Genomic DNA, 122665 nt, shown 5'->3' on the forward strand with positions numbered 1-122665 from the left:
TTTCATTCAACTCCCCAAAGAAAAGGGATTTTCTATTGGATCAATGTTTATGACATTCTAATGTCTATAATTGGGACTGTCCATCCTACTCTCTTAACAAACAAAAAAAAAAAATCTAAACCAAAAAAAAAAACAAACAAACAAAAAAAAATCATATTTTTATTCTTAAAGAAAAGTTTAGTTCTGTCCGGAAAAATAAAAGTTAGTTGACTAATTTTTTTGTTGCGCCGGTGAGCACTGCAAATCTTGTTCAAGTGGCATGGTTTTATTTTTTTTCTTCCGATCTGATAAATTAAAGACTAATCTATTTTAAATTTGAGTTCCGTTTAAATATCTGCTTGTTGTATGTGTAAAGCTGAATTCGAATCTCCAATACTTATTTAAGCGAATGAGTCCCAAATAGATTTTCAAGTGGCATAGCTGTTGGTGTTAAAAATTCTATATATTGAGCCCACCAAAGTCTGAAGAATGATTTTTATGAGAAGCTACTTTGTTTAAAAATTGATTTCAATTAGATACTACTCTATTTAATTATAAAGCTTATACAAATTTATCAAAACTGATATATTTTTTTTTAAGTTAAAGGAAACAATTCTTCTATTCTAAAAGATAGGAGTACTGAAACTGAATTATATATGATAATAAATTGGTATGACTAGTATTATTTAATAGAATTTCGATAGGAACCAATGGAATAAGTATACAATGTGTATAATGGGCTGATTTTTTGGTCTAATAAAAAGAAGTAACTATTCGCTATCGTACAGATTCGAACATTTAGGGTAAAATATTACTAATTTATCAAATACAATACACTTATGCTATCCAGAATAACCATCCGAATACCAAAAATAATAAATATCTGATATCCTACTGAATCGAACATCCAATTTAAAATACTTGAAACTGTTCACACAAATACACCTTTACTATTCTAAAATAAGTATATGTGAACAGTTTTAAATAAACATCCGATACTTTAATTTTAGTTTGAAATTAACCGCATTATATACATTGTACGGAACATGTATTGGCTTCTTATACTTTCTCTATTTAATAATATGTTATTATAAATATAATCCCATGAATCTCACATGAATATTTAATGAGCCCTTTCATTTTTAGTTTATCATAAATTGAAAAAATAGAATGTTTTCAGAATCAAAGATCTCTCATTGATAATCAACTTGGGTTGGTCGAATGGTCAGCTCACTCGTCTGCTTAAGTAAGTGTTGGGGGTTCGAATCCCACCTTATGCATGCAGCAATCCATTGGCCAGCGGCAGACTCTTAAATGGAGCTCCGATCCGTGATAGATTAGTCATTGACCTGTTGAATTGTGGGATATTGTGGGCAATCAAAAAAAAAAGATCTCTCATTGATGCCAGTGCCACTATAAATTGTTAATGTTTTAGTTGTATAGCATGCTTTAATTAATGCTTTTTAATACAAATAGGAATGGAATCAATATGTATCACAGCTTCAATCTTCTCAATATATTTGGTTGGTGTGAATTAGGGATATAGATAATGACACTACATAAGAAAATTAATTAATATATTCATCCTTTTTTTTGAAAGATAATTAATATATTCATCCTTGTACATATAAGTTGATATTTTTTAATCTCATAAAACTCCATTGTGCCTCTCAATCTATACCTAATATCCAACCACTAATATTAAGAATTCTAAGACATGCGTTCTAAGTCTAGTTCCATTTCTCCCTTTTTCATTAGGGGTGAGCACAGGTAGCGGGTATCCGATTATCCGTCCGAATTCGAATCGAACCAATTAAATTGGTTCTGAAATCAACGGGTAATCGGATTTAATTCGAACCAAATCAATGGCTTTTGTTAGTGATTAGTTCAGGTATCGATTTTGAGAGTGCGGAACCCGAACCAAACCGCAAACTCGATCATATATTAATTAAATAAAAAAATAAAAAAATATATATGGCGTTTTCATTAGACAATGATTATTCATTATTAATATGTTTGGATTTAATGAGTTTGGTTTTTAATGTATTTGGTATTTAACATGTTTGGATTATTTCTATTGATGTTACACGTTTATTGTACTTGTTGAATTTTTAAGATAAAAATTTGGTTTTTTTTTTTTTATGAATTTCAAAGTTATCGGGTATCCAATTACCCGAACCAAACCAATTCGTTCTTAATCGGTTTGGTTTGGTTCGGGTACATGTACAAAAAAAATACAAATCCAAACCATATCGATTCGATTCTAATTTGATCATAAACCTAAACCAAACCGACTCGTGTTCACCCCTATTTTTCATTACACGCTAGCAAGCTAGCTAGTTCGTTAGAATTAAAATATAAAAATAATAGATAGTACAATATTTTTTGGTTTGAGTAAATTATTGGGAAAATAATTAAAAAAATATTTTTCTTTATTTATCTAAACAATAGAGTGATGACTACTGTAATTATATTCTTCTTCCAATTTGTGTTAATATAAACTCATTTGACATATTTTTTTATAAGCAATGTAATTTTAGTTAACTTGTTCCCACTGTCATTTGAATCTAAATCAATTATTTAAATTATATGTATGTTAATACTTACTAATATAACTTAATTAATTTGTTGGTTTTTATAACTTCCCTAACTTTGTAATTAGGTCTTTTTAGCTTTATATTAGATAAATTAAATTTTTAGTTAAGTCTTTTTTTAAAAATACGAAATATTACTTAACTAGTTATTTTTGTGTTTGATATAACATAACTTGTGAAAATTTTTAAAAAAAAATGTTTTATGATTATAACTATTTTTATAAAAAATAGTAATTAATATGAATCTAATTAAATGTTTTTATTTAATACAAGATTCAATTATAAATTTTAAATTATAAAAACTTAATTAAAAATTTAATAAAATTATAAAAATCAATAAATAATTTAACTTAATAATATTATATTAATGCAACGTACCATGATGATGAGGGGGAGATCTTGCTGGATGGGTTGAATCAGAACAGTAAAAAATAGGAGGAAGAAAGGGAGAATAATCTAGAATCAGGTTTGGATGATGGTAGGAGAGCAGATCCTGAGGAACAGAGACTGAGTTGGGAAGAGGAAATGGCTGAGAACAAAGCGGCCTGGAAACTAGCCGTGAAATCAGGAGCACAATGCAGTGATGAGGAGGACATAATGGCCATCTTACAAGAGCAGAATGAAGCGATTGCTATGAAACAGCGGCAGGCTAAGCAAAAAGAAAAAGCTCGAAGAAGCCGGCCAAAAAACCGTAAACAGGTGTGTAATAGTTTCGTTAAATGATTTTTAGCTCTTGGAATATACGGGGGTTGGGAGGTGCTGCAAAAGTTAGTATGCTAAAGACGTTCAAAAATAAGTTTAGACTGGATATGTTGGGCCTGATAGAAACAAAAAAGGAATTAATAACTAAATTTGATGTTGTACGTATCTGGGGAAGTGACAGAACATGTTGGGAGTTTGTCAGTTCTATTGGGACTTCTGGAGGGTTATTGATAATGTGGGACGGAGCGGCTTTTAAACTGTATAACTGCTATAAAGGGGATAGATGGTTGTGTATAGAAGGAGTTGTGGCAAAAGATAACTTTCATTGTGCTATTTGCTTAGTGTATGGACCGCATGAGAGAGCTGAGAAGGTCTCCATGTGGGAAGAATTGAGTTATATTGCAGGATTATGTCAAGTGCCGTTCTATTTTTTGGGGGATTTCAATGAAATTTTGCATTTGGAGGAAAGGAAAGGAGTGACTACATTACCAGCATCTGCGGCAGAGTTCAGGACATGGATAAATGATATGGAGTTGATTGATTTGGCACTGAATGACCGAGCATATACCTGGTTTAGAGGACAGTCATGCAGTCGTATCGATAGGAGCCTAGTCTCCTTGGGATGGCTTGATGTGTACTCGGAGACGTGTCTAAGGAGTGGTCTGAGAGATTTATCGGATCACTGCCCTTTGGTTATAGAAGACAGCAGAAGAGTTGAGGGCCCAAGACCGTTCCGCAGCTTGGACTCGTGGTTCACGCATGAAGGGTTCTTGAGAATGGTAAAGGAAGAATGGAGGGAACTAGGTGATGTACAGTTCTTACAGAAGATGAAAGCACTGTCAGAACCACTACGTAGATGGCATAAACAGCATTTTGGGAATATGGCTGAGCGGATTAAGAAGCTTGAGGAAGAAATCAGGAAGGTAGACGATATGGTTAGTAGCGGAAGGTATGACGGTACAACAGAGGCTAGGAGGAGGGCATTAGTGAGTTGCTGTGAAAAGTGGTATCTAAGACAGGAGATGCATTGGAAGCAAATGTCAAGATCTCGGCATGCCAATGAGATGGATCGAAACACAAGGTACTTCCATAACATAGCTTCGGCGAGAAGGAGGAATAACCGGATCGAGTCATTGGTGATTAATGGGAGGCTAGTGAGGAATCAAGCAAGAATCAAGATTGCGATTCGGGACTTTTACAAGTGCTTGTACCACCAGGAAGCGTCCCCAAGGGTGACCTTTAGGGATGGATTAGTTCATCGCTTAGAGAGGGAGGAAGCGGAAACCTTAGAGGCACTCCCATCAGTAGAGGAAGTGAAGGAGGCAGTTTGGGATTATGAATCTTCTAAGGCTCCAGGGAGTGACGGATACAACATGCATTTTATAAAAAAAGTGTTGGGATGAGATTGGAACGGAATTCACTGCAGCTGTGATGGATTTCTTTCAAACAGCAAGATTGCCGGTAGAAGCTAATGTCACCTGGGTGGCGCTGGCTCCGAAATTCGTTGGGGCCAAGGAGATAAAAGATCTCAGACCTATCAGTATGGTTGGGTGCGTCTATAAGGTAATCTCTAAATCGCTGACACGAAGGATGAGGAGTGTTATGCCAGGCTTAGTTGGAGAATCACAGAGTGCCTTTGTGAAGGGGAGAAAGATACATGATGGAGCGTTAATTGCATGTGAGACTGTGCAATGGCTGAAACAGAAGAAGAAGGCATCTGCGATTATTAAACTTGACTTCCAAAAAGCCTATGATAGAGTCAAATGGTGCTTTGTAGAAGATGGGCTTCGGAAGAACATGGAGGGCGTGGATTAGGGAGTGTGTTACATCGGCTTCTATCTCTATTATGGTTAATGGGTCACCATCGAAACCGTTCAAAATGGAGAGAGGATTACGTCAAGGAGACCCTTTATCGTCGTTTTTGTTTGTTCTTGTGGTGGACGTGCTTAACAGGATGATTGGGGAGGCAGTTAGAAATGGTCGGATATCTCCACTATTAGTCGGTAGAGATAATATAGAGTTATCACACCTACAATTTGCTGATGACACTATATTATTTTGTCCGCCGGAGGAGGAGACACTGAGGAACTATAAGAGGCTTTTGAGGTGCTTCAAAATGATGTCTGGCTTGAACATTAATTTTGAAAAGTCTAACTTGATACCAGTGAACTGCAGCTCGGAGTGGGTTGATCGGATGTGCCAGCTATTAGGTTGTCAAGAGGCAGGTCTGCCGGTGAGGTACCTTGGCATTAGCCTAGGAGCAAATCCGCGGTTGGTAAAAACTTGGAAGCCGGTTCTAGACAAGGTGGAAGAGAAACTCAGCTTATGGAAAGCAAAGGTCCTTAGTAAGGCTGGTAAACTGGTACTTATTAAGTCGGTAATTAACAGCCTACCAATCTATTATCTGAGCTTGTACAAGATGCCTAATGCGGTTGCACGAAGAATCATATCCTTGCAGAGGAGGTTCTTTTGGGGGAATGATGATGGTCGACCCGGTATGGCCCTTGTGAAGTCGGAGCTGATCCAAGCACCAAAGAAGCTAAGAGGTCTGGGGGTGGGTGATGTGGTGATTAGGAATACAGCTTTGCTGTTTAAATGGTGGTGGAGGTTCTCTAAGGAGGACTGCCCTCTATGGAAGAAGATTGTATGCTCATGCAATAGCTTGAACCCAAGTCACTTGCTGTCAACTCAAACACTGCCGAAAAGAGGCGGTCCGTGGAGAGACATATGTCAAGTGCAAATAAGGGAGCCACATGTCAGGCAGAAGATGATTGATGGCCTTGCTATGGAAGTAGGAGATGGAAGATCCACCAGATTTTGGGAGGATACATGGCTGCAAGTAGGGAAGTTGAAAGACTCCTTTCCGAGACTCTTCTTAATTTCAAACCAAAAAGGATCAGTAATTGGGGAGTGTGGATTCTGTGATGGGATAGAGTGGGTTTGGCACTTCCAGTGGAGAAGAGAACTACGACAATGGTAGACAGATACACTGAACCAACTGCTTCATGTCTTGCAATCTGTTAGACTAATAGCAGAGGTGCAAGATAGAGTCGTGTGGAAATTTGATAAGGAAGGCATTTATTCTACTAACTCATTTGTGAAGGTTTTGCAGGAAGAGACTTTGGAGGAGGAGCTTCTAAGGTACAAGTTCACAAAGGAGATCTGGAAAGGCCTAGTTCCGCCTCGAGTGGAGTTATTTGCTTGGTTTGTTTTGGTAGGGCGGGTTAATACAAAGGACCGGCTGAATAGGTTGGGGATCCTGCAACAGAATGATGCTTTGTGCGTACTATGTAAGAAAGATGTTGAAAATATACAACATTTATTTATTACTTGTGAGTACTCTTGGCAGGTGTGGTGTGCTTGGATCTCAGCGTTCGGATAGACGTGGGTTGTCCCTGGTACCTTGAAAGAGCTCTTCGAGAGTTGGAGATCCATGCCGATGGGAAAAGAGAGGCGCAAGTGTTGGCTACGTGGATTTTTCTCAGTTATATGGATCATTTGGTTACGCCAAAATAACATCATATTTCACAGCAAGATGACAGGAGTTGGCGATTGTGTGGAGCAATCATTCTCTTGTACTACAGAGTGGGGTTGTAAATAACTCATATTGTTAATGGCTATGCCGGAGATGACATAAAAGTTGTGATGGCTATATTATTTATCTTAATGCAACTTTGTTCCACTTAAGTGTTGAGTTTTTACTTTAAAAAAAAAAACGTACCATGATGATGAGACATTACATAATATCCAGATGTATATTAGACTGAAGCTGTTTCCTAATTTAATACTATGTGATTTGATTGATATGAATTTATTATAATGTTGAGTTATGAGAAGAATTGAACGTCCACCAGTATATACCACCAATCCACCATATAAAAAGCAAGTAAAAATAAAATAAGAATATCATATTTGGTAAGAAACAATAATTTCCCAATATGTTCCATCAGTGCAACTTGAATTTCTATCCTTGTTATGTGAGAATTAATTATTTTAATAAATAATATGAAAGTTTTAGTAGATGATTCAAGTGTCAAATTTACCTAAAGTTTTTCCATTGATGCTAACTATATCACCGTATCAGTATCAAACCACATATTAATTGGTTAACAAAAGAAAAGAAGAAAATAATGGTTTAAAATATAATTACTTATGTGTTTTTTTTTTTAGTTTAAATTTTTTAAAGAAATAATTTTATGATATATGGTATCAATTTTTTTGTCATCGAAAGGTTTAGAATTTAAACTTTATTATTTTCAAATAAAAAAAATCATGAGACAAATAAAAATAAATAAAAATAAATTTATACAAATAATTCAGATAAATATAAAATTAGACTCTTATATGAAAATATATATTAAAAATATAATTATTTATATGTCTTTTAATTGTTTGTCAGTTTAATTTTTTTTTAAAAAAAAGAAGTGATTTTATGATAAAAAGAAACGCGAATTTTTAAATTATTGACGAAAATTAAAGTTTTTTTTTTTTTTTTTTTGTCTTAAGTGCTGCATAGTTGCGTATCAATAATATAAGTCACAAATTTATCTAAGAATAAAAAATTAATTCATATACCCCAAAAGCCAATAAAATCTCTCTATATTTTCAAGGCCATTGGAGCAACAAAAGACGTAGAAAGCTTGAAATGATTATTATTTATCAACACAACATTATTTTTAATTTGAATAAAATTAAACTATCTAGTATAGTTGCATCTTGACAATTATGGCATACCATATATTATGCGTGTATAGACTCTAGAATTCCAGCATTGACTTTTTACCATTAGGTATAACTATACGGCAATATTACAAGTTAAGAAAAATAAAATACTATTATTATTAAATTTCACATCATCATCATCGTAGATAATGTTCCTTGATGCAGCAAATGAAACTACACAACCCTATTAATTATTACATATATACTTTATCATTTGGGCAAATTACATTAAGTTTTCTTATGAGAATTAACAAGGGATCCTATGCACAAATTAAAATTTATTAATTTATAAAATGTGACTCTAAATTGCACTAATTTTATTTTATGTTTTTTCAATATAAAAAAAGGGTTGATTTGGCAGGTAATAATAAGTAGCCTACCTTAACTCCTTAGGGAAATTTTAAAACTATCTTAGTCAAATATTAATTGATTATCTACATATATAATTTATATACAAACTCATGGTATATCTTAGTTTAAATCACCAACATGGCAGCATCAAAAATTCTACTAAGTTAGTTTGTTGGAGTTGGATATTAATAATATAAGTTATATTAAAAGAAGATATGAATATCAATTTAGAGGTGGATATATGATTCTAGCTACTCGTAGTTTGTGGCATATCATAGTGCTGTCGCTCCTCCATTAACATCAAAGCTAAGCCTCGTTTCTATGTTTACAATATGAGAAACCACCTATAATAGGGATAAAATTGAAATTAATATCGAATAATAAATAAATAAATAATTTTTAATAATTATCAATTTAAAATTTAAAATAAATAAAAATTTAAAACAGTTAAGTAAATTTTAAAAATGTCTCTTTTTTCTTTATCTGATGTAATTGTTTTTTCATCCAATTTCTTTTTCTTTTATTAGTGTCGCGCCACTATAGACACCAGACCTCAATCATTGCTCCCAGCACCCCGCCATCAGCACCGTCCACGCTTTTAGGCTCCACAGTCGCTGGCCAGCCTCCCCTTTTTTCATCTCTTCTCTACGCCACCTTCCTGCGTCTGAGCTCTTCTCCTGTTTCTCGCCGAACCCAGGACCTCCGCCGAGCACAGGAGTCTTTGTACCAGCCCTTACTTCACCAACGCGCAGCCACCGCAAAGCCCTCTCTCCTCTTCTCCGAACCACCATTGCTGTAGCTTCACACTCTTTCTCGTCTTGCAACCCGTGTCGTCGCAGTCTCCACCTCCTACAACGTGATGACCTGCCTTCGCGCCCGATCCAACTCCCACATCCGCCGCACTCTCCGCTGGTAGGACCTCGGCGTCGGCGGCATGGTTGGCGCCGGCATTTTCGTCACCATCGGACGCGCCGGTCACCTCTACACTGGTCTTGCCATTGTCCTCTCCTATGCAGTTGCAGGTCTCTGCGCTCTTCTCTCTCCTATCCTGCGCTTGACTATCCTACTCTTTAGTCTCTCTTTTTTTTTTAAATGCAGATGTTCATTACACTAGATCGGTGGATGGTTATTTTTGTCTAATGCGGATGGTTATTTACGTAAGTATAATTAAAATAATCTGAATGTTCAATGCAGTAGATATGCAGATGGTTGTTTTAATGAGCATTTGGATGATTAGTTTATTAGATTTGGTTGAAGCATACAGACTTAAAATTTTCAGGGATGATCAGTTTTATATGTAATCGGATGATTATTTTAATTGGGGGAGTCACGACATTGTTGGGGTTGCTAAGGGAGAGCGCTGCTAGGGTTTGATAGTGGGTAGGAGATGGTTAAATTTGAAATTGAGAGTAAAAGTTTTTTGTTACTAGAATTTAGGGGTTTTTTTTTAATCCACCATAGGCTAATAAACCAGTTCATTGTACACATTGTCAAGATTTTTCATTGTCTCCCTAGCGGAGTTCTTATGATATTTCCAACATTATATATATAAATTTGTGATATGTTTATATGTAATATTCAAGATATGGTGCATGCTTACTTACACTATAATTAGAGTGTGTAACAGGGGTGTACATGGTCCGGTCCGAAGACTCGGCCTGAACCTAAATATTTTAGAGACTAATTTGGTGTGATTTTATCAGGTCTAGAACTGAGTTCAGATCTCAAAAATAGACCCAATCATTATTTAAGGTCGGGTCCGGGTCAAGGCAAACCCTGCTTGACTCGACCCAGACATTATTTAGATAGCATTTGGAAGAGAGACAGAGACTAAAAGACTGAGACTGAAATAAATCTCAGTATTGTATTTGGTGAAAAGTGAGAGACAGAGACTTAAATAAGATTGAAACTCTAATTTAATTTGCACAAAGGATAAAGTTAAAATTAATTAATTAAAATAAGAGTATTTTAGATATAAAATGTTATTAAAGTTTTATTCTTCGTTTCTAAAAATTTAAGTTTCCTGTGTTCCCACTTTTTGGAGGTACTGAAATACTGAAATTTTAGTACCAATCTCTGGGCCAACAAACATGATACTGAGTCCCAATTTCACAGTCTCCGTCCTAGTACCTCAAAACAAACGCTACCTAAGTGAACTAAAAAAGGTATATATGTTTTAAATTAATTTTAATATTATGTTATATTAATTATAAACTTATGATTCATTTTAATCACACTTGTTGAATTAGAAAATATATCAAAGAAACATCAAATTAGAATTTATGGACAAATTCAAGTTCAAATATAGATATCAACTTCTCAGTAACAAGTTTCTTCTTTATAGATAAGTACATCGAAAATAAGTTTTTTTTATAAATAAATTTTTTTTATAAATTATTATTAAATCTTTAAAGGTCCGATTTTCATCCGGTTTGGACTCGGTATAATTGTGGCTCGAAAATGTTTAGGTTTCATCGAATCTAAGACCAGGTTAAGGTCTAAAAAATAGACCCCGTGTATATTTATGGCCAGGTCTAAATTAGGACAAACCCAGTTTCACCCGACCCATGTACACCCATAGTGTATAAATTGCGTGTTAATTAATTAAATCCACATCTTATAGTAGATACAACGGTATTTCACATATCTCTTATAAATATATACATACATAATATTTTTAAAAATTTTACTAGCAAAATACTTTAAGAATTATATTTACTTTTTTAAGGATATCAAAGATTAAAAATTTTATATTTTTTAAAAATAATAAATACAATTAAAAAAAACATTTTAGATTTTTAAAAAGAAATTTCTTCATTTAATTTAATTATCTGTAGCCACTAGTCAAAACAAGTACCCTAAATATGAATACTATATGATAGAGAATTCTACATGCAATAACTCCTCTAACAGAATTTGAATAAGCCGTTACTAAGCATGAAAAACGTGACACAGGGTCCCCTATATATATCATACATTATTTGCATAGGAATGAATTCACCAAAATGGAGCACACAAATTTAAGCACTAGAAGCTATAGTAATGATGATGTTTATTATTGTTGTGAAGGGTGTGTTATAAATGTGCCCTTTTCATGGGAACACAAGCCAGGACTCTCCAAAGTGGCAAACCATGATAATTTGTCAAACAAGGGCAAAATGGGTAATAATAATATGCTAGTGCTTCAACCTCCACCATGTTCATCATATGGCACAAGAAGAAGTGAGATTATGAAAGTGGGTGAACCAAATTCACTTAGAATTAGTAGTAATTCTTTTGGGATGGTGGAGAAATTAGAAGATCCTTTTGTGGAAGCTTACAAGAGATGCACCAAAATCCCCTTTAAGGTTAATAGTAGTAATAATATTCTTGTATCATCATCATCATCATCATCATCATCATCATGGCCTAATAATATAAGGAAGTATATGCATATTTTTTCTTGCAAGTATGCCGGCGATGTGTCTTGTGGGAACTTTGTTTATACCTATAAGATGTGAAATTAAAGCACTTCAAAAATTAGGGTAATGTATGTCATCATGTTGAAATTTTATTTTCTTTGCTTTTATTTTATTTTATGTTATACGTATTTATCAAATGACTATGTATAGTTTCCCTTCCACCAAAAAAAAATTGTATAGTTGTATAGCATAGTCAATTCAGTTTGATTCATCTTCACTCAATTGAATGTGCAAGAAACCTTATCAATTTTGATTAAATTCAGGTAAATCGGTCAAAAGTATGAAATAAATAAGTTAGTTGAAAAACTTACTGATTGAATTATATCTGTTACTTTTTTTTTTGTGTAAAGTAGTTTAAAAAGGGTATAAATTAAGTTAAAGAGTTAAATCAACCATCTTGAAATTGTAAATCTTAATCATTTCTCGAAATTCAGTAATAAAAGAATTATATACAATTTAATTTCAATAATCTCTATTATAAATAAATTATAATTTGTTTTATTAATTTAAGTTTTTAGAGATTAATTTATTAAAAATAATTAAATTAATTTTATAAATATTTTAAATTTAAGTCAATTAATATTTATATACTATTTTTATTATAATTAGTTATTTTATATAAATTGAAATTAATGTTCTGGTGATGAAAAAATAATGAAAAGTTATATGATTTGATTTAAATAATTGATATTTGGGTTTAAATTATGGTTGTTGTTATGATATATAAATTACCCATTAATGAGTTTAAGTTTATTTTATATATGTATTGAACTAAAATTCAAAATAAAGGATTTAATTTTGATCAGTTTTATTATCGATTCAGTTTTGATAATAATGATTAATTTTTTTTATAATATTAATATTAAGATAGTTGAATGGTTAATAAAATTGTCAAATTCTAAGTTATCTCAAATTCAAATAAGAAAATGTAAAACAATTGTGCTAAAAGCCTAAAAATATTCATAATTATATTCTCCAAGTTGAATTAGTTGATTTTTTTTATGATGACATTTCGGTAAAGTAGGGAAAATGATTGTTTAATTTGTATAAGGTAAAGAAAATGATTGGTGAAAAAAAAAGACGGGAATAAAAAGTCAATTAAGCTCCTAAGAAAATATAATTTTTCGAATTATTTTTTTTTAAAAAAATTTTATAAAAAAATAAAAGTAATTTTATGTTTGGATATCTCATATAAAAAGATCTTTTTATCTATCAATTATGTTTGGGTATAACAATATAAAAGTACTTTTTTATTTATTTATTACATGAAAAATATTTTTTTTTAAGGAAAAAAATCTTTTAAAAAAGATGTAAATTACAACTTCTTAAAAAAGATGTTTTTTATTTTTTTAGTATTTTTACTTTTACAACTAGAATTTACCAAATACATTAAAAAAAATTTCATTAAAAAAAGATATTTTTTTAATAAAATAACAACGCCCAAACAACCATATCCTGCTATAAACATTTTTTTTAATGTGTTCTCTAATTATTCCATTAGAGCCAATAAAAAACCCATGTAACAACATTTCTCTTTTTTTTTTTTTGGGTTCCTAGCTACCCCGTTTTTTATTCTATTTTTCTTACCTCTTTCTTTTTTCCAAGTAAACGGTCCAAATAAACTGAGTTGCCGTATTCGATTTAAGAAATTCCTCGGTGACAATGACAAATAATGGTTAATTATTGACTCAACTATTTTTTTTTTTTATCAATTAGCAAAAGTAAAACAGTTAGTGCATGTAACAATACTGATATACCATCTAGTCACGGAAGTGGATATTAAATTGTAAATCCATTTCATCATAGTAAATGTGAATTTTTATGAGACCAATATATATGAAGCATACGTTAGGCAAGTAAGTTATGACCAATTAAAATTGTTAAAAAAATATAATAAGAAACTATAATTAATAAAAAACTATTTATTAGGCACTTTGCATGATTTTTTTTTTAATTTAAATAGATATATAAACTATTTTAAAAATATTTTTAATTGCTAAAAAACCTACTATTTATCAATTTCCCCCTAGAATCGAAAGTAGGTATTTTTAATTTTAAGCAAGTCTCAAGTTTATATATTCTTTTTATAGGCCATATTTAAACTTTATAATATATTTTGTAACCCTTTTTTCTCCTTAAGTCAATTAGTCGGGTTTTTTTTCAACATATTTCGTTTATGTTTACAATATAAAGTTATAAACTAGATAATGTATAGAGTATAAAAATATCAATAATTTATATATATAAATTTAATTTAATTTAATTTAAAAAATAAATCCTAATCCGCACTAACAATTGGTGCATCCAAACTTGAATCTTATTCCACTTCACATAAGAGGTGGTGGTACACATGGTGCATTTGCACACCAAACATTATCATTCACAAGTTGTTTATTTAATTATATAATGTTGATAATTAATTATATATGAAGAACAAGTCAAGTCATCTTAATTATTTTGTCTTATACCCTTCTAACTTTTTCTCCTTAATTGTCTTCACCAATTGAGTGATTGATGATGCAAACCCATGGCCAATTTTTTCCACAAACTTCTATCTCTACTTCCAATTTGGTTTAGGAATTTGTCTATGCTTACGTTTTTGGTGCTTGTCCATTCACATATGATGAAACCCTAAACCATTTATTATTAGGTTTTAAGACTATAGTATATAAAGGGTCTAGTAACATCAAAATCTTATTCATTCATATATATAGGCCCTATCTATCATCATATTATTATTATTCCACCATAACTAAAAATTCTATATCATCAATATGAGTAGTCAACCATATTCATCAAGAAAGGTATTATTCTCATGGGAAAAGAAGCCTAGTATCTCCAAGGTAACAACTACTACTCCTCCTCCTCTTAATAATAATCATGGTGATGAAATTCCCATTAAGGAGAATGAAATTTTTACTAAGTTATTACCACCCCCTCCATCATGCACACAACAACAACTACAAGTAGAGAAAGAAGATACTAATATTATTCCTAGTAATATTAGTACTATTGTAGCTGGAAATAATAATCATCATCATCATCATGATTTTCAAGATATTCCACTTCCCCCATGTGCTTTTCAACCTCCATATTATAGAACATCTTCAAAGAAAGGACTTTGGGTTGGTCAAGATCATCAAGATGATCCCTTTCTAGCAGCTTACAAAGAGTGCACAAAGAATGATAATAATCATCATCAAAGAAGTGGTGATGGTGGTGAGAGGAAGAAGAAGAAGAAGGACAAGAAATTGGTCAACAAAGGTAGTGGATTGATGATTGAATCAAGGTTGAGGAAGGGCTTGTCTTTTTTCTCTTGTAAGAAGTTTTCAAGTGTTCATGACAATAATAACTTGGTTAGAATCTCTAGCTTCCCAAACAACAACAACAACATCATAGATAGAGATTGATATCATAATTATATAGATGTTTTTATGTATAGTTAATTAACTTTCTCTTAGTTATGTTTTACTATTGGGAAAGTTTCTATCTACAATTCAAATTGTCTTGTGTTTGTGAAATTATGTAAGAGTATAGAAAGTTTGATGAGCAATCCTATTTTCTTTCTCGAATAAATATTAGTAAACATTTGAACGCCAATAAAATTAACTATGAAAAATAAAATTAACAAAATTAACTATGAAAAATAAAATTATTAACGTTGTATTTATAAAAAAATAATTTTGTTTGACAAAATAAAGTGTCTAACTCTTAAATTTAAAGCCAACGAGTAATAGCTCAAATGGCATAGTCTTCCCATACTCAATTAAGAGGTTGCGGGTTCGAGTCTCCTATCTTTGGTAAAAAAAAAAAAAAAACTCTTAAATTTAAAGTTGATTCTATTAATTTTTTTTTTAAATTTTCATATTACTCCTTTTTTTCAAAATTTTCATATTATTCCTATCTCTATCCCTTCTATTATTTAATATTATTTATTATGTTTCTTTTTTTTTCTTCATCTCTAATATACCAATAGTCAAATCAAAGAGGTTAACATTATTGTGAATTCTTTTCTAAATCGATTCATTTCAACAGCTGCACAAACTAATGTTCTGAAAACCGAATTGATCATCGAATCACTCTAGTTATTGATTTATTGGTTTATAGATTTAATTAGTTCGATCGTAGTTTAACTGAAAAATCGTTCTATAATAAAATAATAAATAAATATAAATAAACATATTAAATTTGATTAAATTGGAGAATTTTTTGAAGAAATTCGATACTTCACAATGTTTATTTATTTTTTTTCATGGAAGCGATAGGTAAACCAAAATGGCAACCATTTGTACACTGTTCTAGTGTTAATATCTGTGCTTCAGTTATTGTAATACCTTGGCTGAGAGAAATTGTAATGACTCATTGCTCCATATCTAACACGGATACTAGTGCAAGTGCACCTCAAATAAGCTCATGGTATGTAGATGAATCTTATGAAGAGCTCAAAAAGGGAATTCACATTGTGAGAATATCAGATGAGACCTTCACTTGTCTATATTGCCCTAAGAAAAAAACAGGGATATTTGTATAGGGAACTCCTTCAACATGCTTCTGAGGTTTGTCATAGTAGTGCACTAAAAAAAAATGTAAGAGAGAAGATGAGACCTTCACTTGTCTATATTGCCCTAAGAAAAAAACAGGGATATTTGTATAGGGAACTCCTTCAACATGCTTCTGAGGTTTGTCATAGTAGTGCACTAAAAAAAAATGTAAGAGAGAAGGCTAATCATATGGGTCTAGCAAAATATTTGGAAAAAGATCTTACATGTTTCGATGGCCCCTCAAAACCTGTAGATAAAGGTGTTCAATTCTGTTATGTTGAAGTTATTTATTCTTTACTAATAAGTTTTTCTGCAGAAATTGTCCAATTCATGAACATGTTTAATGGCATAATAAATATGTATATGGAAACAGAAAAACAAACAATTCTATTTCAAATTTATCTTGTAGAATCTTTGTAAGAGGAATCAAGAAATTTTTCAAAAACAAACTTGTTATTTTTGATAATGCTTCAAGCAATCAACTTCAACAATTAATCCTTTAATAATGTTTCAAGCAATCAGCACCAAAAAATTAATCAACAACAATTATTCATGCTTCAAGCAATCAACAGCAAGGTTTAGAACCAACAATTAATTATGCTTCAACAATTATTATTACAACAAATTAGATTTATACCTAGGATTAGTGGAAGACAGGGAAGAATGCAGAGCTGGCGGCGAACAGACAAAATCCAAAATTATTCAAAATTATTCACAATTATTCAACAAACAACAAAATCCAGTTCAGTAAACAAAGCAAAATCAGTTCAATTTCAGTAATAAGTAAACAATAATTATTAACCAAAGTTCACAATTCAGTTTAGTAGGATCAGTTGAATCAGTTCACAGTTTCATACTACACAGTTCAAAGAAAAATAAAATAGGGAGACAGAGTTCACAGTTTCAGAGTTCACAGAGCTTCACAAAATCAAGGAACTACTCAATCAAACTCATCAGGGAGACAGAGACATGCAACAGTTATTCAATCAAACAATCATAACTAAAAAAAAATTACTTGAAATTCTGGAAGCTCGAAGGCACCTTCAAGGCTTTAGCAGAACATGCAATAGGGAGAGTGAGAGACAGCGACGCCTAGTGACCAAGCAGTGGTGGAGCACCTTCGAAAGGACGACGGCTGCTGCGCGATTAGGTGGCTGTTCGAAGGATCGACGGCGGTGGCTCGACGGAGGTGATGGGCGACTGGACGACGAGCTCGATGAGAACCCGTGTGAAAGTCAGAGAGGCGTTCTCAGTTCGATGAGAAGGAGGGGGATTCACTCACTCATTCAGGATCCAATTAGGGATTTGATTACTGATTTAGGGTTCCAGAGGCTGAAACGGCAACGTTTTGCTGTCCAGCCAAAAAATCGACCAGGTCATGATTCGGTTCGACCGACCGGTTCACCGATTCAATTCCAGTTTTCAGATTTTGCAGTTTTCCTATTTACCTGAATCGCTTTCTGTCCGGTTCATGATTCAACCGGTTCGGCCGGCCAGTCCGAACCGATTTTCAGAACCTTGGCACAAACACAGTTACAGTAACATCTGAGTTGATTTTTTGGTAGGATATATAAGCTGAATAAGCAAGCAAACACATATTTAAAAATAAATTAAAGAAAAAACAAGATCTAAGAAGTAAACAAAATACAATTGCAATTAACACATGAAAAAAAAATAAAGGTTTAAGTGATACCTAGAGAATATAGCTTAAAATAAATATTTTTTTCATAGTTAGTTTTGGCTGTGCTTAAATTTTTAGTTGTCAAAAATAGTAATTTATTTTTTTTTTGTATATTATTTTTTTTGTAAACAATCGTCCGGATCTGATCACTGCGAGGGCATCACTTCCCTTGAAGTTACGGGGCTATTTTGCCGAATTTTTTAGAGAAAGTTGTCTCGTGTCCCTATATATTCTCTATCTACCCACTGGTATCAATTTCGGATACAGATACCCTTTTGTTGAAGGTCGTTTGAACTTTTTCTGAGAATATGGTTCTGCTTTTTGAACAGGATTCTGTGATTTTGGATGTCAAAGGCATCCTTAGGGTGATCTCATAATTCCTACGGGATAGAGACGAAGAGGTCAAGTGTGTAGTTACTACTCCATTATCTTTATTTAATTAATTATTTATTTAAATTAATGTTTAGACTCTAATTGATCAAAGTTCTTAGCTACTAATTTGGTCATACTGCTGATTGCTACTAATTTGATTGAAAAAATGATGATCGGAAAAAAAAAGAAGAACAAGAAAAAAACACTGAATAGTTTTAAAGTACAAATCAAAGGTAATTTTAAGATTTTCTTATTTGCATTTGGATATACTATTCAAATTATACCCGAAAATTTATATTATTGTTAATAATAATTTCAAAACATAAAAGATAAACGACTTACAAGTGACTTATAATTTAGTTTAACTTTTTGTGTAAATGTTTAGGTATTAGAAAAAAATTTAAAAATGAAAAATATCATTTTTTTAATAATATTTGCAAGAAGTGATATCAAAATATAATTTCTAAATGCTTTTTAAGAATATATATTTTATATTTAATTATTTTTATTATTTTTTTGTCACCCTGCTCTAGGTATTTTTTCTTTTAGAGAATTTAGGAAAAGAGGAAAAGACTTTGAAGCGTTAAACTCTGTTTAAGAGTTTTATTATTCTTATAACAAGGAATTTAGAGATTTTTATTAGCACTGCAAAATTCTCTAAACTCCTCATTTCCAATTTTCTCCAAGGCGTGTCCATGGGTTGCGGGAAAAAAAAAAGGGGAAGGACTTTCAAGAAGTTTTGAAGGTTTATTATATATATATTTTATAATTTTATCATTTATTAAAATATTACATATAAAAAAAGTAAACAACCATTGTATTATAAATTAATCACTAAATTAATTATTTCGTATAAAATAGTGCACAAATAATATTTTCAACAAATAAAAGATTAAATGGTAATACAATAATTTATTAAAGTAAAATAGTAAATTTAATTAAAATTCAAGTACAATCATACGGGTTAAAAAAAGGAGCTGTTTATAGATTGTGATATTTGGAATTAAATTAGAAAAATGTTACACTTTTATATAGGGGTGGTAAAGCGGGCCGGTCCGCCCCGCCCCGCCTAAGTCCGCCCTATAAACGGGGCGGACCGGCCCACCCCGCCAACTAAAATGGATTCAAAATGCTAGCCCGCCCCGCTTTATGGCGGATTGGCGGGCTAGCCCGCTTCTTTTTTTTTTGAAAAATAAAATTTATTAAAATTAACCAAAAAATAATAATTAAAAAATCAAATACAAATAAAAAATAGTCAAATTATAATATAATTTTTTTACTATTTTTTTTTTAATTTTTAACTTCAATAAAATTGTTCAAAATAATATTTGTCAATAGAATCATTTTTATTTTAAAAAATAAGTCACATAATTTGAGTATATATACGAAATTGTAAAATAAAATAAATAAAGTTAATAACTAAAGAAGAATAAAAACAAAAAATGAAAAAAAGTGATTAAAAATTCTATAATTATTAATTTTATAACAGTAATCACTCTTTTATTTAATTAAAAAAAAGAAAAATAAAAATCTTCGGCCCGGCGGACCGGCCCGCCCCGCCCCGCCAAAACCCGCCAATTTAGCGAATTTTTGTAATTTGGCGGATTCCAAATCCTAACCCGACCTGCCTTTTTTAGCCTGTTTGCGGATCGGCCCGACGGGCTCGACCCGTTTTGCCTCCCAATCATGTAATTCACTAAAGAATTTTGTAGAAAGGGGTCTATCTCCAAATATATCACAATACGGAGGTTAAAATATTAATTTAAATTTCCCAAACACAGAGGGTCAATATATGCCGTCGGATGCTAAGTAACTTAGATCCAACCGTTCATCCATGTTGGACTACCTACAACTCATTCACCCTCAAACGCGCAGAGAGAGAAAGAGAGAGAGAGAGAGAGTGAAAGAGGACCCTAATTCCGCAAACAGAACGAGAAGATTCTCTCTCGCAGTCCCAGCAATTCTTCTGGTAACGCAATCAAACCAATCGTATGTGTAATTTGATTAGGACTTTTCTTTTTATAAAAAATTGTTCATGTTATTATTCTCTTAACGAGAATTATTCATCTTTTGCGATGATTGTTGCACTATTTCTTATCACTTATTGATGCTTCAATTCATGAAAAGCTCTTTTTGTTTGAGTTAGTGATAATGAGTGCTGATTCCTTGTTTGGAAAATCAAAACTAGGGTTTGACTTTGCTGCAAATGTTTCTTCTGTATTACGAGTTGAGCTTTACGATTCAAGTTCATCTAAACTCGTGTTTAAGCTTCACGAATGTGTTAACTGACTTATGTATTTGCGCTTCGCAGGGATTATACTGTTAAAATGGCCAATAATTCTCAGCCCCCTGGTATGCAGGTACAAATGTTCTCATCAGTAGTTCTTAATGTTTTATCAATCTATTCTCTCTATGTACCAGCTACGCTATCATTCCATATTTTAGCAAGTTTATTTGACATTCAGCTGAAGGATTTAATTGTGCTTATTTATGGAACTAGCTGCTCTTTGCTGTTCCTTTTGTTAACTACTACTTCTTGCTCTCATATGGGAATATTTTGCAAGTTTGCATCACTCTTAGAACTCCTTATCTGCAGTTTCGGCCAGTCATTCAGGCCCAGCAAGGTCAGCCATTTGCTCCAATGGCTTCCCAACAATTTGGACTTGCAGGACATGCTATTCCTTCTTCAAATGTTGCAATGCCTGTTGGTCAGAGTCAGCAATTGCAGTATTCACAACCAATGCAGCAGTTGCCTCCAAGACATATTCAGCCTGGTCAACCTGCACCTTCGTCGCAGGTTATACCTATGCAATATATCCAAACAAATAGACCCCCGACATCCGTCCCACCACATTCACAGCCAACTGTTCCCCACTTAAGCAGTCATATGCCCAGCTTGGCTGTTTCAGCAGCAACTTCTCATTCTTCATATACTGTATGGTTGCCGTATTTTCTTTGTAGTTTTACATTGGTTGTACATTGTTAGAGTCCAGTTTGATATACAGTTTCGTACTCTTTTCAGTTTCAACCACCGTATAGTCAGCAGCAGGATAATGTTAATGCAATGGCTCAGTACCAGCAATCGGGCCAAATGCATGCTCCTCCGGCTGGACAACCTTGGGTGTCCTCTGTTTCTCAGAGTGCTGCAACTGTTACACCAGTGCAACAGGCTGGAGTGCAATCATCTGGTACTCCGTCAACTGATTCTGTAAGTGTTTGATCCTTACCTGGTTTCTAATGCATATTACTTGTTTTATTATCACGTTAATAAATTTTTATTATTTACCTAGTTGTAACAAGTATTGACACAAATAACATATGCTAAGAATGTTTCAAAAATTTTGGCAGAGCTTAGATAGTAGTGAATATTGGTAGTTTGACATTTATGAGTGCTTAAATATTGTATAAGTTTTGAAAATTTATGTTCTTATATTTTATGACCGTGTCCTACCATTTTTAGACATTGATATGGCTGTGTCTGTCTCCATGTCGGGTTTAGTGTTCATGTACATGTACATGTGCGTACCTTGTATATCTTCTTTTTTTTTTTCTCAATCTCTCTCACCAATTCTATCATTGTCATGGGCATATTTTTGGAGGAATTGTTAGGATCCACTGGAAGGTATTGGACATGAGTCTCACATTTGAAGTATGAGAATTTAATGAAACAGTTTATAATGGCCTTGGGCTCTACTCTAGGTTGTGGCATGTATTACCCAGGATTTGTATTAGTATACTTCAATAAATTTAGGTCGGCTTTTTGTTATGAACTTATGATATCATTGGATTGAAGTGGATTCTTTGAGAGCATAGCTTATTAGCTAACTGAATCTCTATAATTCATAAAGTATTTTTATGATGCTTACATTAGACGTGATTCATTGATTCAGATTTCTACTAAAGGTGGTAAAATATTATTATGTTTTTATATTATAGTTTTTGAGAAATATGATCTAATATAATTCTTGGTCTGTTGCTTTGTCAAATTTAGGCAACAAGTGCCCCTAACCAGCAGTCAGCATCTGATTGGCAAGAGCATACTGCAGCTGATGGCAGAAGGTATTGATTAATATCTTGTTTTTTGAGGAAACAGATGATATCTTTTACTGTTTACATTATTGAAAAAATATCTTTTACAGTTTATGATAACATTTGGATTGCTTATGTAGTTTGCATTATCTTGAATCATAAGAAGTTTTTGTTCTTTGATCATCTTTACCAGATATTACTACAACAAGAGGACAAGGCAATCTAGTTGGGAGAAACCATTGGAACTGATGTCACCTATTGAGGTGAGTTTTTGGATGATTGCTGATGCTGACACAATTTGAATGCCATTTTTATATATGTTCGACATGCTTGAAAATGTTGTGTGGCCAATCAAACTGGTTTCTAATGTGATCGTTGACCATATCTGAATATTTCAATCATCAAAAAAGGTTTATGGTGCGAATATCCTTTTATGCGCATGTGCTTCCACTGATTTGTAGATATCATGGCAAGTCAGGAGAAATTTTAGCAACTGCTCTATATGGTCACTGTGAAGGCGGTGGTTACACTTTCTCGAGGCAGGCAACAGTTTGCTATTTATAACCCCTTTTTTTTATTTTTATTTTTTTATTTTGGTTTACAATCTTAAAATGCAAGATTGGTGTATATTTGAATTACCATTAATTGATTGTTGTCTGTACCCTTCACATCCCCTTCCTCCAGTGGCTTAAGGGTGAACAATATGGGATGTGTGAATGATATCATTTGTTCCCTTTGTAAGTTTCTTTGGCTCTTCCTACGTGTACAAAAGAATAAAATAAATATAAAACATTTATGTGTTTATCTTATTGCTGTTTTACCACTTCCAACTCCTCTTTGTTTATGTATCTCGTTTCCCATTCCGTAATCTTGTTTAATCGGTTTTTTAATTGCAGTCAGGTATGCTTATGTATTTAGGCATGAGCATGTCAAAAGTTCTGCTTTGCTTTTATGCATTTTATATTATAACTCTTAATATTGGCAATGTTGTCATCTTACAGTATTCTCTTCGATCCTTGATTTGTTTAATTAATGCCTCTAGTTTCTAACAGCAGCATGTGTTTAATTTATTACCTTGATATGATAATCTGTTGTGGATGGTTTATGGTTAGCATTTGCAAATATCTCTAACTTTGCTGGATTTGACAGAGGGCTGATGCATCAACTGTTTGGAAAGAATTCACATCTTCAGATGGAAGAAAGTGCGTTTTATCCCTTGTTGTATAATTTTATTAAGTCTATTTTTCTGAACTTTCTGTGGCACGTATTTGTAAAATTTTACTTATGATCTATATTTTGACCATGATTTCTTGTAGGTATTATTACAACAAGGTTACTCAGCAATCAACATGGTCAATACCAGAGGAACTTAAGGTAATAATTATGTATGTTATAAATTTCTATAACTATACATGGAAACATTAAGTTTGTCAATCCAAATTACAATATTTCTATTCAGTTGGCTCGTGAATTGGCGCTGAAAGCTGCCAATCAGGGAATGCAGTTAGAAACAAGTGATACATCGAATACTGCTGTTTCATCTGCTGCACCATCAACAGTGACTAATACTGCTAGCTCAAACACTCCTTTGACATCAAATGGGCTTGCTTCAAGTCCAGCATCTGTCACACCAATTGCATCGTCAACTGGTCCTCAGCAGTTGGTTTCTGGATTATCAAGTACCACTGGGACTGAACTGAGTACTGTGGTAACTGCGTCTACGGCAGTAGCTGGACCTGCAAATCCTCTTGACACCACTACACCGTCCAGGTATAAACTCTGTTCTGTTTTCTACTGTTTTCGTCTATCCTTTTGGTAGTTTCTGTTGCTAACTTATGTGTCTAAAACTTACCTGAGCAGTGTTGAAAATCAAGCATCTCAGGATTTTGCTGCTCCTACCGGTGGAGCTTCTGTTAAAGATATAGAGGTAACCTCCCGCCCCCCAACTCTATTCTCAGCTTTTAGGTTTTCTTGCATTTATACAAGTGTACAAGAGCAAAGAATTAATGATTTCAAGAAGAAAGGATAACTTAAACAGAACACTAGAATAAATTTGCACCTTTGGTTCGATCTCTTGTAAAATATTTAAGCAACTGAAAAATGCACCAAACCATGTATGGCAGGGTAACAGCCGAATAGAAAGTTTTGTTATCACTGGGACTGTTTAATTGGCACCTAGATCTTTTGTTTGTAGGAAAAGTTTCTCTCTCTCTCTCTCTCTCTCTCTCTCTCTCTCTCACACACACACACACACACACACACACAAAATCAGGTCATAAAGTGAGCAAAATATTCCTATGTGACAGTCTTCTTGATTTGCTGTGCGATTGAGAGCTAGCATTGAGTTATTTCTCATTTTGAGTTTTGTTGCTATTCTTGCAGGAAACCAAAAAAGGATTGCCAGTTGCTGGAAAAGTTAATGTGACTCTGCCAGAGGAGAAAGCAAATGATAAAGAAACCTTTGCATATGCAAATAAGATGGTAAGAGCTCCAAATGATATTGTTTACTGTATTCAAATGAAAATTTGGAATGCATGACACGGTTTTTATCTTTTTATTTTTATTGTATTAACTACAATCACAATGCTCTTTAGGAAGCAAAAATTGCATTTAAGGCACTATTGGAGTCTGCTAATGTTCAGTCTGATTGGACATGGGAACAGGTAAATAATGGACATTTTTCTAAGTTTCTCTTTTTGTTTCAAATGCTAATTACTATATTTGAATTGTAACTCAGGCGATGAGAGAAATAATCAATGACAAAAGATACAATGCTCTAAAAACACTTGGTGAGCGGAAACAAGCTTTTAATGAGGTGAGAAACTAGCTTGCAGTGGCACATTGCATGTGCCCCTTGTGTTGTGCATATATTCTATATGTATATTTATGACCATCTGGGTCTGACATGGGTCAATTTAAAATATTCAGTATTTGGGCCAAAGGAAGAAGCTAGAGGCTGAAGAGAGACGCATGAAGCAGAAAAAAGCTCGAGAAGAATTCACAAAGATGTTGGAAGTAAGTTACAGACATGATCTCAAGTTGTTTTGCTGATGTGAAATAATTCTTAATGCATGTTCTCTTTTCAGGAGTGCAAGGAGCTAACTTCATCCATGAGATGGAGGTACCTTTCTTGCCTCGTTGATTATGAATGAATTTACTAAGATGATTTTTATTCTAAACTAATCCTTCTTGAGATGCCTAACATTTATTTTGTCATGATCAGCAAAGCAATCAATATGTTTGAAAATGATGAGCGGTTCAATGCTGTTGACAAAATGAGGGACAGGGAAGATTTATTTGAGAGCTACATGGTGGAACTCGAGAGAAAGGTGACAGATTTTATCTTTTGTTTACATGTGTAGTCTGAATCTTTCTAGGTATTATGTTTCATTTTAGTCTATATATATATATATATAATAAACTCAAGAAGCCTGCATAAAATTTTTCTTGAGTGCTTTGTGTGGATTGTCCTTACTTAGTGATGCCAATTTTTCCTTCAACAGCCCTTAGCAATAAGGGGTAATATATGGGAAATGGGATTCTATCACATAGCTAGCCAAATTTGGGGGCAAAATTTTTTTTCCCATTTTTTTTGGTTTTTTTTTGGGTTTTGGGGGGGGGGGGGGGTTATGGTTGGCTAGAGTGAAATATTTACTGAAATGCTTAGTTGCTGTCGCTGCGTTCCACTTCAGCTTTTTTCATATTCTCCTCAAATTTGTATAGATTTTGTCTGATTATATATTGGGTGTAGGGAAGAATTATAAAATATTAGGTAGGAAAAACGGCTGTTTAGATTAAAATATAACAATAGTCAGAGGTTAGGGTTTCGCAATCAAAGATGTCTAAAATTTTATTCCTTGTTATACTGTTTAGGAAAAGGAAAATGCTGCTGAGGAACACAGACGGAATTTAGCAGAATACAGGAAATTCTTGGAGTCATGTGATTATGTGAAGGTACATATTACTTAAAAATGTTTAACTCTGTTGTAAACTTGTAATTGTTTCTATTTTCTTCAACATTCCTTATTTAGTCAATTTTCGCCTTTTGGGTTTCATTTTAGGTTCACAGTCCATGGCGAAAAGTCCAAGATCGGTTAGAGGACGATGATAGATATTTACGGCTTGAAAAAATTGACCGCTTGCTTGTTTTCCAGGTACAGCTGTTATAGTTATAGTTATAGTTGGCATATATCATAGATCTGTGTGCTGAGATTGGCATTGGCAGGACTATATTCGTGAATTGGAAAAGGAAGAAGAGGAGCAAAAACGAGTACAGAAGGTAGACCCTTAACGTGTCATTTGTTGAATTGTTGTGTCTTGGCCCACATGTTTGCATGTGTATTTATTTATGTGACTACATATAGGAGCGAGTTCGTCGTGGTGAAAGGAAAAATCGTGATGCATTCCGCAAGTTGTTGGAAGAACATGTTGCTGCTGGAATTCTTAATGCTAAAACTCAATGGAGAGAATACTGCTTGAAGGTAGTACATATTTTCATTGCTTGTGATGAAAAGCTGGAATAATATGGTAACAGAAATACTTTTCTTGTGTTCACATTTTCCCAGGTTAGGGATTTGCCTCAATATCAAGCTGTCGCATCAAACACATCTGGTTCCACTCCTAAGGATTTATTTGAGGATGTAGTAGAAGATCTTGAAAATCAGGTTATCTAATTTCCATTTTGAGTCATTTCTTTTGAATATTTATTGTTTCTTATCCTGATCAAATGGAGCAAGACTTAATTCTGTATTTTATGTTTTTTATTTTTTTTTTTCTGTTCAAATATTGAGTTTGATGTCAATAATTTTCTGAATTGAAATATATTGAAAATACGATTTCTCATATATTTCCAACTCCATTAATTTCTTTGATTGAATCTTTCTCGGGTCATTTGTGATTTGGGAATGGAATAAATTCTAGTATTGTGAGTGATCTGTTTAACTTACTGTATTTGTTAAAATTTTTGAAATGTTCACATCAACCTAAAGTATTAAATTTTGTGTTGACAGTACCATGAAGACAAGACACTGGTAAAAGATATAATTAAGTCAGGCAAGGTATGGTCTAAGCATCAAATATATTTTTCTTTTGCTTTATCCGTAGTTTTTATTTTTGATGAACAACCTGCTTCTCTGTTTCATGTGTTGATCAAGTAGATCACTGTAGTGTCCACTTCGGTGTTTGAGGAATTCAAGGCTGCTATCTTGGAAGAAGCTAGTTGCGAAACAATATCAGAGATCAATTTGAAGGTAATGTATTGTGGTTGTAATTTCTGTTATTTTAGTTTCATTTCTTGCTCCAAAAATATAATAATTTAAGAGTAATTAAATTACTTCATGGGAATCAGAGATTAATAGTTACTCTCCCAATGTCTAAAGAGGGAATTTAATGAGGCAACACAATGCAAGAAATTGTGGGTATTATATTTTTTGATGTATAATATTTAGCTACTACATTGGAAACTACTTTCAGAAATCTTACATAAATTTAATACTATCAGCAACGTGGTGAAGAAACTTATTACATTAGTTTCAACTCTATGTTCGTTATGGATATTGTTCTGTGAGGATTTGCTTGGATATTTATATTTGATATTTAAAAAGAGAAAAGAAAAAACACTATCTCAGAATAAAATGAAATGTTTCCATTGTCTAAGTAAGTCACCTCGATTTGAAATTTCCCATTCACTAAATTGCTGTATGGGTCTCTCTGTGATTCTTTTGATCAACTTCAATAAACTTAGAGTCACATGTGCATGCTGGAGATTGTATTCCTTTGCAACATGGATTATCAGATTTTGATTCTTTCTCTCTTTTAAAGCTTATATTCGAAGACTTGTTAGAGAGAGCTAAAGAGAAAGAGGAGAAAGAAGCTAAGAAGCGCCAGCGCCTTGCTGATGACTTAACTAACCTGTTATATACATTTAAGGTAAACTAAGATTTTTCCAGTTATCTAATTCTTGTTTCTCATTATTTGGCTAGGTAAATTATTACTAGAAAGTGTCATCATCTAATTTTGTAGGATATTACTACTTCTTCAACTTGGGAGGATTGCAAGCCACTTGTTGAGGAGACACAAGAGTACAGGTACATGTTCTCTGTTTCGAGTTACTGAGTCGGTTGTGCCATGAATAGTGTTGTCCATCCTGGAAATATTTGTTCTTGATGATTCTGTCCTACACTTATAGATCAATGGGGGATGAAAACTACAGTAGAGAAGTATTTGAGGAGTACATTACATACCTAAAGGAAAAAGCTAAAGAGAAGGAACGCAAGCGTGAAGAGGAAAAGGTGTGCAAATCTTATTTATCTGAGTTTTTCGTTTCATAACTTATTTGAATTGGTTGTGAGAAGATATGGCTTCATAATTTAGAAATATGTCTTCTTTATTAACTTATTTTAAGGGTCTAGGGTCAATACACCGCATTTTATTCTTACAAAAAAAAATTATCTGCAGGCCAGAAAGGAGAAAGAGAGAGAAGAGAAAGAGAAACGGAAGGAGAAGGAAAAGGAAAAGAAAGAGAAGGATAGAGAACGCGAGAAAGAAAAGTCTAAAGATCGGCATAAGAAGGACGACACAGATAGTGAAAACCAAGATATTGAAAGCCATGGTTTCAAGGAAGAGAAGAAAAAAGACAAAGATAAGGAAAGGAAACACAGGAAGAGGCGACACAGCAGTGTAGAGGATGTGGATTCCGAGAGGGATGAAAAAGAAGAGTCTAAGAAATCACGAAAGCACGGCAGCGACCGAAAGAAATCTCGAAAGGTCATTGATATTTCTGCATCATCTTGATTGTTAGATTTTACTTGTAACATTTTAGAATAAGCATGTGAAATGAATGCAACTATCTTGCAGCATGCAAACTCTCCAGAATCAGACAATGAAACCCGGCATAGAAGACACAAGAGGGAGCACCGTGATGGTTCCCGGAAAACCGGGGGCCATGAAGAACTTGAAGACGGGGAACTCGGCGATGATGCAGAGATTTAGACGCTAGGTTGCTAACCTTTTTGCAGTTATGAGATACAGAACTTTGCCTGCATCCTTTCAAGACTTGGGTTGTCGAATATTAATTTTGTTCTTTTAGACTCCCCTTTTCTTGGGGAACATTTGTGTTTAGGAGATTTGACTTCATATGTAAAAAAAAATTAGAATCTGTTGGTTCTCCTTGGATTTATCAATTAACATGTCCACTTTGTACCAAGGTTTTTGAGTCCTTGCGTATTTGCAAGTCCAAATTTTAAAAAATCAACTTTAGGTCTACAAGCTGAACAATGTGCGGATAATTTGACAATTATTTCCAAACGCAAGTAATAAGCAGATTATAATCTGAATTAGTTTTCCAAATCAATTGAATTATAACTAAAATCATTGCTCCAAAGTAGGAGAGCTTTTTGTGTGTGTTTGATTTCTACGCTAGGATTGGTCTGCCCAAGTTGCTATAAATTCTAATACAATTTCATTGTTAATACCTTCCAATATATGGTCAGTGATCTCAACACTAATGGCTTTCACTTGTTCCTCCATGTTCCTCCATTCGTCTATTGAACTCAAGTAATCCATAGTCTTGAGGTTTGCACCTTGCCGACCGCATTCTTTTTTTCCCTCACAAATGGGTCCTTTGTAACATTGTTTTACCTTTTCTTGCTTAGTTGGAATGGCCACTATGGAAATATCTCTCTCACGGGCACATAGCAGTCTTTTAATCTTTTGAACTACCTTTTTGGACGTATTTGGCCGAATAAGAAACTCTGCTGATTGCTTATTGGTATTGGTACAATTCTCTTTCTTCACTGACTCTCCAAGTAAATTCCATATGGCAGCTACTGTTTCATCAGCACATCATACTCATGAGTTCATATACAATGATAAGTCATGTTATTTTAACATAGTGTTTTAGATTAAATGTCACTTTTAGTTATGTAAACATCAAAATAACATATTGGTTTCATCAACAGTATAAATCCATCAATTTTGTTGAATGATACATTAGCATGCAATGCGATTTATTAACAAAATAGTACCAATTTGTGAGAGACTAAAATATCTTACAAAACATAATTCTAAGAGCAACTCCAATAAGATATTTTTTTAGTATCAATTTTGATTTTTATAGTAACTAAACCGATTTGAAATTGAAACTTACATTTAATATAATCTTTGAAATGATATTGGTAAGGAGATACCGTATCATTTTAAAAAAAAGACTAATAAATACTGTTATTTATATATCTATTAAATCTATTAAATGAACATTGTAACTTTGTTATGTAACGTCGTTAAATTGAAATGAAACCAAGCATTAGAGTGACGAATTTCAATTTTCACATGGAGTTTCAAATCAATTTTTATGATATATGGTCTCACAAATGTTTATGTGGTATTGTGCGGGATCCAAAATAAAATGAAATTAAAACTATGTATTGGAGATGCTCTAAGGACTAATTAATATTTTCGAAATTTTAGGATGTAAAATGTACATTAATTGTAATTTTATGGACCAAATTATACACTTACTCGTTAATAATCATATTCAACTTGCATAATGAAACTCATACTTATTTAAGCTATGGTTCACGGATGTCAATGACTGTCTAAAACACAATGTGAATATAACATTTCTATTAAAGAACATGACTCAATATTTTTACTATTTCCGTTTTTTTTTTTCCTTTGGGAATATACACGTAAAGAAAGTAATATTTGAACATGGGAGATTATACTGAAATCCACGGTGAAAAAACTGCAACTAGTCATATCTTAATCAATAAATTGGAAACAAAATATTTAGGGTTAAATATTATATATAGACAATAATAATAATAATAGATATGATAATGGCAAAGATATTTACCATGTGGAATTCTGTATACAGGTATCTTTCCCATTGAAACAAGGCTACTCTCTATGCGTTTCTGGTGCTGCCTTCCAATGTTTATAACAGCAAAAGAAAATAATATATAAATTTAAAAAATTAAAAATAAAGATAGATTGAGTCTAAATGTTACATATGAAACCTTAGAACATTGTCATCCAATTAAATTTCTAAATTTATCAACCATGCTATGTTATGTGTACACCAAAATCAGCAATTAGTATGACATATATATTAAAATATAAAATACATATTGAAAATAAATTAAACAGTACATTATTTATACATACACAAATACTATACAAATACATAGTCGCTGATTTTTGGTGTGCACATAGTATTTTTGTGAATTTATATAACTATTAAAATAAGAGATAGTTAAAGTTAAGGCAAATATTTTTGTTGACGTGATAAATTGGTAATACATTATTATCTATATTAAACTTTTTTACATTGATGCATTCAAATTAAACACTTTAAAAAGATTTGTAGTTAAAAAACATATTTAAGGATTAGATATATACCTCTGAAAAGTTTCTGAAGAAAACAAATTTTGATCTTCATTATTTGACCATAAGGAATTTCCTTTCTTTCCATATGGTAGAAGAACTTTGTAAAAAGGAAGCATAGCCTTTTTTCTCTTTCTTGATTTCTCATCATTATTAGAACTCTTATTTCCATCAGAATCTCCATTGAATCTTTTCCACCATTTTGAAGAGTGTTGTCTCTCAAGAAGGTAAACCTCTAATATGAATGGTTCTTGTTGCTCAGTGAGAAAATCTCTAATCCTTTTTTGTGGTTTGGTTGTTGATGAAGCCATAGAAGGAGGCTAAAGTTTGAAGGGTAAGTAAGTAATAATAAAAGATGTTGCAATTAGCATATCTGAAAGTTGAGGACAGAGACTATATAGTCACAATAATATATGGAATGTTTTGGAAGTTAATGAAGTCACAAGCAATGATACCATACAATGTAATTAGGTACAAACAATATTAATTATAAGAGTAATCACAAATTGTCCTTCAAAATTTTTTTCTTTTTTTTTCCCAGATAGAATTAGCTTCTTAGAATTTGAAAATAAGGATAGAGATTCAAATTCTTATTGGTTAGAAATTCATTTTGACAATTGCTAATACGTTCCGAAAAAAATAAGTACGTTTATAGATTTGTTTAATTAACAAGTGCAGCACTCTTTATTTAGTAAAAAATGTTTTAAGAATAATGCATCTAATTTTTCACAATTTCAAAAAGGTCAACATAGTATATTTTTTGTGTTAAATTTTATATGAAAGGATTAATTTGTCAACTTTTTACATTATCAAGGATGAATTTGTCATTTTAATATCCAAAACACAACTTTATTCTCCATTTTTTTTCAAAGTTAGAAGCTATGTTGCACGGACACTGACACAAGACATGACATAACACAGGACACGCCGACACGTGAATTTTAAAATCTTACATGACACGGAGATACACATATATATAAAATATAAAGTATTTTATAGATAAATTGTAATGATATTTTGATATTTTATTGATATTAAAATATAAATTAAAATTTTTAATTATTTTTAATGTCTTATTTTAATTATATCAAGTATTTAAAAGATTTTTTGTTTTAATAAATAATAATATATACTATATCTAAATTTATTTTAAGAATATATGTTAAGAATAAGATTGGACACGCGGACACATGATGGTATTTAGGTGTGTCCAAACGTGTCCGGAGAAGAATTTTTTATTTTTTATTAAGACACGGTTGGACACAGTAGACACGTGTGTCGGACGAATGTCGGTGAGTGTCGTATCCAAAATGTGTCCGACACGCAGACACAAAGTATCCGTGCTTCATAGGTTAGAAGTGAGATTCGAATCCGCAACTTTTAGGTGAGTATAGAGAAACTATGCCATTTGAGCTACTCATCATAAAATTTAAATTAATTTTTTTTTAGAATTGTGCATTAGTCATTAACACACGTTTAATAATTATTATGGTGGTTTAACCGAAATGTCCAGGCCAAAAGTTAAAAAATATCGAATACATAATAAAAGTGATGTAATATTGTCATATTGATGTGTGTCTTTCTAGAGATTTTTTGGATGCATGTCTGATGTTAATGTAGCAGTCATTTTTTTTTAGGTTAAAAACTTCCTCCAGCCTATGATATTCAATTACCCTTATTAGTTCATATGGATTTCACTGCATGTATCGTCCATTCAAGAATGATTAATTCCAATGATCAAGAGAATCTTGGTTTCAAAATTTCAGTCCGATCCATACAAAGAGAATAATTATTCAAAGTAGCATCATATAGGACAGAAAGCTAAGAAAGAATATAAAATGCATGCATGGTAAGTTATATATTAAGAATATTTTAAAATGAGGTGTCACTTTGGTTTTTTTTTATACAAACATGTTTGTTGAAACTTTATTTTCACTCATGTTACTTTCAACAATCATCACGGACAGACAACAAAACATTTACACTATTTCGATCATTTATACAATGTTGATATTTGCAATTTTGCATAGGATTCAAATCTTGTTAAAATTATTTTTAAAAAAATTAATTCAATTCTCTATTATTTACCCAAATAAATAGAGTTTCTTTACTTTTTATTGATTTCAATGGTAAAGATGTGACTTGTCAAGTTAGCAAGAAACATATTCATTTTGTAAATATGTAAATTTGATATCTAGTCGTTTTTTTTAGGTTGGTCTACTGGTTAGCTCACTAATTAAACACTTGTTGGGGTTCGAATCCCACTTTATGTATAAAGCAATCTATTGGCTAACAACAAACTTTTAAATGGAGCTCAGATGATTCTATTTTTTCAGAATCCGAAGTATTATTTGACTAAGTTTGAAAATTAAAAAAAAAAATCTAAAGAAATTTAGTACAACTAATGGTCGCCTAAATAAATTTGATAAGTTTGGTTAGTATTTATTTGACATTGTAACAAAAATTAAAATGCACATTTGAGAAGATTTATAGGTTGTATTATACTATGTTTATAAGAATTTAAGAATCAAAGTATACCGAAGCCTAAGTTAGAGAAAACATAAAGAAGTTCCCCCTTTTCTATATTTTGTTAACTATGAAAATTGAATTGATATATTTTTTTTTTAAAGATTAGAATTTTTTAACTTTATGTCTAATGGATATAATTGAGGAGAGAGATGGAGGATATTGTCTACCCACACTTGTTTTGGTTATTCAATATTTATTTATTTTCAGTAAGGTTGGGGTTCAACTTTTGTCAATAATTGAAAATAATAGATTAGCTAACACTAAAAGGATCTTATACTGATAGTTGATAGGGATTTTTTTTTTTTAATTAGTGATTTTGTTCAAAAAGAAAATCAACACATCCATTTTAGTGTAAATTGAAAGGATAAACTCATTTAAAGTAAGTTATTCTTAAAAAGATGAGAAACTGAAAAATATTCACTCTAAGATCTTTAAAGTGTATTATGTGCTAAACCTCCAAAATAATCTAAAGTTAGATACCTCTAATTTCTCAATGTAAATACAAGTGCACTTTCTTTTAAGCTTTCTACTTATGTTGAAAACTACTTATTAGTTCAAATTTCAGAATCATTATTTCCATTTTAGCGAAATTCTTAAAAAGGTATCAGAAAATGGCAAAAATGCAATGCAAACGACAATTCTATTTTCAGCTGAGGTGTGGGTAAGAAAACTGGAAAATGAAATAGTACTCACTCCTCAATTAATGTAATTATTAGGCTATATATATTGGTTTTAGTTCTTGTTTAAAGAAACATCTAAGGAGTACCAATCTATTTGGTTTTTATCAAAAGTGGTACTTTTGGCTTAGTAGCACCCACTAATTTTGTATTGTCTGCCTTCAAATCTAAATCCAATCTTAGTCCTTTTTTAAATAATAAAAAAAAAGTATCTATATTAATCAAAGCTTAGTTATTATACTTTATAATTGCTTTGATGTGTCGCTATCAACGGTATATGATTCAATGAGGACCATGCACAAATATGTCCTAAGGTTATAAAACATTTATTGTGGGGTTTGTTAAGTGCTAAAACATTATTATCTAAAAATTATACGGAAACATAATTTAATTTCTTTTAATAATGTGAATAACTCCTGAGATTAGGACTTGATAGATAACAAGGCATACCCAGTTACCCACCAAGATTGGGTCATTAATGGACCATATCATTATACAAGCCACATATTTTAACTTATATTTTTCAATGAATGTTTTGTCTTTATAAATTAAATTGTCCTATTGTCTTTTTTCTTTCGTCAGGATATACAGAAAACGGATTTTGCGGAAGCTGTTTATTTTATGTAAAATGATATATCCTCCTATTGTCATAATTACTAGAAGACCTTTTACAATTAAAAAAACATTAAATGTATAAATATTTTCAATTTTTTTTTGGTATACAAATACTTTCAATTTAATACTATTGATGATCAACTATGGGTGCATAACTTTATCTATTTTCATTTAATCATTTCATTCTTTTTGGGCTGCTAAAGGTTTAACTTTCAACTAAAACAAAAAAACAAAAAATCCCTATAAACATATACTTCGTGGAAACATGAAAAAATAAAGAAAAAGAAACATATATTACTTGGGGGTTCACAACTAAATTGTTTCGACTTTCGAATGAATTGTTGGATGACAGAATTGACCCTTGTCATAACATTTCATAGCTTTTTTCTACATATTCTCACAATCCTTATTGAAATGTATCGACTGTGATTTAATTCCATTATGATCATCTAAAAGTATAAACTTAATGGAAATAGAAAGCACCAACGTAAAATAATAGTAAAATCTACAACGGTAGTTTATTGTACATGATTCACCAAGTTTACGATTGTCCTTCCGCTACAAGTATTAACTATTAAATAAGTCACAGACCACGTGAAATGGAATAAAAAGATTAAGAGAAGGGTAAGTAGGAAGGAAGTACTAAAAATAGGATCCAATGCCGGTAACCACTTTAGACTTTAGAGGCCAAACCATGAACGAAAAATTAATAAACAAAAAATTCATCCGACAAAACTTCAATAATATGAAAATATCTGTCATGCTAGTGAGATACTCAAAATCTTGATCATAATTTCACAGAATTTTAATTTCAAAGATAAAAAATAAGTCTCTCAAAACACACGGTAAGATTTTCCCATGGTACTCTTCAGATACAAGCACCTAACCTGAAATAAGTAAAATAAATATTGCACGTTATATGATTTGGCTAGATGAAAGAATTTAAATATACCCATGGATTAAAAATAACAATACAGGGAATAAACACTAATCAACAAACATGCAAACTAAGTCAATAATAAAAGGGGTAAAGTCATGAACATGTCGACATAGCCATTTAACCAGAAGAGATAGATGAAGAATGCAATAGCAGACATAGCCATTTAACCAGAAGAGATAGATGAAGAATGCAATAGCAACGCATCAAACATCGAAGGACGGAGGAATACTTACGTTCTGCCAGTTCTTTTTCAACAGGGAAACAAGGAAGTTAACACTCAGTTGTACGTTTTGAAAGATTTGCTTTTCCTCCATACTAACATTGCCAACGGCTACTCCCATGCAGAGCACCTTCTTAAGCTGAAACTTGACCATAGCCTTTGTCTCGTTAACTTTTGACTCGAGAGATTCTTGGTGGGTAACAAGTGTGGGAAACTTTCCTGCAAAGTCAGGAGGAATTTCAAAAGCAGCAAAAGGTGAAAACTGAAATTCGAACGATACACGCAACATATAAGGTCTACCAAACAAAACGAACACTACATTCAGTAGACAATTAAAAGAACTATAAACAGGAAGACTACAATGTCACACTTGAATAAAATTATCTAAATCATAATAATTTAACAAGTTTCTGGAAATGCACAAAAGTTTAAAATCGAAAAGATACATGCCTGCCTTGTTGAGACCAGGACCCAAGAGACGAGGAATCTGCTTAATGACTGCTTCAGAAGCCAAGAAAGCATGATATTTCTTGGCAAGTTTCTTCACCAATTTCTTATTTTTGTTAAGCTTCTTCAATGCTTCAACATCCATCCAATCCAATCCTATTTTCTCAGCCTGCAAATTATAAGTTCAATCAACATAACAAACATGGCAACCATTACACACAACAATCACACAAGCAGCACTGAAACACAACCAAAATATCACTTCCATCAAATCATAAAATGTCATTGCTCTCTTCAAGTGCAGCCAATGTGTCATTTCAAGATACTCCATTCATACAACAAAATGGAAAGCACAGCATTTGCAAAGTCATTCAAATCAAGCATCTCATTTACACACTTCAAATACCAGATTGTTACAAACGTTAATGTTAAGCCAAAAACTTCAATTAGATACCTAATTTTCTCACATAAATATGTAATTTCTACGAATCAACTTATTCTATCATATCCAATATAAATCAAGGGTCATGTATGACAATAACCAAATTACAAAAATAAAAGGAGCTACCATTTTACTTCTATAACTAAGAAGTCTTGATACAACAACAGAAAATGAATTGGAAGACAAGCTTACCTCTTCAACATGCTGAGCATCACCAAGCATGCAGATTTTCATCTTGGGCCTTGGGATGTGTGGCAACTTTACAGAACCACTGAAGCGCTTGTCCTTCTGTGGATCATAGTTTTTGAGTCCAATTTGGAGCTCAATGGTCTCAACAAACTTCCTATTCTTCTCTTTCGAATCAGCCACAATTCCTGTGATGGCTTCTCTCAGCGCATCACTCTGAAGCTTACTATACAGTTCGCGCGCGCACACACACAGATAAAATCAACACTCATATCGCCAATTAATTAATTTCACAAAAACAAAATTATTCAAGAGATTCATTTCGTTTTCACCAAACATTTATTATTAATCCATGACGAAAATGAGGGGAAAACATAAATCTTTGACGGTGGAAGCTAAAATTTACCTCATGGTTGAAGCTAGGGTTTTGTGGAATCAAGAGCTGCTAAAACTGCGAACAAAAATTGAAATGGAAAGAGAAAGAGTTGGTATTAGGAAAAACTAAACGTCAAAATCGAATCCAAATCAAAATGGAAAGAGGAGAATTATTGTAGCGATTTGAGTGAACGCAGAAAGTAGCAATACCCTGTGTCTGTGTGAGGCGGAATGGAACAGAAGACAGTAGCTAGGGTTTTCGGCTGGTTATGGATATGACATATGAGCATTGGCTGGGTTGGGCCGGGTTGGGCCGGGTTAAGCTTCCAAATTAATTTAATATTGGGCTTAGGCCCATTACGATATCAGACCCTCAATCTTTTCTTCTATTCTAATACTATGGTCCAAAAGCCCCCTTGCCATTCAAAGGAGGATTGGGTATGAACCGGGAGGGTTGGCAGCGCTGGGTGCTCTGATATTGTTGGCTGGAATTTTTTTTTTTTCGTTCTGAGTTGCTGTTGTTACGATTTTAGTTCTGAGTTGCTGAATTAGATTATTGTTGTTGCTGCTGAATTATTGAATTATCGTTTAATTATTGATTTTAATTTTCTCACATAATCTCTTTGAAGGGATATAATGTTTTTATTTTACTTCACTGCAAAGATATGAGTTAAACTCCAAAATAGTCTCTGAGATTGCCATCGTGCACTAAAATCGTCCCTGAGATTCCAATTGCACTAATTACGTGAAAAAAATGTATCATATTAGTCCCTCACCTATTTTCCATTAACGACGTGATGACACGGCATGATGACGTATACTGTAAGTGACACGTGTCATTTCATGATTTGGTCACGTGTAATGGTATGATGATATGGTGACCAGTGACACGTGGCATGCTGATGTGGATGGTTGTGCCACGTGTCACAATGTTATTTGGCCACGTGTCCGTTTGTGCCACGTGTCGCAACAATATTCGTCCACGTGTCATCCATTATGTCATCGTTGTATATGCACCAAATTAGTCCCTCACTTTGCATTAAGTGACTCATTTTAGTCCCTGAAATTGAATGCCGTATACCAAACTAGTCCCTTCACTAATTTTTTCTCATTTTTTTCTATAAATTAAAAAATTTAATATCTTAGATACACTAATTTCAATTCTATTTTTTATATATCGTCCAAATACAAGTGCTTTTATAAAAAATTTTAAGATTTTAGTTTTAATTATATAATTTTTTTAATAATTTAACATTGGTAAATTTTGTAATATATAAGTATGTTATTATAAAAAAATAATTATATGATTGATTAGACACATTTTTTTCATAAAAAAATATGTGTTTTTAACAATAAATTAATAATTAAAATAAACATTTTTTTCTTATGAAATACACGTTTTCGTTATGTGTAAATGAGTTAGATTGAAAATACTTCAAGCAGTCTCACTACCATCTTTGACCTCTACAGTCTAGAGGAAAGAGGTTAGAGATGGTAATGAGGGAAGTTTGAAATACCTTCACGTCAACTCCAAGACGGCAATTATTAGGGATATCCGCAAGAAAAAAATATTTTATAAACGTACTGAAAGAGATCGGAGATGGTAGTGAATGTGCTTGAAAAGCCTTCACGTCAACTCTAAGTCGGCAGTTAGAGTATTCGTAAGAGAAAAAATATTTTATAAAAATATTTTTATTTGAAGAACATGTGAAAAATAGAATTGAAATTAATGCATTCAAAAATATTGAAAATTTTGAATTTATAGAAAAAAATGAGAAAAAACTGGTGAAGGGACTAGTTTGGTGCACGACATTCAATTTCAGGGACAAAAATGAGTCACTTAATGCAAAGTGAGGGACTAATTTGGTGCATATACAACGATGACATAATGGATGACACATGGACGAATACTGTTGTGACACGTGGCACAAACAGACACGTGGCCAAATAACATTGTGACACGTGGCACAACCATCTACGTCAGCATGCCACGTGTCACCGGTCACCACATCATCATACCATTACACGTGGCCAAATCATGAAGTGACACGTGTCACTTACAGTCCATGTCATCATATCATGTCATCACGTCGTTAATGGAAAATAGGTCAGGGACTAATATGGTGCATTTTTTTCAATCTCAGGGACGTAATTTGTGCAATTGGAATCTCAGGGACGATTTTAGTGTACGATGCCAATCTCAGGGACTATTTTGGGGTTTAACTCGCAAAGATATATTTATTCACCGGCACTGATTATATTATTTTCTTTTGTTATCGGTCACTATTTCCTTTGATAAGTTAATTATTTATATTTTTTATTATATAATAGTTGTATTTGATTTTAATAGAAATAAGCATTTTAAACTTTTTTTTTTGGATATATTCAAGATCTGATTCGCAAATGTGCAAATCGGATTGAATCTGAGTATAAAAAATACAAATATTATATCCGATCTGATCCAATAAATTTATTAGGGACCAAATAAAAATTTTGGTCATATTCAATTCAAATCTAGTCAATGTGCAGTTCTATTTAGAATGTGAAAATGAATTATTAGAAGAATAAAATAAATAATATTAATTTTAGATTACTAAAGTATGAAATCTTACACTTAAATTTTTATTTATTTATATTTTTTAATAATATTGTTATACGAGATAATACTCAATTTGGTCCCTGAATTTGTATATGAGTCTCAATTTAGTCCCTAAAGTTTCAATTACCTTTATTTAGTCTCCAAACTTTGCGAACATGACTCATGTTAGTCCTTGAAACAATTTTCAATGTATAAACGTTAATAGAATGCTGTCATGGATAGGCGGACGCCACGCTAGACTTTGTAAAATAATGTCGTTTTGGTTTTGACACTCAAATAACCCAAAAACAATATCATAAGTGGTGTTTATTGAAATTTTACCTAACAAAACAAGTGATACGACATCATTTTTGAGTTATTTGAATGCCAAAACCAAAACTACAACATTTTACAAGTTTCAGTATGGCATTTGATTGTCCATTTCAACGTTCCATTAACGTTTTTGAACTAAAAATTATCTCAGGGACTAATGTGAGGCACGTTTATAAAATTTGGAGACTAAATAAAAAAAATTAAAATTTTATGGACTAAATTAAGACTCGCGTGTAAGTTCAAGGACCAAATTGAATATTAACTCATTGTTATACTTTGTCCTTAGACCTCGCCATTAAATTTTTTTTTAGTAGATAATGAAAACATAGGAAATATTTGGTATGCAATTATCCTTTTAAAATATCATTTTCAAAATATAATCATATTTACGTATACAATATATAATTAAGAATATAGAAAATTTGGTCCATACATTTTTTTTCTAAAAATATTTTCATTAACTATTTTCAAAACAAATATTCTCCACAAACAAATCATTTTTTCATACAAATCCATATAAGTCATTTTACCCCAATTCATTTCACGCGCCTCTTCTTAACACGTACATTCCACGTGCCTCTTAATTTAATTAATTTTTCAATCAATGCGCGAATATATAACTTCCTTTTTTGAAAAGATTTCATTTCCTTTTTTGAATTTCGTCAGCATTTTCTGCGTTCTCTTCTTTCGTTTTCGTGTATTCTCTTTCGTCGTTGTCGCGTGTTCTCTCTGTGTTCTCTTTCTTTGTTTTTCTTGATTTTCTTCGTTTTCTATGTTCGTTTTAGAAATCAAGCTCCAAAATTGTTTTGAAGATAATGAATGATTCAAGTTCAAATTGTCAACTGAACCAGAGCAAAGTGGATTATTGTTTTGATTCTAATGAAGCGCCTAAGGTGTGGTTCAATTCCAGTTAATGTTTTCGTTAGTAGTTTATGATTATCTAGGTGAATAATGTTGTGAACCTTGCTTGTGAAAATTGCTCTTCATTGCTGATTATTTGAATTGAATGTAATGTAGTAGTTCTGACGAATCTATTGCATTGTATATCAGATTTTTCGGTGTAAATCAGAAATATTTTAGTGTATTGGAGGGACTTTTCAGTGTATTTATAGGTTCTGACATTTTCAATTGAACAAGGGTGAATTGTATTATTGTCTTGAATCGAATCAAGTAGTGAGGTGTGGTTTGAATCTAGATAATATAGTTTGTTTATCGTTTATGATTCTAGAGTTGAATTGTTTTAGTTTCTGTTTGATGATGAATTCTGAATCTTACTTTTGTTATTTTTTATGATGATTCTATAGTTGTAGTTGCATTCTATATTTTATCCTTGCTTTAATATGGTGTATTGTGGACTGTTTTTGGTGTATTTTGCAGTTTCTGTGCAATGTTGATGAGCAGTTTGTTCCGAAGCTTGGGATGACTTTTAACATGCTTGACGATGCTGCAAAATTCTACAAAAATTATTCGAAAGTTGCATGTTTTTCTACAAGAGTTTGGAGCACAAATAAGAAGGGAAATGAAATTAAGAACCAATAGATTACATGTAGCAGAGAGGAAAAATGAAAATAAAAAATATCTCCGACCGAGAAGACAAATCTCTTAGCTGAATTAAATTGTCTTGCAAGAATTTATATACACATATTGAATGACATTGGTGTTTGGAGCATTTCGAAGGTCATGTTGCATCATTTACATCCCTGCTATGCAAATCAAGCAGAGATGCTTAAACCAACACAAGGAACTAAGCATGTCCATGCATCGTAAACTAGAGAATAACGAGGAAGTCGGAATCAGACCAAGCAAAACATACCAATCATTTGTCGCAGTAGCCAGGGGTTACTGTGAGTTAAATTTTATCGAAAGAGATGTGAGAAATTACATCACGAGATAAGTGTGGAATGTTTCGAAACAAGAGGATGAAAAAGAATTTGTGAAATACTTATTAAAAATGAAAGAGAAGAATCAAAATTTCTTTTTCGAGCTTGAACTCGAGGCTGATCAGTCGATTAAGATTGCTTTTTGGGCGGACGCAAGGAGTAGGGCTGCCTGTGAGTATTTCGAAGATGTTATTTCATTCGATACCACCTACGATACAAACAAGTAATATGCTATTCTGATTTATGTGTATTTGGTCTGATTTTCGGTGTAGAAAGATATTATTTCGTTGGATTTAACGATTTTTTTTGTTTCGTCGTATTCATATATAATATGATTTGTGGTTCTTTTTGTCGAGGTGAATCACCACGGTCAGTCAACACTTCTGGGATGCGCTTTGATGAAAAACGAGGATACTCAATCATTCAAATGATTATTTGAATGTTGGCTTTGTTGCGTGGGAGAAAATGCTCTGAAAGGCATTCTTACCGATTAATGCGCATTGATGCAACGAGCTATTGAGAGTTGTATGCCCACAATAATTTACCGGTGGTGTATTTGGCACATCATGAAGAAGATTCCAAGCAAATTAAACGGCTATAAGAGACACGAAAAAATCGAACAAGAAATAGACCATGTTGTTTGGAACTCTCTTGCAAAAGAATCATTGATAGGAATTGGAATAATTTTCTGATGAAGTACGGTCTTGGGGACAACAAGTGGCTTTCAGGTAATGTTATTTTTTATTAGGTTTAAGTGATGCTGTTAATTTCAGTATGTGTTTTTCCAGTGCAGCAGAGGTGTACATTGCATGTTTTTCGATGTATGTTAGTTCTGATTTAAGTGTTTTTGTAAAGCTTTACGAAGATCGTCATTTATGGATTCCACTTTATCTCGATCGCCACTTCTGGGCAGGGATGAGAAGCACACAAAGGAGCGAGAGCATTCATGTGTTCTTTAACAAGTTCATTATGCGGAACAGCTCACTTATCCAATTCGTCAAACAGTACGATAATTGCCTAGGAAGCAGGGAGCAGAGAGAGAGAGAGAGAATTAGATGTTGCAGATTTTCATACCATCATACCGTGTGCAAAAAAATCCTCAATAGAAGCTCAGTTTCAACAGGTGTATACTCACGAGAAGTTCAGGGAAGTCCAAGCACAATTTAGAGGGAAGGTGAATTGCATTACAAGATCAACGCACTCCGCTATAGGCTATACGGTATATGAAGTTGTAGAACAATTTTCTAACTCAATATTCAACAAGTTTGCGGTTACATGCACCACGGTAGCAGCTGAAGTGAAATGCTAGTGCTTATTATTCAAGTCAAGAGGGATATTATGTCGTCACGCTCTGAGCGCGTTAAGCTTTAAGCGTGTAAACAAAGTGTCACTGAGATACATATTGGAACGATGGAGTAAGAACGTAAAGAGAAGACACACTCATATCAAGAGCAGCCATGACGAGCCTCTGTTGGAGCCAAGAAGCATGAGATTTGATGAATTGGTATTTCATTCGCAAAATATATGTGAATTTGCATCATAATCCGAGGAGGTGATTGCGATTCTGCACCACGCTTACAATAATGTCATGGTTGAGATGCAAGAATACAAAGCCAAAAGCAAGGAAAAATGTCCGTTATCTCACGAAGATGCTAATTTGAAAGCTATTAACAAGCTTCAAATCCCTCCACGGGTGAGAACAAGAGGACGTCTAAAAAATATACTAGGTTCAAAGATGGAAAAAGAATGCAAATGCTTCAAAAAAAAAAAAAAAAGAAAGAAAACGAAACCTCTAAGCGAGGTAAAAGTGATGTTCTTTAAACATGGAGTAATTGATTTTATTTTTGTTAATAGTTTTGGTAATATGTGATTTTATTTTTTCTAGTTGAACATTTTTTTATGGCGGTTTAGTGGTGCAATCAAATTCAAGCCAATATTATGGACACGCTATGAATTATCAGTTCAGAGATTCAGTAGCATAGGATAGGTTTTAGGGTGTAGAGTGACACTATTTTGGTGTACCAGTGAAAACTTTTGGGTGTATTCTGCATGCTCTTGTTTTTTATATTTTCTTTGTTTTTTTATATTTTTGAGATGTTGCTATTTGTATTGGAAATTAGTGTTTTGAACTATCTAAAAGAATTTGTTTGTTTTAAATTTACAATGCATATACAATTCAATACTTAAGGAGGCTAACAATTCAAATTTTTGAATTCCCATAACTCCTGGTTAGATTTTCTAGGGAAATATGTAAGCACGTTTTTTTTATGTATTCTAGTTATTTTTCGGTGTATTATAAAAGGAATTCGGCGTATTTGAATATTTGATATTCTTTCCCTTGATTTTTTTTTGAACCTATAATTAACAACTTTTGAATACAGTATAGACAGTTTTATAGAAGTTTATTTTTGCAAATAAATTTTATAAAAAGCTTGGATTAAATATTTACAAACTATACAAAAAATATGTGTTCAAACTATACAATTTAGTACACAACATTCAAACTATTGACTGTCAATATCTTCTAAATGTAATTGACAATATGGACTCAACAATGTTGCAGATGGCTTGGACAATCTGATTGCTTCGCTTTTTTGAATGGCTCTATCTCTTAGTTGATTCATTTCATCAAATAGAATCAACGGAGCGTATTCAACTCTAAAATGGTCCACCTCCGCCTTCAATTTAAAGAAGTTTCTTTTATTAAACTCCATTAATTTAGTAAAGTAATATAGAGTTATCTATTTTTAAACATAGTTACCTGCGTCCAATTCTCCCAGCCATATTTGCCCTTTTTAATGTCTTCGGGTTCGATTATCTTGAGCTATTTCATTACATAAACAGCACAATCATAGCTAAAAATAAAAATAAATTAGCAAAATAAAATAGGACAGTAAGAAAAAACACAAAATTTTTCAAAGAGAAAGATTTATACCTCATTTGTTGGGCCACAATGTTGACATCTGGCGGTTTAATTTGATTTTCCTTTTTTCTGAGAGGTTGGCCACCAGCAAATACCCTCATTCTAGAAATCGCGTAGCCCTAAAAACAAAAAAAAGGCAAAATATAAGAAAGACTACATTTAAAACTTGATTACACCGAAATAATTCAATAATTCAATAATACACCTTATTCTAAACAGAGCTACACCCAATTCTTATATTGCTAACAACAGACAGAAACCAAGAAATTTATAGGGAAAATAGAAGTAACTTACAACAAATGTATTAAGTTTCATACTTTCTCGGGAGGGACACTTCTTGTGATATGGGTCAAGGACACGAAAATTTTTGTTTCTAACATCCGCCATTCATATCCACCAATGTTTTCCGTAGCAAATTGGGACAAATATTTGAAGTTTGGTCAGATGGAACAATGTTTTAGTTTAATTGGCACTTAACGAAAGAATTGTGTTAAGAAATTTTATAAAGAAAACTTACAAATGGATGGGATGTCAACTTTTTCATGTCCAAATGCAAAATTTGTATAACACCAAAAGAAATAGTTATTACACACAATACATTACATAAATACACCAAAATTTGAGCTTAATACACCTTACCACAATATCAAAGGGGAGACAGTAAATTTGTTCTTCAAATCTTTTAATTCTTTTTTTGGTGAGAATTAGATACATTGCAGTCACAATCTAGGAAAATAAAAAATCCAAAGTAATTACATACATGACACAATAACTCATAATAAAATCATTAATGTTATTCTAAGATTACCTTAGCTTTAATATATGTGTTGGCTTTTAAAGATGCAAAGTGGCCTTTTGTTATTTACATCGGTTGTTGATGGTTGAGGATGCACATTACGTCCCACTCGTTAGTGCTTCCATCGTCATAGGTCTTCATATTTGTGGCCCAGAAAAAGCACTTTTCTTTGAGGTCACCCGATACTTTGCTTCGCCTCGTAGAAGTTTCGAACTTGTCAACAAAGCGCTCGGCGGGCTACACCTTTTGGCGTGTTGGACTTCTATCCTCATCAAAATTTAAAGTTGTCGCAACCTCAGTGTTTACAAACCTGCTCCACCAGCTCCTCTAAATCTTTAACCAGTACAGGCTCTCTTGGCTTTTTCCCTTCTCAATAGCCGGTCGCCCAGCCTGAGTCAATGTTTCATCCTGACTCGAATCAGTAAAGCTAAGGCTGAACGATGGCGTAGGAAATTCACGCTTTACAAACGATGTTGTCCTGGCAATCATCATTAATGCAGCAGTGGCTTGAAAAGGTGGATGACTGCATGGTGACATGTAAATACTATAATAATAAGAATAGACAAAAGATATTGAAACAACGTTATATTGTGTAGAACTTACATTTTAGAAGGAGCTGCTAGCTCTGTGGGTGTACTTTCTGCAGGTTAATGGGGTTGTAGAGTGCTGGAGGATTACAGAAAAGGTTTTAATTTAGGAAAAAATAAATTTCACCTCAATTCACAAGAGATACACTGAAATAAGAACCAAATACACCTCTATACAAAAGAGATGTAACTCATTAAACCATGAACAAATAGACCCAAAGACAGACCAGATACATCAAAAGTATTATTCCTTACGCATTAATTGTTTGATATTTAGATCCCTTGCTGGGAGACTTTGCGGGGCTTGATGCCATTGTCTCTGATGGAGGTGCACAAATTTTAAGTGGAAGTCTAACGAAGAGAAAAATAAAAAGTTAATAAACTTTATTAAAATAGAAGAATAGAAGGTTGAAAGTAAGTTGGAAAACTCACATGTCGAGCAGTTCAGATTATGAATGTGTCTCTTTCCGAAGAACGATAATTTTTTCTTGAGCTAGGTCATTGAATGATTCTTCTTCTCCACCCAACTTGAAATCCACTGAAATCATGTCAGCATACACCTCAAGCATTGAATAGAAACACAACCTTTGTTTTATGAGAATTTACATAGTTGCTGTTTTTTCTTTTTTTTTCCTACCTTTTTTGAATAAATCATTAAAGGAATTTTTTTCTAAAAAAATATATATATAAAATCAGAAGCAGAAGATGGTAACACCAGAATTAAGGAAACGACAATAGAAATAGAAATTACATGTTATCACTTGGTTTGTTTACACTGCTTTGATCTGTCTTTGTTTGAAAGATAGGATCATTTTCACTTCCCAAGTTCACCTCCGGCATTCTAAGGACAAAATAAACATCATTCAGTAAAACTAAAGTAATTAATTATATCAGGATTTAGGAGATTTTCTTAGATAAAGGATCTTACGTTTGGGAAGAATCATAGTGAGCTTCCGTCGAGCGAAGCCCACCTTGTGGTATGTCTGCCTTTTTTTTGTAACACACTTCCTTTTAGCACCTCATGATCACACTAAAAGTCTAGGCATTATCTACCTTTACTTCTTTGATTTCGTACTATATTTATTTAATATTGAGCCTTTGCAAAAATAAACCGAATTTGAATTAAGAAAATCGAAAAGGTCTTCACTTTAGATCACTTAATCAAACAATTATATCCACATAACATTAATTACATAAAATACATAGACTTATGCAATATTCCTCAAATACAAGTCCTACCCCTTTAAAAACTGAAACAATAATAAACAACGAGGGAAAATAGAAATTATATATATATATATATATATATATATATCGGTCGCGGCTTCGCGCCTAAGCTTTCTGAATCTGTCACTGAAAAAGAAATTACGTAGGGGAGTGAGATCATCGTCCTCGCAGATTCTCAGTAGGAAAGGAATACCATCAAAGCAAAGAAGTACTTGCATATAGAGTTAATTTTCTTGTAAAAAGAGTTCATCCATAAAATAATCTTTTGGAAAAGTTTTGTGTAAAAACTTACTTTGAAAAATTGTAAAGAAATTCCTTTAGTTTATAGATCAGTAAGGTGAAAAGTTTAAAGAAATGAAAAGGATCAAAGACATGCCAAAAGACTTTCTACCCATCAACTTATTTCGCTCATTCCTATCTAACTAATGCATAAATTAGAATAATAAAGCAACACCTAACACATCCTGTCTCAACCTCCGTCATCTCATATAAAAAACCACCCTCATCACGCCTCCACCAAAGAAGGTCTCTCAGGTAAACAATCACATACAAGGCAAACAAAGAAATCACAGGTAGGATTCAGGTACAACAAATAAAACAAGTAGCAAAATATAGCTAAGCAATTAGGCAAACCAAAACAAATACACACTCAATTAAAATATACAAATGCATATGATGTATGCCTGTCCTATGGCTGATGACTCTCATCATATAGCCAACCCGACATGTCTTGGTAGTTAACCATTGGACAGTCCCTCTATGCGCGCATCCCCAAGCTAAAAAATAATATCCATGGATTCAAACTCCAAGCTCAAATTTATATATATGCATGCCCATGGGAAAACCCGAAAAGTTAAAGTTCCCGGTCACATCTTGCGACAGAGGGTCAACAGAGTATTGAGTCTCAACCTGGAGCAAGTGGTGGCAAGCCACTGCGTCTACTCAGGGAAACTCGTGTCTCAGATAATTCAAATAAATAAGCCATATGAATATTTCAATTATAATTCATCAATATCCACATCATTATCAATCATGTCTCATTCATCACAAATCTTGTCATTAATAACATAACCATTATCATCAATCACAGTCATCACCCCACATTACGACAATTAACCAGAATCATCACCATACATCAATCATACTTAATCATTATCCTCTCTCAACCTCAAATCATCATGAGACCTCAATCAAAATCAATTGTCACTAAATCACACCTCAATTTCAATATAACCTTCAAACAACTCACTAAACTTACCTCCAAATCAACATCACACATTTTTCATCATATTTCTTAAAATAACTTTCTTCCTCTTAACTAAAAACCTTAAACTCACTTTCCTATTCCCAACCCTTGAATTTATAATCAATTTACTATTTTAAAGTCTTTGGCTAGTAAATCAAATCTTTTCTCATTATTAGAAATCAAATGAGTTTAAAACTACAAGTTAACAAAATCATAAGAATCCGATCTTTTTTTAGTAATCTTTAAAACCATTCAAAACATACTTCTTTTATTAAAGTTACTCAAATCAAAATCATTTTTGAAATCACAACCAAAACTTCTTCAAATTCTTAGAAAAATTTCAGAAGCGCCTCCCCTAAAAACTGGAGTTTGCCATCCGTCACAGGTCCCCTCTTTTCAACCTCAACTCAACAAAACCAACATTTCAAATTAACATTTCCAAATTCATTGTTTAGAATTAATAAGAACCAATTTCAATAAAAATTTTAAAATTAACATATTCAATTATTTTTGCCAGAAATTTAAAAAATGACAAATCAATAATAAATTCAGCCACAACTTCAATCACAGTAGAAAATTATTTCAGTCACAGACATTAATTCATTTGCATTAATTTTTAATAAACTCATCAGGTATTCAACTCCAAAATATTTTAACTTTAAAACAATCCCCTACCTCAAAAGTCGAAACCTTTAAAGGTTAATGCGTCAAGAGTCCTTTTTTAGTCTTAGCTTACGGCAGCAATCACGAGAAATGAAGAAAGATGACAGCGCAGCACCCCTTATTTTAATCATACAATTTCCAGAACTCGACCCTAGCATATTAACATTGTGAACTTATCAAAAATTTATAGCAGAATAATAGCGGTAAGAATTTCAAGACTAGAATAACTTACCACAGCTAAAGAGAAATGCAGCAACGAAGCGGTAGAAGCTCCGGCAGCTACCTCAAGTGACGGCAGCGGCCCCAGGATCTGATGACAGAAACTGTAAAAGCTATGCAGTGACAACAATGTTCTGGGAATTCAAAAGAACAAAGACTAAAAACAAAACCCTTACCGGCAGTGGATTCCAGCAACGGCAACGCCGTTTCTCGGCAACCAGGCACAACGGCGAGGCTCGGCAACCCATCACCAGTAGCAGCGACAGAGCGTGCGACGGTGGCGGCGGCTTCGCGCTGCACGGCAGCGCCTCACCTCTCTCCACTAGGAGCTCTCTTTCTCGCTTTCTGCTCCAGTGACGGCGATGCTTGCGCCTTCACTCGGTGGCGACGTGCACGGCCCTGACGGTGAGACAGCATCGTCGTCCTTCCTCCCTGTCTCGACAACAATGGCGTCGGCGGAAACGCTCAATGCGATGGTGATGGCGCGGACAACAACAGCGGCCTCCTCCTCTTCCTCTGCTCGAACTCTCGCATAGTTCCTTCTCCCCCTTCCTCTCTTCCCTCTCCTCTGTCTCCCATTCTCTCCTCTCTGCTCAATGTTTCTTTCTTTTTCTTTTGTTTTGCTGAAGCTGCTGTTGAGTGGTGTTTTTGGGAAGGGTTAGAGTGGTGAGCGTGGCAGTGAGGTTAGGGAAAATTTAGGATTTTGTTTAGTTAGGGTTAGAGTTGTATTTTGGGGATTTAGGGTTTTGATTTGGGAATTAGGGTTTAGGTAAAATACTAATTTAAAACTAAATTTAATCCAATAATAATATCTATAAAAATACTATTTAATTATCAACTTAAAATTTATTTTAAAATAAATACTTTAATTCAATAATTAGAGATAATAAAAATTAATTTCCTTTATAATCATGAAATAAAGTTAAAAACCTAATTATTCAACTTAAAGTATATAAAATTCTTATTATTATTCAATTATTAAAGTTTTAAATCATAAATAAATTTATTATTTAATTTTGTAAAAATTCGAGGTCTTACATTTTTTCCGCATCCTGGGAAAGCAAAAACAATTATCAATAAAAAAACACATTAAATTTGCCAATATACACCGAAAATCAATATACCCTTGTGCAGGCTTTTTATTTGTTTTTTTTTTTCATTTTTGATTCTCTAAAAAATTCTTATATTTCTTCAGTTCTGACAGTACATGTAAAATTTTGATAAAAAAGAGTAACATAGCTTTACAATGTATCTTACACATCATCGGATTCACTTTCTTTTTCAAAAGATGAATCCTCAATAACATGCTTTTCTTTTATTTGGATTGCATTCTAGAAATCAAAGAAGTATCAATCAGACAAATACAACAAAATTAATAAAATACCCCGAAAACAATGCATACTTTTTTGGTGGAGTCTGAACTTTTTTCTTCGATTTTTCTTTTATTATTCGCTCTAATTCTTCACTTCTGACAATAAATTAAAAACACTCTGTTAATACATAAAATTTTGATATAAACAAAAAACATAGCAATGCAATGACAATTTCAAAATCTTACTCATCATCAGATCTACTTTGGCTTTCCAAAGATGAATCCTCAACAATCTGCTTCCTCTTTTTGGATACCATTCGGACAGCAGACAAACATGAGGCGAAAAGCACAATAAAAATGACAAAATACACCGAAAAAATATTACTTACTTTTTTGCTTTTCTGGTTAGTTGTTTTCTTGTTTCTGGTGGCTCTTCTGAGTCTTGTTCAGAATCAGACTCAGAGGAAGTAGCAGTATCACTTTTCGATGAAATGTCCTTCTTCTTTTGTGTCTTTTTCTTTTTTTTCCACATTCTTTTCTTTTTTTTCATTCTCGCCAATTTCTTTTTCAGCTCTGCCCTCTTGACAATGCCCTGAAATAGGTAAAACATTAGTTTACATCATATACATAAAACAAATACATCGAAATTAAAGAAAGGATTCTGTTCAGTTACCACATGACTCTTAGTTTCAACTTTTATCCTCTCAAGCAGCAACTCCCTAGTCCAGTGCATCACCCAGGGTGGTCCAAGGATTGCATCTGCCGCCTTGTTTTTGTGTTTTGAATCATGAAAGTATACAATCATCAGAGCATAGAGGCAGCCATCAATAGATTTTTTCTTTTTCAAGATATGCTCACTTATGCCCTTGATGAGGAAGTCGAGGATATGACCACCCCAATTCCACTCCCTTATGGTGTTCAGACAAAAAATCGGAGGCATGTGGATTGGAGAAACCTTATTTATTGTTGTTGGCAACAAGAACGCCATTTGAATGTAGAGGATGACCATCCTCTTGAACGTAAGCCGATCTTCATCAGTGTCAACACCAATCTCCATTATCAAGCCCGTCAAATTCTTCAATGTGTTGCCTTAGAACCTTCTATAAACTTCTTTGTCCTCCTCAGAAAACTCTTTAAAATTAACTTTGTTTGGAAATAGGGCCCCTACAAAAGCAGCAAAACAAGATCAACAATTACACTCCAATTCGCTTAAAATACACCGAAATACCAGTCGTATACACCTTTTTTTCATGAGATAATATGATAATATATTATAAAGAATAGATTACAAAGAATGCAAGTATAATAGTTTTGTGTAATCGGTTACCAGATGCATTCAAGCCAAGGGTAGCTCCTATATTTTCCGGGTTGATGGTCAACACACCATACCGGATGTCTAATCTGTTTGTTCTCACATCAAAGGAATATGCCAACTCCTTCAAGAGCTTATGCAGTACATTCATTGGAGGGATGTGCATCAAACCACCAAAGCTCAAATCTCGGACGATGGTCTTCTTTTCTTTGCTCATGTTTTGGAACTTTTCATTCAGGAGTCTTGTTGAGCATCTCAAATCAAGAGTTTTCTGTAAACAAACAAAATGAGAATCATTTAAATAAGCTATATTTATAAAAGGAAAAATTGATTTTATCTAAGATATATGTGTTTACATTAGATTTTCGTGCAGCAGGGTTCTTGCTTGCCATTTTCACTATAAGGAATAAAAAATATGGTTAATAGGTAAGAAAATCACCAGTTATAGTAGAATTCGTCTGATATACACCGAAATATAAGTCATATATACCTCTATTATTTTGTTGATTACATGACATAATATGAGTTCAAAATGATATTCAAGTCAACCAAACATGCATAAAATGACAGCAGAAGCACAAGGACAATATTCTATTTCTAGTTACACCAGGGATAAGACAACACCAGTTACACTCCAATTCTCTTGATATACACCGAAATACCAGCCATATACACCTCTAGTATTGTTTAAATTAAATGACATAATATGATTTTAAAATCATTTTCAAGTCAACCAAACATGCATAAAATGACAGCAGAAGCACAAGGACAATATTCTGTTTCTAGTTACACCAGGGATAGGACAACATCACCAGTTATAGTCAAAATCGCTTGATATACACCAAAATTTCAGCCAGATACACATCTATTATTTTTTAGATTAAATAACATAATATGAGTTTAAAATCATTTTCAAGTCAACCAAACATGCATACAATGACACCAGAAGCACAAGGACAATATTCGAGAATAACAGCACCAATTACAGTCAAATTTACGTGAAATATAGCAAAAGTTTCTATTTATACAAACTTAGTTCCAAACATGCAAACATGCACAAAAAAACACATAAAAATATACATTAAACTATTCGCGAAACATTATTACGTAAAACAGTTATCATCGATTGAACAGTTTGACGAGAATAGTAATATCTATTTTAAACCAAGAACACATAATGAATCTACTTAATAAATAGAAATACGACTATATAGTGTTTCACGTTCGAAATGAGAAAGAGAAAAGTGAAAAACCTCGACTATTAGTGAAACAGTACCTTGAATAATTTTTCTTCTTTTGTTTCTGTGTTTTTTATGGAGATTTTGAAGTTTTCTTATTGATTTTCTTGAGTTTTGGCGACGATTTTGACAGTTTCTTGAGAGATTTCGAGCGTCGTTTCAATCTTCAGGGTTGGGATTTTGATCGAGGAAGAAGAACCGTCTTTCATAATGGTAAGTGAACGCGCTATTGAAATTGTTGAATTAGTGCGTGTTTAAACGCTCGCATATGTAAGGGTTGTTATTGTTGGGCTTGACCCAACTTGTATAACTTGTAAGCCAAAAAGCCTTGTATGTGTAGCCGGTCTATAATAAAATAAAGTAGGTAATAAGATAAAATAAAAAGAAGTAAGTTAAATAAATAAACGAGTATCATTGAATTTATGTGAAATAATATAAATCATTAAATGGTTGTAATTCAATCTGTATAAATGTATTATCTATAAATCAGACTAACCACTATAAAAAGACTATATGTACACTAAAATCAGTCCCAATATAACATACACATTGAAATACAATGTTATAACTAAGGTTTTAGAAATTGAATCGATCATTGAATTGCTCTACTTATTAGTTTATCCGATTTAGAAGTTCAATCTTGATTTAACCGAAATAACTGAACTATAATAAAATAATAAATAGAGTTATAAATATTCAAGATTGTATAACTTATTTTTTGTTATCAACAAGATCATTTTTGGTAAGCAAGATCTTTAACACGAGACAGATACTTGGTATATACTAATAACAACACCACCACTAATAATTTAAACAATAACAACATTTATAACAAATATGTTTTACTGAATATGAGCTCTGGATATTATGGTAATGGCTAATTGGATAAGATGAAGAAACAATTTTATTGTAATAATTTTAACAACAGTAAGAATTGCCCTATCTCTACTTACATCTTCAAAAACAATGTTTCAAAAATACTTAAGAAAGATTGGATTTTTATATAAAAAAATTACATTTGCATCATCACAACTTACAACAAAATCCGTTAAAATATATTAAGCTAGGTTATAATACTTATAACATCCATTATTTTAGAATTTTTTTCGATATAAAGATAAGGAAAATCTTAAGAAAAAACAAAAAAATGAAACACACATTTAAACAGATCAAAATATCAAACTTCGCACAAACAAAAATATTAAAAGTGAGAATAAGATGAAGAAATGCTTGAATTTACTAAAAATAAAAAAGAGTATATTTATAACTAAAAGTAGAATACATATTATAATTATATTTTAATATTTTTGACATAAAAAATATTTAACTACAAAATTAAAAATAATGAATGAACCTAAATGAAAAGAAAAAAAATATAGAAATCTAATTGTAAATTTGATAAAATTACAGTGATCAATAGAATAATTAAATCTAAAAAATACTATGTGCACAAAAAATCAATCATCTAATTAGGGTATGTTTAAAATGAGCACAACAATTATGTGCTTATTATTGGATGTGCCATATTTATATAGATCATTAAATTTTACTAGATAAAAATCAAAGGCTAATATAAAAGAAGAGTATTGATAGACTCTAATAAATATAAAATATCCTAATACATAAATAAACACTTTAAATGGCAATACTTTAATACACAATACTTTAAATGGCAACAAAAAATTTTATTCTTAAATAGTTAAATATAAAATATATAAATACAAAATATATGAGTTTTTTATTTATTAAGATTAATTATTATGCAAGAAATTTTTATAATATTAAAAAATTATATTAAAATAATATTTTAAACTGTAAGATAAAATTATAAAATAATTAACATTTTATTTTATATTACTTGACAAATAATTAGATTATTATATTCAAAATTTATTAACTAACTACTTTTGTTAAAGATATTATTATATAATATAAATTTTTATCAAAATATTTTAAAAATATAATTTATTTAAAATATTATATATAATACATAAAAATATTAACTTTTTTATTTTTTTCAATTTTTTTAGAAAAACAGAATAAATAATATAATTCTAAATACATGCCTATCATATTATACATTTACTTATATTAGTAAGGCCTAAACTAATCAAACTTACGTAATTAAAAATATAAAATATATAAATACAAAAAATATAAATATTTTTTATTCATTAAAATTAATTATTATTCAAAAAAGTTTTCTATAATATTAAGAAATTATATTAAAATAATATTTTTAACTGCAACATAAAAATATAAAATAATTAAATTTTATTTTATATTACTTGATAAATAATTAGATTATTATATTTAATATTTATTAACAAATTTTTTAAAATATTATAAAATATTTGTCAAAATATAGTTTATTTAAAATAATATATATAATACATAAAATATTATTTTTTTATTTGTTTTTAGAAAAACTGAATAAATAATATATATCAACTACGTATATGTATTATATGCGTATATGTAATAGTGACTGATATAAGATTAATATATATATATATTTTTTAGACTCTCTAATATATGTGCCACCTCAAAACTTTCTCCTCTAGTCTTTCTTATTCGTATTTATTTTGTGGTAATATTAAGTAGATAATAATTTAAAATTATTTTTTAAATTTAATATTTATAATTTCATATATATAATATTTATAATTATATATCTATAATAAGATCATATCATATTTTTTATTCTCTAACTTAACCAGACTTTTATATATATATATATATATATATATATATATATATATATATATATATATATGAGAAATTGGTGTACAAATGTCTTTCACAAAATATCTTTCATCATATATAATTTATTAAAAATATATTTTGTTAAATCCAAAAGTAAAATACATAATTTTTAGTTTTATTGTAACAAATTTCATATGTTATCTGATTTCAATGATATTATATTGTTATAATTATTTAATATATAAAAAAATTATTATATAACGGTGGAAGCTTTTTGTTTCAAAAAATAAAAAATAGATAAATACAAAAAATAAGTATTTTTTATTCATTAAAATTAATTATTATGCAAGAAAAATTTTATAATATTAAAAAATTATATTAAAATAATATTTTAAATATAATTATAAAATAATTAAATTTTATTTTATATTATTTGACAAATAATTAGATTATTATATTTAAAATTTATTAACTAATTATTTTGTTAAATATATTATTATATAATATAATTTTTATCAAAATATTTGTAAAGATAAATTTATTTAAAAAATTATATATAATACATGGCAATATTAACTTTTTGTTTATATATATATATATATATATATATAGGTGTAATTATATATAATAACTGATGATCTGTATTTTAATTAAGATAGTATATAATATATATTATTTTAGAAAAGGTATAAAAGAAAACAGTATATTCAGTGGCGGAATTTGAAATAAAATTTTGGGGGAGCCAGATAGAAGATAATTATCAAGAAGTTTTTGATATGGACCCCATTTAATATAAGCTCGTCTAACTCTATCTCTTTGATTTGGGTGATATTGCCAAATTTGAAGCCCTTTTCCAGGGTCTCGTTCCAAAGAATTAAGGTCAAATTCATTAGATACAACTCTTTGAACTTTTAAAGGTTGTATCTCACTTTCTTCGTGATTCATTAAAGTAAAAGAACTATCTACAAGTGTTGATATTGTAAAAATTATATGTTCTCCTTCTTGAATATTAGTCTTCCCCTTAAAAAATACATCAATTTTTTTTATTTTTCATGATTATTTTATATAAAAATTTTAATATATATCCTGTAAAATATGTAAAAAAAAAGTTAGAAGGACAAATATTAAAATTTATAATATTTATTGAATTTTTTTATCAATTTATACAAATACAATAATATCAATACTTATTGAATATTCTAATATTTTATCATATAAAAATTAAATTAAATAAATAGTAAAATATAAAAGAATATTAAATTACATAAATAAAAATACCTAATTTTTTATATTTGAATTCAAAGGTAGAAGGAGTGTTGTTTATTGAATAGAGAGCTACGAAATGCGAATACACTCAATTCAGTCCAAATCTAACATGTTTTGAATGCTTAAAACTAAAAACTATTGTGCAATAAAAGCAAGAGATGAAGATTGAACTTTAGTATTTTAAGTCATAGTAAAGTATTTGAACCAACTGAACTATTTTTTATTTTTTGAAAAAGTATTACTAATTTTTTTAACAAAAGTTTTGGGGCCATGGCCCCCCTTGTCTCAACTAAGCTCCACTCCTGCAGTATATTTATGTGATTATATTTCTGCAATAGCCTGACTTTGCATACAGTTTTAATATTTTTAATTCCGTAAGTCTGATTAGTTTAGGTCTTACTAATATAAATAAATATAAAATGTGATAGGCATGTACTTAGAATTATATTATTTATTCAGTTTTTCTAAAAAAAATAAAAAAATGAAAAATTATATTATATAATAATATTTTTAAGAAAAGTAGTTAGTTAATAAATTTTGAATATAATAATCTAATTATTTATCAAGTAATATAAAATAAAATTTTAATTATTTTATATTTTTATGTTATAGTTTAAAATATCATTTCAATATATTTTTTAATATTATAAAAATTTCTTGCATAATAATTAATCTTAATGAATAAAGAATACTCATATTTTTTGTATTTATATATTTCATATTTAATTATTTAAGAATAAAATATTCTGTTGCCATTTAAAATATTGTGTATTAACGTATTATTATTTAAAGTATTTATTTATGTACTAGAATATTTTGTATTTATTAGAATTCATCAATGTTCTTCTTTTATATTAACATTTGATTTTCATCTAATAAAATCTAATGGTCTATATAAATGTGGCACATCCAATAAACACGTAATTATTGTGCTCATTTTAGACACACTCATTAAATCGGGTTAGTTATCATGTATTTGTATATAAATATAGAATAATATTTGAAAAATAATAAAAAATAGCCCAAACTTGCCTTATTTAAAATTCATTATTAATTGTCGCTAGAATAATTGTGTAATTTTAGATGTAATAAATATCTAATTACGAATGTTATATGCATAAAATTATGGATATTATGTTATATAAGGTAACTTTAAATATTGTCTCCCTAACATTATCGATAAATATATGTATAATTTAACTCATTTTTAATATATGTTATATTGTAACATGTATTTTATATAAATGACTAGTTTGGTGACTAATCTTCTGTATACGTAGAATGATATTAAATATAGAAAACATAAATAGAAAAAAAATCTGGGTATTGATTTGTTCAATGTATATTTAATTCACAAAGCTAATTCATTTCTTAAAAATATTTATTGTCATTTATACTAATTAATTTTTTACATAAATAACAATAAAAGGCTATTAAAAGATATACTTTTGTCCACCTATAAATTGAGTACATGTTACTAACATTCAAACAACCAAAACTTAGAAATAGTGCTACACCCAATAAGAAAGTGCTATGGCAACATCTTGTGACATGAAAAAATTTGTTGCTATAGTGGTTATAACTATGCTAGCACTGGTACAAGGCGAAAATATTGCTACAACAAAAAATTTTGAGCCAGACTTTAAATTTAAAAAACTTCTTTGTCATGGCAAATGTATCTTGCAATGCGCTTTAAGCAAACCAAATCCGATTGTGTTGGCACTGTGCCTAGGTCTATGTATAAGCGATTGTATACATCATCATTTGACATCTTTTAATGATTCTCACTGCATTGTAGCTTGTACTTTGTCCAAATCCATTGAAGACAGATTAGGTATATATTCATACTTTTACTTTTTATTTTCTTTTCATTCTTATTATTGTTATATAATTACGGATTTTGTTTAGAATAAATTAAAAATTATTTCTAATACATCATTTTGGACTTTAGGGCAAGTTTGCCATACTTTCGATGAATTCTATTATTTTAATAGAGTTTGTCTGATTTTTCACCGAAGTTTATTACGTATTTTCATAAATATCAAATTGAGTGAGAAAAAAAAAGGTTAAAAAATTAACAATGGCAATCATGATCGTCTTTAGAGTACATAAAAGTACACAAGAGTATGCAGGAATAAGTCGTATTTTTTATTTATAATAGAAAAAATTCTGGTTAAATATGGCTTATTTCTGTATACCTATATATTTTCTGGAGACGATGATAATAATTGTCATTGGCGCCAGTGATATTGAAAAAGTCGTACTTGTTATTTGTGTATTTTTGTATACTCCTATATACTATTGGAGACGATGATAATGACTTAGAAATTTGAATTTCATTCTCAACCAAATTTCTAAGGAGAATTTGAGTGAAATTTCGGGGCGAACTCATCCTAAAAATGCATTCCGGAAATTAATGTTGAAATAACGTATTTTTGAAAATAATTTTTTTTATTTTAAAAAAATTTCATAATTATGATATTGTTTAAATATATGATCTCATGCATATTTCTCAAATTTAAGAAGAAAGTTAAGATTAGCTTTTTCTTTTATATAGTTAATTAATTATTTATTTAAAAAATTTTATTTTTTGTACCAGATGATCGTGCCGTGAATGAATACGCCAGATCCTGTTTGCGGATGTGTAATGTCAAATAAATTAAGAAATTAGATCCTCTCAATCTTTTTTCATTTGAAAGAATGAAATGTGATCTCTCATTATACATTTTATTGGTAGGACTAAAAAAATATGAAAAAAATATTAAAAAATTAGAGATTATATTTCACCATTTGAAAAAAAATTTGAGAAAATCCATTCCCATAAATAAGTGAAATGTCACTTGCACTTCCACATATAAGTTATCATTTGTAATTAGTAATAAATCTTTATCATCATCAATTTCTTATTCTTCGTTTTTTATGCATCTAATATCCTACTTTTTATTTATCTTTCTTCTTTATTTTAGGATAACAATAACAATCGTGATTACATGCTTAAAACTAAGTCGGTTAAAAGGGTAATAATTATTTATTTCAGCTAAATTAAAAGAGATTCAAAATAAGGAAGGAAGTAGTTACATTTTTTTTTTCATTTTTTTAAAGTCAAATAATTTGAGCAATAATAAAATGAAAATACATATTGATAAATAATAAAAATAACGAACATTGAACTAAATAATAATTAGTTTTGATAAATAATAATAAGTTAGTTAATTCTAATAAAATATCCTCTCAATATAAAATTATTTGTTTAAAAAGTAAATAAATAAAAGAATTAAAGAAACAATAGTTAAATTAAATAACAAATATTTAGTCATAAATAAACTCTCTAATGAATAACATATACAATAAAAATAAATGATCACATATACAATTTCGTGGTGATGTAAGAAGATTTTCTTTTTTCAACATATATACTTGTTCATTTCGTTTGGGACTTCATAAAAATTTAGTTTCATTTGACACTTTTGACCAATCGTCAATTTTGAAATGGCATCATTAATTGCTATTTCAACGTGGTTTTGAAAATTAATGTTATCGTTATAATCTTAGATTCTTTTTCGTTTAACATCAGCTCCCCAATTGAAAATTCTATTTTACATAGAATTGGAAATTCATTCTAAGTATTGGAAAAATGTCAATTCACCAAATTACATTCAATAAGAGTTGCAACATTATTGCTAGAATTTCAATTTCAAAGTGGGAAAAAGAGAAGGTTATGCATCATAGATATGATAATTTTTCTCCATTTTTTATAATGTCGTTTCACATCATTGTTTACATTATATAGAACATAAAAATTGTAAAAAAAAAAAAAGAAGAGTGACATTATCAAAATTAAAGTGACAATATTTATTTTTCAATTTCTAAAAATCAAAACATTTTGACATCAAACTTGCTCATACGGTATCCTCTCTCACCAATCTTCATGATCTCTCTTCTTAAAGTCATTTATGAAAAATATTATATATTAATATATAATAAAATTAGTGTATATACTCGTGCGATATACGAAAAATATCTATCAAATTTATGTTTTATTAGTATATTTTCAATTTGTTCTTTAATAATTTATTTAAAAATAATTAATAGTTTTAGCTCATCCTTCTAATTATTCTCTTAATTTATAAATAAATAAAGATTTGTATTTTTTATCTTTTTAATGTTAAAAAAATAACATATCTAGTACTATCTAATCTAATACTATTTTTCTAATAAAGGGTTGCAAGTTAGTGAAATTCCACACTGTCAATGTTTTTAGCTATGGATGATTCATACATGCATATGCATTAGTTGATTGATTTATTCTATGATTTTATGCCTTCTGTTTTTATGCTTAGTTATGCTTAGAATCTTCTCTAAAAGATACTTCAACATATTCTTCCTTTTTGACAACTTTTTCCTTCATTTCTTCAGCTCTTTTAATTTTGACTGACCAGAGATCACAAAACATTCTAAAATTTATTTTTTTAAAATTTAAATTTTTATATATAAACCTACGTTGTCATATTACCCAATTCTTCAACTCTTTCAATATTGCTTTCCTCTATTACGAGCTTGGTATTGAAGAAGAAAGAAGGTAGAGAACAGAGTCCATGGATGCACAAGGCAGTTGATGCCACCGTACCTGATGGCTCCAACGTTCAGTGGAGTCGTGGTGATTACGAAACGGCAACGGTGGTGGTAGGGGTTACGGCGGTGGATGAGGTGGCAACCGCTATGGTGGTGGAGGAGGCTTGGCGGTGAAGGTTGCAATGGTTACGGTGGAGTTCGTGGTGGTTATTAATGTGGTGGTGGTGGGTACAGAGGAGGAAGAAGAGAGTAGATCGGAGAAAGAACTGAGTGCTAGGCACAGAGAGCACATGCAGCAAGATTAGGCAAGCAAAGACCACAGCAGCAGCGACAAGAGCAGAGTGGTGAGATCTATTTATTTCCCGTTATCATTTTTCTTCTTTGATCTCAAATTTCAAAATTTCAATTTTTTTTTCTGTTCTAATTAGTTAATGTCTCCTTGAAATCAGGTTGGAAATGTTGGTGGTGTCTGATGGAAATCCATGTGTTCAAAAAATTATTTGTATATATTCAGATTCATTATACGATATCCGATGATAATGGCTGAGGTTGCTGGCAGTGCTCCTGCTGGAGGCGGTGCTCCTGCTGCAGTCGTGGTGGTTAAGGAAGGATAGGATGGCGAGGTGATGATAAACTCGGTTCCGCGAGAACATAAAAGAGGTGTTGAATTTGTTTGTTTTTTCCTTTTCTTTTTTCCTTCTGAGTTGTTGATTTTGATTTTGCTTTTGTGAATTGTGCAATTGGTTGATTTTTATTATTGAACCTTTTATTTGGTTTATGCTAATGATTTTTAGTGTGCATATTGAGTTTTAGCATGATCTGCAAAGCCATGGCTTGATCATAAGCTCATAACTAAGGAGTTGTTTTCGGCTTACACTACTACATAATTGAATTTTACTAACATTTAAAAAATGTTACCAAATCATATTAAAATGTTAACTATGTATATTAGTAACATTTTAACAAATATTAAATATATCCTATGTTACTAAAGAGTTTTACTAACATTTTTCTAAAGATTTAATAACATTTAATAAAAATGTTACAATAGATCTTCTATAGTAATATTATGAGAAATGTTACAATAGACTTTTCTTAGTAACACTTAAAGAAATGTTACAATAGATATATTTTGTAACACTTAGAAAAATGTTACCATAGATATTTTTTGTAATACTTAAAAAATATTACAATAGATATTTTATGTAACACTTAGAAAAATGTTACCATAGATGTTTTTTGTAACACTTCAAAAAATGTTACCATAGTTATTTTTTGTAACACTTAAAAAATATTACAAAAGATTTTTAGTAACATTTTTTAGTTATATTATACTGTTTTTATTTTATATTATACATAATATAACTATACTAAAATTAATTACTACAACATGAAATATTTTATTAAATTCACAAATTCACAAAATGAAATTTTTATAGCCTCTTTCATTAATCAATAATCATTGTATAAAATTGCTTCGTGATGCAAATAAAATGGAAAAAGAAAAAATACTTATAGCACTTAAACTCTATAAACATTCCATATAAAAAAGAAAAGAAAAAATGATACTATGTACATAAAAAACTTAATCCTTATACTAATCCTAGAAAAATGTATATATTTATCTGCTTGACTAGCTCATCGCTGCGACGACTTATTACCATTTGCTTAAACCAGTCAACTAAGTTCATCTGATGCACATCAAACAAAAAAGCAATAAGAACTCATATAGTGGGCAGAAATAAAACCTTAAAAAAAATCATGGAATCACTTCTGCAGGTGGTCTGGAATCCCAAGTAAAGTTTCCACTTTCCAACCATTCACCTCTAATAAAATAAAAGAAAAAATAAAATTGGTTATTAACATGATTTTCCTGACCTAACTGATAGCTATCTACAAGCTACAACAAGAAATCAGGAGAGAAAAGTTTCAACAGTTCATCACAGAAAACATGAGAAAAGTTTCAGGCTTTTCAACTTTTAATCAGCATAGCAATGAAGAATCTCATTGATTTATCCTAATATTTTTACCTTATCCAAACAGTTCCCCATATAATTGTTCAAAAGCCACAAATTCTGAAGTTTGAGAGGAAATACCACCAATTTCTGCAGAACAAATTTCTGCAAGGCCATAAAAATAAAAAGGAATTAAGAGAGGTACAGAGAACAATAGCCAACTCAAATGAATGTAACACTTTATTGGTTGGCTTTGAATTGATGAGTTACCCCAAGGCCATAGTGAAAGCTTATATTATTGGATGACTAAGCAGGAGCAAAAATCAAGTGAAGGAATGGAGCTAAACCAAAATAAATATAAAAACAATGTGCACAAGGGATTCCCCATCATCTATGGACTAGTGGCAGCTGGGGTTTCATAAACAGTACAAATCATTGTTGTCAGAATGATGCAAGAAATGGAAATGGAACCTTTCTTATTACTCAAACAGTCACACATGTCTAGCTTCCAAATATATATACTAGCAAATAAACTCCTATGTTTGTTTCTTTGATCAATGACAATAAAGAAGGAGATAGAAAACTACAAGAAAGGTAACATAAGACAAACTAGTAGTGAAATGACAATTATAAAAATTTTCTAACACTTTTGACCCCAATGGGGGTGCTGGTGCTAATTTAGATGATGAACCAATGGATAATATACACTTACTAAACTTGAAAGTGTTAAGAGAAGGTTCACCTTCATCATTATTTCCAAGTCTCTCAGAGCTTTGTTGGTTAGATCTCTCTTATTGTGAATCCCTCACATCCCTTCCAATTAACCTTTTTAAGTTGTAATGGCTAAGAAAACTATATCTTCGTGGCTGCTCAAATCTCGAGAAGCTCCCTGAGATAGAAGAGGATATGAAAAATTTAATGGTGCTCATCTTAGATGAATCAAGAGTACAAGAATTACCTTCAACAATGCAAAATTTGGTAGGTCTTGAGGATTTGAGGTTGCATGGTTGCAGAAGCCTTGTGTTCATTCCATCTTCAATTGGACGTCTCAGCAAACTCTGCATTCTTGATCTTACCTACTGCAAAGCATTTGAATCTCTTCTAGCAAAATTTTCAACCTGAAGTTGACAAAGCTTGATTTGCATGGTTGCTCAATGCTGAAGACTTTACTAGAGATCATGGAACCTGCAGAATCTTTTGCTCACATGAACCTGGCAAAAACAATAATTAAAGAAATACCCTCATCCTTGGCTTATTTGGTTGGGCTTCAAACCTTGCAGCTCAACTTGTGCAAAGATCTTGAGTTTCTTCCAAACAGCATTGGTAATCTAAACCTTCTCTCCAAGCTTGATTTTTCTTGCTGTGAGAAACTCTCAGAACTTCCTAGCGACATTGGAAACTTGTCATCATTAAGGGAATTGTTGCTGTATGAAAGCAGCATTGTGGACCTCCCTGAGAGTATTGCTCATCTTTCAAGCTTGAAATCACTGGATTTAAGTAATTGCAAGAAGCTTGAAAATATCCCAGACCTTCCACCATTTTTAGAACACTTTGTGGCGTTTGATTGTCCATCTGTTAGGAGAGTGTCAAGTTCAAGATTTGACATTAAACTTACATCAGATTCCAAAGATGGTATTTTCAAGTTTCACCTTACCAATAGCCAAGAACTGACTCAAAGTTCTGAGAGTAATATTGCTAGTGATGCATGGCAAAGAATGCTAGATAATGCATATAGGTCTAGTGCTTTGAAGAGACCATGTGCTTTGCACTAATAATGTGTGGATAATAAATAGGTCTAGTGCTTTGAAGAGACCATGTGCTTTACACTAATAATGTGCTTCTTGCTTGCACAGTTACATAAATCAATCATAGACTTACCAGGCCAGCACCATATTTTGAAGTGCAGAACTTGGACAAATACTTTGTTGATCCCTATAATAACGGAGACGAGTTATGTTACTCATTATGGTGAAAAGTAGAAAAATAAATTCAAAAGTTAAAGGAGGCCAAGACTAGAGTAGAGTACATGAGTTTCAACAACTCCTTTGTAGAAATTTTCAATGTGCTTTGTTCCAGAGACATCTGGTCTGTTACACAACATATTTAAGCAAGTATCAAGTATGAAGAAGCATAGCAAAACTAAGTAAAGAGTCATACACATGGATAAAATAGCTGGCATCTGGCACACATTTCACTCTGGCGCCATTTGGTAGGAAGGATTTGAAGCGATCGCAGTTCAATATAGCAGCCAATCCTCCAGCAGAGCATCCGGATAGAATAGGCTGTGTAATAAAGAACTATATACGAGTCCTTCTATGCCAGGAGCAATAAAATTGAGGATTTGAGATTACACAGATTCCAATTCTATTTGTCAAAATATTTAAACAAAACTAAAGAGGTAAAAGAGGAGAAAACATAACTAGAGTCTACTGAAATAAAAAGAAAATAGAACTCATCGCGGCAGCATGTCAGAAAAAGTGTGTAAATACAAACAATAAATTCAGAAGGATTTGAATAACAACAGAAGCAACTTTAAACAAGAATAATTAATTGATCTCAAACAATAATAGAAGGACATTTGTTAGAATGGAAAAACATAACAAAAAGATATATTTTCTTTCTTCCACATTCCAGTAAAGAAAAATTCTATTCATATAATCCATGAATACTGCTGGAGCATTAGTTAAACCTAACACCACTCTAAACCGATTCACCCTTCTAAGTTAACTAAACATTACTCTGCCTTAACAACTAACAGCCTTCGACCAGTCGTTGAGTTGGGCTTAACAATTATCAATGCACGTCATATATTACGAATGAATATCACATACTAATGATATGCAAGGAAGTTTGAAATTCAACTACCAATTTATGATTACCTTGGGTCTGAGAATTGGATTCGGCTGCATCCCGACGTTTCCTGTGTAGACAATCTCGAGTCATATGCCCCGGCTTCTCGCACTTGTAACATTCATCTAGTCCGGCCCTATGTGGCTCGTCTGGAGTAGTCTCTCCATAGCCTTTCTGTAACATCGCCTACTTCAAAAAGTAATTTTCTTCGAATTGACACTTCTTAACCAATTCAGTGAAATTTATTAACCTTTACGGATACACATAGTTAAAGATGTCTCTCCTAAATCCTTTCTCATACTGAGCACACTTTCACTCCTCATAGTTAACTGGATTTCCTTGACAAACTCTTGAGAGGTGGCACAGGTTGTCGAATTCGCGAGTATAGTCAGCAATAGATATATTCTTTAGCTTCAACTGCATTAACTCTAACTCCTTTGCAGTGCGAAGTGCATGCAAGAAATATTTCTCGTAAAATTTCGTCTTGAATCTATTTCAAGGGATATCTGTTAACTCTATCTGCAAGGTATGATATAATTCCTACCACCATTTCTGGGCATCTCCCTCCAACATGTATGTCACTATTTTCACTGACTGTACTTCAGGAACGTGCTGAGTGTACAAAAACCTCTCCATATCTCGAAACCACCGATCAGCCTCTAACGCCTTGGCATTTCCATTAAACTGAGGTGGACCACTCTTGAGAAAATCAGTAAGGGTCATGGACCTGTAATATTAACCTGCATTGCTTGTACTAGCACCCGACCTTCCATCTCGAGGTCCTTGCATCGATTCGGTCCTAAGATTTTTCCTCTGGGCATCTCGCTTGGATCCACGAGACGACATTTGGTCCTTATACACACTAAACAAGTGATATTAAGTTGATCAGTCTTAATATCGCAGGTCTAATACTTTGAGTTCCAAATGCATGCTCACAAATGTTTATGCCATATATATCAATTAGATATCCTAATAGCACATAAACACATACACAGAGAATGTACAGAAGCACAATCAGTCCGTCTTTCAGGCTCTATAGGAACGAACTGCTCTGATACCATAATGTAACACCCTACCACACTAAGCTTTACGCTTAAGTTGTAAAACAGAGGTGGTGTGGTATTACGACCTCTAAAACAAAATGAGTACATATAATAGCAAAAAGTGCAACGCTCAAGGAACGAGTTAACTTGCGTGCTAAGAAAACCATAACTGTTAAACATAAGATAACAGATGTAGGAATAGAGTGCCAAAGATACAAAATAACAGGCTTCTAACTCAGCCCGCAAAGTCAAGACTGGCCGGAGAATATTTACACATATATACATACATATCCAAAATCCAAAAGTTTATATACACAGTCCTGCCTCTCCATAAACCTCTAAGAGGATAAAAAAGAACAAGTTATATGGAGAGAAAGCTAAATACATATATATACATCACTGTACAACAAAACTACCCAGTAACCCCTTCGCTTTAAGAGTTCAAACGCCTAACAAGATGGCTCCCGACCTGCATCTGAAAAACAACAACATAGTATGGAATGAGAATCGGAGGTTCTCAGTATGGTAAAGGTGCTACACACATAATATATAAGGTCCTGGGAATGCCAGAGGCAATCCTAGAACGCCGACACTCAGATTGTTGAGCTTAAAGTATTAAACAAAAGTCATAAAAGGTGGTTTTCTAAGAATATTTAAACCTAATTTAACTTAACCTTGAATCTAAGTCTCATACTGCCATTCCTCCATACCTCCAACTCCATCATGCATTTTCACAGACAAATAGACAGATAAAGGCAAACACAAGAAGGTTACAAATACTGCAGGTAACAAATACACATTTAACATGGCAAGTACATATAGGCACACCCAATTAAAGCACAAGCAAGTAATTTAGATAATATGCATATGATGCATGCCTGTCCTATGGCTGATGAGGCTCATATGTCGGTTATCCAGCCAACCCGACAAGTATGAATTGTACTTAGACTGTCCCCCGATGTGCATCCCCAAGAGTCTATGCATAGCTTTATCTCAAATAATCAATATTGCTCAATGGGGGTAACATTTCCGGGAATTTATATAGTGCCGGGTCACACTTACGTCGTAGGGATCGAGTTTTTAACCTGGTACACGTGGTGGCAAGCCACGACACTTAATCCAGGGAACCTCGTATCTCAGATCATTAAATTATTCAAGCCAAATTTCATACATAATCTTTCATCAGAATATCCAGTTAAGCATCATATATGACTTATCCATAACATCTCATAATCAATTCATCACTTTTCAACTTTACTTCACCTTCAAGTTATCCTCATTTCCTAGCTTCATCTGATTATCAAGTTCAACACTATTATTTATGACCAATGGAATGAAAATAGAGGGTTAGTAGTTTGAAATAGGTTTTAAAAACCTTAAAATCATGTTTGCTGGAAAAGGGTGCAACGCATACGCGTAGGTGGATGCCTCATGTCACGTGTACGCGTGGGTCACGCGTACGCGTAGACATGCTTGCTGGTCCATCACGCGTATGCACAGGGCTACTTGCGTCATGCAACCAAAATTTCCATTCCACGTGTACGCGTGGGCGTATTTCTTTTAAAAAAAAACAACATCAGTTATACCAGAGAGCTGCAACCTTACAATTTCCAGCTGCATCACCACATATTTGTCACCGAAACTTTCGACGGACATAACTCAATCATTTTAAATCGTTTTCCTTCCGTTCTTCAAACGGCATAAACTTCATGAATCCAATTTTCGTTTTAAAACAAGTTGAAAATAATTTGAGGGTCCAGAAGCTAAGTTATACCTCACCGAAGTTTGGCTAAAACCAACTTTTGGAAAAACTTGCAAAACCTCTTTCCTCATTCAAACAATTCTCATGCCCTCAATACATTCACCTACACATACTAACATCAACAAATCCTATTTCCTCAACACCATATCCACCATAAACATCATACTTCACACCCACAATTATCACATATATACAAGTCAAAACCACCATCAACAATTGTATATACCAAGTCTCACAACCAAACTAATAACAAAACTCAACTATACTTACACCATTCATCAACCACCAACCATCGATACTACATATATATACATATCAACAAAACCATCAAGCCTACAACCATTATGCATGCAACCTATAAAATCATCAACTTAGCCATATCTCATTACTCATGTCTCATTAAAATGTCCACATAATAACCATCTCTATCACACAATCAAACCACATCATAGATATCAAGTTTACTAAGCATTATACCATTCCGTTGCAATTCAGCTTATCCTATGGTCATCTAGCCTAAGTTTTCACAGAACATTATATATTAAATGAAAGAAACCTAAACCATACCTTGGTCGATTTTCACGTAACAACCAAATTAATTTATTTAAAACCAAGGCAGCTTCTCAAAATTCAACAGACTCTAAGCTCAGCTTTCCCCAAGTTCCAATATTCACAATTTCAAGCTCTAATTATTTATTCACAACCTAATACACATTTATAACACATATATACCCAATTTAATACTCAAAGCTCAAATTCAATAAAATTAAAATGGAATTATGGTTTCCTCACCTTACCCAAGCTTCACATAAGAAAGAGTGAACGTTTTTCTCAAGCTAATTAGATCTAAAACATCAAAGAACAAAGAAATTCAATATCCCCACTTAATTTTTCAAAATTGGGGAAAAGATGGCTGGGAACAGAAAAACAAGTTACCTATAAAATTGTTCCGGTAGAAACGTAGAGCTCTACGCGGTGGACGCGTGACCGCAAACAGTGTAGTGATCAGAACTCGAACGGAGAAGCTACGGCGGGTTGAAGTTACGGTAAGGTTTTGGTACGCTTCTCCTCTCCTTCCCCCATTTACGTTGCTGCTTCTGCTGCGTATAAAGAAAGAAATGAGCTTTAAGCTCATTTAATGGGCTGGTCTGGTTGGGCCCGCGGGCCTAGTTTGGGCCCGGTTCAGCCTATTCGGTCGAATTTTGGGCCGTTTTCTTTGAAATTAGTGCCAAAATTTTCGTTTCGATGAGCTCTATTCTAATTTAATATAATATTTACATTTCTAATCTTCTTTCTTAAAAACTAATTTATTGACTAATTATCTACTAATTTAATGGGGTTTACAATCATCATCAAGTTTTTCACTAAATTTTACATATTCAAATATCTATACTTGTGATTAATTTATTCCAACTATATTTAGAATATATTTTCTAATTAGCGACAATTTTGACAATTTCTTAGAGATTTCGAGCGTCATTTCAATTTTTAGGATTATGATTTTGATTTAGGAAGAAGAAGAACTGTCTTTTATAATGGTAAATGAGCGCGCTACTAAAACCGTTGAGTTAGCGTGTGTTTACATGCTCGCATATGTGAAGGTTATTTTTGTTGGACTTGGCCCAACTTATATAATTTGTAAGCAAAAAAAATTTTATGTATAGTAAGTCTATTTTCAAAATTTGAACTAAAAACTTTTCAACTAAAAAATAAAAAAGTTATCTTAAATTAATCTATTATTCGTAATTATTAATCACATTTAATTTATAAAAGTGGATAATAAATACATTAATATCTATTAATATATCTAATAAATATTGAAGATATAAGAGCCCTTTTCCGTTTTGTTTTTTCTTTTGGGGAAAAGATCGTCACATCTGCATTTTTTATATTTATTTGAGAATAATATTATGTATTTAAGTTTTTTTATTAATTAAATTTAATAAAATTGATTTAATACAATAAATATTAATTATAATTAATATTATTTCAAATTTTATTATTTAACTTAATTAAATTTGACTTATAAAAAAATTTAAATATATAGTATTATTCTTTATTTGGTGTATTATATATCCATGTAATAAATGAACGAGTTTTTGACCAACAAAATGAAAATTAAATGCAAGAATGCATAGTAGCTAGCCATGACTTAATTGAATTGTACGTTTTCTCTCTGCCTGATTGTTTAAGGCATTGGTGTACAAACTTCGATATTTGAATATAAAATGTTTTAAGTATATACTATTATTTGTTTTATTTTTATTTGTCGCTTACATTATTACAAATTCAATTTTATTAGATATATTATTTCTATACATTGAATTTCTAATACATCAAATATTCAAATGATATAAGAAAACAAATTAATAGAGGAGTATGTTGGAAAAAATAATCTGAATCCCACCAAAGGAGTGGTGGATAGTAATATAGGCTTAAAAAGTTAAATTATTCATATCTTACAATGAGGAAACAATCAAATGTAAGATATAAAAAAATATTCCAATTCCAAAATTCAGATAACAAGTATTAAAAAAATAATAATGTTAGGTATATATTAAATTCAGTTATTATTATTATAAATAAATTAAAATACATATATATATATATAAATACATTAATAACTTGTTTTAATAATTAATTTTAATGTATAAATAATATTTTTTATAAAAAAAAATATTATAATGTTTGGTCTAAAGAATTTCTAGGAACGGCTGTCTGCTTAAGTGCCAACTATACATTTTGACTGAATTTTATTGTGAAATAAATAAATAAATAAATAAATATAAAATAAAAAATATAAATAAAAAATTTTAATATTAATATTCACTAATATTATTATCTCAATATTACTGAAATGATTCATATATATTAACTTTTTATATGTTGCATCGGACATATAGAAAGAAGTATTTATATTATTGTTGGGTGTATATGTATTTTGTCTCAGATTATATACGTACAAAATTTACTTTTCAAATTTCGTTAAGTTTACTTTATCTTGAGAACTTGAATCTTTCATCATAGAAAAACTAAGTCCCCATATAACGTAAAAAGTCACAAGTCATTAAATGAATATCTATTCATGTTACAACGCTTCTTTTAGATGTCCATTTAGGATACCTTATTAAAATCTTACTAAAGAAAAATCCAATAGATAAAAGTTTTAGTGAAGGAAAAATAGTATAATATCCTTTGAGAACTACCTCATTAAAAATATTGTCAAAAAAAATCCAATAGGGATAAAAATATGATTAAGGAAAAAAGAGTACAACATCATCCTCTTGTCGACATTATTTAATATCTCAAAGTCGACGCATCCCAATCTGATGTATCAATCTTTCAAAGGAGGATTTTAAAAGTGGCTTTGTAAATAAATCTGTTAGATTATCACTTGAACAGATCTGTTGAACATCAATTGTTCATTGATTTTGAAGGTTATGATGAGTGAAGAAGAATTTAGGAGAAATATACTTTGTTCTATCACCTTTGATGTATTCATCCTTAAGTTGAGCAATGCATGCTATACTATCTTCAAATAGAATAGTTGGAGCTATTTTCCTATCAGTCAGTCCACATGATGATAGAATATATTGGATTAAACTCTTGAGCCAAAAATACTTGCGACTTGCTTCATATATCGCTAGTATTTCAGCATAATTAGAGAATATTGCTGCTATTGTCTGTTTTGTAGATCTCCATGAAATAGCTGTATTACTATATGTGAATAGATATCCTGTTTGAGATTTTTCTTTACGTGGATCATACAAATATCCTGCATACATAACCAACTAATTGTGACTTGGATTCATATAAATGAAATAGTCCCATATCAACTGTTTCATGAAGATATAGAAAAAGCTATTTGATTCCATTCCAATGTCTTTTAGTTGGAGATGGACTATACCTTGCTAGTAAATTCATAGCAAAAGATATGTTAGACACTGTATTATTAGCAAGGTACATTGGTGCTTAAATAGTACTAAGATATGGTACTTCAGAACCAGTGATATCTTCATTTTCTTCTTTAGACTAGAATTGATCATTTTCCACATCCAAAGATCTTACGATCACTGGGGTACTTAATGGATATAATTTATCCATATGAAATCTTTTCAAAATATTTTATGTATATGTTGTTTGATGAATAAAGATCCCATTTAGGGATGTTCATGGATCGGATTCGATCCGCATATCCGCGGTGTTTATCCGAATCCGATCCGAAAATTGCGGATATGGATCCAATTCGCAAGGCTTTCGGATCGGATCGGATCCACACACTAATCGGATCGGATTGTGGATTTTGTGTTGGTATCCGCATATCCGCGTATCCGCAGAAAAAAATAAATAAATAAGTAAATATTATTTTTATGTTTTATTTCAACTAATAATTATCATATATGTTGTATTATTTTAATTTATTATTTAAAAAAAGTATGTTTAATATTATTTTAAGAGTAAACATATTTAAAAGAATAGAAAAAATGAATTTTATTGATATTTTTTTATAAAAAAAAGATTTTAAAAATATTTTTGTGTTTTGCGGATATATCTGATATCCAATCCGATCCGCAAATGTGCGGATCGGATCGAAATTTTGGCCATATCCGATCCGCGTTCACCCCTAATCCCATTATTTGTATGCTCGATCTGTATGTCGAGACAAAATTTAGTCTTTTCGAGATCTTTCATCTCAAACTCTTCTTTTATAGCTTTTATAATTGTTGAAATCTCTTCAAGAGTTTCAATTATATTTAAATCATCAACATATACAACAATTATAATGAATCTAGATGCAGATTTTTTTTTATAAAAACACATGGGCAGATATCATCATTCTTGAATTCGTTTTGAGCCAGATACTAAATAAGACAGTTATACTACATTCGTCCGATTGCTTTAGACCATATAAAGATCTTTGTAATTTGACTGAGTATAACCCCTGCGAATATTCATTGGACTGTTTAGATATCTTTAGTCTTTCAGGAATTTTCATATAGATATCACAATCTAATGATCCGTATAAATATGTTATCACCACATCCGTTAGATGCATATGTAGTTTATAGTATGTAGATAAACTGATCAAATAATGCAATGTTATTGCAACTACTACGGAAAAATATGTTTCTTCATAATTTATACTGGGTCTTTGTAAAAAATTTTGTGCCACAAGTCAATTTTTGTAGCGTACAATTTCATTTTTCTCATTTCGTTTTCTTACAAATATCTATCTGTATCCAACAGATTTTACATCTTTTGGTGTACGGACTACAAGTCCAAAGACTTCACGTTTTGCAAGTGAGTTTAACTCAACCTTCATATCTTCTTCTCATTTTGGCTAATCATTCTTTTGTCGACATTCTTCGAATGTTCTTGGCTCACGATCGTAACTTTCATGCATGATGTGTAATGCCACATTATATGCAAATATTTTATTGATAATTATTTTATTTTGGTTCCATTTTTCTCCTCCAAAGATATAATTTATTGAGATCATCATTTTCACAATTTTCATAATTTTTAGGTAACTGAACATCTTCTGGCGTCAAAATTATATCAGAATTTTGGACAACTACAGTTGTCTGTACTATGTCTTTATCTTTTTTCAACGGGAATAATATTTACCTCTTTTCTTTTTTCGAGAATTTTTGTCTTTGGAACCAACAGGCCTACCATGCTTTTGACGTGAATTTGTTTCGGTGGCTATTTGTCCGACTGGGACATCAATTTGAATTGGGACATTTTCAATTGGTATATATGATTTAGTTATCCTCTTTGTATCAGAAAATTTATCAGAAAATTCATTTGTTATTCTTTGCAAATGTATAATCTTTTGAACTTCTAGTTCACATTCTCCTGATCATGGATCTAGATGCATTAATGATAATACATTTTAATTAAGTTCTTTCTCAAGTGGCTTATTATCTCTGCCTAATATTGGAAATATTGATTCATCAAAATGACAATATGCAAATCAGGCTTTAAACACATCTCCTGTTTGTATCTCAAAATACCTCACCATAGAGAGAATCATATCTAACATATATCCGTAATTTTCTTTGGAGTCTTATTTTGGTGCGATAAGGCAGGGCAATCAGAACATATATCACATACTCGAATATTCTCAAATGGAAAATATTTGGCTGCTAACCAAAAGTTAATTGTAGAGGAGAAAATTGGTGGTAACTTGTTGGACTTAAGCGAATAAGTATTGGAGGATGTAAAATAACTTTGAGGCGTTTAATAAGTGATTCTGCTAACCTATTTCATGTGTGAATATGAGCTACTGAATTTTTAACACTTATTTTGTTAACTATACGATAAGCATCAAAGGTTTGGGAAGTGAATTCAACAGTATTATCAAGGCGAATTGTTTTGATTAGTTTTTTTGAAAAATGTGCTTTTAATCAAATAATTTGAGTTGTGAGAAGACAATAAGTACACATGTAACCATCTCGAGGATGCGTCTATTAGGACTATAAAATATCTAAAAAATTCACATGGTGGATGAATTGGTCCACATATATCTCTTTGCATGCTTTTTAGAAATTCAGGAGACTTAAACTTAATTTTTACTGGTGATAACATTACAATTAACTTTTTTTAAGAACATGCAGCACAACATAATTCACTAGATTGAAGAACTCTCTAACTCTTTAGTAAATGTCCATGGGAGTTTTCAATAATTTTTTGTATCATGGTTGTTTCAGGATGCCCTAATCGATCATGCCAAATTATAAATTCATTTAGGATAATAAACTTCTGGTTTATAATGGTATGTGATTTAATTGTACTGATTTTAGTATAATATAACTTAGAAAAAAATGGGGGTAACTTTTCTAATATAACCTTTTTATTTAAATCATAAGTTGTGATACATAAGTACTCATAATTTTTCTCATTCATTATTTCAATATGATATCTATTTCGGCCAATACCTTTAAAATTCAACAAGTTCCTTAGAGACTTAGTAGAAAGTTGTGTATTACTTATTATGAATTTTGTTCATCCAGAAAACAAAATTATAGCTCTTTCAGGGCCTTCTATTACATTACCTGAGCCAATAATGGTATTAACTCGTTCTTTTGGTATAAGATGAGTAAAATATATATTACTTTTGGAAATGGTATACGAACATGCACTATCCGCAAGGCAAACATCTTCGTTATATGTCTTTGCTTTTTTTTCCGAAGACAAATAATAATAAGATGATTGTAACATAAAGTGAATAAAAATACATGCACAGTAAAATTGTATTCTTGATTGGAACGGTTTGTCTAAGTAATACTGTACATAAAAATAGTATCATATACTAAAAAATTATTATTATTATTATTATTGTAGAACTTGACATGTTTAGTAATTTTAAAATTCTTAAAAACAAATATAAATATTGGGTAAAGTACTAAATTGGTCATCTACATTTGGGCGTAATTCTATTTTGGTTCATAAGTTTTAAAGTGTCCTATTTGAATCCAAAAAAGTTTCATTTAGTTTCAATGTAGTCCCACTGTGAAGTCAAAGTTAAATAATTAACGGAATGTCCTACATGACAGCAGTACAAGAACAAAATCGATAATCTAGAGAACAAATACAAGTTCGAGAGACATAAAATTAACCGTGAATACATCAATACATTTATTTATCATTTTTCTTATAATTTAAATGAAATATTTTGTGTAGAACTAAAGAGAACGATAAATAAATGTATTGATGCATCCACGGTTAATTTTGTGCCTCTGCAGCTTGTACTTGTTCTCCAAATTATTGATCTTGTTCTTCATGTAGAACATTCCGTTAATTATTTAACTTTGACCTCATGGTGGGACTACATTGAAATTAAATGAAATTTTTTTGGATTCAAATAGGACACTTTAAACCTTAAGAACTAAAACAGGATTACGTCCAAACGTATGAGACCAATTTAGTACTTTACCCTATAAATATTTTATTAAACATTATTTATATAAATCATACTTTAAAATTTAAATACATAGAAAATAAAATTTAACAAGAAATTTCTTATATTATTTATTGACATAAGTACTTAACGAACCCAAATATTAAACTTTTTCATCATTGATTAAATGATCAATATTTCTTTCATGATTCTCAAAGAAATCAGATACTTCATAATGAGTGGTGTAATTTTCAACAACATCATTTGAATTAAAATTTATCCCCATTCCTTTCTCATTAAAAATAATGCTTGATAAAGATCAACTAAGTACCTTAGGGTACGATAGGTACGTGATCAATGACCCTTTTCTACATCATCTGTTGATTTATTTTACTCATTATTTCTTTCTTTATCCTATTTCTGGTGATATTCTTTTTTGTGAATATAATTTTTCTTCCTTCCATAATATTTCTTCTTACTAAAGACTTACCATTTACCTCTTCTAGGGTTATAATTTGCCACATTTTCTTAAGAAAATGAGACAACACCAGCTGAGCATTTTTCATGATTTCTTAAAATCAATTCATTGTTTCGTTCAGCAACATGAAGACAAGAAATTAGTTCAAAATATTTTTAAGATTTTTTTCTCGATATTGCTGTTGTAGGAGCACATTCGAGGCATGGAAAGGTCGAGAAAGTTTTCTCTAACATGTCAATATCAGTTATCTTTTCTCACATAATTTCATTCGTTAAGTAATTCGAAACATCGCTGAATTATTGTATTCATTTATGGATTTAAAATCCTATAGATACAAGTGTGTCCACTCATATCAGGTTTGAGGAAGTATCGCTGTTTTTTTATGATTATACCTGTCTTCAAGGTTCTTACACAGATCTGCAAGATATTTTAATGTGAGATATTTATTTTTCAATTCTTCATCAAGATGAGAAAAAAGGAAGATCATGGCTTTGACTTTGTATTTTTGGGATGCTTTATTTTCAATCTTAATGGTATTTCCAAGATCCATTGAATCAAGATGAATTTTGGTATCTAATATTCATGATAAGTAGTTATTTTCAGATATATCAAGAACATTAAATTCAAGATAAGAGAACTTTAACATAATAAAAATTTATTACCTGTGTCTTCTTAAATTTTTATCAAAGTCTTGAGCTGATAATATGTTGTGAAATAAATAAATAAATAAATAATAAAAATATAAATAAAAAATTCTGATATTCACTACTATTATTATCTCAATATGACCGAAATGATTCATATATATTAACTTCTCATCTCTCTCATCCACGTAGTTGTGCCATCGCCTCCCAACCGGTGCCAAAGAGCTTCCATCTGCGGTAAGCCGCCGCCTATCAACTCGCCGACAACGACGACCACATCCACCACGAAGGGAGCCCCATCCCGCATAAACCCCACCCCTTGCCGTCCGTTCCCCCGACGAAACAACTGTCGGCGCCTCCTCAGCGTAGAAGATGACATCAACAACTACGTAAAGGTAGCCTGTTTTTATGTGACGGTGGGTCATGAAGACGGTGGCTTTGATTTTGTTAGGTTGAAGATGGTGAGACTCTGAACTATGGAGAGTATCAAGAAGGCACATGCTCATGGGATTAAGGTTGTTATGGCCACTGATCTCTTGGCACCCACTGTAGGCTCTTGGTGAGTTGGGGGCAGATATTGTTGTTGGCATGTCTTAGAGGTTTAGTGTTTCGATGGACTATGGAGTACTTGTTCATTGTGTTCTTTTTTTTAACTATTAATTGGAATGAATAATGAATAAATTAATTATTGTGATTGTTGTTGTTAACAGAAGAAAATTGTTGTGGAATAAATTAATTATTATTTTTTTATGTCTTTTTTTTTTCTATAGTTGCTGTTGGTAATATTGGTGGATTATGAGAAAGAGATTGTGGTGGAATGAAGGTAGAAGTATAGGTGACTGGATGCATGTAGTGGTGGGTGGGTGGGGTTTAGTGGTTTACTGGTGAATGAATGAGATTGAACAGTAGTGAATGATGAAGATGATAAACGAATGGAGATAAAATGGAGGTGAAGGACAATGATAGTGGAGATTGAAAACTAATGATGGTGGTGGAGATGGCGTTTGGAGTGGGGAGTGGGGGAGTTCTAAGAGACTCAGAGTAGAAAGAAGGAGATTGAGGGTGGGGGTGAGGGTGGGAGAAGAGACGAAGAGATGCTGGGGGGTGGGGGGTGGGGTGAGGTTTTTTTTTTAATATTATTTTTATTAATAATTAAGGATAATTTGGTCAAAAAAATATAATTGAAGTAGAAAATAACGATTTTATAATATTTTATAACGTTGAGGATGATTTTAATAACAAAAAAAGGTTGGGGATGATTTCGATTTTCACCTCAAACCTTAGAGACGAAAAAAATATTTAACCTAAATTCAAGATGAGAGAACTTTAACATAATAAAAATTTATTACTTGTGTCTTCTTAAATTTTTATCAGAGCCTTGGGCTAATAATATGTTGTAAAATAAATAAATAACGAAAAAAATAAATATAAAATAAAAAATATAAATAAAAATTTTAATATTCACTAACATTATTGTCTCAATATGACTAAGATGATTCGTATATATTAATTTTTCGTATATTAGATGTATATATAAAGAGAAGTATTTATGTTATTGTTGTGTGTACTTTGTTTAAGACCATACTTTTATTTATATACCTACAAAATTTACTTTTTTAAATTTCATTAAAGTTACAACGCACAAATCATTAAATAGACATCTAGTATAAATTTGTATTTATATTGTATTGTTAATTTAGCACTCACTATTAAATAATTTATCTTAATAAATACACAATAAATATATTAAAAATTTAAATTATAAAATTAATTATAAATTTTATCATGTGTTTTGAAAATACATATGAGCTAAATCTTTAAATAATTAACACTTTTTTTATAGGTACATAATAATTAATTGCTTTCTTATATGCATGCATTCTTTGCCTTTCTGACTGTTTGACGGTTTGACCACTTTATTGATAGAAACTAGAAAGATAAAAGGAGATATGTCTTCGTGCACTTGCTTGACTGCTTGCTTTTTTAAAAAAATAAAAATAAAATAAAATATTGTCAAAAATAAATTGTATTTAAAAATATAAAAATATTTAAAAAAAAAATAAAATTTGATATTTTTAGTAATATTGAATGCAGACAAAAAATTATATAGAAAGTTTTAATTTTATTTTCTAGACTAGTATTAAAAAAAGGAACAAAATTTTGGGGACCAACTAATTAATGTCCATGTTCTATGGCCATCAAGCTTGTGCACCACCTTTGTGGTCCTCCTCTAATTTTGTGCTGGAAATTGATTATTTATTACTGTAAGTGAGATCAAGGAACATGTATTTGAATTGAATTGTATTGTATTCACAAAATTCAAGCAATTGAAAAAAAAAATAATTATATCCGCTATTAAGAAAAAGTGAATGTGTTATGATAATGCCCAAAAAGTTGGTCTTACAAAAATATTTATTCAATATTCCAGTCAAAAACATAAAAAAAAAAAAAAAAGAGAAAGTGCAATTATTGTCAATTTCTTTGAAAAATCAAATACAACACAAAAGTATAAGTGTAAAGAGCAAAGAGAATGATAATGTTTTTTAAATTTTTGTTTCATATAAATCTATTTATTTATTAAAAAAATAAAAATTCAGGATCTAGAAAGAGAGTGTTTTTTTTTTTTCAAAAATTTTTAAATACAATTGTGAATCTTGAATTTTTGTTTTGATGGAATCCACTTACCTTTTTGACTATCTGTCCCAGGTTGCGTCTTCAAGTTCAAGATTGTCCCTTTTTGGGGCCACAAGGTCCCACACAAAAAGTATTATTAACCCTTTTCTTTCCATTTCCTTTCATATAAAAAGAAAATAAAAAATTGAAAATCTGTGACACTGACTCAAAAGCTCAATGGCTGCACGTGTGTTGCAGGGTCATGCTAAACTAGTAGCCAATCACTTCTGAAAACAACTCTTATTTTCCCTCAATAATCTTTAATAATCTAATTTTGAATATGGGTGATGGTTTCATAAACCCACCATTAGACTTAATTACGTTATAATTTAGGTTATTGCAATTCACCATCCAACATCTTACATTTACAATTTGAAAATAACTTGAACTAAATATACACGTGTCTTTTAACATAAATTTCTTATATTTTCTACCATTATAAAAAATTTAAATAAATAAAGCATTCATATTTTATATCTTTATTTTATTAGTATGAACACAATCTATATGGTTACTAATTGTTTTTTTTTTCGTAATAGATGACTCCACTTAAAAATTTCTACCCTTATCAAGTTTCTTGTTACTTTCTCTCTATACATATAAAAAATAATTCCTAACAATGATCTAAAATACAAAAAAGTTCTCAATAAAAAAATTTGTCAATTTAATTAGCACTTAAAGAATAAATTAACCGATTAATATGTCACCTAAATATATTTCATTAATTCAAAACAAAAAGTCTAACCAATTTTAATTAAAGATCAAACACTAAAAAAATATTGTTTAATAAAAATTTTGTGGTCATTTAAAAAAATTAGAACAATTTATTAAAATAAATAAAATAATTTTTAATATTATTAGAATACATATTTTATGAAACAGATATTAAAATACATTTTTTTCATAAACTATGTAAACCGCGACAGAAAACGCATTATTTACCCTGGTATTCAAGTTCTGGACCACCATAGCTTCCCAAGGCTCTCACTCAGTTTTCTTCTTTGTTGAAAGTTGAAACCTTTTTGTTCTGTTCTATTCTCTTTTGCTTATCATATTTTCCTTGTTGAGGGAGCTTCAATATCAAGCGTTAGAGGGCGAAAAAGAAAATGCACCCTTCAATCATGTCTTTGATGATGAATCAGCAAGGTGGCACTTTTTGACCATTGAAAAAAAGAAAAGAAAAAGCAAGTTTGATTATCTCTGTAGCCTTTTTTTCCTCTCTTTTCCACACCACACGCTTCTTCATCTTCTAATTGGAAATCTTCTCTTCATTGTTCAACGGAAATTTTATTCCTTGGAAGTGTTCTTGAGCTTCCATTTCAGCAATTCCATTCTCAAGTTTGCCTTTTTTTTGGCGAATACAACAGAAACGGATACTTGCCTATTAGGTGTTTGCTAAAATGCCACAGTATCAACCATCTAAAGAAACTTCAAAGCTTGATGCTTTTTTGGGTCTAGATAATAAGGCCCTGTTGAAAGTTGCTGAGAAATTGGAGCTGAAGGTGATGATTGAGGAAATGGAATCTTCAACAGGCATTGATGACGTTCCTGCAGTGTTCATTTGTCCAATTTCACTTGAGCCAATGCAAGAGCCAGTGACACTTTCAACTGGCCAAACCTATGAAAGATCCAACATCGTCAAATGGTTCTCACTTGGCCACAGAACTTGCCCCATAACAATGCAAGAGCTTTGGGATGATGATGATGGTGGTAATTCTCTCACACCAAACAACACTCTCAGCCACTTGATCCTCACTTGGTTCTCTCACAAGTACATAGCCATGAAGAAGAAATTGGAGGATGTTCAAGGTAGGGTTTCCGAACTCTTGGACACACTCAAGAAGGTTAAGGGTCAAGCTAGAGTTAGAGCTCTTAAGGAACTTCACAAACTTGTTGAATCTCATGTTGAAGCAAGGAAATCAGTGCTGGAGAATAATGGGGTTGCTTTGGTTTCTTCACTTTTGGGTCCATTTACTTCACATGCTGTTGGGTCAGAAGCAATTGGGATAATTGTGAATTTTGATTTGAGTTCTGAGTTGAAGAGGGATTTGGTGAATCCAGCTAAGGTGTCATTGTTGGTTGATATCATGAATGAGGGAACAATTGAGACCAAGATGAATTGTGCAAAGTTGATTCAAATTCTGCTGATGGAAGGTAAAAACGACATCCAAAATTATGAGATTGTTTCAAGTTTGAGTCTTTTGGTTGGGTTATTGAGGCTAATTAGGGATAAGAAACACCCAAATGGGGTCTTAATTGGTCTCAAATTACTCAAATCTATATGTTCATCATATGAATCAGTTAGAAGCTCAGTGGTAAGCATAGGAACAATTCCTCAATTGATTGAGTTATTACCAAATTGGAACAATGAGTGCTTAGAGATAGCACTCTATGTTCTTGATTTGTTGTCAACAATTCCAGAGGGTATTTTAGCATTGAAGCAATGTCCAAAGATTGTTCCAAATGTGGTGAAGTTGTTGATGAGAGTCTCAGAGAATTGCACACAATTTGCATTGTCAATATTGTTGGCTATTTACAAGATTGCCCCTGAAGAATGTGCATCACAGGCAGTGGAAGCTGGTTTGGCACCAAAGCTGTTGCTAGTGATTCAGAGTGGATGCAATCCAGTGTTGAAGCAGATGTCTTCTGAGTTCTTGAAAATGTGCAGTTTGAATTACTCTGCTAATATCTTGATTTCAAAGTGTATGCTTACCACAACAATACAATGAAAAATAAAATAGAAATTTGTTCATAGCTTCATGTAATTGTTCATATCTTTTTGAAATTTAGATTTCTTTGGTCTTTGCCTATTCTTCTTAAACTTAGAGCAATTTTAATCTATGGTGTATAATATAACTAGTTTTGTGTACTTTGAATTACTCTACTAATTTAGTAATATATTGATTTCAATTGTATGTTTACCACAATACACCTAACTATTGTTCATATCTTTTTGATATTCAGATTTCTTTTTCTACCTATTGTTAATCTATGGTGTAGTTTGAATTCTCAATATCTAAATGTCTGCTTATCACAACAATACAATGATTTTAAAAAAAGAGAAATGCTTTAATAGCTCATATACACCCAACTATTGTTCATAGCTTTTTGAAACTCAGATTTCTTCCATTTTATTTTTACACATTTTTATTAATCTTAGAGAAACTTTAATCTAGTTGGAATTGAAATCAGCAGCATACTAGCTGTCATTGATTCCAATATTCAAACTGGTCAATTCAGCAGATAATGTTGTGTCTTGTGTGGCTTTGAGGGAAAAAAATAAAAAAATAAACTAAATAAGATGATGGGAATCTGAGTTGTGACATTATAGAAAAATGATATTTTAGTGCCCCACTTTAATCTTATCCATGGTGGTAATTACTTAGTGGTCAATTCATTTGAATTTGTTTTTATAACAATTGCAATAAAAATTTCAATGTTAGTTTCCTGCACTGTGCAACCCGAACTCTACAGTGTTTAATGTTGTGAAGATTCCTAGTTAGTTCTCCCTTTAATTAAAGAATTAAGCTCTTAGAAAATAGAAAGAAAAGAAATTTAGAATAGAATCATGAATATTTCACAATTGGATATTATTTTTGGTTAAATTGCCTCAAACATTACAAGGAATTTATTTTCAAGAAAATCAACTGAAAATTTATAAATACAAATAATAAGAGACACATGACTAATAAGTCCAAAGATTTAGACACTTAACAAACAAATAAAGATAGATCTTATCTTATTTTATTGAAGATGGATGAGGCCAAAGGTCACAAGCATATACTTTTTTCATAATAATAATAATAATAATAATAATAATAATAATAATAATAATAATATTTGTCCTTTCGAGAAAAGGTAAATGGTCATGGTGAAAGAATCTGGATGAGGTGGGTTTAGGTTTGGTCAAAATCTGGAGACTGTTGTTATGTCTCTCCATTTATTTGAATAGAATTTATGGCAATCAATTCATGCATATTTCAAATTTGAAACAATAATGTGTCACCTTCCTTAATAGGTTTGAGAGTGACAGGGCCACTGAACCAAACTCAAATTTTTCATTCCAATTTCCAACTAATTCTAACCAGAGTCTCTTATTTTATGGTTGTGAACTTTATATTTATAGGTTGTGTATAATAATTAATCACCTTATAATTTCTCTTATACAGGAAATTCATACATATATAATAAGAGAGAATTGGATTTCTTTTTCACACCAAAGTTGATATATTCACTTAGATCTTATTTAAATATTTTAAGGATAGAGAAAGTGACTGAATAATAAACAAATGAAATTCACAATTTAATTAATCCATTGAAAATAGAATTATAATGTTTAAATAGACATTAATTTTTTTATATTGAATTTGTAGTAATGTAATAAAAAAATAATCAATTAAATATTGGTTATATTAAAAGTTTTTACTTTAGAAAACATAAACTAAAAATAACAAGTATATATATTTTTTTTTATTTACCAAACATAAAGAGGTAAGGCACTTAGTATTTTAATTTTTGAATTTTGAAATAAATGAAATTCATTATTATGAATTATGAAATGTCAAATAACGAATGAATTAAGGCGAATGATATGATTTGTCATATATCGTTAACTCCACTCAAATACTATTAAGAGTTTTTCCTACCCACTCATAGAATAATAGATGGCGAGTTAGTTACTAATGCACATCATATTTAACATCAAATATAATATCATAACTCCATGCAAAGGAAAAGCATTAATCACATGGTGGTTAGTGATTAATCACACATTATAGATGTGTCTAGACCTCTCATATTTTTTCTTGCTAACTTGATTTCTAATTATATATATATAATTTTATAACTTCATTTGATCATTTAAATTGTGATAGTGACACCACGCAGGCACACACATCAGATGGATACTATTATCATTTATAAGTCCTGAATTAATTTTGAATAATTGGTGAAGATAATAGATTCTATAGTGTTCGGTTGATCGGGTGAATGGCGATTCAGATGGAATCGGGTCTGGAGCAACTGGTTATGAAGGAGAATTTAGACCTAAATGCGAGCTCTACAAAGAGAAGAGTTGTTTGAGTCGTCGGTGAATGAGCGGATGGGACCACCTGTAAGGACACTCTGATATTAAAGTTAGTGTCTGTACAATACAATGGCTAATTAGCGTAAAAGGTAACGTATTTTTGGAAAAGAATAGGTCGCTCCCTATTTATATTATGTGCTCGGATGGACCCTTTATTTTAGGCTCGTCCGTTTGAAAGTTTCTGCTAGTTGTTCAGATCTTTTCAGTAGGATATGAAGTGACACGTAAGTCACCTGGCCTCTAGATGCGGGTTGAATACCCGACGAGTCGGTAGTCTGTAAGCGGACCCATAATTCTTATTGGGCTGGGCCGGAACACATAAAAAATATGTTCATATGCAATTATAAATGAATCAAATCAATGATTCATGCAAAATAATAATAGTAATAATGGAAAAGAATTTGTCAATTTCTTTGTCCTTAGAAAGTTTTGCTTTTTTTTTTAAGATAGACAAAAAATTGGTATAGTCCGCATCGATTATTTGCTAGGTAGAGAACTAGAGTTAGAGTTAATTTCTTTTTTTTTTGGGGTACAACTATTTTTAGTTTGAGACAAGTTTTTCTCTATGTTTATGATTTGGGCCAAGTTCCTATTGAAATAAATATATGCAACCCAAAATAGTTTAGACTACGTACCCCCATTTTCTAATGAGAAGTTTTTTTTTTTAATTTGGCAATTATAAGAAGTTAGTAGGATAAGGCTTGGCTTTATTCACACTTCATGGTTATGCAAGAAAAAGTCCAAAAAAAAAAAAAGAAGAAGAAGGAGGAGGAAACTGTTGGTGTGATAATTAACTAATTAACTAATTAGAGACCAAATTTGGTTAATTTATTAGTAATTAGTCTGCTTAAACAAGTATCAGAAGTTTAAATTCTGCCATGTATATGTAACAATTCGTTGGCCAACGACAAATCTTTAAATGGAAGCACCTACTTATACTTCGAGTTGTTATTTATCAAACTCGGCACAACTTGGAACAAGTCTTCCAACATTGGAGTAGACAAAAATAATCAGCTACTATTCACAAGTTGAAGTTAAGCAGCAATAATTATTTAAAAAAATAAAATATATAAGAAAAATTATTCTAAAAGACTATTAGAATAAGTTAATTATTAAAAATGTTCTATTATACCAAAATTAGTAATAAGTATTGATTTAGGTAATATTTAAATATAAGAACTAAAAGCAAAAAAAATTAAAAAGAAACCACCATCCAAATCTTTTGTTGAATAATTAAAGGAAAAAAAATGATAGATTCCTCACATTTTAAAAATGAGTTTGATTTTTCCCAAGGGACAAAACATTATATGAAAGTGTTGACAAAATAACAGAGCCGTGTTTGACACTTCCCTTTACTTTTGTGCATCATCAGAGTTAGGTGTTGGACAAATGATAGTTACATTTGAGGGTTTGATTTTTTAAGATAGAAAACAAATTATGATGTTACATTTTGAAAATTCAGTAATCTATAATAGTAAACTTAATGCTATTATAATGTTAATCACGAGAACCACTAATTGTTGTCTCATAACTGTTGACTTTGTTTGACTCGAAAACCATGGATTTTAGTGTCTAATTCTCTCTCTTGTGGTCACTCACCAACTTTGGTCTTATTACCACTTGATTAGTATTAGTATAGTACTAGTGCAGTAGTGCTTAATTAACATTTTTTTATATTAATTGCTAAACTACTGTAGATTGAAAAGAAGTGATTGTTTTCACCTCTTTGTTAATAAAATCTGATGAGTCATGAGTTTTATATTTATGAGAAGGACATTCGACATTGAATGGAGAGTTGTTATTATTATGTTTTTTTAATAAAATATTTTTTATATAAAAAAATGCAAGTATCAACAATTTTAAAGAAATTAATTCAAATGACTAAGGTCCGTTTGAGAAGTTTTAAAAATATTATTTTTGAGTCTTTGACTTATGAAAAGTAATAGTATTAATGTCTGGTGTAATTTTTTAAATCAAATTGTAGATTTTTAAGAAACTATTAAAAAAATGACTTCCTTCCTAATAAATTTTTTTTATCACATTTTTTTTAAAATAAACACTTTTAAAACTAAAAACTCAAATACAAAATAATTTATTTATAAGCTATTTTTAATATAATTATTTATTATTTAAATTATTTTTTAAAAAGAATTTAATTAAACTGTTTACACGCCTAATTCTTTATATAGCTAGTATTAACAACATTTTGAATACTTATACTGATATTTAATGAATATCGAGTTGGTTTATATATTTTATGACTAAAATGATTGATGCTTAAATTTTTTACAATCAGAAATGATCTACTAATTGTGTATTATAATATATTGTTTAGCTCTCGTTTTAGATTATTAGTGATTGTTCTAATATTTGTATGATATATAATCATTTAATTATATATATTTATTAACAGTTTATATGTAATTTCATAATATAGTATATGATTAATTAAAGTGTTTAATCTTGTGGAATGTTACTTCAGATTTGTTGTGGTTAGTGCTGAATGATTGATTGGTGCCTTTATTTGTTGCTTGCTTGAGAAGAAGGGTCTTGAAGCTTATGATTTAGTAGAATTGTGCCATTTGGACTGGTTAATTTAACCCTTTATTTGCGTTTAAGTGTTTGTTTAGTTTTAATTTAAAGACATTTTCGCCAAAAGAGAAGCAAAAAATAGCGACAGTTTTTTAACTGTTTTGCGACGGTTTTTAAAGGCATTTTGATATGTAAAAGGAAAGTTTAACTCTCTAACTCCTTATATTTATTATTTAACCATTAAAAAAATAAAGTTAAAGAATCAATACTATAACAATCAAAATTCAGTCAATATACTATAGTATATTGCTAAACAAAAATATAATCCAGTATGAAACATACTAAGGATGAGTTTTATTAATAGTTTTGAATTTTGAATTTTTTTTTTTTAACTGAGTTATAGATATTTTTATTTTTAAAATTTTTTATTTTTTGTTCACTTTAGTATGTTTCTTATAGTAAAAACACAATCATCTGTTCTTTTATATATATATTATTTGCATGTTCTTATTACAATAATAATAATAATAATAATAATAATAATAATAATAATAATAATAATAATAATAATAATAATAATAATAATAATAATAACTAGAACAATACATACATTACATGTGGAAAATGAAAATAAAAACAAAATATATTTATCTATGAACAAGAGATGAATATGTATAGATATGCACCTGAATGACACACACAAATAAGTATATATTTATATATAGATTCTTTTTACTCCCATTATTTATTCTTGTTTGATTGATATGATGATACTAGTTTACTTAATTTTAATTAAGGTTTTGGATGATGCTTCTGAGTGTAGATATAATCTGTATGAGCAACTAGGGTCCTTCTCATCAAGCATTCTTCATTATCAGAACTAGTTCCTTCACAACTCTTCTCATCTTCTTCCAAACCTTCCATTTTTGCTTCTTTAGTACCAACAATAATATCCTTCCATTCAAAAGGAAATTAAAATTATTCTCACACCCCCCAATAATCAATTATAAAGTAGCCAGTGTTATGATGAACCCAAAGTAATAATAAGAAAATAAATAAAGATCAATAATAATAACAATTTTCATAGTATGCCTTCAGAGTCAATAAATACTAGATAATAATTTAAGAATTAGAATAATTTATATATTTATTTCATAGTTTCAAAAATTGATAAGAGAATTGAGAAGGCATCTGAATTAATTAATTAATTAATTACCTTATTTAATGAAGAGAATCCATTGAGTGAGGCAAAGTTAGGACGAGATGCATGGATTAAGCTGATGAAGCTAAGAAGAAGAACCAAGGTGATGAAGAAGGTGACCAATTTGTTGGACATGATGATGATGATGATGAAGGAGTTCTATAATTTCTATGTTTTATTAATTGTAATAACTAATCATAAGATTATTTATTATTGTTTTGTGTTGAGTGGGAGACTTAGAGTAGACTCATTTATACACATAGAAAAACAAATAAAAAAAATGAGGAGAATATAGATATAGTGTGTGAAAGTGTAAAAGCCACAAAGGTTTCGTTTCAAAAGCAAAATTCTCATCATGTCTCAATTTTTGTGGACTTTTATTTTGCCAATGTTTGGACTTTGCATTGGAGCCTACCTACCAGTCAATTTCCATTAAGGAATTGAAAAGCAATTACAATTTTTATCTTTATATTTTTTAAAGAAAATAAAACAGTGAGATTTCCTTCTGGTAAAAACTCATGCTCTCATACTTCATTACGTCACATATATAAAAGGAATGTTGTATGAGAAGTCAAAATTAGGGTGAACGCGGATCGGATCGGATATTGTTAAAATTTCGATCCGATCCGCACTAAAATCATCAGATCAGATCGGATCTAATATTCGCAGTTTTTAAGGTTGAATCACATTTGTGGATCGGATATCGGATATGTCCGCAAAACACAAAAATATTTTTAAAAGCTTATTTTTATTAAAAACATATCAATAAAATTTATTTTTTCTATTCTTTTAAATATATTTACTCTTAAAATAATATTAAACATACTTTTCTTAAATAATAAATTAAAATAATACAACATATATGATAATTATTAGTTGAAATAAAAGATAAAAAGAATATTTACTTATTTATTTCTTTATTTTTGCGGATATGCGGATATGCGGATCGGATATGCGGATACCAACACAAAATCCGCAATCCGATCCGATTAGTATGCGGATCTGATCCGAAAGTTTTGCAGATCGAATCCATATCCGCAATTTACGGATTGAATTCGGATAAACACAACAAATATGCAAATCGGATCTGATATATGAACACCCCTGGTCAAAATTAAGTTTTTTCTTTGTGCTAAAAAAATATTAAGCGGTGTTTATACGTAAATTATTTTTTACATCGGCCCGGTTTTGGTAATATGCAATTGAGTGGCCGTAGTAGATAATAATAATAATAATAATAATAATAATAATAATAATAATAATAATAATAATAATAATAATAATAATAAAGTGATTTTTTGAGCTGTGTTAGTGAAAGGCAATCAATCAATCCTTATCTTTTCTTTCTCTATCAATATCATATAAACAAAATTCAAACTTAGTCCCCATCTTACATGTGGATGCATTGTATGTTATAAAAGCAAGAAAAAAGTTGCATGGCCGAAAAACTTCACAAAAAGGATGGGTACACAAAATCCTAGAATTTGGAACGACTTTAGATTTACATCGATAATAATATTGATTTTAATCCAATCAATCATAAAGTCATCATGTTAATTAGCTACTTTGAAAAATAACTTTATGAATAGGGGTGTGACTATTTGTTGGATTTGTAGTGTTTTTGTAACCCCAATTTACTCTTTTAAATGGTCATTAAATTGGGTTGAATACTCTGCTTAGGAGTTGTAGAGGAAAAAAAATGTAATCTTTGTAAGTGTTTTTGAGTGTTTTTTGGACAAATATTCTTTTGGGCCTAGCTAGCTTCTAGTCCAGGCCTCCTTTCTGAAGTAGTTGTTTCTCTCCTTTAGCCTGAAGTTTAATATACATTAGACAAAAATTACACTGACAGCAAAAAAAAGACTAAAATTATAAAAATAAATTATTAAATATAATTATTAACTGATCAAATTAAAATTAATAAATAAATATACATATAAATATTAACTAAAAAATATTAAAATAATTTAAAATTATAATCTATTAACACATATGTGAGATAATTCGAAAAATACATATCTTAAAATTGAAAAATATTAATCGTAAAACTCTGTTAATTATGGATATTTATATGTATGAATATATGGATGTTATGAGTATAAAATTATAAAAGTTATTTATGTAAAATTATAGATATTCTATATGAAATTATAGATATTAAATTAAAGATATTTTAACAATTTTTATTAGGGGTGTCCATGGATCGGATTGTATCTGCAGATCCGCGGTAAATATCCGCATCCGATCTGAAAATTGCGGATACGATCCGATCCGCACCCTTTACGGATCGGATCGCGGATATCTGCTCCACATCCGCGTATCCGATCCGCGGATCCGCAGTATAATAATTAAAAAATAAATAAATATATATATGTTTGGTATTATATTTACTTGTTTGTATGTTTTAATTAGTAATTATTATTCATATATTATATTATTTTATTTTTGTTATTTAGAGAGAGTTTGATTAAAAATATTTTAGGAATAAATAAGTTTAAAAGTATGAAAGAAATATTTTTATCGAATTCTTTTACATAGAAATATGATTAAAAAGAGAAGGTTTAATTATGCGGATATATCCGATATCTGATCCGATCTAATCCGCAAATGTGCGGATCGGATCGGATCGGATCCGGCACTAAAAAATGCGGACATCATATCCGATCCGATCCGCGGACATCCCTAATCTTCACTACACGGAACAAGAAAAGAAAAAAAAAGAAATAGATTAAAAAAATTACATGCATAATAGGCTGAAAATAAGAAAGAAAATTTACCAGATTTAATAAAATTGATAATAGTAAATAATATGATTGGTAAAACAATTTGAATATTATAAATGTACTTTCTATTATTACTATTAATGCAATTAATGCATATCTTATTCAATTATTATTATTTGTCGCAGACGAAAAAATAGTGTAAGAAGAAGAACTATAAATATGTGTTTTGTAATTAAAAAAGTTAATAAAAATAAATTTTGGGCTATTTTTGGTCTTTTTGTAAACATTATTATTGGGATATGAAAATGTTTAGTAATAAAAAATAATTAAAAACAACCGGAATTTGGTAACAATTAATTAATATTAAATAAAATAAATTTTTTTATTTCTCTAACATTATTGATTAAGATATAACACAATTAATCAAGTTTTTTTGTAACCGAAATATTTGCTAATCAAAATAAATTAGACAAAAATAGTTAAAATTTGTCTTATTTAATATTTATTAATTATTGTAATAATTAATAAATAATAAATAAAATAAATTTTAGTTGTGTTTTTTGTCTTTTTAATATTATCATTTTATAACACTTAATTTCAATAAACTTTTTCAATAATAATAGTGGCCTCAGTAATTTTTTTTTTTATAACATTTCTTAATCTAATGCATTATGAATTTGAGTTTATTTAAAATTCTGCCGCTGGCGTAATGATGATGTTGTATATATATTTGGGCCATACTCATCTTCACTTTCTTTCTATTTTGTTTTCCCTTTTTTTTTTTCTTTTTGACTCTTTAACATGCCTTGTACGATAGCAACACCATGCCTTTCCAGTCCCAAACACTTTAATTGGTTACACATTGGGCCTATGACCCCTTACTTTACCAAAATATATTTTTTATTTCTAAAATTTTATTAAAAATTTATTTTTGTTTTACTTCTATTCTAAATAAACAATGCAGATACAAAATTTTATCATTAGCTTTTAGTTATTATATATTATTTATTAGATTAGTCTTACATTTTTTGAGAATTCAGCAATATATTTGATGCATGTGAAGAAAAATTTCTTAGTATGGAAATAAAAAATTAAGGGTGCATTTGGTTTGTATTTTTATTTTCAGTATTTTCTGTTCTCAGTATTTTTTATTTTTAAAATTTTATAAAAAAATAAAAACAAAAAATAGAATTTTATTATTTTTATTGTTTTTATTTTTTTTCCCACAAAATCTAGAAACATTAACAGTGTTATTCCTCTTTCTTGGGCCTAGAAATTCTGTCTGTTTTTGTTTCTCGTTACTCGTTAGGCCCATAATATTTGTCCATCAGATTTCTGAGCCCACAAAGAAAGTACCCAAAAATCTAATGCGCCGTTGCCGGGGATCGAACCCGGGTCACCCGCGTGACAGGCGGGAATACTTACCACTATACTACAACGACTTGCTTGCGAGGTTTGTTTACATTTAATTTTTATATAAATTCTTAAATATCAAGTATTCCATGAACTATTGTACTTTTGTTGATCAAACAACGATTTCACGTCATAAATATTTATAGGAAGAAAAAAAGATTAAACAAAAATGGAAAGCAATGGTATATACTTCATATTTAAGAAACATCTCTTTCTGACGACTTCTACATACACCCATGTGTGGGACTTTCATTTTTTTTTTTAATAAAGCACTATTTTAGTTCTTTAAAATTTTGACTAAATCTTACTTTAATCTTTAATATTTTAAAATTATATTTTTGTCTCAAAAATTTTTAAAAGGTTTAATATTATCATATATTCTTAATCTTTTACTGTTAAATTTAACACGTAGCGAATTATGTGAACGTTAATAACATGAAAAAAAATAGATAAATAATTCATAATCAATCAACTTTAAATAATTGTAATTAATAATTATTAATTAATTAATGACAATAAATTAGTATGGAGTATAATTTAAAAATATTTGTTGACTTGTTGTTGGCTAGATTCTTATTAGTTATTTAGCCAAATTGTAATAACATTATTACTAACTAAGTTATATCTTTTTTTATGTGATAGAGAAACATAATCAAAATGTTCTTATAATACTTTTTTTTCTTGATTTTCTTCTTGTATAAAATCTCAAATCCTAATAACAAACAATCATCAATGTTCCAAAATTAAAGAAAATTTTTTTATATTGGTGATATACTTATATTGTTGGTAGGTCAATTTTATTTACACTGAAATTAAATGCTATGTGTTAGAGAAACATAACCAAAATGTTCTTATAATACTTTTTTTTTTCGATTTTTTTCTTGTATGAATCTCAAATCCTAACAATCAATTATCAATGTTCCAAAATAAAAAAAAAAACTTTTATATTTGTGATATTGTTAGGTGGTCAATTTTATTTACACTAAAATGAACGCTATTAACTCTTTATAATATATAAATTATTTGTGTTCAATTTAACGGTGAAACAACATTAAACTCACATAAAACTTTTTTAAAATTAAAATAAAACGTTTAAAATATTAAAAATTAAATTAAAATTCAACTCAAATATTAAAGATCAAGATAATATTTTACTTTTTTTTAACCCCCTATTATTTTGTTTAGATAGCATGCTACACGGTTAGAAAAACAAGTTAAAATGATATTCTTTTACATAAACTGTAATGTGGTTGGATAATATAAATCATTGGGACTCATTTATAAATCCAAAAGTTATTTAATGGCATATTACCATGTCATTTATATTTTGACAATATACTAATTAAGAAAATAAATATAAAATTCTAGTTTTATTTCCAGCTATTTTTATTAAGATTGTTTTTATTACATATATAGTTGAGAGAAAGACATTAAAAGGTATATAAATCTGTTTAAAAAAATAGACGAATATTGTATTGTGTCCAGTTCTTTTTGTCTACCAAAAACGAGAAACAATTTAGAAAAAAAAAAATTATCTCTATTTCAGCGCTTTTTATTTTTAATACGGAGGAAAGTGTGGGGTGATATAGTGTTATGGAGCATAGGGGTGCTTTCCCTGCATGTGGTGTCGGGAGGCTGAAATCGGATCGAGAAATTTAGAGCAAGGAACTCGGACGGTCCGATTAGAGGGTATCTACAACAAAAAAATTTAATAAAACTCGGAGGGTCCGTTTTGATTTAAAAAAAATTTAAAAACAGAGGGTCCATTTTCATTTTAAGAAAAATTAAAAAAACAAAAATTCTAAACGGAGGGTCTGTTTTTAGTTTAAGAAAAAAAAAAACAAAAAGTGTAAACGGACGATCTGTTTTGATTTTAAGAAAAAAAAAAGCTAATCGGACGGTCCGATTTGTGGTCAACGAATTTTTTAACAAAAAATTCAAACGGTCCGATTTTTTCCTGTCATTGTTCAGAAAAACCTGTCCCACACCTGTGTCTAACATCTATATACACCATAATCAAGCACAACTCACACACTCCTGCAATATAAAAAAGAGTAAAGTATTGTTTTTGTCCTTAACGTTTGGGGTAAGTTCTATTTGTGTCCCTAACGTTTAAATCGTTCTATTTGTATCCTTAACATTTATAAAAGTGATTCAATGCTATCCTACTATCAATTATACTAATAAATCAGATTATATTTTTTAATTATTCTTATTTGGATGTATTCATTCTCAATTAGGTCTCATTTGGATGTGTTCGATTTTAATATTATACCCACTATTTGTGTTTAGATTTAATTATGTCCCTAAAAAGTGAATTATGTAAATGTTGTAGGAATTAGTTTCAATATTTGATGAGCTATTTTTCGGAGTAGATCATCGATTCTATCCCATACATTTGTATTCTAACTTCGAAAAGAGATTTTAAAACTCAAATTAAAGCGCTCATGATGTGTAATTGACGGCAGGATAACATTGAATCACTTTTACAAACGTTAGGGATACAAATAGGATGATTTAAACGTTAAGGACACAAATAGGATTTATCCCAAACGTTGAAGACAAAAACGATACTTTACTCTATAAAAAAAATGAGCCCTATTTCTGTGCCCATGCATTTCTATTTTATCTCAGCTAATAAACCAACATAAAATAACCACTACAACTTATATAATAGTCAAGTCCATTATTTATGAACTGACCATTCAAGGGTGTCAGAAGGTAAGAATCAAACGAACTCAACCAATACTAAATATAATTAATTTAAATTGGTTGAGTGGTCAACTCATTTGTTCACTTAAATAAGTATCAGAAATTTGAATTCACTTTGTGTATGCAGTAATTTATTAGCCAATGACAAATCTTTAAATAAAACTCAAATTCGTAATAAATTAATTTTTAATCTGTCGAATTGAAAAATACCGTAAGAAAAAAAAAAAAAAAAACTAAACATAGAGACAATTTTGCTTGTAGCACATGCAAACTACTTTGGCTCCTTCTAAAAAGAAGTGGTTGCTGAAACCCTCCTTTCTTTTTTTTTTTTTTCACTAAATTAATCAAATTTCACTACTAGAATGGCATGTTATCCTCCACCGAGAGCCGCTATATTATTTTGCTAATTGTCCCGGGGAACCATCTCCATCACTAAAACAAAACTGTCCCTATAACCCTACTTTCAATACTCAACTAAGAAAACCACCCTAGCTAGCTACAATATTCCTTTCACTCTTTTTAAGTTTGGATAAAATCATATATATTTGTACTAATTTAAGTTTAGTTAAGTTACATTGTTCATATTTTTTCTTTTATAAGATGTATATCTTATCGATTCAACCATGATTAAATTATAAGCGAAGATAATTTTTGCCAAAATTTACCAAAATTAAATCAAACATTAATAAACATGTAACTGAAGATTTTGTTTTTTTTAATAAACTAAACTAATATATATTACGTTGATTTTTAAGTATATATAAGGTATAATATGCAAAAAACTTAACTAAATACTGAATGCGTAAAAATTTTCTAAAAACAAATAGGCTTATATTATGAGATAGTGATTGAATAATAATGCATATCATACCTTTAACGAGATATGATATCAGTCAAACATTAGTAATATTATTCAAGCTAGTTCATATAAGTTATTAGCTAGGAAAAGGAGTGCTATTTAAGAATAACACATGACATAGGCTGATTCTTATTGAGTTTGGTTGTCTACGGTATTTTCCAACTCGACAGGTTCAAAATTAATCCGTCGCAGATCAGAGATTCATGTAAGAGTCTGTCGCTGACCAATGGATTACTGGATGTACAAAGCGAAATTTGAAACTCTGACACTTGCTTAAGCGGACGAGTGAGCTGACTACTCGACAAATTCAAATTGATTTATACTTAGTGAGTTAAATCAACATAACAATACAAAGGGACGATTGAAATGAGGCAATAATAATAATTGCGTTTTGGTTGTTCCACTAATTTTGCTTTATGTTAATTGATAAGTGCTTTTCCATTTTCACGATCATTCACTTTTATTTAATTTGCAGGACGGTAGTATATCTTTGTTTAATTTGGTATAAGTCACGTGGGACGATTGGATTGATATCTAACTTTAATGCTTGTTAATAAGTTTGAGATAGACCCAAAAAAAAAATTTAAAAAAAAAAAAGAAAAATACTGTTATTCCGGTTAGATTTTCAGAAACTTGTAATTGACGATGTTAGTAGAAACACTATATACTTAATTATGAACTCACTTCTTATCTTTTACGTTAACCCATTGAATATTTACACATTGTTTAACAATGACTTAATAGCGATGTTTATCCCATTTTTTCCAACTCCTTAGCAATTCTAACAACATAAATAATTTCACTATTAACTAATTTGAATCCCGCCTTATATATATACAATAACTTATTGATCCTCAGCAAACTTTTAAATAAAATTCAGATTCACGACAAAATTAGTCTTTAATATTCTTAACGGCCTTTTTTTTTTGTCTTCTCTTAATTCTAATAGTGTTTTTGTGACGTTGTAACCTTACCATATATACCTATAACTTTTACTTAATGATAAAACCATAAAATTAAAATATTTTAAAGTTAAGGTCACAATTCAGCTTTTAAAAATAGAAAAGAAATATCAAACTGAGTTATCTTTTTTTTTCCCAAGAAAAGTGTTCATATATATTATCATCAAATAAATATCCTTGCAATTTGATAAAAAAAAAAGTGTTTACCAATTCATTAATGTAGTATTGCTTAAATAAAATATATTCTTCTTTAGTCAATTCTCTAGTACATGTTTACTTGAGATAAATTAAATCACCTAATTTAATTTCTTTATTTATTATATATTTTCATTAATAATATAATTCATAACGACGAATGATGTGTTTTAAGATAACATAGCATGATAGCAAGCCTCATTTATGTATATTCCAATTTCAACTAGGGGCCGGGTAAATGAGGTCAACATAATATTAATTAAAAATTTTACTGTTGAGTGACGCAAGTTTGATCCTGGTGTTTACCTATCTGAAAAATAAAGTAGATTAGGAGTTTAGGTAAAAAAAAAAAAAAAAAAGTCTATTATAATTATTAATATGTGGTAAAATATATTCTTTATTTTATGTAGAAAGTTGAAGTCTATATGTGGTATATATTTGCTTGTTTAAAGTTTAGAAATCCATTGAACTATCTAAAAAGTTTATATGATTAATAAATTCAAATAGGCCTTTAAATATATTTTTAGGCCGAAATAGACTCTTAAATAAAACAAAAAATTGGGTCACAAATAGAAGAGTATGTAAGTTAGGCGCAATCCAAGTATTTTGAAACAGCCCCGGTCAATTCAATACAAAATTTGACTTTGTATGTTTCAAAAGGCATTTAAAATTTTTTATCTAATGTTTAGACAAGAAATGTGGCTAATATCTTCCTTTTTGGTTAAAAAAATATATTTTAATACTTAAATAAGTTTTTAATCCTAAAAAAGTACTCCTTTTTTTTTAGTTTTGGTCCATATAAAACTTTTTTTTCGTCCATATAAAAAAGTAGCTATTATCTATTTTAATTTATGCCGTTAATTTATTATATTAAATACTGACATGATAAATTAAATATTGATATAACAATTTGATGGTAATCAGTGGCTAAGAGAAGAGGGGTTGAATATTAACCTCTTTTTTTCGCTGAATAATATTTGCTGCCTTATAGAATGCTCCGAGAGATTTTTCTGCGTTTTGTCTCATAACCAGACACGAGACATTTTCTTTTTATCTCGTACCCAGTCAGGAGATATATTTCAATTATGTCTCCTTAGCAACAGAAACTGAAATGGAGTAGAAAAGAAAGAGAGAATCACACCAAAAAGTATCTTGGTTCAGCTGCTAAGTGCAATGCAGCCTACGTCTAGTCTCCATCACAACAATGATGGAATTTCATTATAATCAAACAGATTACAGACTCCAATTCTTCCCTAGGAACTGCCCTTCCTATCCGGGACAAGTCCAGAATCTATTCACAATCCTGAACTTGACTTAGTCACCTACCAAACTTTCAACTGCTAAGTGCTAACCCAACTTGTAAGGGGATTTCCACAGAATCATGATACACAATACATAGATGTACAAAGGACCTCTAAGACACCTATGGCTTTTTCTTTAATTTTGTACACTGCCTTTTTTTTTTCTCACTGGCTTTTTCTTACAAACCTTACACTGTTTGCCTTTTTCACCATGAGACTCAGACAGACAAAACTTAAAAAAAATACAAAATAGGAAATATTGAAGGAGAAGAACTTCTGTTAGCTTGGGTAGCAATGAGAACTCTGTGCTTACTCTCCTTATCTCAAGTTTTGGCCGTTCACCCTTATTATAGAAGGGGAAGCTTTCAAGGTTGAAACGATTCAACCGAGCCAACTTATTCTTCTTCAACACCAAAACCGGTTCGGACAGAGAGAAGAGAGAGGGAACTGAAAGCAAAACCAACATGCAATTACCTCTCTCTCATCCCTTCTCATCAATCTTAGCCTTTCATCTTGACTTGGTCCCCAAGAAAGATTTCTGACCCTTGATGAACCCTTGATCCTTGACAGCTCCATTTGCTCTATTTCTGCTTCTTCCTCCATGTAGCTACAGTAGCTACCTTCTGTGATAGATGAACAAAAAGTAGAGACGAGCTTCACTTAATGATTTTTTTTTTTAGTTTTAATGTTCCGTTATCATGTTAATGCACCTTTTTTTTTCTTAATTACTATCTAATGACCTGTGAGTTCTCATTTTCTTCTGAGTATACTTAGATTGTTGTATGTAGGGGTGGAAAAAGGCCAGACGGCCTGTCAAGGACCTGCAGCCTGGCCTGACCTGTTATAAAATAGGCACAGGCTCATGCTCATATAAAAGCCTTAATATGTTAATAGGCCAGGCGCTGGCTCACTAATTAGCCTTATTGGCCTGTCAGGCTTGGGCCTGCTAGCACATAATTACATATATAAATAATTTTTTATTATTAATAAAATTATGAGATATTTTAAATTTATAATATTTAATTATAAATACTTTTGTATATTTTAAATACTTTAAAAGTCTAAAATTTTTTATAAATATTAAATATGATGTATTACATATAAATATTTTTATTAAAAATAATTTTTTTAAATAATATTTTTATTTTTGCAAAAAAAATTATCAGACTTTTTAACAGACTTCAGGCCAGGCTCAGGCCAATTAATTACATGACAGGCCATGCCTCTTAAGAGTAAAGCCTGGCCTGGCCTGTTTCCACCCCTAGTTATATACATATTGATGTTTTCAGTGTCGGCTGAATATTCAAACGAAATAGTTAATGACACTCTAGATGGGGCAGAGACTGATTCAGAAGACAAGTTAATTAAGATGATATCTCCTCTGGTAGAATTGACATTTCCAGACAGTTTGAACTCAATAAAGTTCCGAAAAAAAACAATGAAACTTTAGACACCCAACAAAGACAAGATGATGTACATATTGTAAAAAGGGCTTCAATATGAACAAAAGGCAGTTTGAAGGTTGTAGATTTCTGATAGAGTATTTTTGGCCAGGTTAATACGATATTGAAGAGAAATTTTGATTCATTACATGTTTGTCTACTTTAAAAATTCTTATCTTTATGCTCTATTGAACATTGTTTTGATTTTATAAATTCAGACATTGACTTGTTTTTTCTTTAACATTTATGCTTGAATACAAACTTAAAAAGTGCTGATAGTAAATGAGGAATCCTAATTCGTAAATTTGTGCACATAATTAATTAAAATAATTTTTTTATTCATTAATTATTTTTTACGTAATACAAATCCGAAAATATATGTAACGCATTAAGCAACAGTGTTTGAAACATATTTTTCAACAAAGTAGTGAGAACTTAAGTAGATTGTACACGACAATGTTTAGAAAAAAATGAAATTCGAGTTAAAAATATATTGCGGCAGTTGAAAGAAAATAGCCGCCAACAGAATATTTTGTATTAATCGCCGTAACATCGAGATTTTGTGACAGTTACAACGAAATTGTCACAAAATAACAAATTATTGGAAGCCCCCTCTCTTTTTCGCTGCGTCAACCACCGCCATTCTCCATCTAACAGCGCCGTTATCTATCGCTTTTTTTTTTTTGTTGTGAAAGACTAACATAGATTATCTTTAAATTTTATTGGATTAAAACAAAAAAAAAAATTATAGAGACCAAAACCAAATTAACAAACATCTTATCGGAATTCAAAAACTTATTTAAATCATATTTAAATTTTGAAGATATTGAATGGTATTATTTTTTTTTAGTAAGTACATATATTTTTAATTCCTTTTTGTTCTATCAAAAAATAAATCAAGGCTCAACTCACCCAAGTGGTGGAAGCTTATGAGAAGCAAAGGCCGGGACGGGTTAATTAATTAACATAATCTTTGAATAATTCACATATGAAATTAAAGCTCAATTATATACATTATTATATTACTACTAATCAATCCTTATCCTGAAATTGGATCAAAGCTAGCTTCATTGATATCAAAAGATATCATGAACATGGTTGGTTTTTATTAACATATATATTTAATTCAGTTTTGTTTGCATATATGTTTCAAAGTGATTGAAGCCTTTAATTATATTGACGTGTGGTTGCATGGGTTTGGGAGAATTGAAAAGAACTCGTTTAATTTGTAGCCAACAACACAATAGTAGTAAGTCTACGGTACGTGCTGCTATCATAAGCTAAGGTACCAATTTTTTTATTTCCACGTATCAAATATTCATTAGTCCACCTTATAATCTTAATTATATTAATATATATTTTTTTAATTTTTCTAAATAATGCTTTGGTGGCAACTTTCACTACCTTTTTCACCTTCTATGTATGTGCGTGTCCAAAACGACTTCGGCGTAACCCTAATAGTCATAGTGTTCGGTAACTTTCTAATCCAATTTTCTTCCAATATGTTTTTTTGATTGATCCCTTCATCATTAAGCTAAAGCTAATCTTCTCAAAGGACCCCATCATTATTCTCTATCTTACCCTCTCCTAAATAATAAATAAATAAATAAAGATTAAAAGAGTGGCTCATCATCTGAATTCCCCACCATCATACCACCTTACATTAAAGTTAATTCTTTATTTTTTTTTAATTATTATTTTTTTGCATGGAAATTGAATAGTGGTGTATGTAGCATTTGTTTAGTTTAAAAAGATAAAAAATAAAGATACTACCATAATAATACGTACTATATATGAAAGCCACTTTTAAAAAAAAAAAAAAAAAAGTTTATTTACCTTTATCTTTGGGAAAATGTGACCTTAGCTTTCCAATAACTTTTACTAAATGGTAGACCCCATGTGTTGGGTGTTACAACCTTTTTCACTCTTTAAATAGCATTCCCCTTCTCCTCACTTCTTCCCTTTTCCCCTTCTTTCCTCTCTCCGGTTTAATATTTTGAAAATACCGGTTTTTTTCTTCCCTCTCTCTCTTTTGATTTTCTTTTGATTTGGTGAAGCAACAATGTCTGAAGAAGAAGTCCAATTTTTGTGTCATGGGGAGGCCATGTTCACACCAACTGAGCTAGAGGAGTTGTTTTCCCTCATTAACCAACCCGAATTTTTTGACCCGGCTAGCCCTAGTTCTTTCGGTTCACGTGGATCGAACCGGGCGGTTTACTCAACCCACGAGAGAAAAATCAGGCGCAAGCAGTCGAACCGGGAGTCGGCCAGGAGGTCCAGGTGGAGAAAGAAGAGACATTTAGAGAACCTCACGAACCAACTGAACCGGTTGAAAGCCGAGAACCGGGAATTGAAAAACCGGCTCGGTTTGGCCACACAACACAACATGCTACTATCCTTTGAGAATGAACACCTAAAATTTGAATCCACAAACCTTCGAGCCAAACTCTTGGATGCATATCAGATCTTAGGAACCATGTTTTCACAATAGGAGCAACATCTCAAAGCATATCATTGAGCTTATTGAGTAGTAGTTGTTCATATATATATATAACTATATATATAGTAACAACCATATATAACAACCTATTAAGAGGCTATGTACATAGGGAATATTATCATATCATATATCACATTGATGAGGAGTAAGCTAAGTACGTCGTCGTTTTATTAGTTTAATTAATTACTAGCAATAAACAAAGCTATGAATGAGGTAGTGGCCATTATCTAGCTAGTAATTAGCTTAGAGATATTTCTTGTATATATATATACAAAGTGTATTTTTAATTATTTTTAAATGCACTCATTGAGTGAGACCCACTATGAGATGAGACGAGACGACCTAGCTATTTATTTTTATGAAAATGAGACCAACTTCGCTTCATGTAAAATCTACCAAATATATATACACCTATATCTATATAAAGAAATTCTCTTATTCTATATATTGCCACTCCTGATTAATTAATGTCTTTTGCATTAGCATTGTATGTTTATTATTTTTTAATTAAATTTTAAAAATATTAGAAAAACAAAACTACCTTTAAACTAACAAATAATGCAGACCAAAAAGATTTCTCGTCCATAACATTAAAAGTAGAATACTTTAGATTAATATATTGATACATTCAAGGCTAATGTATCTAGACAATTAATTAATCAATGTATTTATGTATCTAAATACATTAATTTTTAAATAATGTATATTATTATTTTTTCTAAATTAATAGATGTTTTAAAATGAATAAAAAAATTAAAAAAATGGGAGGAAATACTTGGACCTAAGCTAGCATATATGGAGATAGATTTAGAGAAGCCCCACGTTGTTGGAACTATAACGTATAAGTGCGTGTCTGCTTTTTGATGCTGTTGTCACTTTGTGTCTCTTTGCAAATTGTGAAAGGTTAGGTAAGTGATGATGCATTTTGCTTTAATTTGATTAAGAACAATCTAATAATTAATGATACTCCTAGTTAGTTATTTGATGTTCGATTCCATTGGAATCTCCATATGGAATATTCTCCAATCCAACATACTATATTGTTGTTGGTGTGTCAAATAATGTCAATGTATGTAGTCATCACTCATAATCACATTTCCCATGTAAAGACGCTATCTATGGTCCAAGTATATATGCAAATTTCCGTAGTGTTTCTTCTTTTTCTTTTTGTGTATCTTAGGTTTCGGATATAAGTCATTAAATCCAGAGAATTGACCACTACCATTGTGTAAGAAATTTTGTTGAAAGAGATATATTCATCATTGGTGCATATGTGCATGGCTTCTCCACCATCTCAATATCAAAAGAAAATAAAAATAAGAGTATGTTCGACACAAGTAATGATATAAAGGAAAGACATATATAAAAGTGATTATCGAAAAATAAAAAAGAAAAGAAAAACTAGTAATATTAGATGGTCAGTTTTTTTTTTGTTGCCCACGGTATTCCCTAGCCCGACAAGTCAAAGACTAATTCGTTGCAGATCGGAGCTCCATTTAAGAGTTTGCCGCTGGCCAATGAGTTGCTGCATGCACAAGGCGGGATTCGAACCCCGACACTTGCCTAAGCGGGCGAGTGAGCTGACCACTCGACCAACCCAAATTAGTTGTAAAATTATATCTAATAATGTGAAATTACATACTCTTTTTTTGATAGTTAAATGCTAGTCAGATTTTAATAAAAGTGATAGCCTCTGAGACTTTCTCTAAAAACATTTTATAAAAGTAAAGATAGACCCATTTTATTTTTGCGATACCTATTTTTTAGCTAATATTTGACCAAAAAAGATATTTAATTTTATACTAAATTTTAGCTGATAAGAAGAACATAAATAGTTGTATTTCTCAAACAAAAATCTCTTTTGGACACATGTTATGATACTATTTTTTTTCAAAAATTTAAGTTGATAAAAGGAGATAACATGTATAAATAGTTATATCTCTAATTTAAATCTTAATAATATAAAAATAAAATATTAACTTAAAAGTTAAAATGTTAAGTAATCACTACAATACTACCGGCAGATAGCGGCAGTTCTAAAGCAATATTGCGATGGTTTTTCACCGTCGCTAAACATATTGAGGACTTTTCATCATGCTATGTAAGCACAACATTCGCTACAGAAATAGCTATGGTCTCTCTATTAGTCTATTCTCTTCATTAAAATATGCAATTTTTGTTACTAAAAATATATGGTTTCGTAAAATGAATATTAGGTGTTAGTTAGACGCTATATCAGGACGATTTTGTTATAACCAATACTTAAAAATTATGAACGAATCTATCATGCAGGTTTGTCCTGTAGGCATACTCTTAGAAGCTTATGTTAAATTGTATTTTGAAAAATATATATTTTAAGTTCATATGCTAACAAATTTGCTGCAGTAATGTGTTCTATGTTAACATTTAAATTTGTAGGAATTTCATAAATGGGGATCAATGTATAAGAAGAATTTTGGGTATGTTTTTGTGACATGTGCATCTGAGAAGAACTCTGAAGACATACTTACTGAATTGAAGGTAAAAGAATAAATATATAATATAAAAAGTAACTCAAATATTAACAGTGTATTTTATAAAAAAAATAATATGCACTATATTTTTTTATTATGTAGACGCACTTTACAAACAAGTATACTGTTGAGTTAGATATTGCATCATAAGAGAAAATGAAATATATAGAATTGCAAATTACTAAGCTTATTTCTAAGAAATCTGTCTAAACTACCAACAAGGAAAATAGTAATTGTTATTTATTTGTGTTTAATTTTAAAATTGTCTTAACATATTGTCGTCCGTTTTTTTTTTAATTACTATCTAATGACTTGGGAGTTCTCAGCTAAGTATACTTATTTTGTTGTATGCATGTTAATATTTTCGGTATTAGCTGAATATTCTGGCGAAATAGTTCTTGATAGTCTAGATGGGAAAGAGTTTGATTTAGAAGACAATTTAGTTGATATCTCTTCCATTGGAAATGACATCTCCATGCAGTTTGATCTCAATAAAGTTCTGGAAGAAGACAATGAAATTTTAGAAGACCATCAAAGACAAGATGATATACATGTTACGAAAATGTGCTTTAATTTGAACAAAAATCCATGGTATGGAGATGACATATCAGATTCGGTAAGACGTGAAAGCCATAGATTCTTAACAGAGTATTTTTCACCAAGTCAATATGATATTGGAGAGAAATTTTGACCTTTTATTATAAGAGTTATGTTGATTCCCTTAATTTATTGACTTTGATCGCAGTTTTACATATTTATCTACTTTTATAATTTATTGATTTAGGTTTAGTAAGCATAACTTCGAAGAAGATTAACTTTAATTTATGCTTGCTAGAATTTTATTTTAATTTTATAAATTCAGACGTTGGTTTTATTTTTTTTCTTTTACATTTATGTTTGAATGAAAAATTAAATGATAATATAGTAAACGAAAAATCTTATTGGTAAACTTATTCATATGCGTTAACATATATACCTTATTTAACTTAATAACTTTTTTTACGAAAAACGAATCTATAAATAGTGTTACGAGTTTAAATAACAATGATTTAAACATATGTAATTTAAAAAAGTTGGGATAACTTAATAGATTATACTGGGATGATTTTGAATAAAAAAATATTAAAATATGTATTTAAATGTATATTACGGGGCTTGAAAAAAAACGGCCGTTAAATATAATGCTGGTTGTAGCCCACTTTTAATTGCTGCAATTATCATGAAATCGCTGCAAAATTTTCGTTGCTACCTGTAAGACTAATTGTAGTGAATATTGATAAAAAAAAAAAAAAGTGTTAGAATGGTGACATTTCTCTGTCTATTTATTATATCTCACCTTGTAGTGATGGCCAAATAGCTTAGGCTACCCATCTATAAACTAACAATTGTTGGCATAGTTGTAGAGACACATTGTAATCTATACACATATATAAAGATAATGAAAGTAATTTAATTTTAGTTTCATTTGATTTTTTTATATTTGTGAAAATAATTATTGTTGTGGGAATTAAATTTATTCCTTCAAATGATATTCTCTTTAATAACAGTAGAGTTGTAATTATTTATTTATTTATTTTGTTACATAAAACATAGTAAAAGATGCGATTTTATGTACAAGAAATGCCTTACAAGCTAATTAAGGTGCTGGATTCAATAAAGATCATTCATATTTTACTTTGATATAGATCAACTTTTTATATAAATAATAAAAATGGATAACACCTTAAACAATAATACAAAAAAATTACTTTTAGTAACAATTTATTTTGTCTTTAGGGTGACAATAAAATTAACAATTAACACATTTATTAACAATCAAATTTTAGTCATTTTATACTTTATCGCTAAAAAATTTTAGCGACACTAATAACAATTGCTTATAAAGATTTTATAGTCATAAAATCCTATAATTTAAAATAATATATAACAATAATAAAAAATATATAGTTAATATAATTATCACAAAAATTTAAATTAATTAAAAAGAATTATTAGTCGTAATAGTTTTCTTGGTGCTGGTAGTCGTAATATTATTACTACTAAAACTAGTTATTCTAAATAATAATAGATGATATAATTGAAACTAAAATATCAAGTGTCATCATATTGTCTAGAATAATAAATTAAAAGCGTGATCATTTTTATAAATGTGAAATAATTTTTACGTTTTAAACTAATTTTTTGAATGATTTAAGCCTACTTAATTTATGATATTGTATCATAACAAAACTAAAAGGAAACTATTATTTAATCATTCTCACTTCATATATACACGCATCTAAATTAAGCAATAAAAAAATGATAGCCAAGGAAAAGAAAAAGATAAATAAATAATAATAGGTGGAGGAGAATAAGGAAAGGAAAAATACGTGGGAAAATTAAAATTTCGCATACAGTAACGAGGTCATACAGGACCCACGAACATGTGAATAACTCTACGTAATGGAAATTACTTTACTTTCGCTAACACATGGGGTGATATTAGAAACGTGAAAGGGGAAAAAAAATCACATGGGATGATATTTAAAAAATAATAGGAACATACCTTTAAATTTTAAGAAGAGTTTCAAGTGTATCGGAAATACTGGTATTCTAGTTATTTTAATCGTTGATTTAAATTATAAAAAATATATAATATATATTAATTAAAATTAACAGTTAAAATAATTGGAACACCGGTGTTTTTGGTATAATTAAAATTTTTCCTAAATTTTAAGTCATTATTAAATTGTGGAAACTCAGGTGCAGTTAATTTTATGTAAAATTGATAGATGAAAGCTATTAGATGATAATTTAGTTAAATTTATCAAATCATTTAACGATTCTCAGTTATTAATTTTACATAAAGTTAACTGCACCTAAATTTCTACCTTATTAAATATGTTATATGTCTGTAGTCATGCAATGAAATATTATTATATTGAACGATTTTGCTAGATAATTAACAAGAGTTTAGTCAATAATAAATCAATAAATATTTTTAAATTATATTTCATACTAATTAATTGTTATTAATTAATTATTATTTAAAGTTAATCGATTAAAAATTATTTATCTATACTTTTTCTATATGGATTGGATTCTTGTTTTAAAGATGTTGATTCTCTAGACAAATTCACATGCTGAGGGAAATTAAATTGATGTAAATTAAAAGTAAGTGTTTAATTATTAATACCTTAATTATCTTCGGATAGTAATTTATTGGAATAGAAATTTAAATAGTTTTTTATTTTTTACATGTGCTTTAAATTAGTTCTTAAATTAATGGACTTACAAATTTAATTTTTTTATTTATATTAATCATTCAAATTATTTTATCGTCACGAAGACATTAATGATCTACTGATGTAGCTTGATTCTTGTCGGATTTTAAAACTTTAGAATTAATTCAATCTTTACCAATTTTTATAATTCTTAACACATATACTCTTCAATTTGAATACCAATTTCAATGGAGACAAACACATATTGTTTGCAAGACAACTAGGCAGGGTTTGGTTTCAAAGACACAGACACAGAGATATGGACACTCATGTTCTATGTTTATTTGTTGAGACACAAAATTTTGATGAATACGTTAATACACAAGTATACACAAAATATATGTATTCAGTGTACTTTTAAAATATTGAGACACATAAACACAATCAATTAGACACAATTTTTTACTCTTTTACCCCTTGTTAATTTATTAACCCTAATTCTTTTCTCTCTCTCTCCTTCTCCATCTACCGTGATTGTTCTCCTTCCTCCTTCCTCCTTCCTCCTTCCTCCCTCCCTCCTCCCTCCTTCCGCAGTCACATCCCGTCATCCAAATTCGCCGTCTGCATCTCCTCGTCCAGATCCACCCCGCCGCGTCTCCCCCTTCATCCAAATCTGCCGGCCACCGCCGCTGCATCTCCCACATCATCCAGATCCGAGCTCTGCTGCTGTGTCTCCTCCTTCGTCCAGATTCGTGCGCCGCCATTCGTCTACTCCTTCGTCCAGATTCGCCGCCATCGCTACGTCTCCTTCGTTCAGATTTGCAGCTGTCACCTCTCCTCCCTCTTCGCGATGCCCATGGCCGCTTCTTCCTCTTCCTCTTCGAGTTTGCCATTGTCACCTCTTCGAGTTTGCCATTGTCACCTCTTCCTCTACTGTGGGTCTTTTTTTTTTTTTACAGTTTGCTCTTCAATTACTTTCTCCTTTTTTTTTGTTTTTCTGTTGAAAAATAAAAATTTTTATTGATTCTTGTAAAATTTTTGCTGATTGATTTGTGGTAAATCGTGTGTGATGATGAATCTGTAGTGGTAGAGATGGTGGATGATAATGGTAGCAATGGTGGCTGATTTTTTTTTTATAAGGATAATATAGATTTTTTTCTAATTTTATTGTGTCTTGTTCAATGTTTACCAAACACAGTACATAGACACTAATAATTTGTGTCCATGTCTTTAATATTTATGTCTTTGTGTATTTGTCTCAAGAGATACATAAACCAAACGCTGCCCTAATAAACGACTCGCATCAAATTCGTACAAAGATTACTAAAAATAAATATGATAGACAATAAATTCGTACATGAACAAAACAACCAAAATTAAATACGTACAAAATAAAATATCTCTAATATTTTTTTTCTATAATAAAGTATTCTAGTATTTCAATCTATCTCTTATATTCAACTCTTTAAAATAAAAAATCACACAAAAAATTCAACTCTTAATAAAATTAGATTTAATAGATTTTGAATCACACTTTATTTAATAGTTGCTATACCGCTACTACCATTTTATTTTTCTCAAAAGAATCTATATTGCAGCAAAATTATTTTCTTCACCATCGCTTTAGGCATTTTAAATAAACTCAAATAATAAATAGGCAGGTTATTAAGAAAGATTTTTATAAGCACAAGCTTACATGCCTTTGACAAAACTCTTTTCTTCCAATCCTTGAGGTTATTCTCCATCTTCTTTGTGATCGATCTCCAAATTGCAGCTCTATTTGAATTTGTTCTTAATGAAATCTCCAAATATTTAATTGGAAGCTCCTCTTTTTTATATTCTAAAATATCACACGATCTAATAAAAAAAATTTCATCACTATAATTAAGCCCAATTAACGGTTTAATGTAGATTTTTCATAATTAATTTTTAGATTTGTCATCAATTCAAATACGAGAAGAAGCCTTTTTATAATTCAACACTGAAATAAGATTATAAAAATAAAATAAAATAGTATTATTTGTAAACTATAATAAAAATATTTGGTAATAAAATAAAATTAACAAAAAATAAGTAGAATTTATCTTATTTAATATTTATTAATTATTACGATAATTAATAAATATTAAATAAAATAAATTATGACTATTTTTTTTTTCTAGCATTATCGAATTATAGATAGGAGATACTAATCTTGTTTTTTTCCACTTCTAGAGGTTTTAACCGAACACTCCCACACACACAGTCTGCCCGACATGTATTAAAATTGGGACAAATTTTATGAAATTGGTAAACATTGATGTTGTCCCAAATTTGCCCACTATATTATTGGACCTAATAGCATAGGAAGGTTATCAAGTGTATCGGAAATACTGGTGTTCCAGTTGTTTTAACTGTTGATTTGAATTATAAAAAAAAATATATAATATATATTAATTAAAATCAACGATTAAAATAACTAAAATACCGGTATTTCCGGATATACCTGATAACTTTCCAATAGCATATGACTCTGCCTGGTGATACAGTAGGCATTTCTTTTAGTTGGAAGCATATTAGTTGCTAGCAATCTCAAATCTAGATAAAATTTAAAATTATTATTTGGTGTACAAGTTTTTTCCTTTTCAAAATCTTCTTTCTTCGTATATAAATTTATAAATTTTTTTGTTTTGTTATTATAATGTTTAGTATATAATATTAGCCAATTTTTTATTATTGTAAAATTATTATTTTAATTTTATTTTTTAAAAAGTTAATCTCAACTAAAAAAAATTAATTTTCTAATTAAGTTCTTTTAAAAATGGCCACAAAGTAAAATACAATAATAACACTATAAAGTTATTTCCATAAGCGTGCGTTTAAAAGAATTGGATTATAATCTTGTGTTCCCTAATGTCAATCATTGACTAGATAAATAAAAGGCTTAGAAGTCATGTACTGTGCCTTAGAAAAGGTGGCAATAATATCTTTTTCATCATGGCTGGTTGTTTTTAATCCAAATGCAAGGAATGTATTTGAATTTCAGATTTGTAGCCCCCATGAAATCCAAAAAGAATCGTTCTCGAAAAAACAAGAAAAAGGAACCACAATTAAATAATTTACTTTCGTATAAATTATTGACAATATAAAATAGATTTAAATCATGATCATTCAATTATTTACCCATACATATCGGTTAATATGATCAATTCGGATATTTAATTTTTTAATTTAAAATTAATTAACATTGTTACGCCTACAAGTGCATACTATAAATTAAACAACTTGAAAAAAAAAAATACATATATATAAACTCTAAAAATTAAACAACTATTAAAATAATTAAACCTGTAATCACAAAATAATTAAGTATTTTTAAAATAATGTAATTAAGTGGTGTCCTCCAATTGGTGCCTTTTTTATTTTTGTTGACCAGAATTTCTGTTCCTTATTTCTTCACAAGCAAGTTCTACGAAGTTACCAGAATAAAAGTTTGTTACTGAAAAGTTTTATAGAGAAGGAGGTGTTGTCTTTTGACTTCATAACACACATACATATTAGACACGATGACAGTGATTTCTCATTTCTTAGATGGCTTTATTATTATTATTGGAAAGGATAATCATAACGACAATATCTTATATGAATCCCCTAATAATCGTGCATTATAACCATCCCTTTTAATTTTCTATGGAACGGATAAGCATAATATTTTTAGCTAACTATTCATTTAAAAAGTTTGTCTCATATTTCCAACAGCTGCTAAATATGTGTGGTTGGATAATGCATATTTAGAGTTCATTGAGAAATAGTAGAAGTTAAATTTTTTTTTTTTTACTTTTAAATTAAAAAAAGCTGTAATACGTTGTGTTTGGCACTATTTAAAAAAAATTAATTTTTTAAGAAGTTAATTCACAATTTTTTTAAAAAATAAAAATATATGACTTTTTTTTTTGATAAGTTATTCTATCACTTTCGTAAAAAATATTTTTTATTTCTACTAGAAATGGTCTTCCACTATCATTTTCATGCAAAGTTTCATCTCTTAGAAATATTGGCCTTCCACTACTATTTTTATTCATCTGCTGGAAGTATTGATCCTTTACTATCATTTTTATACAATGTTCCATCTGAACCATCTATTATATATATTCTTTTCAGGTATTTTTTTTTATCATTTTGCCTCTCTATTTTTATTATTAAATTTGTATTTAACATTGTGTGTGGTATAAAATCTCAGTTTTAATTTTATTTTTATATAGCTTGCTATTATTTTTATAATTAGTTATAACAAGTTCTTAACCCCAATAAAAGAGGAGAGAGTTCTAATAATAGTAAAAAAAATAAAAAACAACAACAAAATATACATTGACACACATTTCGCATTTATTTTTTATTTTCACCTACTATATCATACACAATAAAACAGCAAATACTAACTATACATAGCGAGGGTGGGGAGAGCGGGGGAGAGTCTTCGAGGGTGGCACATAGCGAGGCAGCCGGCCATGTCGGCGGAAGCAATAAGGGGGAGAGCGGAGGGGGCATGCATCAGGTGAAAAGGAGGGGATTAAAGGAGATGGTAACAAGACTCAAAGTCAGCGGATATCGTTCAGAGATAAAGTTGTTGGTGCCTCAGCAAGGAGAGCTTTGGAGGTTGCTGATTCTCTTGATGGGGATAAGATGGCTACCGTAGTTGGTAAGCAAGGTGATTCGGAGATACCAACTGTGACGTTCACTGAGGAAGCAAAAGAGCTATTGGCAGAGCCCTACAAAGATGCTATCGTGATCAAAGTTCTTGGAAAAAATTTTAGCTATACAGCGATCACGCACAGGCTTAAAGGCGTCTGGAGAACCAAAGGAGGATATGAGGTACTAGATGTCGGTTTTGGCTATTTCTTAGTCAAATTTGATCTTTTGGAGGATAGAGAGAAAGTTCTCCTTGGAGGACCGTGGATGATTACTGGAAGCTATGTTGCGGTTAAACTTTGGAGTTCTTCATTCAGACCTTGTGAAAACACTTTTGGGTCTACCATGGTTTGGATAAGAATCACAGGTTTAAACATTAACTATTATCAAGAGAGAGCCATGAAAATGATTGCATCAGCTGTTGGCAAACCGATCCGCATTGACTTAGCCACCAAGTCTGCATAGAGGGGAAAGTATGCAAGAGCATGTGTGCAAATTAACTTGGGACTTCCAGTTATAAAAAAAAATTCAAGTTGATGGTCATATGTATGACATAGAATATGAGCACTTGAATTTAATTTGTGAAAAATGTAGCTGCTTTGGGCATGTCACAAGAGAATGTGTGAAAGAGAACAACAATGGCATTGGGAAGGAAAGCACAGTGAAGGAGAAAAATTTGCCGTCACTTTTTTCTGTAGATAACAACGAGAAAATGGTGGAAGGTAGTCAAATCCCAGTAAAAAATCAAAATTTATCTTTTGAATTTGGAATTAATGCCAAATCAATTCCAATTATGGAGAAGCATGGTGCATCAGATCTTGTGCATGATAATTTGCAAGACTCACGTATGGAAAGGAATACTCGTGCAAAAGAGGGTGAATGGGTTACAGTTAGTAGAAAAGGCAAGGAAAAAGTGGGTAAAGGCCACAATGTGGTGCCAAAAAAATCCAATGTAGCAATATGCTCCAATTTGGTGAGTAAGAAATTTTCTTTTGGGTCTAATAACATGCATGCTGGATCCTCATCAAATGCAAAGGTGAAGTCCTTATCAAATGCAAAGGTAGGGCCTAAGAAAAAGAAAGATCCTCCATCCATGCTTGGCTCTTTGGGAACAACTCAGGTGGCTTTCAAGGATCAGAGTACTCCCTTTTTTAAAGCAGGGCACAAAAGGCAGCGTCCTATTTCGCTTCAAAACTCACCTACTGAAGAATTGTCAATGGATTCTCGAGTACAAAAAGAGCTTGATAAAGTTAGTGCAACAACAAACTTGGAGACCCAACCTCAACAGAAGAATGATGGTTCTGCGGTGCAAGTCCACAAGGAGACACTTGGAGACAGGGGTCCATCAACGTGAGGTAGAATGATTAAACATTCAAATTATTTAATTTATTTTTTATGGATTGTGACCATTTAAATATTATTAGTTGGAATGTTAGGGGGCGTCAAATAAGATGTCTCGGGTGCACTGTAAGGAGTTGGTACGAAAATTTCAACCAACTTTTTTTATTTTGGTAGAAACTCATATTGGGTTTGAAACTATGAAAGAATTTTGGGGGAGATTAGGCTATTATCCTGTTGGGATTGTAGATGCTGTTGGACACAAGGGAGGAATTTGGTTCCTCTCTGCTAATTTAAAATTTTCTTGTAAAATTCTTTGGGCTATGAATCAATGTGTAACTTTGGAAATTGATGGTGGTGGGCGAAGATGGATCTGCAGTGCGGTTTATGGCAGCCCTCAAGCCACTAATAGAGTAGAATTATGGAGTCATCTGCTTAATATTGGTTTGTGCATTCAGGACCCGTGGGTGGTGGTTGGGGATTTTAATGATATTTTGAGTGTTCATGAGGTGAAGGGGGGTAATTTCTATTCAAATCGCAGTAGTATCTTTGCAAGTACTCTAGATTCTTGTGGTCTTTTTTATCTAACAACCTCTGGAAGACGGTTTACTTGGTTCCGTAAAATTCAAGGAAACAAAGAAATTGCAAAGAAATTGGATAGAGCTTGCTGTACTACAGAATGGCGCCTTCTTTTTCCAGAAGCTTTTGTTGAAGTTCTCAGTCGTTCCCACTCTGATCATTGTCCCCTACTTATCTGATGTCAAGGAGTTCCTATCAAGAAAGGAAATCGGCCTTTTAGATTCCAAGCGGCATGGGCAACGCATCCTGATTACAAGGCCATTGTTCAGAAATCTTGGGATAGTACAGATTTTGGCATCCATAGGAAGTTGCTGGGGTCCAAGAAGTTTCGTTGGAATTCAAATCTACGATTTTCGGCAATATTTTTATTAAAAAGAGGGAATTGGAGGGTTATTTGAATCGTATTCAACGGAAAATGGAAGCTGACGATGATCCGATTCTGAAGCACAAAGAGGAAAAATTGAGAGCTGAGTATAATATAGTTTTGGCCCAGGAAGAATTGCTTTGGTACCAGAAGTCAAGAGATCAATGGGTTCGGTATGGTGATAGAAATACTAGCTTTTTCCATATGCAAACCATCCTTAGAAGAAAATCTAACAAGGTTCATGGGTTGCTAGTTAGTGATGGGTCTTGGTTTGATGATCCGGAAGTTTTGCAAAGGGAGGTTGTTCATTTCTTCAAAAATATTTTTTGTTCTACTGAGCCTGTTGAGGTTAATTGCATGGGAGAAATTCCTATGCCATCTCTTAGCCAGGATGCTTGTGATAATTTGTCTAAATCAGTAACAATGTTGGAGGTTAAAGAAGCTCTGGATAATATGAGCTCGTTCAAAGCTCCTGGGCCGGATGGTTTTCAAGTTTTTTTCTTCAAGGAATATTGGGATGTGGTGGGTCATGAGGTATGGCGTACTGTTCAGAAAGCATTCTTAGGGGAGACGTTAAGCTATTCTTTGTTGGAAACTTTGATTGTTCTTATCCCTAAGTGCGACCCTCCAACTAGATTGAAGGATTTTCGGCCAATAAGCCTTTGTAATGTAATTTATAAGCTAGTGACTAAAGTGCTGGTTAATAGATTACGACCATTTTTGGATGAGATTGTTAGCCCAACTCAGGGAGGGTTTATTCATGGTAGAGGAGCACCTGATAATATTATTGTCGCCCAAGAAGTTCTTCACTTTCTTAAGCGGACAAAGTCTAGAAAAGGAGCTATGGCTTTTAAGATTGATTTAGAAAAGGCTTATGATAGAGTTGATTGGAATTTTCTTGAGCACACTCTTGAATCTTTTGGCTTTCCTTCTCTAATTATTCGGCTTGTAATGAATTGTGTTCAGGCCTCAAATCTTTCCATCCTTTGGAATGGGAATAGATTGGACAGCTTCCAACCTCGCAGAGGGCTCAGACAAGGAGATCCAATTTCTCCGTATTTATTTGTTTTGTGCATGGAGAGATTGGCGTGCTTCATTTCCAAACAAGTTGACGAGGGTATTTGGGATGGTGTGGCTGTTTCTAGAGGGGGACCTAGAGTTTCTCACTTGATGTTTGCAGATGACCTCCTCCTTTTTTGTAAAGCGAAGAAAAGTCAAGTTCAGAATGTTGTGCACACCTTGGAGTTGTTCTGTAAAGCTTTAGGTATGAAGGTTAACATTGAAAAATCTAAAGCTATTTGTTCTAGAAATATCTCTAATAGAAGGAAGGAAATGTTGTCTGGTGTTTCTCATATTCCTTTTACTAGTGACCTAGGCAAATACTTGGGGGTGAACCTTAATCATCCTCGAGCTGCTAGATCTATTTTTTCGGATTCTTTAGAGAAGATCAAGAATAGGCTGGCTAGTTGGAAAGGTCGGCTCCTTAACAGAGCAGGCATGCTTTGCTTAATTAAATCTGTTGCTTCTTCTCTTCCTATTTATTAGATGCAAGTGACTCTTTTTCCTACTTCGGTTTGTCAAAAGATTGATTCTGTGCTTAGACAATTCTTGTAGAAGGGAAAGGTGGGGGAGCGTTGTTTAAATTTGGTCAAGTGGAGCAAAGTTGTCACTCCAAGAAAATATGGAGGCTTGGGAATTAGAGATACTCAATGCGTAAATTTTGCTTTACTCGGAAAGCTTGTTTGGCAATTATTGTATAATAAAGATAAACTTTGGGTAAGAATTATGTTGGCAAAATATTTATCTGGGAGTTCTTGCTTTTCACCTAAATTTTCTAATAATGTTTCAAGCACTTGGCGAGCGATTTATAAGACAATAGAAAAGCTTCGTGATGGTTTTGATTGGTGTACGGGCAGGATGTCTCAATCCTTTTGGTATCATGCTTGGCGACCATGTGGAACGCTAGCTCCTTTGGTTCCTTTTGTGCACATTTCTGATTCTCACTTGAAGTTAGAAGATGTCTGGCACCTTGGGCATTGGCGGTGGGATATTCTTTGCACAATGATTCCGGAAGAAGTTAAACTTGATTTGATGCTCTTTGATCCTATCAAGCAGGCAGGAGATAAAACAGGTTGGTTTTGGACAAACTCAAATACTCTCACCTACTCGACTAAAAGCGGGTATGAATGGCTATTGAAGAAGAAATTTGGCTAGAATGATAATGAAAATTGGCTTTGGCTTTGGCGCTTGAGAATACCGGAGAAGATAAAGTGTCTGCTCTGGCTTTGCCTCAACAACAGAGTTCCCACAGCTAGTTACCAGTTTCAAAGAGGTATTTCTACTTCTGATTTTTGTCAGAGATGTTATCTTGCTCTAGAGGATATTAACCACTGCTTTAGGACTTGCCAAAAAGCTCGTCAGATTTGGATTAGCTTAAATTTGGGAATGACCACTGAGGACTCTAGTTTGGATTTTGTGTCTTGGATTCGTTCTGACCTCAACAAAAATGAGTTTCTCTTTGCAGCGGCCTTTTGGTGGATTTGGAGGGATAGGAACAATGACATCTTCCACCAAGATGATCCATGGAGTAAGGAGAAAATTGTTCACTTAGTTAAACATGCTGCTCGAGATTTCTCTAATGTTGTTATCAACCAAAAACATATTATTCCTTCTTCTTTGAAATATAACTGGGAACCACCTCCAATGAATGTCTGTAAAGTGAACTGCGATGCAAGCGTTTTTGAAAATGAGCAATTAGCTGGCTTTGAATGTATTATTAGAGACAGCATGGGAATTTGGATAAAAGGTTGTTCTGCCAGTATACCTCTTTCTAGTGTTCTCTGTTGTGAGCTTTATGCTATTTGGAGAGGGCTTGTTATGGCTTGGGATTGCGAGTGCAAAGAGGTCATATGTGAAACTGATAATCTTGATGCGTTTCTTCTTGTTTCGCAAGGCACAACCAGCATGATTAGGAATGACTCTGATCTGCTTGACAAAATCAAAGAGATGCTCCAGCGCAATTAGACAGCTACTTTAATGCTCATCCAACGAACAGCAAATAGAGCGGCTGATTTAATGGCTAAGACTGCTATTTTAAACAAGCAGGTGTATTTAGAGTGGTTACTACCTCCTAATAATTTAGACATTATTATTAGAGAGGAGTACTACTCTTTTTTTTAGGTCTTTTTTCTTTGTGTTATATTCAGTCACAAAAAAAATACTAACTATACAATAATTTCTTTGACATTACTATCAAAATTATTATGAATTAAAATTTTGTTACTAACTACCACATACAAAAACACCGGTATGGGTGAGGTGAAATAGAAGAACCAGTTTCTAATAATATTACGTGGGAAGAACCAAATATTTAAAGCGCTAGAAAAATGAAACTAATAAGAGAATAAATAAAAAATCAATTGTCTAATTGATTATAATATTAGTGATTAGGTTAGATAAAATTAACATTTAATATTAAAAAATATTTGTTATTATCGTTATTTTAATATATATTTTTTTATATAAAAAATTATATTTTTAAATTATTTATTCAAATATTATAATTTTAAAATAAATACTTATTTATAAACTGATATTAATAAAAATTCTTATATTTTAAAATTTTCTTTTAAAAAAACTTATTTAAGTTATTTAAAATAATAACATTGTTCTAGACTTCTAGTATGTGTGGGTAAGAAAAGATAGAGGAAAGAAATATTATAGTATCATGAACTAGCTAGCTAGTTTGAAATAAGTCAAATAACTAGTTCATATTATACACAAAACAAAATTAATTAATTACCAGTTTAAAGTGCTAATCTCACATATTTAATATATGATCCACACATCTCAGCTAGCCCTCGCTTTCTAATAATAATAATAATAATAATAATAATAATAATAATAATAATAAACACCGAGTCGTCAAGATAGTTTGCATCAAATTATTAGCAAATGCATTAATAATAATAATAATAATAATAATAATAATAAATCCAAAAAATTTGTGTTAGAAAAAAAATAATATACATTATTATTATAAAATATATTAATCCAAAAAAATAAAAAAATAATACACATTAATTATTCGAATATAAAAAAAATTTATATTAGCCATTAACTTTCTTCTCTTATATATTGATTATAAGTCATTTCTTAAACATTTTTTATGTATTGTGTATAACAAGAAAAAACACACTAAATAGAGAGACTAAATTCCAATCACGGGGAAAATTAAAAACCTCTTATTCCAACAAAAAAAAATTATTAATTTTATAATTTGGTAATATTTAAAAAAAATTTTAACTTTTATATTGCGAGTATTAAATTAATAAATTGATCAATTTATTTTAAAAGTTTATATCCAACAAAATTATATATAATAGAATGAAAGATAAAAAATAAATAAATAATAATAATTAATAAATTAAAAATAAAATAAAAATATATATAAAATTATAAAGAGAATAAAAAATTAGATTAATACTAAATTATAATTGATTTAATTAAAATTTGTAATTGAAAATATCAAAAAGAGAAATAATAACATTATAAGATACATAGAGTTATGGAGAGCTCACAACTAGAAAATAGATTAATACAGACAGATTTAGTCTTTATTACAGACGAATTTTTGGTTACTGACGGATTTTTGATGTACCACT

The 122665-nt window shown here is 30.7% G+C and overlaps 6 protein-coding genes, 3 long non-coding RNA genes and 1 other non-coding gene across 13 annotated transcripts; 4 read left to right on the plus strand and 6 right to left on the minus strand.

The window, feature by feature from the left end:
- The first annotated feature begins 3098 nt into the window (after positions 1–3098).
- Positions 3099–4678, plus strand: LOC140173785 (uncharacterized). Its single transcript, XM_072198372.1, has 2 exons — positions 3099–3264; positions 3399–4678. The coding sequence occupies exons 1-2, from the start codon at positions 3099–3101 to the stop codon at positions 4676–4678; spliced, it is 1446 nt and encodes a 481-aa protein (XP_072054473.1).
- Positions 4679–14334: 9656 nt separating this feature from the next.
- On the plus strand, positions 14335–15414 carry LOC112756013 (uncharacterized). Its single transcript, XM_025804401.3, has one exon. It carries the CDS (start codon positions 14584–14586, stop codon positions 15217–15219), a length of 636 nt encoding a protein of 211 aa, XP_025660186.1. The 5' UTR covers positions 14335–14583; the 3' UTR covers positions 15220–15414.
- A 4808-nt stretch (positions 15415–20222) lies between these two features.
- On the plus strand, positions 20223–29636 carry LOC112756014 (pre-mRNA-processing protein 40A). Of its 2 annotated transcripts, none has more exons than XM_025804402.3 (28): positions 20223–20392; positions 20715–20763; positions 21000–21338; positions 21426–21611; positions 22395–22462; positions 22626–22695; positions 23582–23634; positions 23749–23806; positions 23892–24202; positions 24293–24359; positions 24815–24913; positions 25027–25095; positions 25170–25247; positions 25361–25447; positions 25519–25553; positions 25656–25761; positions 26306–26386; positions 26494–26586; positions 26658–26711; positions 26797–26913; positions 26998–27096; positions 27442–27489; positions 27589–27681; positions 28253–28360; positions 28454–28518; positions 28620–28722; positions 28889–29197; positions 29288–29636. In XM_025804402.3, exons 1-28 carry the CDS (start codon positions 20238–20240, stop codon positions 29420–29422), a joined length of 3135 nt encoding a protein of 1044 aa, XP_025660187.1. In that variant the 5' UTR covers positions 20223–20237; the 3' UTR covers positions 29423–29636. The 2 variants fall into 2 exon arrangements, with proteins under 2 accessions (XP_025660187.1, XP_025660188.1); XM_025804403.3 differs by having other exon boundaries at positions 20229–20372.
- Positions 29637–29766: 130 nt separating this feature from the next.
- On the minus strand, positions 29767–32249 carry LOC112756015 (uncharacterized). Of its 2 annotated transcripts, none has more exons than XM_025804405.3 (3): positions 31832–32249; positions 31287–31357; positions 29767–30255 (listed from the first exon to the last, which is right to left on the minus strand). In XM_025804405.3, the coding sequence occupies exons 1-3, from the start codon at positions 32125–32127 to the stop codon at positions 29849–29851; spliced, it is 774 nt and encodes a 257-aa protein (XP_025660190.1). In that variant the 5' UTR covers positions 32128–32249; the 3' UTR covers positions 29767–29848. The 2 variants fall into 2 exon arrangements, with proteins under 2 accessions (XP_025660190.1, XP_025660189.1); XM_025804404.3 differs by having other exon boundaries at positions 29767–30258.
- A 4067-nt stretch (positions 32250–36316) lies between these two features.
- Positions 36317–38663, minus strand: LOC112756016 (large ribosomal subunit protein uL1). Of its 2 annotated transcripts, none has more exons than XM_025804406.2 (6): positions 38458–38663; positions 38279–38323; positions 37879–38098; positions 37248–37413; positions 36811–37016; positions 36317–36524 (listed from the first exon to the last, which is right to left on the minus strand). In XM_025804406.2, the coding sequence occupies exons 2-6, from the start codon at positions 38281–38283 to the stop codon at positions 36471–36473; spliced, it is 651 nt and encodes a 216-aa protein (XP_025660191.1). In that variant the 5' UTR covers positions 38284–38323; positions 38458–38663; the 3' UTR covers positions 36317–36470. The 2 variants fall into 2 exon arrangements, with proteins under 2 accessions (XP_025660191.1, XP_072053903.1); XM_072197802.1 differs by having other exon boundaries at positions 36317–36519; positions 36807–37016; positions 38458–38540.
- A 26209-nt stretch (positions 38664–64872) lies between these two features.
- Positions 64873–66089, minus strand: LOC112754234 (uncharacterized). Its single transcript, XR_003178435.2, has 4 exons — positions 66019–66089; positions 65803–65949; positions 65136–65225; positions 64873–64931 (listed from the first exon to the last, which is right to left on the minus strand). It is a non-coding gene; the product is annotated as an uncharacterized lncRNA (long non-coding RNA).
- A 3057-nt stretch (positions 66090–69146) lies between these two features.
- On the minus strand, positions 69147–71823 carry LOC140173389 (uncharacterized). Its single transcript, XR_011862028.1, has 2 exons — positions 71652–71823; positions 69147–69428 (listed from the first exon to the last, which is right to left on the minus strand). It is a non-coding gene; the product is annotated as an uncharacterized lncRNA (long non-coding RNA).
- Positions 71824–83358: 11535 nt separating this feature from the next.
- LOC112756019 (U-box domain-containing protein 30) lies at positions 83359–85171 on the plus strand. The gene has a single exon (XM_025804407.3). The coding sequence runs from the start codon at positions 83814–83816 to the stop codon at positions 85140–85142; it is 1329 nt and encodes a 442-aa protein (XP_025660192.1). The 5' UTR covers positions 83359–83813; the 3' UTR covers positions 85143–85171.
- Positions 85172–90586: 5415 nt separating this feature from the next.
- On the minus strand, positions 90587–91595 carry LOC112756020 (uncharacterized). Its single transcript, XR_003179120.3, has 2 exons — positions 91248–91595; positions 90587–90985 (listed from the first exon to the last, which is right to left on the minus strand). It is a non-coding gene; the product is annotated as an uncharacterized lncRNA (long non-coding RNA).
- Positions 91596–95322: 3727 nt separating this feature from the next.
- On the minus strand, positions 95323–95394 carry TRNAD-GUC (transfer RNA aspartic acid (anticodon GUC)). Its single transcript has one exon. It is a non-coding gene; the product is annotated as a tRNA-Asp (tRNA).
- Positions 95395–122665: the final 27271 nt, after the last annotated feature.

This window comes from Arachis hypogaea, chromosome 6 (assembly GCF_003086295.3).
Source record: "Arachis hypogaea cultivar Tifrunner chromosome 6, arahy.Tifrunner.gnm2.J5K5, whole genome shotgun sequence".
Taxonomy (NCBI): Eukaryota; Viridiplantae; Streptophyta; class Magnoliopsida; order Fabales; family Fabaceae; genus Arachis; species Arachis hypogaea.

Bases quoted from the DNA above. Each gene is read 5' to 3' on its own strand.
- LOC140173785 (XM_072198372.1), top strand. From the start codon at position 3,099: ATGGCTGAGAACAAAGCGGCCTGGAAACTAGCCGTGAAATCAGGAGCA. The intron at 3,265-3,398 runs GTAAACAGGTGT...TGGGCCTGATAG, and splicing joins AAGAAGCCGGCCAAAAAACC to AAACAAAAAAGGAATTAATA.
- LOC112756013 (XM_025804401.3), top strand. From the start codon at position 14,584: ATGAGTAGTCAACCATATTCATCAAGAAAGGTATTATTCTCATGGGAA.
- LOC112756014 (XM_025804402.3), top strand. From the start codon at position 20,238: ATGTTGGACTACCTACAACTCATTCACCCTCAAACGCGCAGAGAGAGA. The intron at 21,612-22,394 runs GTAAGTGTTTGA...TGTCAAATTTAG, and splicing joins GTACTCCGTCAACTGATTCT to GCAACAAGTGCCCCTAACCA. The intron at 25,448-25,518 runs GTAAGTTACAGA...TTCTCTTTTCAG, and splicing joins AATTCACAAAGATGTTGGAA to GAGTGCAAGGAGCTAACTTC.
- LOC112756015 (XM_025804404.3), bottom strand. From the start codon at position 32,127: ATGGCTTCATCAACAACCAAACCACAAAAAAGGATTAGAGATTTTCTC. The intron at 31,358-31,831 runs GTATATATCTAA...AAACATTGGAAG, and splicing joins TCTTCAGAAACTTTTCAGAG to GCAGCACCAGAAACGCATAG. The intron at 30,259-31,286 runs GTAAATATCTTT...CTGATGAAACAG, and splicing joins TGTATACAGAATTCCACATG to TAGCTGCCATATGGAATTTA.
- LOC112756016 (XM_025804406.2), bottom strand. The intron at 37,414-37,878 runs GTAAGCTTGTCT...TATAATTTGCAG, and splicing joins ATGCTCAGCATGTTGAAGAG to GCTGAGAAAATAGGATTGGA. The intron at 36,525-36,810 runs GTAAGTATTCCT...TACTTATTTCAG, and splicing joins TGAAAAAGAACTGGCAGAAC to GTTAGGTGCTTGTATCTGAA.
- LOC112756019 (XM_025804407.3), top strand. From the start codon at position 83,814: ATGCCACAGTATCAACCATCTAAAGAAACTTCAAAGCTTGATGCTTTT.